This window comes from Lagopus leucura, unplaced genomic scaffold, assembly GCF_019238085.1.
Source record: "Lagopus leucura isolate 7727_CA_CO unplaced genomic scaffold, USGS_WTPT01 Super-Scaffold_100001, whole genome shotgun sequence".
Classification (NCBI taxonomy): domain Eukaryota; kingdom Metazoa; phylum Chordata; class Aves; order Galliformes; family Phasianidae; genus Lagopus; species Lagopus leucura.
Window position 1 is genome coordinate 13,479,113 of NW_024962262.1, and position 143,868 is coordinate 13,622,980.

At 43.5% G+C, this 143,868-nt stretch overlaps 1 protein-coding gene and 1 long non-coding RNA gene across 4 annotated transcripts in view; both read left to right on the plus strand.

The window, feature by feature from the left end:
- Positions 1 to 27,370: 27,370 nt before the first annotated feature.
- Positions 27,371 to 107,587, plus strand: TSC22D1 (TSC22 domain family member 1). Of its 3 annotated transcripts, XM_042866410.1 has the most exons (4): positions 27,371 to 27,791; positions 28,265 to 31,128; positions 105,596 to 105,647; positions 106,213 to 107,587. In XM_042866410.1, exons 2-4 carry the CDS (start codon positions 28,298 to 28,300, stop codon positions 106,468 to 106,470), a joined length of 3,141 nt encoding a protein of 1,046 aa, XP_042722344.1. In that variant the 5' UTR covers positions 27,371 to 27,791; positions 28,265 to 28,297; the 3' UTR covers positions 106,471 to 107,587. The 3 variants fall into 3 exon arrangements, with proteins under 3 accessions (XP_042722344.1, XP_042722345.1, XP_042722346.1); XM_042866411.1 differs by lacking the exons at positions 27,371 to 27,791; positions 28,265 to 31,128 and adding an exon at positions 105,284 to 105,465; XM_042866412.1 differs by lacking the exons at positions 27,371 to 27,791; positions 28,265 to 31,128 and adding an exon at positions 105,376 to 105,461.
- A 34,130-nt stretch (positions 107,588 to 141,717) lies between these two features.
- LOC122177235 overlaps positions 141,718 to 143,868 on the plus strand; it is a 4,272-nt gene continuing 2,121 nt past the window's right edge. The window contains exons 1-3 of the long non-coding RNA XR_006177988.1: positions 141,718 to 142,203; positions 143,129 to 143,189; positions 143,440 to 143,868. The exon at positions 143,440 to 143,868 is cut by the window's right edge and continues 2,121 nt beyond it. This is a non-coding gene — a long non-coding RNA (uncharacterized LOC122177235). The remainder of the gene's footprint in view (positions 142,204 to 143,128; positions 143,190 to 143,439) is intronic.

Here is a 143,868-nt window from a genome sequence, read left to right on the forward strand (position 1 = left end):
TCACTCATCAGTGCTTTGATCCTTTAAGAATCACAGCTCGTATGTGAGGCTCTCCTGATAGCAGTCTGAATAAAGCCCCTTTCTCTATCTAATCTGACTGGACTGATGTAATGCACGATATGAGCCAGTATCTTCAAGAGATAGGAATCTAGGAGCTGCTTATGTGGCTAAGCCTTATACCAGACACTGCTTGGTAATGCCGACTGGATGGGGGAATTAACTAGAGGAACAGTCAAGGTTCTTTGATTAAGGGATTGCATCAATTGTCATAAGATAAATTTGCAACAAAATCTGTGGCTCCTGCTAGTAGGTCAGTATCACTTGTGGCTAAGAACACTATCTTGCCATCTGTTCTTGGCAGCAATTGTACAATCCTTCCTTTCAAGTTGCAGATATTATTACACTTACTCAGCCTTTGTCAGCTCAGGACTTGACCATTATAATGCTCTCTGCAGGATGCTGCTTGCTGTGGCCATCTGGAAAATGAAGCCAGATATACAGTATACAGCTGCTTGCTTATTCAGTAGCATTTCATACTGCAAATATCTTACACATCTGCCTTATCGACTGTGCAAGCTATTGGTAGGAGGAATCTATACAAAGCTGTGCATACACATTGAAAGCTGTTGAAAGAGCCCTGAGTTGCAAAGTGGGGTACATTAGGAAATGTCAGTGTGAAAGCTGGCTGTGAAATCTTTCCATTAATCGTGTGACCATTTACAAAGGAGTATTCACACCTCCTGTTGAGGTACATGGGCACAGCCTCTCGCTACTGACCTGACCTCTCAACTGACCCTGAGTCAGCTTGCTGTGACATCTCCAGCCACTGTCAATACTCGCCACCAAGCCCTTCCCTCTTTGCTTGCACAGAAGGGATGGTGCCCACTAATTGAGGACAGCTCAGTGTGTTGCTTTTCACCATGCTCAATGCATAGCCTGATGCCCCAATGACCTTAACAGAAGAAGTCTCTGAGGATCAGAAGCTTCTCAGGGAGAGGAAGGGAGAGACATTTCAGAGGAACAGAGGTTGTGACTGGGGCAAAGTTTTGCAGGCCAGGGTTGTGCAGAAACCACACCAAGAGCTGGGAGGAGAGGACAGGCCAAGGGTAAAGAGCTCACAGACTGAAAAACAGGAAAGGCTGGAAAGGTCGAGAGGCTGGGAAAGGAAATCAGGAATGAGAAAAGAAACAGAACAGGGACCAGAAGAATCTGGAGCATGTTCTCCACCAGGCTCTGGGAAAGACAAAGCCCATCCTGGCACTCCTCCATTAGTAAGAAACAGCCATGAAACTCACCCATTGGCTGTGCTGTCACCTTCATCTTCTCACTGGTCCAAGGATTGGATGGCAACCTTCTGCTGCTGCTATCAGTTTCTCCCTCAGATCAAATGTCTGAGCTACTTCAAGTCTCGGAGAATCAATCTACCACAGGTCACATCTAATCTGCTGGCTTTTCAAGGCAGATCTTACCGGTAGACACAAAATGGAAGCTAAAATTCAATCCACAGTGGAAAATCCTTGGCTCTATGGCCATACTAAATGTATTTTCCCAATTAATGCTCCTGAAAGTTGTAGCAGCAATGAACACGAAGCTTTCCTGTATGCAGTTACAACTGCATAAGGAAATCACACAGTCTATTTGCACAGCCACTTAGCTGCATAACTGGTCTTTTGTACACAAAATCTCTGATTCAGCAAGTTCTTTAATCATGTGTCCTACTTTAGGCATGTCTCTGAAAATCAGGCACGTACCTTGGTAAAATCAATTTTTAGAACAAGTTGCAAGTTTTTCTGTCATTTTAGCCCTCATGTTGGATTTCTCTAAAATTCTGTGCCCGGAGCAAAGCATTAAGCAAATGTAAATGGTCACATAAGTTAATGCTTGTCAAACTACTATCTTTCTGATGGCTTAAATTAACACTAAAATCACTTTCCATTTTTTTTCTGCATTATTATCCTTCAAGAAGGGACTACCTACCGCTGTAAAATACAACAAACTGCTGCTAAGACTACTTGCTGTTTCTAACCTACTGGATGTTAATGGTTGAATGAAACACCTGCAAAAGCCACGTTTTATGAGAGCTGTCTATTTCTGTGTCTTCTCTCAAGGTTTATGGGTGTATCACACAAGCTTCCACTTTTCAAGCATGCAGGCTAGCATGTTATTGTTCTAGTGTTTTTCCTACAGATTTTCAGCCACTAATGATAATATTTTTTCAGTTATCTAAAATGCATCCTGTTGCCCTATCCTTATCACGTGCCCATGTTATGTACTCCTTATTATGTACCCACGTCTTCCTTGCTGGCTTCCCTAGAGATAACCAATTGTACCTGGGTAACAGAGAGAATATTCTCACATCAGGCAGCTTTGAAGGCAAGCAGTGTGAGCATCTCCAGGTGACTCTCACAGGATGTATAAGGCAAGTGTGATGGAAAGAAGAGATGAGCTCTCTTTTTGTCTTCGGAAACTTTATAGATCTACCCATGGAAAGCCAATTTGGGGAAATTGAATAACCTTTGCATTCTCTAGACTGCTGCCTGAATAAGCAGACAAGGAGAAAACCACTGTCAATAAATGCAAAGCTAAAAATAGGCAGACCAAAAGCCTCAGCAGAGCTCTGGAAAAAATCTGAAGGTGGAAGTAAGAGTTATTTATAAGGTTGGGAACTGAGAGGGGAGAAAGAGGTCAGTAGAAGATTTTATTTACATAGTTTGGGTTCCAGAAATTACTTTCTAGTACATACAGCATCATTAGAAAGTGTTTTTGCTCATGTCCTGAGTCCCGGCTACTTTTTTATGCCTACACAATGTGCCGTGCCATGCCAGGAAGCAGGACTCAGGAGCTGCGACTCCACAGAACAGAGGAGATTATTATTTATCCATGCATGTTGTACAAAAGCACCTTCTGTTAAGCTGTGTCCATGGGCATGCTCCCAGATGGTAGATGTTAAGTAGGTAGGTAATAGGTAATAGAGAGAAAGATACATAGATAGATGATAGATAGATAGATAGATAGATAGATAGACAGACAGACAGACAGACAGATAGATAGATAGATGCATGCCCATGGGTGAAGTCATTTTCTGTAACCTAAACAGCCAAGAATTGAGTGTTCTAAGTTACCTAGCCAGGGTATTTTCAGACATGTGAACTTTGCATGTGAACTGCCCCTCCACTCGGCTCCTGTGAGACACCACCTGCGTCCGGTTCTGGAGCCTTCAACACAAGAAGGACATGGAGATGTTGAAGCAGGTCCAGAGGAGGGCCATGAAGATGATCAGAGGGCTGGAGCACCTCCACTATGAGGACAGGCTGAGAGAGCTGTGGCTTGTCAAACTGGCGAAGAGATGGCTCCGAGGAGACCTTATAGCAGCCTTCCAGTACTGAAGGGTGCTTAGAGGAAAGCTGAGGAGGAACTTTTTATAAGAACATGTAGCGACAGGATGAGGGGAAGTGGTTTTAAACTGGAAGAGGGTAGATTTAGACTGGATATTAGGAAGAAATTCTTTATTGTGAGGGTGGTGAGACACTGGAACAGGTTGCCCAGAGAGGCTGTGGATGCGCCTTCCCTGGAAGCATTCAAGGCCAGGCTGGATGGGGCTTTGAGCAACCTGGTCTAGAGGGAGATGTCCCTGCCTATAGCAGGAACTAAATGATCTTAAATGTCCCTCCCAACCCAAACCATTCTATGATTTCATGATAATTAGCACTGACTTAAGCCACAGAAATCTCACAGCACTGCGTGAGAGCAGTGCTGCAAAAGGGAGGAACTGTGCTGAAAGTTTGATGTTTACTGGTGTGGGTTGCTTTGGTCTCATTCCAGTCTCATCCCATTGTCACATCAGATATGTCTCCAGGGAACATCTTTTGGTTTAGCTTCATCAGCAAAGTATTCAGCTGGTGGCTCTGAGGCCGCTCCATGGCGTGAACCATAGCATAGTCAACAGGGGTGACAGGGAGATGTATTCCAGGAGTACTCCATCACTCCAAACAAAAAATATGCCATAGACATATCCTGAGATGAGTAATTTTTGTACAACTAAAATAGCTACCATTATACCTATCTCCCAGTCTGAGTAGTCCAGCACAATTGTGAGATCTGAGACAAAAGCAAGGAGATCAATGCCACATTGGAAATCTGAAAAATATGTAGGTTTTCCCTGTCATATTTTCAAAGGAATACAGAGAACATTTATTTCACAAGAGATCATCTGTAATTCTTTTTTCTATTTTTACACTTGCAGGTAATTAAAATAGCTGGCTATTTTGCTTGAGGCAGATAATCAACATGAAAAAAATCTGCATTGTAACCACTGTCACAATTTTATTTAATGAGAAGTCTTGGGCAAGCTTAACAACAGATGGATCTCCCAGACTAATGTAATGCAATACAGTATAAATGACCAGAAAGTGTGCATTTAAATACATCTCCTCTTGGGTATATTAAATTGACTATTTACATTAATTATGAGTTTAATTGCGAAAGATCACCAGCTAATTTAACGAGGAGTTTAATCTAGCTTGTCACATATAAGGAAGAAGCACAGCAGTTGTGCAGGTGCTGTGCCCTGTTAGTTGGTTTGGGTGGATCTGCTTGGCAGCTGGAAAGGCTTCTTTGAGAAGATGCTGCACAGGTGGGCATCAGGAGGAAATGCTGGGACAGCCAGCACATTTCCTCCTAGCCCAGCTCCTGGTTGAAAACACTGACAGCGTCCTGCAGCCAGGATCCTTCCAGCTCACGACAGTCTATTGTTTTAGGATTCCACGATTTACTGCTTGATCCCATGAATGATCACACTGGTGCAAATAGGGAACAGTGAGTGGTGGCCTGGGTTAGATGTCACCTAAACCAGCCTTGTTGCACAAGGACCTGGGGAAGCGAAGCAGTGATGAGGTGAGAAACATCCTTTGCTGAGGCTGGAGCTGGAAAGGCACCACTAGTCCTTCAGCAGCTTGTTTAGCAGTCTTCCTGCACACCAAAAGGATTTGCTGACTTTTGGAGCACATGGAATAAATAATTGATACCTCATGAAGGGGACTATAAGGTCTCAGCATCAAGATAGGAATTATCCTCTTTGCAGGCCAAGGCCAGGCTGAATGCAATTCTGCTGCTCTGTGTCTGACTGTGACGTAATGCAGGAGTTAATGATGCATCAATATTTTCATATACCATTTTACTGTCTCCTCTTCATTAAACCCTTTTAGCGTCTGAAAAATCATTTCTCCCCAGTCACTATGGAACTTGGTAGAGCTTTCCATTCAGGGCTCATTCTTGGAGAGGCTCTCCAGATTTTACTGCTGGAACAAAGCAGTGTCTGTGCAGGCAAGAGGAATCCAGCAAAGGCCACCTCCAGCTCTGCTGTGAAGCTTCTCAGACTTCATAGTGTTTGGGAATGCAAAGACTGTTGCCTAGCAGTTGCAGATGAAAGCCTGTATCACAGAGGCTTCTTCATCTCAGTTAGTCTGGAGAGGCGCTGACCCCTGTGAGGTATGTGAAAATAATCTGTGAACACCACACAAACTGCAGGGAACAGCTGTGATCCACTAGGGCCAAAGCTTGGCGACGAGGGGCAGAATGCCTTGAACCACCATCTTGAGGGCCGAGCAGTCCAAGCACCTCTCATTCACATCTCATGAACCACCGCTGCAGCTCTTTGCTGTGAAAAGCACCCCAGTCATCCGCCGCACCTGGAGTGTGCCCCAGGGCTTGGCCCTGCATGCCATGCGTGCCTTCGATCCCAGCAGGGGCGGCTGCAGGGGAACCAAGGGTCAAGCCCGTCCCATGAACTGCTAATGAGCAAACAGGCAAAGAGAGGGGCGTTTTTTGGCTTCCTCCCGTGTCGTGTAACTAGATATGAGGATAAAGGTGACAAGGTCACTCCTTCTTTTAGTGGAGACCCGGTCAGCCTCGAGTCACAACTCTTTCCATTGGCAGCCGGTGCAGGAGGGAGAGCCTGGTTAAATCCCTGCATTTGCCTCATGTCAATCACAGGAGGGGCAGAGAAAGGCCATGCAGTCCTCTATGCCATGGGTGCCGTGTCCCCTGTGGTGCTGCTCATCATTGACAGCAATGCTTAGGTGAGCTCCAAAGAGAGCTGGAATCTGAGAGTCATAGAATCGTTAAGGTTGGAAAAGATCACTAAGATCACCTAGTCCAACCATCAACCCATCACCACCGTGCCAGTTAACCACATCCCTCAGTGCCACATCTCCTTGTTTCTTGAACACCTCCACGGATGGTGACCCCAGCACCACCCTGGGCAGTCTGTTCCAATTCATTACCAGTCTTTCTGAGAAGAAATTTTTCCTAATATCCAACCTGAAACTTTTCTGGTTCAACTTAAGGCTGTTACCTCTCGTTCTGAGATTTTGGATTCAGGGAGATGCGTGTAAAAAGCTGTACCACATCAGGAAACTGTGCCTCTCCTGAAACACTGTCCAGCACCCTCATAGTGACATTAATTGCTATTCCGACCTGGGCTGGGCTGTCTGGGATGGATTTAGTCTGTGATGGAGAATGTTTGCATTGTGTCACAATCTGCCTCCAAATTCTTCCAATAATCCACTATAACTGCTGTAATAGACTCTTCAAATTAAAATGCTGTTTAACAGGAAAATGAAGTTCTAGAAATGTATTGCAAAATTAGAATTACCCACAAAATGAAATAATTTTGACATGACATATCTGGCTGTAAATTTGCCTTGCAACAGAAATATTCATAATTACAGTAATTTGCAGCTCAGCCTCTTACTGTAGTTATATGATCCCGTAATTGCTGAGTTGTCTGCAAAGTGCTGGTTGTGCTAGCTAAACCAGTTTGCAGCTTTGAAAGAACAGACAGCGAGCCACTCCAGAGCATCCTGAAGCCATGAAAAACTTCCCAGCAACTGCAATGAGCAGCAGGCTGGACCCCAGCTGGAAAGGGAGATGCCAGCCTCCTGCAGAATGGTGCTTGGAAGGCCAAAACACTGGGATGGAGGCAGGAACTGCTTAAAATGTACACTGAATCTACTGTGATTTGCTCCATCGTCTGAGTAATTCTGGGTTTATACTAATACAAATGGAGAATACTCTGATAGGCATCACGAATTAACCGGCCTGTAGTTAGGATACAACAAAGCTGTTTCCTCAAATTGAGAACTGAATGTTCACTTCCTAGAAACTGAAATTAGGAGAGATATAATTCAAGTAAATCCTTTGAGCTTAGAGGAAGATGCCCAGCACAATCATGAATGTTCTGGTTCTGCTGTAATTAATGGCCTTGAGAAGAAAGTTTTTCTGTTTCTGACCGTATGTGAAATGGTGTATCTCACAGAGCTACAATCTGAATAACACAGTGAAGAAGGAAAGCATAGGAAAGGAGAGCCTGAGGTTTGAGTCCTTGATGCCAGAGCAGCATCCGCATTTAATGCTGGGTAAAGCAGAACAGCTAACACCTCTGCTCCTAAACCCCAAGTCTTCAGAGCCACCCTTCAGCACTCACTATCATCTTGGCTCCATGAATCTCTATGGCGGAGTGATTCATACTCAGCCAGAATCCTGCAGTCTCTTTGGACATGGACACAATGGCTGTGAACTTCTCTAGATTGAGGTGCAAAAAGATTTAATACACAATGCTGGAAAGACCATAAATAACAGATAGTTGGTGATGGTTTCTTTTTTCCTTTTTTTTTTTTTTTTTTAATAAAGCATGAAAAATTTTGAGTAGTACTATTCAAGCTACTTTTTGTTCTGGTATAGAAAATAAATCCTGATTACACTCGTTCTCATATTTTATAATATTAGGCAAGAAAATACATGTTTTTATATTTACACCAATGTTATAGTCATCCTTGTTCAGTTATCTTTATGGAGTGCAGTGTTTAAATTATAACTCCTCTACTGAAACATATTGGATAATAAAGATCACCCACTTACAAAGCATTTTTCCTTGCAGCCAACAGCACGAGATGTCTTAGATAAAGTTCTGTGACCAGGGCTGGCAACGTACCAACCTAATTCAGCTAAGAGACATACCCAATAAGAACTGTCTGCTGTGCCTGGGGAAGAGGCAATAACAAGCTAATTTATCAGTGAGTTTAGGTGAGCATCAAGATCCAGTGCCACCATGCCTGCTGGCAGCCTGAATCTTCCTGCTGATGGGCTGCCTCCCTCCAAGTGCCTTCTCAGTCCTGGCTCACATGTTACAACATTTCATTACATTAATTGTAACTTCATACATCTTGCACTAAGCAGGCTCCCAGCACACAAAAACATAATTGACTTGCATGGACTCTACTGCTACGATGAACCCTGGATAAAGTGCATACTACACAGTTTATGGCAGTTGGGTACAAATACTAATACCATCAGAGAAATAAAGTATGGCCTCTTCAGATTGTGGAAATCCTCTCAAAACACTGTTTCAGCATGTGACCTCTGAAAGAAGAGTCAGGTGCAGGCATTGCACATCCTCCCTTGCCAAGCAGGGAATTTGCCAGTCAGGCTTTGTCCGAAGTGTTTTAGAAACACATTCCTTTCTCTGATCAGTCCCACCAAGCTTTTCTCATCATTTAACCAGGTCTTCTGCTACCACAGCTTGCAATACTTGCAAGATTTGCAAGTGCTGACCTTTCTGTCCAGGGAGCAGTCCAACCTTGGAAGTCAACACATTTGGGATTGTTCATCCACACTCTGCGATGCACTCCTTGCTCCCCAGTCTGCACTGAGAGCTGCATGCCCTTCTCCCTGTTATCCCTTTTCTTCTGGAAACATGTCTTCTGAAATTTCTTCAGGAAGCAATGGTCTTTATTGGGACTCCAGTGCAGGAATGTGTGGGCCTGGGGCACTCCTGCAAGCTACAGTAAGGCAAATCTTCCCACCCTGTTCTTTCTTCCCTGCATGCCCACCATCCCACGTAGTGATGCCAACAGCAATCAGAGCAGCATCAAGAGCTGCAGCCTCACCACTCCGACAGAAAACCCTTTTAGAGTATGACCTTACTCAACCCTCATTATCTCTTGTTGGTTTTGTTTTGCCTCTGTTAAGTCTTTGTGATAGCAGGAATCCAGATTCTTCATTTAGGACATTTCCTTCCTCCTCTTCCCCATCTTTAAAAAAATTTTTTCTTAAGCCACCATTACATCTACAGTTTTTAATTGTAAGAACCTTTCTCCACATGAAGACCCGTGGGTACTGATTCCTGGTGCCTAATACCATGTTGCCTACATGGGGACACACTGGTGCCTGCAGAGACAGAGCTCATTGCACAGCTGGGCTTTGCGATGGGTCCCATGACGACCTGCAGCACGTGACACCAAGGATCTGTCTTCTCAGCAGTTGTCTTGGCTTTATTCCAAATCCCGGCTCAAGTTTATGCTTCTCCATGGACAACCAGCAATCACTGCATTAAGTTATCATCCTGTATCATCTCTGGTTTCCACCCTCTTAAAAAAAAAAAAAAAAGAATAAAGAAGAGAAAAGCTACATGACAAGAGGGTTGTTATATCAATAAGGAAAGCAATAAAAACATTGACTTTATGGAGTCTCCTGCCCTGGGGTGTATGTTTTGTAAAGCACTTTTTCAGTCGGTGCCAGGCTGGGATTACTAAATGTGATAACCAGATTCTGATAATCTGTATGTACAACGAGCTGAATAGCTGGATAGTGCAAATTGCACTGATTTTTGTCATACTTAATGAAAGTTATTATTCTGTCCTTAACGCTTCCTTAACTTTCAAAGCAATGTGTGGTGCTTTAGCCTGGCTCCATGCTGTTCCTGTTCAAGACAGTACAAATTTCATCTTTGATTTCAAAGGGAACAAGCTCAGAGCAATGGAGCCAATAGCAACTGCACTACAAGGCTATTCTCCTCGTGGAAAAATAGGCTACTATATCAGATTACTTCTAACTGTGAAGCACCACGGTGATGGTACCATTCAAATATTTGCCCTGTGACACACCATGCAGCTCAACGCACTTCCAGCTGGTGCTGGAGGCTTCCCAGCTAGCGTGGTGCAGAGTAGGTGCCCAATTGGGCTCGTTTTCAGGTGCCCATTTCCTCTAGGTCATAGCCAAAGTCCAACTCTGTTGGCAGTGACTCCATAGAATGTCAGTAGAGCTTGCTCTGCTGTGGTCAAAGGTAAATTGAGTCATTCTTGATGAAGTATTCCTTAATTTCCTTTATTTCACTGAATAGCACAGTAAACAAACCATACATTTCAAAAAGAGATTATAGAGAAGGAAAGTTGCCAATGCAATTTGCAAATGCTAAACCTGAAATTGCCTTTTGTTGGCTGCTTTATAGTGCATCTTTTCTTCATGCCCTCTAGAGCTGACAGAACAGCACTTGTTTAAAAAATATGTGACAGAAAATACCATGGGAAGAAATGCATTGTTAAATCTCAGCCAACCCGCAAGAAGGCTCAAGCCGGGACTGTCAACACATACAATCCCGATTTAATGTCTGCTCTTTGCAGCAAAAGAAGGCAGGGTAGCTAAGCACAAATTAATTAAAAGACTGAAAGGAAAGAACAGAGCAAATTTTATTCTTTTCTAATCCCAACCCAAATGCAGTTGGCAAATATCTATCTAGTGCACAGGGAAGTGGCTTCATTCTGTAGTCCCTACCTAGTGAAAGCTATAACCCAGTTTATGGTGGAATCATCATTTTATTTGCAGTCACAAACAAAACTCCTGCTGATTTCAGTGGAGCTAGGCTTTCATTTGAGAAGTTTATCTTGTGCTGTTTCAGCACTTCCAAGAAACCAGTATTAGTATTTTTTTTCAGAATCATGTATTTCTTGGTCTGCATATTTCAAGCAACTCATCATGATCACGCTGCACATACAGTGTGACAATATTTATTTCTCAGAGCTGCAGGATGCCGTTTTACTGCTTGGCCCTCATTTGAAACACACTACATCAGCCAGGCAAAAGACTCTGGCACTTAAACTGACCTTTCCAAGAAGAGATGTGCTCAGGCTCTTGGGATTGCCAAACTCCTCGATGGCTGAAGGTACCCACACTATTGGTCTGCAAATGCCTCTTTGTTTGGCTTGGTTCCACCAGAGAAAACAACATGTGTCACACCCGGTCAGAATCACTTGAATCCATTCTGGACACTCTGGACATTTGCCAAATGAAAGCAGCTAGTTTCCCTATAGCAAAGCAGAGGTTTGAACTTGTGGATTGAAAACACTGCAGTGGAAGCAATGCACAAAACCAAAACCAAAACAAGCAAACAAACAAAAAAGCACATTGAAAGTTAAAGGATGTTTGATAGCCACCTCTGCCCATGCCATCACTTAAACGTCCTCCGAAGCATCACTGAGCACTGGAGAATAAGCCCAAAGCAGTGAGAAGTCAGTTTTAGAGGTGCTTTTTTTTTTGGCACTTCAATATTCCAAGATTGCCATTGAACCCAACTGTGTCAGGGTTTCACAATCTCAGAGTTCACAGGTTCATTTCTTCTACTAAGCAACTGAAGGAAACCCATGTTGTTTCTGTGAGAATAAAGCATGCTTTAGTAGTGTTCTGGATGGACGATGTTAGCGCCAGGCTTATGTTCCTGATCCAGAAGTTAAGCTCACCCTAGATTGCCCTTCACTGATGACATGACTTGCCCAGAGAATTTCTGATAGTGTCACAGCAATGTACACTCTGCTTATCATAGAAAGAATTACACACCGTGTTTTGAAAGCCTCTTGGATTTGTAGGAGACTAGTGCTGGCTTTCCATGGACACTGTATGATGTTATGGTAGGTGTGGAGTTGGCTTGTCACCTCCCCACCCACCTTACGTCAGTATTACAGAGCCATCGTAACATGTGCTATTGTACCAGCAATGGCTGCACAGTCACCTTCTGCAGCTGGTGCTGTGCAGGGCTGCAGTCAGTCTGCAGCAGGCTAGGAAAGCCTGGTCCCCTGCAGTTGTGTGTCTTCCAGCTGCAAAACTCCAGAGAGCTTTAATTATAGGGTTTTCATGCAATATCCTTGCCTTTTCTCCCTGTCTTCGACTCGTCTCCATCCTCACGCCGTATCGGAACAAAATGTTGCACTGTAACCCTTTTCCTTTGCACTAAGCTTGTAAAACCAAATATGATTGGGATCTCTATGTTTTTGACAAAAATAGTCGAAATCGCATATAGCTCAGAAATAGGAGGAAAAAATGGAAAAAAATATGCATTTATAGAAGACAAGTAGATGCGAGGCTTTCACTTTCTACCATACTGCTGAACAAAGGGAGTAAAATGGTAACAGCACTTTATTTATAGCCAGTGCTAGGGCAGTGGTGTCCTGTAGAGCACATGGGACACTTGTGCTCTACAGAAAAACATCAGTGGGAAGCTGATCTTCATCATTTCCCAACAATCCTATTTATTGGGCACACCAGAAGCAGGAGGCACAGGACTGTAGTATGTTGACACCAAAACTTGCACATTGCCATAGCCCACCTTAATAGCTCTATGAAGCTATTTAAGTGTCTGTCTGAATGATGGGCTTTTGCACAAGGCAGGACATTGTACTTGTTCAGATGTGACTTGTTCAGACGAGTGGAGGTAGAGGCTCTAAGTTGCCAAGTGTTCCCAAAGAACTGTGGATATCCCGGGAGTTGCTGCCTACACTTTTTGGTTTTGCTGCCTTATCTACTAGCTACCCAGGTGAGCAGGTAGTCTGCACAGAGTCTGGTGCATCTGAGCAAACAAAAGCCCTCACACAGCAGGAATGGAGCCTGAGGGTTTTGTTTGTTTGTTTGTTTTCTAAATACACACTTTTTTTGTCCGTCAGGAATTCAACAACTGATTATGTGGCTTTCTAACAAGTTACTGGCTCAAAAAATATCCAAAGAAGTATCAACAGAACAGACTTTAAGTCCTCTAAGACTCTATGATCTTTGCCAAAGTAGGTCAAAGTGTTGCACGTCAATTTCAGCAAAACTCCTGGAAGAGTCCTGAAAGAGGTAAGAAACTGAAAACATTTTATTTCTTGCTGACTTTGCAATCTGCTTTGCCTTACTTAAAGAAGCAGTTAAAAATACACTGTAATAACAATTATGGCAACTGAGGCAATAGCGGTTGTGTTGAAGAGAGAAGCAACACGTTCATATAATTATGCAAAGGTCTAAATTATTTTTCCAGTAGATTGCAAATGCTTCTGATTTAGTCCCAGATGTTTCTTGCATTCATTACAAACTTTTGCCTGAAGATCCAACAGATTATGAGAAATTTCAAAAGCCAACAGTAACACCAACTGCTCTAGAAAAAAATATTTGGTTTACCTGAAATGTCCTCAAACAACAAGAAGAAACCAGAAAACTTCTAAGACGTTTAGTGAAAGATGCGCTGATCCAAATTCCAGTCTGAATGTAGGAGCATTTTCTGCATCCTAAATACACTAAAGACTGGATGTAAAGCATCTGATAAAATACTGTTATACTCCAGCATACTGTGCAAATTCTCCAGTGCCTTCATATTTTTCTCACAAACTTGTATACTTTCTACAAAGACCTCTAAATTTACTTCTGCTTTCCCATTCTCCTGCTGCTAAATTTAATACCTTACCTATTTTTTTTTTCGAACTCTGTTAAACAGCTGCAACTCATAGATTGTTATAATTGTTAAGCTGTGTTTTTTAGCTGAAGAGATGGGTTTGGGGCTCTGGAATGTGAAAACTCAAGCAGAGCATTTGTATCACACATGATTGCAAGCCTTCCCTATAAATAGCTGGTGCAGGAGAGCACCTGTGCTTTTTCCTCCTAGCATTCTGATGGTTAGCATTGTTGGCATCTCTGCAATTGACACTACACTAAATTCAAAAAAGAGGCTGAGTCAGTCCTAAGTAATGGAATGTGTCCAAATTCTCCTTGGCTTTGATTCTAACAGAGAAAGATTTAATTTTCTTGCATCCTTCCAGATTAAACTCCATTCCATTTTCTGCTGCCCTCAAAGATCACTCCTGAAAATCCCACAGATGCATTAACATTCAGTCAATGAGATATTTCTAGCAGTTGGACTACTATGATGTTTAGGTTTTTCTGCAGTTTCAAGGCCTTGATTTTACCCTGTCCTTGCAATGGAAAATTTGTCTTTAATCTTAGCAGTCCATAATGTCTTGTATCCTTGCTGGCTGCACCATCCTATATTTAATGCTGTCACTTTGATCTGATGTTGTTTTCTGAACAGAGGTTTCTTAAAAAAAAACCCAACAAATAAACAGAATCATCGTTGCAGTCATAAGGAATCCGGATTTTCATGACTGGTCACGGAAATTCATGAGGAATCTTTCCTTTTTCAAGAGCAGATTGTTTGGAAATTACTCGGAATGCAGCTGAAAAATCACAATGTTGATGTGTTCTTTCTTTCTCTTTGGGCATGATAAAGAAACCAGACCCAGCAGGCATCAAGGGAAGCAGATGAAAGGAGGGAGAGTGTATCAAGGGAAGCGTGAGAATCGGGTTCAGACCATGAGCAGAAGCTGTATCTGCTGAAGAGCCCAGATATGAACCACCTAACATGGCTGACCTTTTAAATCCTCCTTTTGAGGATTCATGTTCTCATGCTACAGAAAGTACAAACTATTCTCCTGATGCTTGAAACCTTTGCTTCAGCTGCCTGCAGACTTGGGAAGATTTGCTGCACAAGGTTGCAGCAGGACAAGGCTTTTCTTTGCAAGGTTTTCTTTTCAAAAAGCAGGAGGGTACTTCAGGCTGCAAATGGACAGCAGCAACAGTGCAAGCTCTGGACTGTGCGGAGGGCTGCTACTGTCCTGGTGCAGCTCTTTCAGACACTGCAACAGTTCTGCCCTAACTCTGTGTTTGCCATTCTGCATATGCTAACGTATGCATTCACTTGAGCCTGGGACAGGCGTACCAGACAAGAAATTATCCCAACATTCAAGTGTCTTCTACTCCTAGTGCTAGGCTTTAGATTTCTACACTCCTAAGGGCCCCCAAGCTGATTTGGTAGTAGCAGCTCGCACACATGCACATACCCACAGCCGTAGGGATTGTTTGCTACATAACATAAACAGCACACATGTTCAAAAGCCTGTGTTAGTCCTTAGTGACCTTCTTTCTGCTTAAGATTCAGTTCAATTGATATCATTCAAGAGGCTAGGTGCCATGAGAAATGGCAGCACACCTTAAGCCTGACTTTAACATTCCTACTTCAAACTTTCCCAAGACTGGCACTAAAGTCAGCTGGCAATGAACAGCCCATGCCACATACTTATAAAAGCTCTTGTTCTCCAGACAAGTCCCCAAATACGGGCTGCCTGTTGGAAGTGGCTTTGACCTAAGCTTCTTCCTAAGCTGTGTTCAGGAATCATTTGGGAGATTGCTGACGAACAGAGGCCAGAACAGTGCCAAGAATCACTTGGACATCTTAATAGCACAGATGACTGAACTTCAGTGGCCAGCAAGGTTCTCTGGGACTATTCAACTTAGTACACTGGCAGAGAAACTCTCCAGGAAAGAAGTAAGGTGGGCCCCATCCACAAGAAAAACTTGGCTCAAGGTTGGTTCCATATTGGACAATGGAGAACCCAAGTATGAAGTGCAAATCCCCAGGAAATAGGCCTCATTAAAGCTGTAGCTGACAGAATGACTTGTTTGGCTGATGGCACCTTATTTAGAATTCACTCCCACTAGCAACCCACTTTGGATATAATATAGCAACTCTCAGCCCTGGATGCCAGATGCATGAGCCACATTTAGCTGTTCATATTTTGTTCCCCGGTTTCATTTGTATTAGTTGCTACCACGACTGGTGTTTCAGACACTGCAATTATGTGAACCTTTATTGCTTAACATGTGAATCAGATGATTTATCGTATTTGCTATTTGTGGCCATGACTGAGAATTCAGACCATGACCTCCAAAGCTAAAGCACAAAGATGTTAAAATCTTAGACTATGAAATCTGTTAACCAGCAGCTGCAAAGTCTCATCTTCCACAGCACAAAGGAAGACAGAGGACAAATATTGAGTATCTGGACACTGGATATCTGGATACTAGCCTGTTGCAAGAATAAACAGCTGAAAATTGTTTCAGTGCTGAGCAGAAGATTAAGAGTTAGAGGAGATGGAAACTTGAATGCCCAGGAGGACTCTGAAAATTGCAAGCAGTAGGCAACTTCTCTTGGATACCAAAGGACAGAGTCTAACACTCCTCCTGCAATATTATTAACATCTCATGTTTGTATTTCAGAGGCACCTAGTGACCCAGATCCCAGACTGAGCCATTCAGCTGAAAAATGAATACATACACACACTGTGAGTCTATTACACGCACACACTCTTTCCAAGAAAAGAAAGACTCCTATTTTAAAAAAAACCCTTTTAGCAAGCTTTTTTTCTTTGTCATAAATACATACATTTCACAAACAGCAGCAATAACGAAGCTCAACTGCCTACACAACTTTGTACCCCATACTGAGTAGGTCTCCTTCCTTCCCAGTTTGTTGGTGTTTTTCCATTCTGCAGCAGAATTCCCCTCTTGAAGCTCCTCGTTCCTAGGGAAGGGATGTGTGGTGGCTGACCAGAGCCAACAGCACCGACTGTGAGACCTTGGTTGCTGCTGCCCAGAATGGCTGCAGGGATGCCACAAAAGCAGGGTGTTAGGACTTTGTCCACTGCCAAACTGTAAAAGTGCATGAACTTTAGGGTGAGCATACCTTTATGATCTCTCTCTATCCCAGGCTGAAATCAGCCAACAGGTTCAAAGTTATTAAAGAGAAGCTGACAGACAAGCAGATGGACAGCCAGGCAGAACAGTTGTGTAAGCTTTGTTTTCTTAGGAAAGCAGGCTAAAAAAAGAAACAAAATGCAGTATTCACTCATCATTGTCTACAAAAACACTGAAATCAGCTATTTAACACTTTGTAATGAGTGTAATGGCTCAGCAGAGTTATTTATTCTGCTCGAAAAACCTGTTTCTAGGCCTCAGAGGATTAGCTGAGAAGCAGAGAGGCAGCATAACCTCTCTGTGACCCTCTCTGAGAAGAAGCTGGTCTGACTGGAAGTCTGAAAGCAGCACTCTGAAAGTGGCGGCAGCTACGGGTACATGAGCTACAGCTGATCTAAACTGGGGTGAAGTTTTACAAAGAAAGAAAATAACCCAAGCATCAAAAAAGAGAAAAAGTAGGATAGAAGACAAATGAGAAAAAGAAGAAACTAACAGCACAGCAATGAACGCATTTCAGCGTGCTTGGGAACACAGCAAATAATGTAAATGACAAGTAAAATGTATGTTAGGATAGTAGATACAAACTGAGCAATGAAGAAGTTTGCAGAATTCAGATTTGGTCATGTACAGTCTTTAAATCAACACGAAGCAGCACCTTATTCAAACACAGCGGATGAATAGCAGAGAAGAACAGGCAATGCCACTGAAGCCAGAGCCCAGCCCACAAGTCTGTGTTCATCTACCTGCCAGTGTTTGCTTTGGGAGGTCGTCTTTATGCGGATGGTAGTGAGTTTAGCGTGAATGAGGACATAAAACAGAGGAAGGAGCTCTCAGGTGTCCAGGAGAGTCTGATCCTGACTCAGAGAAGATGTTTATGACATCTGACAGCACGTGGATTCAGAAGTGTCAGTGAGCTGGTGCTCAAAGCACCACCAAATTGTAGTTAGGAAATTAAAAGTAGGTATCTTTATTATTTATGCAACATTAAAAACACCTTTTTATGTATATAAAATGCGTATGTTTATACATATATATGTTACTGCGTATAAAGAATGTGATTTCATTTCTCAGCACTATGCTGGGGGAATAAAACCACAGTATTTCCTGCACTGGCTAATCACCTGTAATCCTGGTATCAGGCAAGCACTTTAATTACAGATTATTGTTCTTTCCCAAATAAGATTATTGTATCTATTAATAATATAAATAATTTTACAGGTTATGCAAAATCTCTCAGCACAGGATTGTTCTCTACAGGAACAGGATTATTCTCTACAGCCAGGTATATTCTGGCTGATTTTGGGTGCCTCCATAGTTGATTTTCTATCACTTTCATACAGGCTGTATTTCACTGTGAGCATCTCTAATGTATTTTCAAAACTCTTTGTTCTGATGTCCAGTTTAAATGCCTCCCACCTTATCTAGGTCCCTGCTTAGATACATACAGGAAGCACCTAATTAGCCTGGGATCTCCTAGCAGCTGATGGAGAGAAATGAGCAGCTTCAGAAGATTAGAGGTTGCAGGTGAAGGTTCCTGTCCCTTACCACACATTTTACAGCAACACTGCTCAATTACTTTACTGGGGATGTGGGGCAGCTGAATCTGGGTCTGAAATATTTTCCTGCTTCGACAGATCTCCCCTCTTCTTTCAACAGCCAGAGATTATTATCATGTGGTTGAATGCTTCGACCTGCAGCCACATGCAACACAAACACAGATTATCCCCAGAAAACTCCAGCATTCTCCAACATTGCTTTTGCTGCATTTCTCTGGACACCTAGTACCACTATGTCCTTAAATTATTACGATTTATAGGTATACTAGCAACAGCATCTTTGCAGATGTCATCAAACATTATTCTTTAATATAAAATCATATCTAATCTCATGTTTACTAAATGTGTGAACTAAGCAATTGAAATATTTTCCTGGAAATATTAAGTGCCCATGTTTTATCCTGCACCAGTCTGGTTTCCAAACTGCCTCAGCTTCATGTCTGTGAATATCATTTATATCCTATTAACTCCTTCTATCCACAAAGTAAAAAAGTACTGCAACCAACCTGATGGAGAGCTGCTGAAACCCATCTCACCAAGGATTCCCCTTTGATGATCTTCAGTAGCTGCTGGAAAGACACCTACAATTCAAAGGGAAGCACTCTGGGTGTTTCTGAATGAGATTTACCATGCAAATTGTCCATGTTTGTCTCATTTCTTACAGAAGGTTTGAATGAGACAACTGAGTCACTGGGAGACACCAGGCAGGGAATGATAGCTGCAGAAACAATGCCCTCAGTTAGGGCAATGCAGTATTTTGTCCCACAGGGTAGGTGCAGTAGCATAAAAGTAGGATAGGTTCCTTGATCAGCACAGTTTGAAGCCCCTTTTGACGTCATTTCTTGCTTTTCTCATTTATTATCTAAGAATTCACCTTGCAGAAAGACGTGACAAGTAAGGCTGATGGGTTTCAAACTCTCATCAGTGCTTCTACTACTCTGAATCAGTGCTTCTACTCCACTGAACTAGAGGAGGTATTACATACAAGTTGCATACAAATTACATACAAGTAGAAATAAAGCATTCTCTAATCAACAGGAACACACTTCTTAGTGTGACACTCCATTTAAAAAAGTTAATTTTCAAGCAGTTAGAACACCTTAGTGATTGGTAAAACTGGCAATGAGGTAATGTGACTTGATGCTAAAGCAGTGAAATATTCAGGGCTGGTTGTTAAGCTAATACACAAAGCTTATATAAAACAAAGAGCTAACATCTTTCAAAAACAGTGGAGAATCCCTGAGCTAAGCAGTACCTCAAGTAACTTAAAGAAGGACTCAGTGCTGTTACCAGCCAAAGATCAGCATAATCCTAAGGCTACAAAAGGCCGCACCTAGGCAAATACTTCATCTTTTTGTCTTCTGAGTCTGCAAATATTTACATATTTTATGTTAAGCTTTTAGGGGTTTGGTGACTAAAAATTAATAGTCAGAGACTTCACCTGACTGAAGTTAAGCCTTTGACTACAATGTTTGAATCATCTGGATTATTTTTTTTCCCTACTGGAGGTAGAGTCAAGTTTTTTTGGTGCTTGAATTGGGAATCCCAAACCTAGTCCTCACTAAATTTTATTACAAGAGCATTTAATTCAGCTTTTCAGTGCATGTCAGTGAATATGTGCAGAGGCAAAAATGTCACAGCAATTTAAAATGCGGGAATAATCCAAGAGAAAATGCCTAAACAATTATAAAATAGGGAAGAAAATCAAAGACCTCAGATAAGCAGAGGAATCCAATAGTCTGCTTTTACTATTACTGTGAACAAGCTTGTTTGTCCTTCAGTAGTGAAATAACAGTTCAGAAATAGATGATTTTTATTACTTTATGCCCACAAAAATAATATTTATTTCTTCTGTGCTCATGGTGCTCTGCTTGCTTTCAGTAAGCTGTCCAGTTATGCTACGACTAATGCATATACAAAATAAATTCTAATTCTCATTCTAATTGAAAATTTTAGATTTGCACAAACAAATATTTGCTTCCACAGAATATATTTTAGGTGGGAAGACGTAGTGCTGGCCCAGTAGAAAGGGAGGTGAAGATACACAGGTCTCAATTAAATGAGTTCAAGAAGAACTGTTCTGTACCCTCTACAACTAGGAATTATTATTTGCCTCCAGTTACTATATTATAACAGCAAAAATTATGTGACTGTGCTAAATACCAACTGGCATCACATTCTGCTTTTGTAAAGAATTCTGTATTGAACAAGCCTGGTGTTTGAGGGGAAAAAATAATAATTCAAAAATCTACTTATTTACTCCTAATCCTAAGATTTCTGCCTCATTGAAATGGATACACTCACCTCTGATCATTCATCAAGAAGATCACACAGAATCATAAATCATAGAATGGCTTGGTTTGGGAAGGACCTCAAGGATCACCAAGCTACAACCCCCTGTTGCAGGCAGGGCCACCAACCTCAAACATTTAACACTCCACCAGGCTGCCCAGGGCCCCATCCAACCTGGCCTTGAGCACCTCCTAGATGGGGCATCCACAGCCTCTCTGGGCAGCCTGTTCCAGCACCTCACCACTCTCTCTGTAAAGAACTTCCCCCTGACATCCAACCTAAGTCTTCCGTCCTTCAACTTAAAACCATTTCCCCTTGTCCTGCTGTTATCTACCCTTATTACCTTATTACCTTACCAGAAACTGCAGAACTTTTACACATCACAGAATTTCTAGTGCAATCAGTGGAAATGAGCACGTTCTTAAATTAATCATTTTTTTCTGAAATGCTTTCCTCTATCAGTTAGGACCTGCAAGAAGAAGAACTGTGCACAGTCTTTATCACAGAGACCTAAAAGGGCTCCACTTTCCAATACTATTAAATAATCTTGTGAAAAAAAATCTTTCTGATTAACTCATGAAAACTAAAACTAACAATAACAACAAAAAAAAAACATACCAAAAAACTAAAAACCCAACAAACCAAACCTGTTGGACTTTTCACTTTGCACACAGAATTTGCAGAGGTAAAAAAGGGGAGGGCCTATTTAGCAACAGGACAATGTTTCAATTATTTGGTCAGTGTTTATTTGATCTTCAGTTTAATTACATGTACTACTTGGCTGACAAATCAAATATCAAACAGTTAACAATCTACAAACTACATTTTGCAAAAATCTAATTAAATGACCTCAGACTACCATAGAACTGCACTATTACAGTTACAGGTTGAAGTACCTGAGAGAGACGTCCCAGAACTTGGCTCAGCTGACTACAAATACAGGTGGAAATGGAGAAGGAAAGGAAGACAATAACAGTGATGAAACCACGGCGTTGGTTTGGTTGGTAATGCATCAGACACGGAATGGCAGAGGATTTACTTTTATCCATTGTTTCTGTACTGTGTTGCTATGCATGTGGTCTGTACAGTTTCAAGTGATGATAAAAGCTTCTGTAAGTCTTCAATAAAGGCTGAATTTGAATGCAATCCTTAATTAAAATAGAAAGGGACTACTGACTTGGCTTCATTTTCCAAGGGCAGGTATAATGACTGTTTTTAAATGACTTCTCCAGATGATCTTCAAAGATACGATTTTGAGGATATTGGCATCGGAACGGACCAACATAAGGGAAATCAATCAATTAAAAAAAAAAAAAAAGTGCTAAAATTGTCAATTTCTGTGATCATTTAATAGAAACTTGTGAGAAAACTTCCCGTTCCAAAAGGTTTGATGTTATTTCATAAGACTTAAAATAAAGACTGGAAAACATCTCAGTAGGTGTTTTGGAACCAGTCAATAAACCCAATCAACCAATTAATCAGCCAGCTGAAAACAAAACAAGAAAGGAAGATCAAGATTTGACCTGAACTTTCCAAGAAGACACAGAAAACAGAACTACATCTTTTTCAACAGAAAGGTGAGTTTTCTTATGAATACTACTCTAAGAAGGAAGAAAATAGTTCCACACACCTCTGCAAATCAATCAACTTAGGAGACTATAGTCAGCAATATTAATGAACACAGAAAAGCTTTCTGTTTAAAATAACAGTACATTCATATAATAAAAATTTCTTTACATTAAAGTTAAAAAAAAAATACTTATGAGCGGCTACACTTGATTTTAAATGCTTGTCAGATTGATTTGCTGTGATTCTGATTTTATCTTGAGTTAAAAAACCACAGTATTATTCCTGTTTGCTGGTTTTGTAACTACATACAAAAATATAAAATACTGCACACAGCTGGAAGAACACACAACTGCGTCACATAGTAAAGGAGCCAAAGAAAGGAAATATTAAAACACTGCTTCTTCTGGTATCCTTGAAGAATCTGTGGTGGCAACAAGGCTTGTTGTTTCCTGCCTAAAGAAATATTGCATATTTGGAACACTGAGTTGTAAATATCTACACTGCAAAGATCTTGCTTTCTTGAACTAACCTCAATTACAAGATTTTAACATTGAAACAGAGTTCTTCCAGACACTCACTCTCCCAGTCTGGCAGCAAGGACTCCATCAGTCCCACCTGCACTTGCTCATTTACAAAGTGCATACACAGGAGATGCAATCTGAGGGGAATCCTCTATACTTGCAACCCTCCAGCAGTCTTCAGTCACCAGATGAGTTACAGAATCACAGAATCACAGAATTGTAGGGGTTGGAAGGGACCTCCAGAGATCATCGAGTCCAACCCCCCTGCCAAAGCAGGTTCCCTACACCAGGTAGCACAGGTAGGCATCCAGGCAGGTCTTGAACATCTCCAGAGAAGGAGACTCCACCACCTCCCTGGGCAGCCTGTTCCAGTGCTCCGTCACCTCACTGTAAAGAAGTTCTTGCCCACATTTGTGTGGAACTTCCTATGCTGCAGTTTCCAGCCGTTTCCCCTTGTCCTGTCTCCACTCACCACTGAAAAGAGTCCGGCCTCGCCATTCTGCCCCCCACACCTTAGATATTTATAGACCTGGATCAGGTCCCCTCTCAGCCTTCTTTTCTCAAGGCTGAACAGACCCAGTTCACTCAGCCTTTCCTCATAGCAGAGATGCTCCAGGCCCTTCACCATCTTTGTGGCCCTCCGCTGGACTCTTTCCAAGAGATCCCTGTCTTTTTTGTACTGGGGAGCCCAGAACTGGACGCAGTGCTCCAGATGAGGTCTTACCAGGGCAGAGTAGAGGGGGAGGATCACCTCCTTTGACCTGCTGGCCACGCTCTTTTTAATGCACCCCAGTAAGCCATTGGCCTTTTTGGCCACAAGGGCACACTGCTGGCTCATGGCCAACCTGTTGTCCACCAGGACACCCAGGTCCCTCTCTGCAGAGCTCCCCTCCAGCAGGTCATCCCCCAACCTGTACTGGTGCATGCAATTATTCCTCCCCAGATGCAAGACTCTACACTTGCTTTTGTTAAACCTCATCTGGTTTCTTACTGCCCAGCTCTCCAACCTGTCCAGGTCTTGCTGAATGGCAGCACAGCCTTCAGGCATGTCAGCCAATCCTCCCAACTTCGTATCATCAGCAAACTTGCTGAGTGTGGCCATTATGCCCTCATCAATGTCATTGATGAAGATGTTGAACAATGAGTTAGATGAGAAGATGTTGAACAAAGAGTTAATGAAGGCAATGCAGGACTGCCCCGTAGTCACCAGCACTGACCATGGTGGACAAGGTGCTGGATCCACCAAGCGATGGAGCACCTCTGCTTCCAAAATTAGACCGATAACAGCCTATTAAAAAACAGCAGGTAGACTTCTTTGGAATAACTGCAGAGTAATTTCACTAACAGCCCAACAACCCCTGATTGAAGGTGGTTAATTTTGTTGTTGCCTGATTTTGAACTATCTGGTCTTTTAAATTAGAAACTTCTTTTTCCACTTCGAACAACTGAATAAAATTTATAGCAAACAAATTATGAATTTCAACAGTTTATTTTCTATTTCACAATTCCTAATGAATGTGAAAATAAATCTTTTGGACTGAGAAATCCATTTTTAAACAGGTTTGCACAAAAATAGTATACTTGTAAGCGTGTACCCAGATGAAAAATGATAAGCAAGGAAAAAAAATGTCTTACGTGACATTAATTTTTATGAATAACATTTATAAAATATTTCCATCAGGCTACTTCAGATGAGCTTTGTCTAGTCTAAACTGATATTTGGATTGTTAACTGACCATTGATCATATAATGCAAGTTACTTAACACTTGTCTAAATATCATTTTCTATTTCTTCAGTTCCTCTTGTGGAATAAAATAACTATGTAGAGCTAATCTAAAGATGTTTCACATGCTGTACTAAGAAGCATGTAACCCAAAATGATGACAGGTAACTTACTTGAATAAGCTTTTGCAAGTTTATTGATGTCTACTAGGCGCATACGAACTCCATACCTCAATCTGAGTAACTTCTGCACAGATTTTGAAGGTTAAAAAGAGATTTATCCATGTTCATAAACCACGTGCTTTTAGTTGGCCTTTGTTCAAACATTCAAAAATATCATCTTTGAGCTGAGACTAATCATAGAAGGCTTAATCCCTCAAGGAAATTGTTCTGGGAAAGTTGTAAGCAGACAGAACAGGAATTTATAATGGTAGTTGGCTTGCAACCTCAGGCTCTCATCCTAAAAATGTTTACACACACTTAGCATCTCAAAAACTTGTAAGTTCTCAGTGTTGCATCAATTTCCATGTAGATAGACTGTGGGCACCTCTGTGCCTTTTCCTGAAATCTGTGAGGGTTACATGAAAATGCCTTCCTGTATGCAACTCACAACATGTTCAGGTAGTTCAATCTGTTCTGATTATCATCTTTAAAAAATAATATTGCCTTGTTCTCAGAAAAGGAAGAATCTTATCTAATTACATGCCAAGTGCTTCAAAGAGTGCACTACTGTCTGTAAATAGGCAGCATGCTAGAGGCATGGAGAGAGCAAGGGCTACAGGTCTACCTTTTAGGCACCTAGAGACATGAGCTGAACATCTGCACAGATATAAAAGCAATTGGGCTGCAAAAGGTGGGATATTCTCAGAACTACATGTCTTCCACTCTGACTGAGAACTGAATAATCTACTTGAAAGAGATAGCCAAGACGGAAGGCTGAAATTCAGGAAGGGACAGCAAAAAGCTCCCACTGTGTGTGACCTTGAATCCTCACCGTTTTCATGAAATAGAGCTAGAAAAACAGCTTTTTTAGTATCTTGGTGATTAAGCACCACACAGTGAACATGGGAGACTCAAATCTCCTCTCTGCCTGAAGGAATGCACATTTACATCTCCCACAAGAACTCCACTGACTCAGCTATGTGATATCATAGTTTGGACTCTCCCAACTTCTCCCGTTAAAGCCCTACTACTCCTCACAATGTATTTACATATTCACTTGCAGTAAACACTAAATTCTTGCCTTTTTCCAATTGTCCCGTTGACTGTCAGGTTATAGAATTAGCCCGAGTCAGTCAAGCTCTGCCCTTCATGAAAGCTAAACAATTTCAAAGCCGTGACTGAGACAATACCAGCTCATGAAAATCTACAATTGGAAATGAGGATGTGCTGCCAGAAGGTGGGAAACATGAGCACCTCTCCTGGCACGGATGTACACTCCATCCACCTCGAGAACAAGAGAATCTTAGATCATAGAATATCCTGAGTTGGAAGTGACCCAAAAGGATCCAACTCTGACAAAAATAATCTGCCAAGCCCTTCCACTCCTAAGTGGTCCCCAGTAGCACAGACTCAGGTGGGGTAAGCCTAAACCTGCATGCTTTTAAAGGATATCTATCTTCAACTCCCACCTGCAGCCAAGGTACAGAGCTTTCCCTCTCTGTAGGAAAGCAGAACACCCAATCTATGAAGCTCTGAAAGTGCTCCTGGAGATAGTCCTGCTGAAGAGAGGTGGAGCAGTGACTGGGGTGTGAACTCCTTGTGCTTGTGTTGCAACAAGATACCTACCTACCTGCTGGGCACTCACTAGAGCACACTAGCAGCCATGTTGATGCTAAAGGAAACCTCAAGGCCAATACACAAGCACTCAGTGTCTTCAGAGAACCGATGGCAGCCATGTCACATTGAGTTTTGGACAGGAGAGGACTAAAGCAACACCAACGTGACAAGATGCAGGTAGCCCAGGCCCATGTCAAGCTTCAATACCTGACTCCGAGATGGAATAGGAGCTCTTTCTTCCCCACTGAGACACCATCACTGAAACAGAGACCGCGTATCAGTTGGATGTCACCTCAATTTTATTGAGCAATTTAAAAATATCCTAAGGAGGTGTCATTTTATTTTGAAACATTCCCTCTCGTGCTCTTTTCAGAAGCTCCTGTATACACGCTGCTTAAAAAATTTAGGAAGATTAGGAATTCAGGATTTTCTTTTTCTCAGAGTGGTGAGGCACTGGAACAGGCTGCCCAGGGCGGTGGTGGAGTCACTGTCCCTGCAGCTGTGCTCGAGAACCGTGTGGATGTGGCACCGATGGTCACGGTCAGTGGGCACGGTGGGGATGGGCTGATGGTTGGACCAGATGATCTTAGCAGTCTTTTCCAACCTGTGATCGATTCTACAAAGCCACAGGCGCAATTTCACCCAGAATAGCAGCCTCCAGCTACCCGGCACCAGGCTCACCCCATCAGCCCCGGGGGCACCGAGACGCCGTCCCCACGGCAGCCATTTCGGGGGGCGGGGGACGCTCCGCCAGGGCGATGCGCGGCGGCACAAAGGGAGCGCGGCCCCGAGCGAGGCGGCTCCAGCTTCCCCGTGCACGGGAGGGAGGAGGATGGAGGAATATTCTGGACCGAGGGAGGGGAGGAAGACGAAGGTGATGAATAACTTGAATAAATCTGCGGCGGAGGGGGGGGCGGGCGCGTCATGTGAGGCAGAGTCATGCTGCGGGACGGAGAAGAGAAGCACCTGGGGCGCGAGGCGCCCGCCCGCCATTTCCACAGCGCGCGCCCCCCCGTCCACCTCACGCCCCCTCCCCACTCAGGAGCGCCGCCACGCGGGGACACCCCCGCCCTTCCTCCTCCTCCCGCACGGGGCTCGGCGCCGCTCGGCAATTTCCGCCACGCGAGCCGAGCCTATTTCCGTCAGCCCGAGCCAGACGGGCTTTATGTCTGCCAGCGGGGCGCGCATGCGCGGCCGCCGCCATCTTACGTTGTCTCTCGCCTGCCCTCCCCTTTGGCGAGCTTTCCCCTCCCCCCCGCAGCCCCGCGCAGTGCCCTCCTCCTCCTCAGCGCTCCGCGAGGAGACGGGGCCGGGCGGGGAGAGACCCGCGGCGGCCGGGGAGCCGCGAGAGCCCGAGGGAAAGAAGAAAGGAAGGCAAGGGCAGGCCGGGCGTTGCGGAGGAAGAGCGGTACCGCCTGTTATAAAGGGGAGGAGGCGGAGGGGGAAGGAAGAGCGTGCGGAGCGGAGCCGCCTCCAGAGACAGCCAGACACAGGGAGGAGAGCGGCTGCCCGCCCGGCTCCCCCTCCCTCCTCCTTTTCATGGACTCTCTCGTCGGGCTGCTGTCGCTTTTCTTGCCTCCTCGCTCCGTCTCTCTCCTACCCAAAATGATTCAGCTCCATGGCTGCCACTGACGGGGATGTCCCTGCCCGGCTCAGCCCGCCGCTGCCGCCCCGCTGTGCGCCAGTCCCGTACGTATCTCCGCCGCGCTCCGGCCGCGCTGCCCCGAGGCCCGCCGGCTGCTCTCGCTCCGCTGAGGCGGCGGCCCGGCGCGGGGAGGGCGGTTCTGCCGGTTGCCGGCGTGGGGAGGGCAGAGGCTCGGCCCCGGGCTAAAGCGGGCATTTCCTCCGGCCTCAGCCCACCCCGCGGAGAGGCGCCGGCGGGGGGTGGGGAGGTGAGGAGGGGGGAGCGAAAAGGGGGTGGGGGATGGCGGGAGGGGGGGAGTGGGGTTGGAGAGGGAGAAAGAAAGTGAATGGCGGAGGATTGGAAGTGTGACATTCAGAGGCGGCGGAGGAAAGCTCCTCGCCCCCTCCCTGTCTCGGAGGAGGGGGGTGGCGGCGGTGCCGGGGTGCTGCGTGGCTCCGCGCCCCGCTAACTGTGTGCGTGTCTGTCTCTCTCCATGCCGGGGGATCGCTCTTAAAATACGCCTGATACAATGCACCAGCCTGACTCAGCCGCAGACATTAGTGCTAGGAAGATGGCGCACCCGGCAATGTTTCCTAGAAGGGGCAGCAGCAGTAGCAGCGGCAGCAGCTGCGTTACTGCTCCCACTGCACCAGGTACCGGCGTTGGGAGCGCTGCCCTCTCCGCCGAGGACTACCAGCCGCCCCTGCTGGTCCAGCCGCCGCCTCCATCTCCTGCAGCATCCTCATCGGCGGGCCTGCAGCCGACACCCCCTCCTCCACAAAGCCTGAACCTCCTCTCACAGTCTCAGCTCCAGCCGCAGCCTCTCGCGCAGACCGGAGCACAGATGAAAAAGAAAAGTGGCTTCCAGATTACCAGCGTGACCCCTGCTCAAATATCTGCCAGTATGAGCTCTAATAACAGCATAGCTGAAGATACGGAAAGCTACGATGACCTGGATGAGTCTCACACGGAAGACCTGTCTTCTTCAGAAATCTTGGATGTTTCTTTATCCAGGGCCACTGACTTGGGTGAACCTGAGAGGAGCTCTTCTGAAGAGACTTTAAATAACTTCCAAGAGGCAGAGACTCCCGGGGCCATTTCTCCAAACCAGCCTCATCTTCCTCAGCAGCACCCTTCTCTGCCTCATCATCCGCAGCAGAGCGTTGTGATCAACGGAAGCGTTCACCCCCATCACGTCCATCACCACCATCATCTTCACCACCACCATCATGGACACCATCACCCATCGCATCCCGGGGTGGGCAGCGCCCCAGTTTCTGGAGGACCACCACCCAGCCCATCGTTTAGAAAGCTATCGACAACTGGAAGCTCTGACAATGTTATATCAGCTGCGCCAGGTTCTGCTGCATCATCCACCGGTCCCCCTGCATCTGTCGTGTCTAATATCCGCACTACGAGTACACCTGGCAGTCTAGGTGTAAGTTCTGCTACTGGAACTAGTACCTTGAATAATATGGGCGGAGGTAGTTCTAGTGTGGCAAGCAGCGTGCTTGGTACTATGAATTTAAGCAACATCACAAGTACTGGTAATGTAAATGCTTTGTCTGGAACTAGTGGCAATGTTAATGTGAATATCTTGAGTGGTGTTGGCAATGGTACGAGTGCTTCCTCTAGTGTCGTTAACAATGTTACTAATCCGAGTGCAGGAGTGGCCGCGGGATCCAGCCAACAGCAGCCTGCATCTGGCACCTCAAGGTTTAGGGTTGTAAAATTAGATTCTAGTTCTGAACCTTTCAAAAAAGGTAGATGGACATGCACTGAGTTCTATGATAAAGAAAACACTGTTGCAGCTTCAGAAGGAGTAGCAGTAAACAAAGCAGTAGAGACGATAAAACAAAACCCGCTTGAAGCGACTTCTGAAAGGGAGAGCACCAGTGGGAGTTCTGTTAGCAGCAATGTAAGCACACTGAGTCACTATACAGAAAGTGTGGGAAGTGGAGAAATGGGAGCACCTACTGTGGTACAGCAGCAAGCCTTTCAAGGTGTGGGTCCTCAGCAGATGGATTTTAGCAGCGCTGCTCCTCCAGCAATTCCAGCATCTAGTATACCGCAGAGTGTTTCCCAATCACAGCTTGCACAAGTCCAGCTGCATTCTCAAGAGATAAACTATCCGCAGCAGAAGCCAGGGGTCCAACCTCCTGCACAGGCCAGTCTAACCACTGTTACTGGGGTTCAGCCAGCCCCGGTTAATCTACTAGGTGTATCCCCAGCTCTGGGCCACCAGCAGCCTGCCATTCAAAGTATGGCTCAACAGCAGTTACCTTATTCTCAGCCGGCGCAGCCTGTGCAGACTCTGCCAGTTGTACAACAGCAGCAGTTGCAGTACGGACAGCAGCAGCAGCAGCAGCAGCAAGCGGTTCCTACGCAGATGGCCACAGGTCACGTTAAGTCGGTGAACCAAAACGCTGTCACGGGGGCTGTGCCAGAGTATATTCAGCATCAGCAGATCCTTCAGCCCCCGGCACCTGCTATGCAGCCCAGTCCTGCAGGAGTAGGGGCAGGGCCGCCGGTTCCTGTTGCCCAGGTCCCGAGCATGCAGCCTGCGGTCCCGGCGCACCCAGCCGCTGCCCCGGCTCAGCCTGCTGCGCACGCCCCGGCAGCGATACCAGGTGTGGGTACCAGTGGGCAGATGTTGAGCGTTGGGCAGCAAGCAAATGTGGCCACTGTGGTGCAACCACCACCTGCTGCAAGCCAAATTCCACCTCCAGTTATGCCATCAACCGCTGCTCCTCCATCTTCGCAAGTGGTGCAGCCTGTGCAGACAGGAATAATGCAGCAGGGATTACAGGCTAGCGCTTCAGGCCTTCCTCAGCAAATGGTTATTGCTCAGCAAAACACTTTGTTACCTGTACAGCCGCAGGCACAAGCGGTGGAATCAGTGGTGCAAGGAATGACTGGCCAGCAGCTGCCTGCAGTTAGCCCCATACCTTCTGCTAGTACTGTTGCTGCACCGAGTCAAGCTGGTTCGGCTGTGCCCCCTGGCATACCTTCTGCTTCTATAGGTTTGGGACAACCACAGAGCATAGCCCAGGCTTCAGCTGTGCAGAATGGGAATCTGGCTCAGAACGTTAGTCAACCTCCTTTGGTATCAACAAGTATAGGTATGCCGGTGGCACCCAGCGTGCCGCAGCAGATACCGCTGAGCTCTACCCAGTTCCCAGCACAATCACTAGCCCAGCCAGTTGTAAGCCAAATGGAAGATGGCAGGCGCCCTACAGAACCTTCCCTCGTTGGTTTACCTCAAGCTGCCAGCGGGGAGAGCGGCGTTGGAGCGTCGGCCATCGCTGATGGCAGTAGCAGTAACGTGCCAGCCTCGGCCTCCCTCTTCCCACTGAAGGTGCTGCCCTTGGCGACGCCCCTCGTAGATGGGGAAGATGAGAGGTAAGGCCCCCTGTAACTTTATTTCAGTGATGAACAGTTTGATGTGCGCTAACTTGCAGCTCTCATTACAGCTATTCTGTGAGGTGGAGTGGTGCAGTGGTTTTGTCTGACTAGAAATGGTGTTTGTCAGGTCCCTGCGTATGCAGGTACCCTATGAAAATGCTTCTATTTCTCATGAGGGGGTGGGTTGTATTGATTATGTTCTGAAACTACTGCGTGGGTAAATTGTGTTTAACAATCTGTGACAGTGTGTATATTCCCATTGTACAGAGGAAGACAAAAGAACACCGTGGAATGTGGGTATGCTGGTGGTGATTGTAGTTCAGGTTATTTATCATAATGACATAATTAATATTTATTCTCAGGTAGATTTCCTTTTTTTTTTTTTTCTCCCCCAAACCTGGACTTCATTCTGCCTCAGCTTCTCTTTTCAAGTATTGCCTTCACTCAGGTTGAACTTGTTGTGAAGCTGTGGTGTGCCTTCCCTTTGGCATCCAAGAGATGCTGTAGGAGAGTGAGTATGGTGGGAGAAGGAAGGTCAGCAATGCTGTTGTGGCTCTTCCAGTTGAACTTGGGGCAATTTTGGTCTCAGTGGTTTTGCTTCGAAGCATTCATGCATTGTGGGAGCAGCTCAGGCCTGCGAGGGGAGGTGAGCCTGTGAAGTCAGTGACAAACTGTGCGCCTTCCCCCACCTCCGCTTCTCTGATAAATGAGGGCTGGTTGGTCCTACTGGTACGTGCTTGTGAATATTCTTATTTCTTTGACAGTGTGTGCGAAGGAGCTGTGTCAGTGGTGAAAGGCCCTTGAGTCTGCAGGATCAAGTGATCTTAGCAGCAGATCTGCAGTGTGATTGTTTAATATTAATTATGTCTGGAAATTCCTAACTCTCTCGGGGGGCCTCTTGTGATAGTGCTTACAAGTGGACAGGAAGGCTGTGGTGGTTTTCCAGAAACCTTGTTTAAGAAGAAACTGTGCTAATGGGAGAAGGAGATAAGTTTAAAATAAATAGCCTGCCTTGAAGATGGGGGAGAGGACAAAAAGGAGCACTGAAAGGAAGGAGGAAAAAAAAAAAAAAAAAAGCTGAGACTTGAGGAAGGAGACAAAACAAAGAACCCAATGCATACGAGGTGAGAAAGAACTGCTATGGTGATGGGAGGCGAGGTAGTGTTTAAATATTTTCTTGGTGCTGTAGCTTAAATCAGAAGAAATAGCAGTGGCCAAACTCTATTTTTAAAAGTATTAATAAACAGGTTTCTGGGAGAGGCTGGGTTCTTAATATTGAAAATACTAACTCTATCAGCAGTCTCTGATTATGTTGATCATGAGGTGTTGACTGTCTTAGTGGCTTTCATCACGTCTTCCTGAGATGCCAGAGAGTTCTAATGAGTAGCAGCTTGTCTTTGAGGAGTGCTGGAAGACAAGTTCCAACACTGCTTCATTTTGATTATATTTTTTAGTCAATACATACGTGAAGGTGGTAGAAGACAGATGGAGGTATTGCAGCTCACAGTGTCACCATTGTGCTGTTAGCAGTCAATTTTCTCAGGAACTTTTTATTTGCTTTTCTTTCCTCTGACCTTTCTAAACTCGGACACTGATCCTTCTCTTTGCTGGTCCTGTTTTTTTTTTTTTTTTTTTTTTAATTAAAACCAACCAAAGAAAAAAAAAAAAAACCCAAACCCTAAGCTTTCAGGGGATCCCAGCTAAGTAAGAATTTTAAGCTCATTGATACTCAGTGTTTTGGAAAATCACATCTACCACGTGACTGTACCCTGATTTTAAGAGCATATGTTGGCTGTTCGTCAGGATGGGCAGTTTTTCCCAGCCTGTTTAAATCCCTCTGGGTAACAATAGCCAGAAATACCTCCTTCCTCTGTTATTTGGCCAGCTAAAGATCATATCCTTTCTTCTCCCATACACGTTGTGTCTTTGTTTCTATCTGTCATCTCCAGGTAGACTGTACTTTTGTTTAGCTGCAGTTGGAAAATCATTTAGATGCTTTACATGGAGCAGGATATGGCTGTCAAATGGAGACCAAAAATAATTATTCTGCGTGGCAGCAGCGGTTGGTTGGCTTGGATAACAGGCAGTGGTGTTTCTCCCTGTATATCTGCCTGTAAAATTAAAAACATTGTGAGATTTGCTTCTGTTTCTACTGCCAAAGTGTCTCTGGACAGGGGATCGTGTTGTCTCGACCGTGGCATTTCTTTAGCTGTGGAGCTCAGAGCTCATCCCTCCCTGAAGGCAGTGCAGGGTTTGCTGCTGCTGCTCCCTTGCTCCTCACTTGTATCTGTGGCCAGTGAACGTCTCTAACTAGAGCTCTCTTGGGAATTTTGTGCTGATTAGTTACATTATTCCCTCTCTTTTACAGGAAATGAAGGGATAGTGTGTTGTAAAATTGTACACAATTATGTAAAATTGTTGGAAGTACGTAAGCATTTAAGGAAATGTACTGTAAATATATCTATGCAAGTGTGTGCCTATAAAATGTCTCTCTTGCACACACATGCGTGCGCATATTTATATCATTTAAGATCTTATCAATACATCCCAAGTGATTCTGAGCCTCGCAAGGGAAGATCTGGGAGAAAAAAGCAAGTGATGACATAATTGGGCCAGTGAAGAAGCTGTAAAATTCCATGTAGTGTGCCTTTGAAGAAACATCTGACCCATGTAATACCTTGTTTAGATTAACTCCCAGCTTTCCTTAAACCTGTGTGTAATTGCATTTAAAGACCAGTATCTAAGTCGTTAGCCCCGTTTGATTTTAGAATACCGTTTGCAGCTCTTTCTGTGCCTGTTATCAGGATGTGTCCTTTTAATTATAGGCACTGTGGAGCCTGTCTGCTTTGAAAAACACTAACCTTTATTTCCCCTGTACGGATCAGGGTTTTTTTTTTCCCTCCTCACCGCTGTGACTTGAAGAGATATTAAAAATGAACTACTTGGCAGAGCGTGCCATGGAAAATTAATTTGCCAACTTCATTTATGAAAGAGGATACAAATAAGAGTTGGTGTCTGTATTTAAAAAATGAATTCGGCCCTGTGTTTCCTCAGCCTGTCAGGTGTGCCATCATGGTCATATATTGGTGTTGCTCTTCTAATATTTCAGTCTATAAAAATGCCAGCCCTTTTTTTTTTTTTTTTTTTGGTATTAAATGTCTTTTTTGCTTTTTAGCTTGAATCCTGGTATGAGCTCCTTTTAATGCATGATTCTCATCTGGTTCCTCCCTTAAATTTACTGCAGTTACCTGAATTGATTCAGTTATTATCTCTTCTCAGTTTTAGACGTGGTAATTTGAGATCAGTATTTCATCTTAAAACCAGAGAAGTCTAGTTCAAATTTCAGTGCTCTTGAAATCTTTTGAAGTATGGAAACATATGCATTCGTATTGCAGCAGATTCTTTTGTGTATTTATTCTGTATTGCAAAACTGATTAATTTTGCATCTTTGTAGAGAATGCTCAGTGATGCTGTATGTACTTGCAATGAGGGTTTGCATGGATTTGCGCAATTCTTTAACTGGAAAGGGAAAACTTCTTTTTAAAAGCATATTTACAGCACTTATATGGGCTGCTGTAAATGAGGTTTAAAATGACTTCATTTGAGTACCTTTACTCAAAAGCAGATTTTATGAATGAAAGATGAGAGAGCTGTCTCCCTGTCCTTGATGCTTTCTGTAGAATTGCTTTCAGTCTTTCATCTGATGTAAGTTGTTTTCACCTGTTTATGCATTTCATCGCAGAGTAAAGCAAAAGAGGAAGAAGAAAAAGATGAAAAACACGTCAAAGTGGTACAGAGACTTGAAGTATCCTTTATTATCTGACAGCCTCTCCTACAATTCCCTTTCTAAAGGGAAATTTTAAGCAGAAGATCTCTTTATCACTGGACAGGCAGCAAAACAAATTTTTGGAGGTTGTTTTTCTGTGTAGTTTGTGTTCTGACAGTGGAGCAATGGCTGGGAGCTTGTAGCTGAAAGCAAGAATTGAAAGGCTTGTGAACAGTATTGTGAGACTCTGGGAGCAGTAACTAGGAGCAGCAGCTTGTAAAGCAAGTTCACAGGAGATGGGATGGAGTTTCATGCACATGAGTGTACAGTAGGAGGGTTGGTTGGATTTTTACAGATGTAATTTAATACTTGTTGAAGATGTTAGCAGCAAAGTGAACGTGCTGCAGTAAAGCTGGGAGCTGCAATTAAGTGTCATTTTTGATGCAGTAATTAATTTGCATGCCTTTTTATTTTGTAAGCTGTTTTGGTGCTTATGTGGAATTTGTTATTGGCTGTTAATTTTGCTTCTGTGTGTTTAAGGAAAAGAGAGGAAGATACTTTCAGAAGATACTTTCCAGCTAATGATTTGGATGGATGTGTGGAGGGTTTCCTAGGTGCATCCTAATCACTGTTTTCCATTTCTCAGATGTTAAAGCTTGCTTTAAAGTCTTACCACCCATTTGAAAATGGCATAACTTTATTTCCAGAATACCAACTCCATAAAAAGTCTCTTCATATCTTCAACTTGGCTATTTTTGGAGCTTGAAAAAATAGTTACCCTCAGTAAATGGCAAATCACATGAGTGAAAAGAGTGATTTGGCAAAGCAAATGTGGTTGCTGCCACGTGGTGCCGACAAGTTCAGCTTCTCATTTCAGCTGAGGAAATAAAACGGCCTCCGTTGGCAGAATTGAGTTTGATAGTTCTCTGCTGGAAGGCAAGAAGAGTGAGGGATGTAAAGTCTGCAGGAGGTGTCTGCTGGCCAGCTGCAAGCAGAAGAGTGCTGCTCTCCCTGCTGCCTGCGACTCATCAGCTGAGTTTGGTGACACTTGGGCTATGGTTGTCCCAAACCACAGCTTGGGATAGTTAGCACTGTTGTGTGTGTAACGACAGCAAATGCTTTGCCTTTGTGTGGTTGGAAAGGTGAACTCAGTGCAGGCAGGAAAGTGGTGACCTTTCTTTGGATGGACCTCTTTCAGGTGCCTCTTTATAGGTGCGTTTTCTGCATGCTTGGTGTTATGTTGTGTTTAAAGACAGGAAGGACCGATAGGTTAAAGGGGGTTGTAAAAGCAGTAATGGAATGCTGAGGTGCTGTGATTTCCAGAAGATGTTTGTTATCTCTGTAGTTTTGTCTGCTCTCTGGAAATTGTTGGTGTACATGCAGGCTAAATAGCTATGGATGTGGAAACAAAGAAAAGGTTCTTAATTCAATACTGAAAAGCAATTCTTACTTTCAGATGCATTCCTTAAGCTACAGGCTGAACTAGAAATTAGATCCGTCAGTCTCTCTTGGTAGTTTCAACCTTGACAAGTTACTGTGGTCTGGATAATGCTATAGCAGAGCAATGTCTGTCTTGTTCTTGGTAAGCTAGCAAAGTTTTGAAGACAAGGGGGTGACCATGAGAATACACCTTGCTTTAATGCAAGAAGATGTATGGATAGCACTCCTGTGCTAAGACAACAGCTGTAACAATGCTGTTCAGTTTACAAAGAGTAATAAAGAATATGAGCTATTAGACAGCTCTGAGAGGTGTAGGAAATAGATCAGCTGTAAATAGTAGTGCTGCAAACGTAGTGTTGTAGAAGAAAGGAAATGTCAGTATAATAATAAGTGTATTCTTGGTGTGATCAGTGTATGCAGCTCCGTTTACATAAGCAGGAATTGAACAGTGTGTTTTTGTTCTCATTGATTTTTATGAGCTATTTCTCTTCTGTTGATTAATATATGAGAAGAAAATGTGCCGTGTGTGTAATAAGTCAGCATTAAACTTTAACAAATACTGGAAACTTTTTTAAAAATGGGCCTTCTTTTGCTTAGTGCACGTGGGCCACCCAAGGGGGTGCTGTGAAGCAATGGCAGCTTACTGAGCATAGGCTGTGGGTACAGTCAGTCAGTAAACTATTTCATGGCAATGATCACTGTAAATAAGGAACTATTTTCTTCTCAGTGTGCTCGTGTAAGAAACCATAGCCTAAAAGATGGAAAGAGCTCCTGAGTGACTGGAGATATCTCTGTTTTAGTCTATTCTAAAACATTCGTAGACTTATGATTGGAATGATGGAAGTGCAGAATAAAATACGGTGTCATGCTGGGCTCCTCTTCCTTCTGGTCTTGATGTCTTACCAAAATTTAACTCTTGGCCTGTATCAGGAAATTAACTAACAAAAATAGAAGTCATGCTATTGTCTTTTGCGGTGTAGGAGCCTTTATCAGCTCGTTTTGTGCAAGCTTTTTAACACCTGCCCTGAATTACCAGCATTAGAAGCAGGATTTGGTTTGTGGTTGCAGTTGTATGCAAAAGTCTCAATCTTCCTTTGAAGCCTGGCTTTGCTAAGGGAGAGATTGAGTAGTTACTGCTGTTGGACTGGCAGGGATTGTAACAGTCCTTTCCATGCAAATGCTGTGATATTTTGGATATTCTATCGTTGCTGGTTACCTTCTGGATACCTTCTGGATGGAATGACTTGTTAGCACCTACTGAATGAGGATTTCCCACTTTGGTACTGTGCAGACATTAAGAATGACTTGTCACAGCTCAAATGCAGCACCTGTGCTAATATTGTTCAATTTCATGAAAATGTACCTGCAAAGCAAATGGCAAAACACTTGGTTAGTGTTGAAGAGTCTGAAGAATCACAGTAAACTTATTTACCGTTTTTCTTTGGGCAAACAACTTCTTTGTTCTTTACATTTCTTGTATTTCAGAAGGGACTCCTGATCTGTTCTTACTCCAGTCTTAGTGGTTTTTACTCTGAGTTGTTTGAATGCTGCTGGTAATTTCCCATGATTGCTCAGCGATTCCTTTAGCCTGGTGTGTGGTCTTAAAATGTTTGGGAGTGTTTATTATACTGTTATCGTGAGATGCACGGTGTTGAGGAGAGTTGATAGAAGCAAGAAGATGGATGTGGATGCCGTTTCTGGTAAGGTACAGATTCAATACTGGCTGGAGGTTGTTTGTAGAGTATTTTCTCATGTGCTGTTTTGTGCACTAACTCGTTTGGCCAAGCAAACTGCTCAAGCTTTTGTGTGACTTGTCCAACCTCCTGTTTGTAGGCCTATTGTTGTAGCTTTAATTAGCATGGATATCCAGCAGGAACCTTTCAGAACTTTTCAGGTTTCTTCGTGTGCAATGGAGATTTGAACTTCTCTATCAGTTGCTTAAGCAACAGTGCTAAATAATAAGGACAGCACTTAAAGCAGCTGAAAATGTGGATACGCATTCAGCAGTGCCCTGTTTTCGAGCCCTTAATAATTGCTTTTTGTTGTTTTTTATTGCTATACTGTAGCACAGCTCTTAAAGATGAGTTAGGAGGGTAAAGTTATTTCAGTGCTTGTGTTAGCTCAGCAGCCCTTTTTAATGCCATGAAATGTGAAGTTCTTAGCCCCATTGGTGAGTTTTGTGCTCGGTTTATGAATGGTATTTTCCTTTACGATGCTGTAAACAAATGTATGGCATAGAAAAACCTGTTCATGTTCATCCAGCAACTGTGAACTCCCCGTGCACTGCAGAGGGCTGAAATCCCTGTCAAGATGAGAGAGAACTTAAAAGCCTTTTAAGCTTCCTCTGACCTTCTCTTCACCCGGCTCTGTCACAGTTGTGTATAGATAGAAGAGGGATGATGACTGGCAGCCATAACTGATGTGTAAGAAACAGAAGAAATCCGTGTTAGGAACTTAAACACGTGCTTCTAAACATTGAGTCCTGTTAGTAGGAGAGTTTTGTGATAAAACCCAATCACTTGTGTGATTGCTCTGACTTCCCTTGTGACTGCAGTTTTGAAATCTTTTTTTCCTTTTTTTTTCTCTCTTAAGATCAAATGAAGACTTTTCAGGCAGAGTCAAAATTGGGCATGACTTGTTTGGCATGTATTGCAGCCAAATGAGGATAAACCTAGTGAAAAAATGAATGTCCATAGGTTTCCTGAAAGATGATTTCCCACATGGCAATTTTATTGAATGCATGAATGTGGAGCAGTCTCATAACACGGTGCTGTGCCTTCTTTCTCCAAGGAAGTCAGGTGGCAAGCTCTGGGCACTGTCTTAAGGTAGAAGTAGAGGAGTTGGGTATGGTCTCAGTTCTTGTGAGGCTTCATCATGCCTGCCCCATGGAAAGCAGAGCAGCTCAGGGTCCTTAATTATTGTATGTGTGTGTATGGGAACGTGGCAAGGGAATAACTGACATTGTCCCTCAGTGTCACTTGCAGTTCCAGATTCTCATGAACTCTGAGCATCTCTGATATCTGGCAAGGAAGGATTTGGTAGTAGTAATAAGTAAAACCAAAACCAAATAAAACCACACAACAGCAGTACCAGCGGGAGAGAAATGGAGAGATTGCTGCTCTTACAGTTTCGTTTCTTGCATTCGTACAAAATAAGACCAAATGAAAATAAAAGCAACCGTGAGTTAATGACTGCATATTTTAAGTTCTTCTTAAATAATTTACTGCTTGAATTCAAGGCATAAGTGTACCTCTTTAATCTATTGAATGAGGTTATTATGTTAAGAATGGATCGGTCTATTGCGCTGCCAAGTGTTCCTTTAGTAGGCCTAATATCCTAAATTAGGTGAAATGGCAAGTTACTCATAAATGCTCAGGGAATGGGGCAGGATGTGCGTGTGCCTCCATGTTCTTTTCTTTCTTTCCAAGTTTTTAGGGTTTTTTCCAATTCTGTAATTGCTTGTAAAAGAGGAGTTCCCGAGCGTGGATTTGATTGGAGAGAGAGGAGGGAGGAAAGAAGGTGTGAAATGTTTATGATGGTTTTGGTTTTCTTCTTTTCTTAGTGGGGAAGGAGATTTCAATCTTGTGAAACTGTGTCAGCCTTTATGTGTTTGAGCCAAGTGCATGCAGTTGTTGGCAACACGGCTTCTTACTGGTGGGATAGGAGCTGAAAGGCCCCGTCATTTGGGATTCCACACTGCTGGCTGCTTTATAAGCAAGAGTGAGGAAAAGGATCATAAAAGACTTGCTGTCTGATGTCTGTGTTCGCTTTGAAATGATTTTAAGATAGCGATGCTTTAAAGCTGGGAAAAGAGTTTTCTGTGGTTTGTGAAGAAACAGCAGCAATGCAGGATCGTGATCTGTCTATTCCTGTCGAGGTGTATCCTGCCAGCAGTGAAGGACACACTGTAATACTGCTGCACCAGAACTGGATTATTTCAGTTGTCATTATGTCCTGAAAGCATGGGTTAGCCTCTTCTGTAAGGTTGCACTACCTCAGCTCTTGGGATGTGTGCTCTTTGTGCTGAGGCACAGCAGTGTGATTGAGCAGTCTTCTTATTTCGTTGGAAATTAACATGTAAGTGGATGATGATGACTTGCACGAAGATATTTTCAGCTTCTGAAGAGAACTGTGATCTGCAGATGAGGAAAAATAAATATTAACAAGTTGTAACAGACAGTTGTGGCTAGCAGTAGTTCTCTCTTTTGCATTCGTTTGACTGATAATCTCCTTGCTGAGAGTTTTCAGTGTACGTGTAATTTACTGTCAAAATACTTGAGCGACTCAGAACATGCATTTCTAATAGTGTGCAGCTATTGGATAGAAATGTTTTGCCCAAAGGTGTCCTCCGAAGAATTCTTTGAGGGGCTTATGAGCATTTCCAGTACAATTTCAGTCTGCTGCTGAATATTGTGGCAAGGTTTACGAACAAAACAGTGTTTAAGAAAGCCATGCAACCTTCTCTCTTAATACCCTTTAATTGAATAGCTGTGGAAGGAAGCTTTTGTAGCTTTTAGAAAGTTACTCCAGCCTACAAACAAGACAGTCTTAAACCATCCTTCATATTTCATGAACATAAAACATAAAAGTGAATAAAATATTTTAGATAATTGTTGCTGTACATTTTATAAATTGAGCATTGGGGTAGCTCTTTAAATGCACTGTGCATGTTATATTTGACTATAGATAGAAGATCAGCTTAAATCAAGGTAAAACATGCAGTTATTCAAGCTCTCAAACATTTTCTTTCTTACTGCATTTTAGCTTTTAAAAATCCTATAACTCCGTGACGTAAGTGCCCTTTAATGCTGCTTTCTCAAAGTTGCTTCCATAGTTTTGTTGCTCTGGTTGCAAGAACAGTAACACAGACTGCGTTTGCCTATTAATACTGCCTTGAAGCTTTGCACAGTTTGGCATGGATAGGTTGGCAGTGTGAGATCAGTGTTCAGAAATGGTCAAATGCGTGTTTTAGTTTTCTGTAGTATGTCTGTGTAGAGCTCTTGTAAGTTATGCTAGAACTTCTTAAACCATGCTACTTCTACTAAAGATTCCCCTTCTTGTACATCCTTAAAAGATGACTGTAATAAGGAAAGAACTAAGAAGTAGTAACTACCACAAGCAATCTAATCTACCTGAAGTGACCACAAAAGAAATGTACCAAATGTAATTGCTGGTAAGAATAAGTGGTTTTTTTCTTAATGAAAGAAAAGCCAGCCTTATCTAAATACTGTGTAATTATAGTGTTTGTGAATGTGACCAGCTTCTGTGGGGCTGTCATTAGGTAGTTAACAAAGGTTGTTATTAATCTTGGATGGAAATTAAGACCATCTCTGGCATCCTGGCTCTTCTGAAAGCTAAAATAAAACACAAAAATGTTTGTAACTAAGGCAATGGGCACCTATAATGTCAGGATGGCTGCTGTTAATGTGGCAGCTTTGTCTTGAAGTTAAACTTGTATTAATAAGTTGGATTTGACAACATTAATAGAACAGACTTCCAAAAGTGGCACGTAGGCCTATGAGGTGGTGAGGTTGCCAGCCCTCCGTTCAGACCCATGTTCTGGAGGAGTTTGTGCAGTGGGAATTTCTGAGCCTGTTGCCTTCTACAAGAAAGGCATTGAGAGATGTATGTGTTTTTTTTTTTTTTTTTTTTCTTTCAGTATTGTTCACAGAATCACAGAATGGCCAGGGTTGGAAGGGACCTCAAGGATCATGAATCTCCACCCCCCCTGTCACATGCATGGCCACCAACCTCCACATTTAATACTAACTAGAACAGGCGGCCCAGAGCCACATCCAACCTGGCCTTGGATGCCTCCAGGGATGGGGCATTCACAACCTCCTTGGGCAACCTGTTCCAGTGCATCACCACGCTCTGTGTGGAAAAAATTCCTTCTAGTATCTAACTTAAACCTTCCCTGTCTTATTTTAAAACCATTTCCCCTTCTCCTATCTCTATCCACCCTTGTAAACAGCTGTTCCCCCTCCTGTTTATATGCTCCCATCAAGTACTGGAAGGCCACGATGAGGTCTCCTTGGAGTCTTCTCTTTTCCAAGCTAAACAAGCCCAGTTTCCTCAACCTTTTTTCATAGGAGAGGTGCTCCAGCCCTCTGATTATTTTAGTAGCCCTCCTCTGGACTTCCTAGTTTGTATTTCTTCATATATAATCTGTGGTAGCTCCAATGTATTGCTTGGAATACATACTGAATGCTGGCATGCAGCCTTTTGTCCCTTCCCTTGTATCACTGACAAAACGTAACACTTGTAGAGCTGGATTATGCTGCTTGTGGGAACTCATTACGAAAAATCAAGTCCTCACCATGCTATTCTTAAGCCTGGAATAGTGTCTTGCAGTACATCAGCACTGTGTGCTTTTTCTTTTGGGATTTCATTCAGCATCTCTTGTTCTTTGCTAAGGAATTCTCAAAGTAGAATAATGAATACTTTGGTTCAGGAAAACTAGGCTCTCTGGTCTTTTACAACAGAAGCAATGAAAAGAGTTAGAAGAAAGGATAATGTTTGTGATTAACCGAATGATATGTTTGTGTCAGTTAGCTTGTCTTTTCAGACAGTGGGAAGGCTTCCTTTTGTATTGTTTTCCCTTCTTTCTTTTCATAGAGTCACTTTTACTTAATCAGAAATCCTTTGTCTTGTCTTTATGGGGTAGGCTTGCTTGCTCCTGACTCAAGAGCAGAAAGCTGGAGAGTTGCTGTAGAGTTTACTAGAACACTGCAGAATTCACTTAGTGTTGTAGTTTGTTTTAATGACTGAGTGTGATCTACTGGGATTAGAAAGAATTCAAAATAACATAAAATAAAACCTGAAACAAGAAATGTAAATCTTTAAAGCTGAATAGTAAACTTGTGTCAGACTTCTGGTTGAGGTGGTAACTCCGAAGGAACCTCAAGCTGTCATAACATACTTCTTTTATACTTTAAATTATAAATAAACTAGTTTGGAACAAGATCTGGATCTTATGTTTCAGGAATGAGAGGATGTAGGTGAAATTACCTTGGCTAATTCCAAGTCTGAAGTAAAGGGCCATACTTTTTTTTTTTTTTTTGCCTGTGGAACTCATTGCCACAAGATGCTGTGCAGGCCCAGCAACTAGTAGTGCTAGAGAATATGTGTGTATGTAGGTATGGTTGCAGAGGGAGGTATGCGGAACTGTGAGTAGCATATGGGAAGGTGTGTGACTTGGGGCTTGTGCTTCTGTGACTACTTGTAGCTCATTCGGGGAAAGGAAATGTATTTATCTGAGTCAGGTTAGCCATGGCTGCCTTCTGCAGCAGCGTCAGAAGCATCTGGTGCTGTCAGTTGCTGATGACAGGATACTTCTTCATGCCTTCATATGTTTTGCTTTTTAATTGAAGCTTTGTATTGAGGATAGTTTGAAGCATGAGGAGGGCAGAAGAGGAAACTGATAGAGTCAAATGGAAAAAGAGGTGCAGAAGAAGGCCGTACCTGTGACTGCTTACAGAAAAGTGAATGATCACGATTGCTGTGGCTTCTAAGAGGTAGCTGGGATGCAAGGATGTGTTGATGACTTCATGGAGTAGTGAAAGCTGTGAGGTTGTGGTACCTTTGAAGCAGGGAAAGGTGTAACAACTGCCATGCCATTTCAAAGCATAGCTCAGAAATTGAGATGTCATGTAAGCATGAAGTAGGATATTTACGGTTTCATTAACAACAAAAGCACTCATTCACAATCGTTATTTTTCAGGAAGCTGTTCTCGTGCTTGAAAAATGTAATGGTCAGCACAGCAATGACTTAAAATAGCACTTGGTGTGATACAGCACTGGCCTTAGAGCCCCATTGGCAAGCATCCAAGAGGCCTGTAAAAGAGGAAAAATGTTTTAAGTCTCAGAAGGCAATTTGTGATGTGTAATTTCTCAAAAACAATGAAATTATGTGCACACTTAACAAAAATACTGCTGATTTTAAAATCCTGTGAACAACCACTATATAGAAACCATTCTTATTGGCAAAATGAAAATAGCTTGACCACAGATAGGTAGAGTAGGTAGGGAACTAACTGCAAAGGAATACTGGAGTTGTTCAGAGTGAATTGATACCTGCACCTGTAAGGAAGGTCAAAAGAAGTAAAGTTCATCTGTTATGTTTCTTTGTTTTCCCTCTTTGCATATATTCCAAGCACTTGGTTGTCTTATCAGGATATGCTATAGGCATTTCTAGGCAAATTCGTCATCTTGGAAGTATATTTAGGGGTTATATTATGGAATTGAAGTGTGCTGTTTGTCCTTCTGTGTATCAGGAGAAGGGAAGTCCTTCCACATCCTTCCTTTCTCCTGTCCCACGAGGGGAGGGAAAGATGCCTTCTGTTGGTTGATAGCCCTTTTTCAAACTTCTGCAAATAACTCTGGTAGCTGTTGCTAACGCATAAATAGGCTGCTAGCGAGCATGTAAAATTGCCTGTTTCTCAATTCTACTGCTGCACGTGGAGGACTTTAAATAGAAGATGAAATGCTTCCCCTGCTTTCCTTCCTGATTCTGCCAGGTAAGTGCTGTTACTAAAGCTGCTGTGGGCTGTGTCTGCAGAGTGAGAAAGAGGACAGGCTGTCTCCAGTTGGTTCATGACTGCTTGCTGTGGGAAATGGGGTGCTAATAGTTACTTTGAGAGCACTACAAGGATGCCGTGGCCTGGCAGAATTTATTCAAAATGTTTCCTCATCACAGTGTTTCTTTTTTAGATGCATTTATTACTGCTTCAGAAAGAAAGACATGCTGGAATAAGGCATAATAAGAACGTGCAAGTACCTTTAGTAGTAACTTCTCAAACATGTTTTTCAGGACTTCTAGATTTCCAGGATAGCTGGTGTGTCAGGTGCTCTGCGGATCAGTGCAATGTCAGAGATTGCTAAATCCTAGAGGAGACAAGTAATCGACTTAAGCTTTTTATGATTTTATTTAGAGCACCTACATTTCTGATATATTGACAGTAACTTTCTTTTTGTTGCATTTGCTCCATTCAACAGCAGAGTAGATTTATGTGTCTTGTCCGGTCATTCTGTGCAAGTTAATTTTCTGCATAATAAACTTGTTTAGGTGAGACTTGGGTACGCTCCGTAAAGGAGTACCACTGTGGGGAGGACTTGAGTCAAAGCCTGGGTGAAGGCAGACCCCAACTACCATCCCAGTCCCTCTTTGTATCTTCACACGGCTACCAGCTGCTTTGCTGTGTGGTATTTGATTACACCTGTCCCATTAGCAGAGGACTCCTACTTTAGAAGCAGGAGAGTTTTGCAAACTTACCCCAGCGACTGTGTTTGGTGCTTGAAAAAGGTACTTGATTTCACTTCCGTGTGATGTTGGATATGCAAAAACAATGCAATTACTTTGCAAGCTAACAGTAAAATGAGTGGTAACTTCTGAAATTTTGGAAGCCTGTTGATCTAATCATAATTCTTATGTCAGTGCTTTCCACATACAATATCGTCTTAGCAACTGCAGGAAGAGGAACAGATGTGAACATAATGCATTGTGCAAGACAAAATATGCCCAAAGGATTGGGAGAGGGATGTGACCAACTGTATGAACTTTTGTGTGGCCTGCTCTCAAGGAACTATACCTGACCCTCTTTGTCTGATACAACTTTACTTATCTCTGTAAAACATCCTGGCAGAAGGAGTCTGAAGATGTTGGTGACTTCATTAATCAGTGTTTTGATGACCTGATCTGTGCCATAGAAAAGGCAGCGATTTTATTTAATGGTGCTGAGCAGTGCAAGACAGGGCCTTTGAAGATCAGAAGTAAAATCATTTGACCAAAGGGGAAAGCTGTATCTTCCTAAGGATGATTAAATAGACAAAATAAAGATGAGGAAGGAGTGTTGATGATCTGGTATGTTCTTACAAATTTTCTGGCAAGGTAAGGAGGGGTGGGTTGGAAGATCGAGCATGTCCATTGGCTGTGAATATATCATCTTTGTCCAAATATTACTTTGTAGGAGTAAGCTTTGTTTTTAACCCTTGAAGCTGTGATACCTGTGCAGTGTGTTTCGATCTCACAAGCTTCGATCCATCAAATTAGATTGACAAGCTCCTTTTCAAGAAGCATTTTCCATTGCAGCATTGACTGCAGGCTTTTTTTCCTGATGTTAAAAGCTTCAATCTTTAATATTTATGATTGGAAACATTTTTAAGATATACATGTAAGGATTGTACGTACATGGACTGCTTCTTGTGTACAACAGGATATTCCTGTGTGAAGTGAACAGTTCCAAAGTAAAAATGGGCTGAACTGCTCTGATGTGTGCTTTACAGCACAGAATGAGTTCCTTCTTCCTTTAGCCAAGTAGTTCTGTAGGTCGTTGTCTGCTGGGCTGGATAAGTTTATATGTCTAATTAGCCTAATTAATGCAGTGCCAATAATGTTAATAGGTGGCTTTTGCAGAAACACCTATTACCCAATCAGTTACGATTTCATCAGATGTGATTGCTTGAAGGATGCAGGGTGGTTGTGGAGATGAACGGAATGTTATTCCTGCTGCATGAGGCAAGGTGTTCCTGACACACTTAGTTTAAGTCGTTAAGAAGAAAAATAACAATGTGGTGACTCTGTTTTGCCATTGAAAAAGAATTGTCACAGCTGTTTGCATTTGGGAAACAATCCTAATCTTGTAGTCACGAGCTTGAGCCTAAGAGAAGAAAGCAATAGAATCACTGAGTCTTTAAACATTTTGGTTTGGTCAGTTGGTATGGCTTAGACACTTCTAGAAACTATCTATGTGGAATGGACATAATGGGTGTAGGTGGAGCCAAGGGAGGTTCAGGTTGGGTATTAGGAAGAATTTCATCTCAGAAGGAGTGGTAATGCTTTGGAACATGCTGCTGTCACCATCCCTGGAGGTAGCTGACATCTACTGTGCCGTGTAGATGTGACACTGAGGGATGTGGTTTAGTGGGCATGGTGCGATGGGTCAGTGGCTTGACTTGATGATTTTAGTGGTCTTCTCCAATCTTAATGATTCTGTAATTCTATATTTGTTGAAATGAGACTGAAATGCAAATATTTTTCGTGTTGTTTGAAACTTGTATGGGAAATGTGAGCTGTTCTAAGGACTGTTGAACCTGAATCAGGTTGTTGTGTGCTACATTTTCCATTTGTGTTTGGATCATCTGATCTCCCATATTATGTGAGCTTTTCAGTTGCTGCACAAAAGAGCCTTACATCGTGTTCCAACATCAAGAGAGTTGTTAAATTCTTAGTACTAATAGTTTGTGTCCTTTTAAGGTTAATTAATCAGTTCAAATAATTAACTATGTAAAAAAGAAAAAAAAATTAAAATCCTAGCAACTGAGGTTTTGGAAGTTTGCTTTGGAAAGAGATCAACAAACAAACCTGTTGCTTAACTTTTTAATCGATACTCTGTCATTCTTGCAATCCTGCATCTGTGCAGGAAAAGGGTTGCTAACATATTTCGGATATGATGCGATGGTTATTTCTGTGCTGTGCCGATGCAGGGTTAATTTCAAAGGCCCTGGCACATGCTTATTGTTTCTAGATATATTGGACCCATTTTTCTCTGGAGGATAAGGAAGAGTGACGTAGCCAGGGAAGAATTTTCAACTGGAATTTGTTCGTAGCTGTCTGAAAAGTCATAAAGCTTTTGTACCGCAACTGCCTGTTTCTGCTTTTATCTAGGGGAGTGTTAGCAGAAAGGTGAAGAAAAATGTGAATTGCCATAGTTTGACACTGAGCTGATTATATTTGTTCTTTGAACCTTATGTGTTTACCTTTTGTACCAATCAACTCTAGGAACAAGAAGTTGAATGCCTTTCTTTAGGGGCTTCTCATTTTTCACAATTTTCACCATTATTTTGCATTGTTTCTCATTGCTGTTCTCTCTACTTAGCTAACATTTCATTTTTAAAACAAATTGTGTATCCTGAAGTTTTTTAATGACATGGCTTTAGCTTAAATAACAACTGTACCCATTGAGTTTCTGATGAAGTCAGTGGAGTGATTTGTTGGTTGTGTTACGTCTCTTCCACGTTTGCAGTATTTGTTTTCTCTATCATTAATAAGACCATGAGCTTTATAAAAGCTAAAACAGACTTCATGGTATTGTCTCCAGATCTTTGATGTTTAAAGCGTTACTTTATAGCAGTACAAAAATGGAATATGAAATGTGTGTGTTAATTTCAGCCTCTTCAAAGGGTCCCAAGAGCCGGTGAGCATTTACTTAAGAAGAGGGATGAGCAATGTAGTCATCTGTTTTTGATAATCCTTTTAATTCTGCTGCTGGACTTTAATTAATAATAATTAAAAACACAACACTTCAGTATGAGATACTGTTAATATTCATACTTCAACAGGGATTATGTTATTTGCTTTCTTTTCTCTTTTATTTTATTTAGTGTTCTTGGCACGTTTTTTTTCTAAGAACAGTGAGGCCTGAAGCCATCCTGCTGAAAATCAACCAAAGTCTCTGAATATTACTTGCTATCTTCTGCTCTTTCTGGAACTGGCTCTTGAAAGCTTCTTTTTTCTGTTCCCTTTTGTCATGTATTTTGATGCTTCCTGAGTTAAGCCATACAGATGGGTAAAAGATTCAAACATTTTCTATAATTGCCACTTCAAAACAGGTAGTTAGCAATTAAAAAAAAGTTACTGGAAGAGGATTTATAGTCTTCACTAGAATAAAAGCTTTAAGATGCAGCTTTTTGTGTGAGGCCTTGGACTTGCTGGGTATAGATTTGTGAGTTACAAATCAATAATAGCTTTTCCCATCAGTTAAGGTCTGACATGTTGCCTGGAAGAGGTTCTCAGCAAATAGAAAGAGGCTTCATGTAAATTGGGAAATACCAAATTGTGACACTTGTATAAACAAGAAAGTTTGCTGATTTGATAATCAGGTGTCAGAAAGAGATGTTAAATATAGTTACTTATATAGTTGACCTTGTGACACACTGTACTTCACTGAATGCGTGCTCATCCCTGTAAAGGAAAAGCTTCCTTTTCCAAAGATGGAGATGCACATCTCCTACCTGCCATTTTTGCTTTTGTTAATGGATTACTGTTGTTTTAATAGGAAGGAGGAGCGGAAGGTAGGGGCTAAGTTAGCTCCTCGCCATACTTGTTTCTCAGTCTTAGGGATCGGTATGGTGGGGTATCTTCAGGTTGGATATTTGAAGAAATTTCTTCTCAGAAAGCAATGAAGCTTTGGCCCAGGCTGCCCAGGGAGGTGGTAGAATCACCATCCCTGGAGGTGTAGCTGTGGCACTGAGGGATGTGGTTGGTGGGCACGGTGGGGATGGGGTAACTGCTGGGCTAGGTGATCCTAGTGGTCTTACTGAACCTTAATGATTCTGTGAAACAGAGATGCCATTCTTTCTCCATCAGGTTGAAACTGGAAGTCTTAAATAACTTAACTTGGTGTGCAGATGGCAATTTGGAATGAATTTGGTTTACTGCTTAGTTTGAGCAAGGGAGAGTATCTAGTGTTCAGTAAACAAAACTTTCCTAAAGGGCCATAAGAAACCCAACCGTTTTGTCTGCTGTCCATAATTCTCTCTTTCTTGTTGGAGCCTTTGCGTCCTTAGAGCCATATCGTGTTCCCCTTCCTGGCTCCTTCAGTCTTGGAATCTGCAGTGCAATCAACAAAGCTGCCTTCAGCTCAGCTCCTTGGGATGGAGGGACTTTAATGTTTTTACGCTGACTTTTTGGGAGGCATCTTTTGGGATGGGCAGCCTTGGTTTTACTTTCTTGCATTCTAAACTCTTTCACTGGTGCTTACAGAGGGCGGAAGCCTGAGGTAAAATTTGACAGAATTATCAAAAGAGAACCAGTTGTCCTGGCTTTGTCTGCATGCCAACTTTTTTTATTGCGTGGCATGCTGTTATCCTGTTGGTTCAGGCTGCAGCCTGCAAGTTTCTGTGCAAGTTTCTAGGCAGCTTTCAACCTATGCAACTACAAAATTCCTTGCAGAGGAAGGCTGCAGCTGGGTGTATGTACATGAGTTGCAGGAACAGTGAGATGTATTTGTTGGACTTGCCATATGCATCGAAGTGAAGTCCTAGGATGACCAGTGACTTCATCTAGCACCTGTTTCAAGCTTGAGATATTTTAGCATTGGAATGCACCTATTTACCACTTTCCTGTTCTCACTTTGCACCTTCTGAATTTGTAGAGCATGTAGTGCACTGGGTGCTAGGGTGAAAATGACATGTTCAGACTTCAGTTGTAGTAGTAATTCGGAATTGGTGAGGATTTTTTTTCTGTGGTTTGACTTTGGCCAGTGAGCAGACCAGAGCTGGGTGTATTGGAGCCAAGAAAATGAGATATGCTATTGAATCCTTGTTTGGATTTATTCAAACTATTTTATTGCCTGCTTATGAAATAACTAAATGACTTTGGCAGATAACTCAAGGCACAACAAAGGTGGGAGGGCGGGCAATTGCTTGCCCTCTTCATACATTCTGCATAGAGCCTGATGATTACCTTTTCATGAACTTCTGTGAAGCTTTTTGGAAATGCTAGAATGCTGAATATTAAAATAAATGAGGGAGAGCAGATATCTGCAACTCTTGCCAGGTCCTGTATTTTGTATCTTGTAATATCACCATGACAGCAGGAGTTTCATAAATGATAAATCTGGTTTTCTCCCGTGATACTTTTTTTTAAGATACATTGATGTTATGACTGAGAAATTTCTTAAATGTCATCTTGCATGTAACAAGGTGAAAGTGAGTCTCAGGATAAAGTCAGCTTGAAAAGCAAAGCAGTGATTATAGCAGTTGCATTACCCAACAAACCAAACTGTCTGAAAACCGAAGGAGGGCCCCTTTTTGATACGCTGCTTAGAAAGCTGTGGAAAGCTTTCATAAATATTAGTATAAATGGGATTTTGCTTCTGTAGAAATATTTTGAGCTTTGATTTGTGTTAGGTGCATAAACATAAGGTAATAGTGAGGGGCACTTGTTCCCCTTGACTGAAAGATTGCCAAGAAACTTTTCTTCAGCGTAGTTCTCATTTGTACTTTTTACTCATTTGTTGCATTCCATTTTATCACAGCTTCATGTTCTCATAAAACCTTCTTTGTTTTTAGCTAATTGTTTTTCGTGCTGCCTCTAAGTAGTAGTAATTCTAGCGCAGAACAGTTCTCACTTTATATTTTTCTAAAGTGCACTTCTATTGGTGGTCTCAAAGGAGGAATGCTTCTGAAACTGAGCCAAGGATACTTCAAACTGGGCACTCAAAACCATTTGCAGTCGGAGGATGCTTTCAAAATATTTGTCTGTGCTTTGGTTGATTGAGGGTGAGGGGATTCATGAAAATTTAGGTACTTAAATTCAGATATTAGTGGCCTTCTCCCCCAGCACATGCTGTTAAAGTAGCATGGAAGTTCTCTGGCAATCCCACTAATGTGGTATGTTTTAATTCTTGTTAATGATTTTCTTTTTTCACTGTTTCTGTTGTAAATAGCCATGCTTTTTATTTGTTGAGTGTGTTATTCTATGTTGGAAAGCATCAGGTTTTGGTTGCTATGATGCCTTTTATGTTTTTTGTAACATGATGCATGACTTTCCATACAGTTATTCATGCAGCCTGAAGAAGTAAAATGGGAGTAATAACAAAAAAAAGTTTTCTTAAACGTGTCCTGTTAAGGAATATGTAAAGTTAATGTTAGTATCTCTCTTGTCAAGCGTAACAATCACTGCTTTTAATGAATTATTCCAGCAATTGGCATTGCTACATGAAATTTGTCTCAAAACCATTTGACAAATGAGTCGAACAAACTGCACTTGAGCGGTGTTATTTAAAAAAAGAAAACATTCCCTTTCCCCCCCCCCCAAAAAAAAAAGTAGGCTTGAAAGAAAAGCTGAATTGTGCTTAAAAATAGTAAGGGTGACACAATGCTCAGGTTCGTGCTCAAGCCTGAGTACCGTACCTGTAACTCAGGCTGCATCCTCCAAGTGGCTTAACAAATGGAGGTGGACACTGTTGCACTGTTGCTCTTGTGGCTGTAGCTCAGTAAGTTTCAGTTGGTGGCTGTGCTTCAGGGGGGAGCACAGGATGCAGGGACCCAAACGAAAGGATTCGACTTCCGTGTGCCTGCTTTTCCCTTCCCTTTGCCCCCCATAGTTTCCCTTGCATCCCTTTCCCCTTCCTTCCCTGCTGCGGTTTCCCTCTGGCGCTCTGTGCCTCTTGGCTCGCAGCTGCCCAATGCAGGCAGGCTGTGCTGCTCTCAGCTCAGGGCACGTTGCCCAGCTGCTGCGTGCTGTCACGCAGGAGGAGTGCTGCCCTGCTCCTTGCCCTTCTTTGCTGCAGCGGAGACCTGCTTGTCTGCTCTGCTGTCATGCTTCCTGCGGCTCCCCTTTTCTTTGGGACTACCCAACTGGATGTAAATTGAACCCAGGATTCAGAAGTAGCTGTTCTGTGGCAAAGATGCAGCAGAAATAGTTTCGTTCTTTTATGACCCTGTTAAGACTATGGTAGAGTGACACCAGTGATAATCTTGTGGAGTCTGGAATGGTTTATTGCTTGTGTGCAATACATGCAAGTGTGGTAGCTGGTAATTTGCAAGTTCATTGATTTTTGAACTGTGTGTGTGAACTAAACTCCTGGTAATGTTTAGTCCCTGGCTAAATAAAATGAGCAATCCTAATAAAATCTGTAGAAGGGTTTATAGCTACAAGAGCTTTGAGCCCACTCTTCCTAAGATCGTTTATTTATGTATTTAGAGGGAGGTGTCCCTGCCTATAGCAGGGAGTTGGAACTAGATGGCCTTAAGGGTCCCTTCCAACCCAAACCATTCTATGATTCTGTGATACTTAAATTAGCTGCAGTTTTGAAGTGGGCTGTCAGGCTTGTTGGAATTCATTTTCCTCCCAGTAACTGAGCTTCTTCCCATTGAGTTGTGTGCTTTGTGGCTCATCTGTGTGTGTGGGGATGGATTTACTCTCACTGACATCTGTGTCCATGGTGTCGTGTCTCTTACCTAACACTGTTTAGCCCTGCCTGTGGCGTGGGGCTTGGAACTTGATGATCCTTGGGTTCCATTCCAACCTAAGCCATTCTATGATTTTTCACACTTATGCTCTGAATTAATAATAGTTTAAATTTAGTTTACAATAGATAGAAAGAAGGAGAGTCAGATTTCACTGGCATCTCTGATTGTTGGCTGCTAAGTAGGCTTAATTGTGTTTTACATCAGTATGTAGGACATTGCTCAAATAGCCATTTGCTGTGGTAGGTCTTAGGTGAGAAAGAAGAAGGAAGGAATATGCATTGCATCAATGCATGCTGGGGAATGGGTGAGGGAAGAAGACATGGAACAGTTGTCTGTAGTAGGAATTTAGACATTGATCCTCCCTCTTGACCTTCCTTTTAAAATGCTCATACATCAGTACTACCTCTTGCTACCCATGAAGCTGCAGCTAGATTCGTCATATGTTGATGTAATTTTTTTGGCTTTAATTGGTATTATGAAAGCTAAAGCAGCTCTTTGTAGAGCTCGGAAATCTATGCACCCTGTTTAATGATCCCTTTCTATAGAGAGCAGGGTTGTCATGTTTAAATTGCTTGCTCTTTGACAATGCAACACTCTGCTAGCATGCATGCTGCTGGAGGGGGGTGAAGTGCTTCTTTTGCAGTAGTGGAGTACTGCTCCCTCCACCTTCCTTCTCTTCCCTCCTTCCCCAGTCCTTTTCCTCCATTTCAGAGATAGGAGCCATCCTCCTCCTTGTTTTGTTGAATTCAAAATATGCTTCACTGCATGGTGGTTTTTTTTTTTTTGGTAACAATCTGCAGAAAGTATGAAAACAAATTCTTACTTGCTCGTGGTGGTGAGAGACTATCAATATTTTGTTAGTGCTTTTGTTTTTACTAACACACCCTTCTTTTCAGTCTACGTATTTTCAATGTACAAGAAGAGGGGAAAAACTGAATCAAAATATTGAGTCATAATATCAAGATACATTGCCTGAAAACCAGACTTCTGCTGAGTGCAGGCTCGAGTATGCTGTGTTTCTGAAAGCTACATTCAGTTCATGTAAAGTCTGTTTTAATCCTGTATTGTAGCTTAGTTCTCACCAAAATACTTCCTACAGCTCCCCTTCAACAAAATTACACAGTTGCCTATGCAAGTACCATTTAAAAGGCTTTTTATTGGGTGCTTTGTGTGAGTCTTCTGTCCTACGGACTGCTGGAATACGTGTGCGTGCTGTGTTTTAGGAAATAGAGTGCAAAAATTTGACTGGTAGAAGGCACTTCCCTGATGACTTTGGGGGGTGGGGGAAGACTAGAGCTCAAACAGAGTGCCTTTAAGCTGGCTGTGTCAAGCTTTGTCACGTGCACTGTGCTTTCCTTTTTGCAGTTTTGGCAAACTAGAAGATGGAGTTCTATTTAAGTAATGCTTTAAGAGTCTGTAGGATTAGATCTGATACAAACTTTCTTGTATGTAGAAATAATTGCATCATGCAATACTTGAGATTTTGGCTTTTACTTGCTAGCTGGGAAGCCCTTCAGCTGAAAATAAACTATTTTGTTCACGTACACCATACAGCTAAAATCTAGTATCTTCAATGCAGACCTTTTTCCATCCTGATGCAGACTAATTTTAGAATCTTGCCTTAAAAAGAAAACGTGATGGAAGGAAGAGAGTCTTGCTGGTCTTTTATAGGAGAACTGACCTTAGGAACTTAGACAGAAGCATTTTATTAAACTTAACAGCTAGTTTGGAGAAACACCGGTTTTCTTTTCTTTCTTTTTTTTTTTTTAAATCTTTTTGTACACAAAGAAATAAGTGATCAGACAACTAATTTTATGCTAAAAATGAACCTCCTGTCCAGAATTTCTGCTGTATGTGGTTGTCAAACTTACTTTCAAAATAAGCTTTGCACGTCGTATGTCTTACTCATATACAGAGGTGTTTGGTAGTGATTGAAATGATGTTTTGCTGTCAAAATGGCTGATAGTCTCTACGTATTTGCCTGAGTGTGTGGGAAGCTCTTTTTATCTGTCCCGGATTGTATTTTTTTTTGTGTCAATGAAGTCTTAAATGAAGAAAGGAGGATCCTGAGAGGTTCGGGGTGTGGTTAAACATCTCCAGCCCAGGTCAGTCAGTGGGGTAAGTTTCTGTTTTGGTATGGACGTTTGGTGTCTGTTTTCCATGCTCTGTATGATTCTGTGCAAGCAGTGAGCCTGGCCTAGGAACAGATCTTTATGTTCATCTCTGCTTTATCGTTATGCATGACTTGACACTGTTTTTCTTTCTTTCACACAACCTAAAACAAGTGCTAATATTTCAGCAGATACAGAATGACAGTCAGGCACTGCACACTGGTATGCCTGTGAAGAAGCACTGGCAAAGTTAATGCTGTCTAGTGCAAAAGCTGGGAGTTGTGGCTGATGAAAGCAGGTAGGTGTGAAGGTGCTTGCATGAAGAAGAGACAGGGGAAATCAGTGAAAACGCAACTACTGAAACAGAGACAATATGTTTCAGGTGTCCTTCATTTCAGCTGTACAATGAATGTTTTGTTATGAAGCATGTGGTGGTCTTCAAGTAACGATTAGAGAGAATGAGACAGTTTTAACTTGATATTAAGATAGGGGTGAATTTTGGGCACTGGTCTAGTAAGGAAAGTAATCGTCAGCAAACCTTTAGAGAGTGTGTTTTTGTGTGGTGGTAGCAGTACAAGATAATCAAGAACACATTTTCCATGTACAGCTAGCAGTTGCTAGGGGGAAAAAAAAAAAAAAGTAATGTAGTTGTAATGTAAGTCAGAATTGCCATGGGACATTTTTGGTTGAATTTTGACCTGCGTGGCCAGACTTCACATTGTGGAAGTATTATGGTATGCTTGCGTATTGTTTGCAAGTAAGGACTCGAAATTGGTGTCTGTCTCCACTGTCACTAGCTCATGTTAAACAAAAAATAAGCCTTAGTTACATCACACTGCTTCTCAGTACTGGAGAGCAAACACAGCTTACAATAACATTTAGCATCAGGTTGTGCCTCAGCAGTAGGAGTGTTTGTAGGACACACAGTCCAGTTTTGGCTGTGGAGTTCTTTCAGCTGCTAAAAAAGAGAAGATCAAGCCTGCTGATCAGATTGTGCTGCATTTGTAAGATCAAGAGTTAGGAGCATCTGACAGCAAAAGACGTAACAATTATTATTTGATGTGGAAAGTAACGTAGTAAGGATTCAGTTCTGAAATAGGTTCTTTGAACGCTTTTCATTGTAGAACTTCTTAAAAATGAGGACTTCATATTATAAAAAAAAAAAAAAAAAGCAGATTACTTATTCAGCTTTCATTTTTTTTTCCCTAGCACATCCATGTTGCCATTTACTAACATTAACCCATTAAATTTCTGTATGTGTTTGAGTAAATACTTGTGTGAAAGGAATTTCATATTTGCTGTATTGGAGTTCTCCAGAGATCATCCCTATCAGGGGAGAATTGTGAAGAAGAGCAAGGGCCAAAACGTATAGAAAAAGCCTTGAGCCATTTTCACCTGAACAATTCAGTTTAGGGAAAAGTAAAAACCCAACCCAGCAAATAATCAGTCCAAAACCAGCACCAGCGTTCAGTCTGGTGTGGCTGTTGAGCAGTGTTGGGATCTTTCCTCTCCACATTGATAGCATGTAATATTTCAGCTTCCAAGTCTCACAGGAATGCTTCTCTGGTCAGTCTTTCAACCAGCCCAGGAGTTATGTGAAGACAGAAAACTAAGAAAAAGAATGCTCTAAAATAATTGTGCAATGTACTTGTATGAGTTTGTAGCATTGAAATTGAAACAAATCAGCTAACTCATGTATTTAGTGCTGAGAAGGAAAACACAAAGATAGATAATATTAAGAAATACTTTGTATCATTTCTCCAAATAAATTCAAGGTATGTAGCACCTAGGTTACTGTAACCTGTATCACTATAGTTAGCTTTCTTATTCTTGCAATGTAAAGAGTTTTTTTAAAAATGGAAATATTTATAATCATTGTTTAACAAATGGCTCATTTTAATTTTGCAGAATTGACACATGTGTTAAAGGAAATGATTTTTACCAAGTATTATTTTTCTGAAATCAACCAATCATTTGATTTTCCTGCCCTTACATGTGCTGGATGAAATGCAGAGAGCATTTCTCAAATGTGTGGTGCTTTGACAGCTGCATGCAATTTTGGAATTCTGTCATGCTGAATTTGGAGAAGCCACAGCTTCTTACTGCTCTTTAAAATGGAAACAGGAAAGGTCTGTCAGTGAATGTCACCTGTGTGGATCTCAAATAGGTCGGAACCCCTTTGGTGATAACCTAGGCAGAACTGTGGCCCTTAGTGGTGTGTAGCATGCTGTTAAAGAAGTTAAACCCGAAGTACTTCTGGAAGAAAGCCAAATACTATAAAAAGAAACTCTGAAATTTTGCAAGTCACGATTCTGGTAATTCCAGTTGCCTGGAGGTTTAGCTTTTAATGATGGGTTGCATGATAATTTTGTTTTTAAATCAACGCTTTGATAAATTGTGTTTGCCCACTTCTCTCTTTCCTGAGGCTTGATAGCAATGTTTCCTGATGCAATAGCTGTAATCTCCAATGACATCTTCCTTTCTGTCCCCTCAGTTTCCCCCTCCCGTTCTCCCAAACTGAAATTCAGCAGGAGGCTTTGGGAAACCAGTCTTTCATTTTCCTCAGCGTTGTGCTTGAAATTTAGACAGATAACACCAGTGATGTAAAGCTGCTGTTTCAGAATCTGTGTCATGTTGGTGGTATTTGCCAGAGAAAGGTACTTTGCTAAAATTTGTTGTTGTAATGTTCATTTTGTGTAACAGATCAACCAGTTGTTGGTGTGTAGATCCTGCTGCGGGTTTGCAGCCTGCATGTTTTTAGAGATAGGACCAAGCCAATGAATAGCAACAGAGCAGTGATGACTCTTCAACCGAGAAGGCTCTGTTTTTGCAGTTGCAAGTATTCTATGTGACCAGCACCACTTCAAATTTAAAACATTTGCATGATAATAAATATAAAACTTGTATACATCTTGTTTTGGGACTGAGACATAGTTGATTGAGGTGCAAGTATCTTGAGTAAGGTAAGGCAGTTTGCTTTTTGATTCCATGCTCTTTCACTTAGGTCTTGGAGTTGTTGAAGCTGCAGTGTTAGAACAAAAAATGTGTTGCTGTTTCTGCTCTGTGCCACTTAACAAATGCATGGATTCCGTGTTTCCTGATAGGTAACCAGTGTTATCTTGGGGTCTCTATCAACAATTAGGTCACTGTGGAAAGGCAAAGACCCTGCAAAGATCCCTTTCTTCCCTCAGAGAAGATGGAAACATTTATTGTAACTGCATTCTGTATGCTCACGTGTGAAGACATAAAGGCCTTTCCCAACTTCATTTTCTGGGGATTATCTGCATAAGTTGTTCCTGTTTCATCCCAGCCAGAATTTTGCCTTTTCCAACAGGAAGGATCCCATCACTTGAGGTGGGCCAGTAAACAACAGACTGAGAAGAGCCATGTCTGTTCAGCTCCTTATGCTGGCCTAACATCCCATTTCTGTAGCAGGAATCAATTATGATTGCTGAGGCAGCAAAAAACCTCTCCCAGAATTCCTGTAACGGGGGATTCATGTGTTTTTGGATGATCTGTTCAAGATTTGTTCTGCTCTTCTTAATCTTAGAAGAACAAAGGAGCATTTATTAGCATTTATCTCTTCAAAATGCAGAGTGATGCAGTGGTTTCGGCGTGAAGTTTGTATTTGTATAGGCATCGGGCTGGTATTTTTCAAAGCTACAACACAAACATGACCAGTCTTTAGAGTTCAGTGCAAGTCTATGTGGAAAGAAAAATATGCAAAAAGATAAAAAAAGTAAAAATAAAGGTTTGGCCCTTTGTAGAAAAAAGAAATACTATGACCTTGATGCAAGGAAGGAGCTTACAAACAAGTTATTCCTAACAGCTCAATTCAGGATGATCTCCCAGAAACTGTTTTGCTGCTTATCTGTTTTCATGAGGAAAACAGCAGTGCACAATGTTCTCATGGGTGCCTTTTTTCCTTAAGTGTTGTCTTGGATTTTTGTATCCTCTACTGAACTACTGCATGAATTGAATTAGGTGAAGTAATATCTTCTGCACCCCTGAAGCCTGAGTACATGATTTCATAGCAGCCCGTATACCAGAGGTTTTCTGGAGTTGTCTTTTCCCAGTGAATGAGATGTTTCATTATAGAGGATCCTTCAAAAGGCAGCCTTTTGATCACACTGGGACATGGACAGATTCCTGTTTCAAGCAGCCTCCACAAAGCTGGGTCATGCCACTTCATTTGAGTTGTCTCTGATATCTTCTGTTGCTTTGAGCTGGAAAGGAATCTTAAGAGTATTACTAGCGTTTCCAACTTTGGCACCTATCATCTGAGATTAAGCCTGTAATGCTGTATATGGCATTGTGCTTGCACAAAGTGTGTTGGCAAGTAAGTAGTAAGGGTCAGCAACTTGAAAAGTTACTGAGTCAAGGTACTTGCAACCTAAGAAGAAAGAACCTTATTATTCACTATTTTGTCTGGGAGGAGAATTGTATTGTCCTGCTGTTTTTTCAGTCAGAGAGTAGATAGCAGTAGAAATTCTTTCTTTGAGCACATCCTGTGCGTTATATTTTTCTCTCTTGTTTTTATCTTGTACCACCTGCCTTACTGGAAGAAGAGCATAAACATAATCCTAGGGACATCTAATGGCCAATTACATTTATGTTTTGGTCGGTTCCTCTTCTTTGCAGACAAACTGTCACAGAAATATGCATGTGGAATGAGAGGACTGAACCCAACTCTCTAACCTTTTGAAAGCTGATCTTAATAGAAAAGTCAGTATCTTGTCAAATTGAAAGATGTAGGAACACATGGTCTCATGTTAAAAATGGAAATAGCTAAGCAGATGTCATGGAGTTCTACTAAAAGATAATTAATCCTACTTTTTTTTTTTTTTATTAAATAAAATAGTCTATTGAGAGCAAAAACTTCAGCCTTAAATTGAAATAATATCACCGTGTTTGTTGTCCTTGGAGGAATCAAGAGGCAGAATATCTTTCTGTGTACCCAAGTAGTATATTTGGAACTAATTTACTGATTCTTTTTTTGTTGTTGTTGTAATTAGTGTGGGATACCAGATTCTGTTAGTTTTTAAGAACATCTCACGTGATGCACTCCTGTTTACTACTCTAACTGCAAAAGCTTAAAGATGCCCCTTTGAGAATATATTATTGAAGCTATTTGAATCACAAAACCTGTCTTTTGTTCCAACTTCTTTTTTTATATTATTTGTAGCAGAATGAAGACTTGTTTTTTGAGGATGGGAGGGCAGTTCAGGTATCTAACTATACAGAATGTTTTGGTTAGATATATAGTCTGAAAGAGAGAATGAAGGGAGGAGAAAAAAAAAGCACAGTAAACCTTCCCTGAGATGATAATTGAAATTGCAGCAAGCATGAGTAGATTGCCTTCTTTAACTATTGGATCACATTTTACCTGGTGTCCTGCAAGCACTGCAGATAAAACAGAAGATGTGCAGCTCAACAATTACCCTGTATACAAACACCAGGCACTACTGCTGCTGTTTGAAAGCTTATTGCGATGAGTAATAACCAGTAAGCAAATACAAAGCTGTACATGCAGTTGTTTTAAGTCCTGCCACTTTCACTTCTCTACTATTCTATTGCTCATTGGCTCCACGCTACTGATAATATTTCACTGGAGTCTATCAGTTTTCAGGGTTTGTGAAGAGGAAAATTTCTGCTTTTATTCATTAATATTTTGTGTATAAAAGTTAACTCCTAGGGCAGCTAGATTCTCAGGAAGATGGGAATATCCTACAAATTGAGAAACTCAGTGAGAAATTGGGGTAGTTTCTCAGCTTCTACAGCAATATTGTGAGGCACCGAAGTTGAGTAGAGAAGTTGAAATTGGAATAAGGCCTTTTCCAGAGGAGGTGGAAGTAGGGTTAGGAAGTTGTTGATAAGGGAAACATCCAGGTAAGTATGATTGCTTCTTAAGGAGCCTTCTGTCTGCGATCACGGGGAGGTGTTCTCCACATTGCTGTAGATGCCATTTTTCACTTTCTTGAGAGAACAGAGGAGAAATTTGGAAATTTTTTCCCAGAAATAATCTCATAATTTTTTTTTGCCCACCTTACATCTTGTAACAAAGGAGAGAACTTTCTGGACAAAAAAATCTTATTGTTCTCATCTATGGGTAGATGTCTTAACAGTCTTGAAAGTTAACAATTCAGCTTTTGGGGTGGGTTTTTTTTTTTTTTTTTTTTTTTTTTTTTTGCATCAGAGCATGAAAAAACTGCATGTCTAGTCCTCATCTCTTGTCATCCTTCCCTATTGCAGTGACGCTGTGTATGTCTCTGTGTGGCCAAGAATGAGGGAATGCAGGTCATTATTCAAGAAGTTACCAACTAGCCTTTTCCTTCCCCTCCAGTCTTTCTGCCTCCCTATCCTGGAAGTATGGAGTCCCTGCCTCAGCCTTCGGCTTCATTCTTTTTCCAGCTGCCCACAAAAGTAAAGAACCAGTGTGAAAGTTTGAAGAAAGAAACCACTCAGAGGACTGAGTTTCAAGCAAAGGCTCCAGGTTGCAGACTCAGAAAGAAACTTCCTTTGGGGAAGGATCTGCTTCCAGGATTTGCTCGTCTCTTTTTCCTTGGGCAAACAGAGTTCTTGAAGCAAACAACAGGGTTGCAGGTAGGTAGGGCCCCTTTAAACTGCCATCCACTCAGGTGTGGAGGATGAACTTTATACTGTTTCTTTATGCTTTCTTTGTTGATGTTGTCTTCTACTTCTCTAGGCTGCTGAGAGGAGAGAGAGTGAGGGTTTAAAGAAAAAAACGTGGGGGAGAGAGAGAGAGGAGAAAAAAAATTCCCTGGGTGCTTGGAAAGAATGTTTTTACACCTCTGAATAATTTTGCTGTACGTGGGGTCATATTTGCACAGGAATTCTTTAAGGCTCTGATAATGATCTTCTTCTGTCCCTTTTCTATGCAGGGACAAAGTCGCAGAAATTGGTGGCGAGGGCATAAATAAGGCCAGTGATTGTATATGACCCCGTGCCACGTAACTTTCGTCTCCTCCCTGTCTCTTTACACCAGCGTTAGCTTTGGATACGCAGTGAGGTGGAGGTCACCAAGAGGATTTGAAATCCTGCTTGATTCCCAATGGTGACAGCGATCCCCATTTTTGAATGTGTAAATATGCTCTTCCTTCAGAGGAGTCTTTGGCTGTTGGGCCTAAGTCCTGTTTCTTTGTGAAGGAAACAGACTGGGATGCTCTGAGTAGGGAAGGGGATGTGCTGCTAACCGACTCGATCGGCAGTTCCTGAGGCCCACATAAGGGATATCAGTAAAGTCAGCTTTGGGAAAACTCTGCCCTCCTTGCTTCATGCTGTGCAGAGCAACAGCCTCTTCCTTGCAAACATCAGTAGCCCGAAGTCAGATTTTTCTTTCTCCAGCCATGTCATTGCTGACAAAGGAAGTTTATTCTAACTTTTTGATTTTCAGCAAATGATGTCACCTGAAAACTGGCAGTGAAGTTTAAGGAGTTTTTCAGGTCCTCTTTCATGCTGAATGAAGTCATTTGGAACTATGTTACGTGCATTATTACTTTGGTGCATCTTATGACTATTCTCTTCTTCTTCATTCCCTCCAACTTGCTTCAGGACACCTTGTAACCTTTATACTGCTTCACAAGCCTTCGGCAGAAGATTATGAGAGCCATTTATGTTGCTGGAAGATGACTGGGTTTGGATCTTGGCCTTCCTTAAGCAGGATCTCCTGACAAAAATGGGATTGGGAAAGAAATGACTCCTTTTTCCATCATACAGAGCCACCCTAGAAATGGAAGCGTAGGCAGAATGTTTCTTCTAATACGTGATTCTGTAGGGCGTCCGTTTGGCTTCCCATGGTCCTTTTGATACGACATCATAAGGATGTTTTTACAAAAACCTAAAGCTGGCATCTTGCTATCTGATGAAGATCAAATGGGTAAATCCAACCTGAGGAGTTTACAGATCTCATAATGTGATGAGATCTTGCTAACTTCTGTATAGGAGATGCCACGTGAAACTGGGTTCTGCTGTGGTTCAGATTGATATTTTTGTAAAGCCTTTTCTACTTACGGTCTATTTAAATGATTGCAAAGCATATTGATGAGGATTCTTATGGAAATTGTATTTAATTAGGCTTCTACCTCTTCAATTTTATTTAAAAAAAAAAAAAAAGGACATGTCCATGGCTATATAAAAAGCATTGGGTCTTTTGAGGTTCTGTGTTACTTCTGTAGAAAAAAGGTATATTGGAAGTGCTGAAAGTGGAAAAACATAGATTCTTCTTCAAGATGGAAAAGTTGTTAGAAAGCAGAATGCTTTAATTTTTTTCCCTCAGGGATTCTGTAGTCAAACTTGAATGTCTTGCGAGATCTCAAATAAAAACCTGATGTTTGGCAGTAGCGTACGACACATTCGTGTGTGTCTACTCTTGTTCTTTTCACTGTAGGAAATTAATCGTGAACAATAGCACATTTTAATGTTCTAACTAGGAAAGAGGAAAGCTTTGTTCTGACTCCGGAGTTGAAGAAGGGCTGGCAGGTAAAGAGCTCTTCTATTTTTCTGTTTTCTGCTTCTGGCAGTTGGAGTAAAGTAGACACTTGTGCCTGAATCCAATTAATTTCTTACATCGGTTACTGTGCTAACACTGTTTTTAACTACTGCCTGGATCTTTCATTAAATGCACCAGCGTGCTTACATTGTTGAGTGGTCTTAACGTAGCCCTGAGGCTACTGCTTCATGGCACTTGTGACTTCTTAATATGCTGGAATGCATCGCAGCTTTAGTACATTCTAAAAATAATTGTTCAGATGGTGCTGTTTAAGTACATTCTTATGTAGTGAGCCATTTTCACTGGACTTTCTGAAATTTGGCTGTCAGTTGGATGCCTTTAATATCTTTATTTCTTTTTCCATGAATATCAGAGTACTTTGTCTTGCTTCTTCTGTGGTTATCAAGAGAAATGCTAAATTTATGACCTGATGTTATTAGGAAACAGTCTGATACATGTGTTAAACTATGCAACTGCAGGAACACTTGTGCACTTTGAAGTTTAAAGGAACTGTTTTCATGTGACAAATGTTTCTTAAAAAAAAAAAAAAAGTGGAAGTGTGTGTGTATGCATATGGTGACTTCAAAATGGAGCAGTTGTCATAGGTACAGATCTTTGGGCATAAACTGCGTGCTTAACAGGAGCAATCTGGAGGTTATAAGCTGAAGATCTGTGAGTCTTAGAAATAAATACTAACATCTGTGGCTTGAGATCTGTGCCAGCACTTCTCTTAGTTGAAAGTACCTGTGCGTTTCTGGCTTCTAGTCTGCTGAAGGTTTGATATGGTTTGTGCCTTCCTTAAAAGGTGCATCTCAGCCGCAGTTCTCGGTCGTTTTGTTCTGCAGTGTAACACAAATTTAAGACCATTAAACACTTGTGAAAACTGAATGCTTCTAGTAAAATAACAGAGGTACTGAGAGCTTACTAATGTTATTGTCCCAATCCCTGTCTCTAGGGAAACAAAATGATTTCACTCATCCCCCCCCCCCCTTCCATAGTAACAATTAAAGAACAAGAAAGAAAAAGACAACAACAACCAAAAGATCCAACCAAAAACCACACACAGAGAAAACTCTCCAAAATCTGTTGTTTTTATTAAGTCAGCATTTTAATCCTACTTGTGTATCAGCATTGTTAGCGTACCACTGTTGTGCTCTGGGCTTTGCAGCTGGCATCTTGGATTCTTAATAAGTTGTTCAGAGTGATAACTCCTGCCTTTGTGTTTATTAAATAATAAAGATGTCTAAAACCATTTTCTTCTTGTTTATATTGTACCTAATATAACTGTATGAGTATTGAGTGACGCTTTTCTGATCTGCCCCAGAATGTCAGGAAACATGGAAAAGCATGGTGTGGTTTTAGAGTGCATGGTTTTAGAGGTTTTGCAATCCCAGCTACTAATGGAATTTCAGAAGATAGGCTTGCAGTATTTCTGTTTTTCCCCTTTCTGCTCCCTTTAAGATTCCTTGTGCATTAGAGCTTCCTGACTCATTTTGTGTAATCTTTTACATCTTCTTTACCAGATGCCAGCTCCTCACTGTTTTATATCCAGTGAATAAAATCCTGGCTGTTGACATCTCATTTTTTTTTTCTGTCTCAGAAAAGCTATCTTGTTTAACATGAAAGATTTGCTTTCTTCTTCCCGTCTTCCATCTCCACTCTTTGTGACTCTGTGTTGCAACTCTGCTGTGGGATGCTTTGAAAGCAGTGGAGCCTTCTGTAAAGATTGAGAAATTCCAGGAAGAAACTTACTAATACTGCTGCTTCTGGCAGAGCTGAACCTGTTTCTTTATGTGTGTGTGTGTGTGAGTGATGAGCTGCCAATCTAGGGTATCTTTTTCAAAGGAAGGACCAAAAGCATTATTCCTATATAACAAAATCAGAATAAACAGCATGGATTCTGGGGTGTTTTTCCTTGCTTTGCAGTGAGGGAGATGCATAACAAACCATCAGCAGACTGACTCTGTCAGTAGTAGCATACTGTGAACTGGATTAGATTCTCACTCTCATCTCTCCAGCCGTGTCTGCAGAGCACTGGGATTTGGTCAAGTAGAAATGATCAAAATGTTGCTTTTTTTTTTTTTTTTCCTAGCTTCTTTTTTGCCTATTGAGAAAAGCAGATACCTTGATTTGCTTGTTGGTGATCCCTGAAGGAATGAATATGATTTGAGGGTTAGCTGAGAAAAGTGTTTTTCATTGAAAATTGAAAAAGGCATAATCTGAACAACAGTGCTAACAGCTGAAACTGTCCCAGGTTTGTTTGTTACATGGACTTTCTGAAGAACTGGAATCAGCACAGCTCCTAGGCCAAGGCCCATAAATGATACAGGTTGATATCAACAGTGTGAGGTGAGTTGATGGGTTGGTTCAGGAACTGTCGCGCTTTGCTGCTTCAGAAATTGCCTTGTCAAAATGGCATGCAAGTAATTACAAACCAACTCTTGGAAAGATGGCTTTGAAGACCTTAATAAGTTGGTTTTTTCTTCTTCTAATGACAGTGAGACTTCCTTGATCCCTCCCGACACCTTTTTTTGAAGGGTATGGCGTTACTGTTCTGACAGACTGTCCTGTTATTTCATTCCTGTGGTCTGCTCTCACAAGTGGTTGGTTTGCCTCTTCTCACCAGCAGAAATGGACGTTTCTGCTTTTTCTATGTATTGAGTGGATGCCAGGAAAAGATGTGGGTTCGGGGCTTCTGTCACAGAACAGTAAATAAAGAAATCTGTCTTACACAAACAGGTATCACCTTTATGGGGAGAAATGATTTTGTTTCTTCTAATGGAACATTATAAGAGTTTGTTCCAGTGACTGCAGAGGCATATGGATGGTGTGGTACTTTTCTTAGTTCTGTTGCTTTATACTGTTAAAAATATGTTGGAATTTAATGCAGCTTCTGCATATGTTGGAGATGTTACTCTGATTAAAATTAACTGTCTAGGTAGTTGAATTTTGCAAACCTTTTGTTTTTTTTTGTTGGAAAGATTTTTTTTTAATACAAAGTAAGCTATACTTGTTTCCCCCCTTCTAGGTGGGGCTGCAGAAAGATTGGAAAGACTGAGTATCGGATTTTACAGAAATTACTGTTAAGCTGGAGAGTTCTGTCTGTTCTTCTCATTTGATTCCTATTCTGTATTGCTACAAGTCTGATGGCCAGGTGGTTAGGTTCTTTGGTGCCTAATAAAGTATGCTGGCACTGTTTTCCTTGAGTATTTTGGGGAGCAATAGCACTTCCTTGTATTATGCTGAGGAGCATTCCAGCAAGAGTTTTCTATATTGAAATTTGTTTATCTTATGCTGGTACTGGTAATATCTTCCAAGTGTCTGTTCCCCTGTATTAATGCTAAATTTTATCTAATTACTTTCAGTTATTTTTAGGAGGAAGTTTTTCACCCAGAGGGTGGTGATGCACTGGAACAGGTTGCCCAAGGAGGCTGTGGATGCCCCATCCCTGAAGGCATTCAAGGCCAGACTGGATGTGGCTCTGGGCAGCCTGGTCTGCTGGTTGGCGACCCTGCACATAGCAGGGGGTTGAAACAAATGATCATTGTGATCCTTTTCAACCCAGGCCATTCCATGATTCTGTGATTATCTTCTTTCCCCCATACTTGTGGTTGCAGACTTTTCCCATCTGTCCTCGTTAAATAAGAGGATGCTAGTCAGGTCTTGTACTTCCCCCAACCAGTTCAAAATGGTTGTTTCACTTCTTATTAAATTTGAATGGGAATGATGAACAGTAGTACATTTTTCCTGAGAATAAATGCTTAAGAAAAATCTAGGGAACTTCTACCTGATATCCTTTCCTTTGTATTTTTGGAGAACACCCAACTTAGAAGACCAGAGCATCTCCCTGTGGCTAGCAGTCAAACCAGTGCTTCCAGTGTGGAGTGCTTTGACTGCAGGGCATTCTGCTTCCCTTCCTAGGTAATCTTAGCACCCCAATTCTGCTTGTTGTTGGTCTCACATGACTGCTTCACATCAACTTTGTCTCCTTAAGAAGCTTTTTAAAAAATTCTAAACTTGGAGGCCACGTGACAGGTGCTAAAAAGGGCTGCGCTCCTGTTATTCCTTCTGACTTTACTGCAAATGAAACATTTTTCTAAGGTCTTGTACACCATATATGGATCAGAGATAAATCCAGGATCTTCACTTGCCTGTACACTTAAGCAAATGAGTGGTTTTATGTTGCCACACTTTGTTCCCCTGAACTACCATCTGTTTCCCCCCTCCTCCCCCTCTTGGAACTCCTGCTGTTTCAAAGTCAGGCTTACTCTGTGATTCGGTGTACTTCAGAGAGAATTTTTCCTGTCTGCCTTTATGGAAATACTGAAATGTATGCAAGATGTTGTGACTTGACCTGTTTATATTTGTTTCTTTGCACAGATCATAGTTTTAAGTTGGGGATGCTTGAGAACCAGGTATGTGTAAGGGCTGTGCTCAGTGATCAGTCTCACCAGTTTGATGGGCATGTGATACTCTGGAGTAGTCGGTATACTGACTGACTGCCTTCCAGCAGGGCAAGGTGCCTTCTTGCCCAAAGCTCTTTGCTTTCTTCAGCTAAAAGCAATTACAGCAGTACTGCCTGAGCCTCTTATTTCTTTTGCCTATCTTCATTCTGTTTGCTCTTCAATTTTTGTCATGATGAAGAGATGATTTACCTAGCAAACTCTCCCTGCTCTTCTGTGAGTCTGAACAGGTTGGTTAAGTCTTTGATTGTATGGAATTTTATTTAATGACAATATTTATGAAATACAGTAATGCTGATGCTCAGAACAAAACAAAACCCCTCATCGTACAAGAGTTTAACTTCTAGAATTACAGTGACTATAATGTACTGGGAGTGCTGTTTCCATCTCTCCCCAAAAATCTACAGTTACATTTAGTCTGTATAAAGTGACTAAGGCATGTTGTTTCTCTCCCCCCCCCCACCCCCACCCCCCCCCTCATTGCATGATGCCAAAAAGAATGAGGTTTTGCTTATTAAATGAGCCTAGGGGTGGTATTTCAGTACAAATTTGAACAGCTTGGTTTATAAGGCAAGAGTTTATCTGCTTTCTGGACAAACTCATGTTTCCTTATACCTGAAGTTGGAAATTGTTCCCTTGAAGCTCTGGTTTAGGTCAGACAGCACAACAGACTGTTGTACAGGCACTTCTTCTGAACAAAAATCATACCAGGGTGACAGCAGACACCTAAAATATAGAATAAAATATGATAGATTTCTTTTTCTTTTTAACATGATTAAGAATAGTCTTTGAAAATTGGGGATTTTCTATTATATCCAGTAGCTGAGATTTTAAAAAAGGAATAATTAGTACTTGTGAGTGTTGTGAAGCTTTGCTAATGAAGACCTGCTTAAAATAGGCTGCCTCCCCTTGTTGCCTATCTTGTCTGTTCATCACACCGATCTTATTTATTTGACTAGGTTTGTGGTATTCTTTCTTGCTCCTTTCAGGCAGCAGAAAACCTTTTAGATAAACATTTGAAAGCTAATATATATATATATATATATATATATATATTATATAAATACATATTTTTTTCCTCTGCTGTGCTGTGACAGCTCTGTCTAATTTCAAATATTCATGCGGGTAAAAGAGCTGCATATTATTGTAGTCTTTTACGTAACATTTTATACTCTTGTCTGCAGGGCAGGACAGTATCTTTGTAGCCCATGAATACTGTGCTGAGTTGTGCATACTGGCACACGTGCACAAGTATGTGTGGATGAGGTTCTGAAAGGATCTGCAGTTGAGTAACACTGTGTAGTATGTGATGTTACCCTGCAGAGTTCTGGCAATGAGGCAGTACAGTGTGTAAGACTTACACTGAAGGGCAGAAGTGGTACACGTCATCCATGTAAGATGTCCTAAAAGCTGCTGTGGCATTGTACTAGATGCTGATGCTTGTGATGACCATTGAAACAGAAGCTAAATGCAACAAAAGCCCATGCTAAGTCAACTGATGTGAGTAGTTGCAGAAAGCTGACTGAGATAATGTTCTGCTGTGAGGATTCCTGCTGAAGTTGCACCTCAGCTTATAGGTAAGGCAAGCTAAGGATGTGGATGACTGTTTTTAAAGTGAGGGCATTGTGAGAGAGATGATTGCCTCCTGCAGCTTCAGAATCTTTTTTCTGTGTATACTTCTGATTGCTCAAAAGTTAAGAACGTGAATTGATAGCAACTTCAAACTCCTACGAGAGCATATTGGTGTGTCAGGTATATTTTGTGTGCATATGTAGTGCTGGTGCAGACTGTTTTATGGGCAGCTCTGAAGATTCAACTTGTAGTTCTTCTTTCTGACTTTTAAATTCCACCAAAGCCAGGATGAATTTTTAAATAGAACCTTTAAAGTAACTGATTTCTGTCCTCCTGCACTGATACTGTGCTGCATCTCTCTGCTTAATGAATCTGCAGTAATGTTTAATGGCTCCGTCCCTGCAAGGAGCTGTGCTGTCGCTGCAGCGGTGGCACTCCTTTGTCATTAGATAGGACTGTAGGAAGCTTCTTTGTGCCATCTGTCACTCCTATGTGCTGCTTTTTTGACTTGACCTGAATGCTCTTGCCCTGTCAAGGTTTAAATGCTGAGCACAGACTGATTAACAGGCATTAAGTCATTTAATTCTTTCATTTTTAACTAAAGTATTAACGTAGTTCTGGTAGTCTCTGATTTGCATTTTAAGGAAAAGAGATGGCTTATGTAAGCAGTATGGCTTTTTAACCTGCTCGTGATGGTTGGTAGTTTGCAGTTCTGTGCTGAATCTGCTTGCTCATCGTAACTGAAGAAAAAGCAGAAATTCTACTAATTTTAAACACAAAACATTTGTTAATGTGTATGCAGAAGTGCAAGCATGGTTCGTAGTGAGTATTCATAAATTTGTGGGGTTTTATCTAAAAGATAAGGTTATGAAGCAACTCAGTATTTATTATCAAGTGTTGGCCTTGCCACTCCTGTGGCTGAGTACCTCATACCTAAGCCAGCTCAGTGGAAACTGAAATAGAGTGTGTTCAGACTTCGAGGAAGATGGTGCCTGCTGGAAATGGTAACAAAATGAGTTATGTGTGGCCTGGAGCTTGTTTCTTTAGCAGTTTATAAAATTCAAATGCAGCAGAGTGGGTATTTCATGGTCACAACCACAGCAGACTGTAAGGTTGAAGGTCCCTCTGGGGGGGAAGGGGGAATGAAAGTATTGAAATCCTTCTGTGTTAGAAGTGGGTTTGAATGCTGAAGTGGCTCTTCTATTTGTATATTATATTTACAAGAGTATCAACTCAGGGTTTCTATTTTGAGGTGATGCTTTTGAATCCTGAAGCTACCTATATAAAGACTTTCATAAAGGATCTTTCCTTCCTCTAAGATCTCAAGAGGATTCGTTAATACCACTGTAATTTCCTGTTCATGGCAGGGCCGTAAGAGCAGCTAAACCTCTTGCCCCCTGCAGGGCTCAGCCAAGGACCATTCCTGCAGCGCAGCCTGGCTCTGGGAGATGGCTGCTCCCTTCTCACCCTCACCTTTGGTCTTCGTGGACTAGCAGATTCTCTCTAACTCTGCAACCAACCCATGGGATCTCATGGGCTTCAGTTCTTACTTTATGAACTGATGTGTTCTCGAGAGGTGTGTTGGTGTGGCTTGGTAGTCATAGAATCGTAGAGTTGTTAAGGTTGGAGAATGCCTCTAACATTAACAAGTCCAACTGTTGACCTGTCCCCACCATGCCACTAACCCATATCCCTCAGTGCCTCTTACACTCTTCTCTTGAAAACCTCCAAGGGCAGTGACTCCACCACTTCCCTGGACTGGCTGTTGTGTTTTGCACCCAGGTTCTCAGGTACGTGTTGGCCCCAAATGTGCTGATCTGACACAGTTTCATCTGCTCCTTTACTCAGATGCTTTGCTGAGCAGTTCTGCCACGGCTGTTCTGGCAGCTCAGCTGGAGATCCCAGGCCTCTTCTCTCTTGTGGTGTGTTTCAGCTTCTGTTTCATACTGAAGTTTTTGTTTCAACGTGTCAGAGTAGAGATGGTGTGGTTAGAGCATGTGTAAGAACAAGCAAGGCACAAGTTTCCAGGAGAGGCTTTCCGTGAGAGATCTTCTTAAAGATCATTCAGGGCTTGATACTGTAAACACAAGTACACCAGCTTCACTCTCCCCTCCCTGGCTTGCGTTCTGTGTATGCAGGGCCATTATTCATGTTCCAAGAGGCCTGAAGGAGATATGGAAGCTTATTGCTTGCAGGTGGTGGGTAACATGCAGAAGTACACGCTTTCTGCTTTTACATGTGCATCATACTCTGCCTAATTGTGACTTCTTAATTGCTGTAGCACATGTCTAAGGTTGGAGTTCTTGTTTCTTTACTAAAGCTTTGACTAGAGCTTATTTTGATGTTGTGTAAGCCAAATGAAAGTTTTTACTACAGTGGCTGCTAAGATAAATGAACTACAGTTCACTGAAGTTGACTCATTCATTGTCTTTTAAATTAAAACTGAAAGTGTAAGTGAAACCAGGAAATGATCCTTGGGCCATAAAGACTTTGCTGTTGCATTTTATATATGTGTAATTTGGACTAAGAACTGTAGCTATGATTTTATGTGAAAGGAGAAGCTGCATGCAGAACAATTAAAAGGATGTTGCCCCAAGTATATGGGATACTTGCTCTTGTTGCATTAGTTATTTCTTTTGTAAGATGGCTGATGAAATGAGAAGTTGGATTAGGGATTTTTAAGTTCATGTTTCTCTGATGAACAACATTAACTTCGGTGACATTTGCTTACTTCCTTTTATAACGCTTCATTCTGAGAATTGTAGGCCATATATAACCGCTTTGTGAATCTTGAAGCATCTTGAGAGGCTTCTTTTCATGCTTTCATATTTTTCTGGGATATCCAAGTCCCATCCTAACTGTACGTGCCAAAATTTGTCATTTGCAATAGGATCAAACCTGTACAAATCTAACACACTCTTTCAAATATTAAAATCACCCTTGAACCGTCAGTATGTGAGCTGTTCTCCTCTGACACTGATAGCAGGAGCTTTGTTTTCCTCCTTTCTTACTGTTATACTGAAAAAGAATGCGTTTGTGATGATTTCAAAGCCTCTTATGATCTAAGTAAACATACATATGCATTGAAAAGGATCTTGTAGCACTTCCTTCTGTATTCCTTGTGATCCCTGGAAAAGTTCAGAGATATCTTCATACTTCACATTTTCACATGCAAATACAGAATTGATGTGTGCACTATTAACAGGCTTAATTCCCCTGTGACTCCAGGTGCTGTTATAATATATACTGTGTATGTGTATTTAGTACATCTGTTGAAACTGTGAGTGATCAATTCATTGTACTGGGCAGTTCTTCTTTTAACTTACACATTGTATGTTGAATAGAGGTTCTAGGGGTGGCATAGTAGGTGGTTGTCTTTTCTAAGCCTTTGTCTAGTTCCAGTTCTTGCCATTACCTGTACCTTTTGAAACTTAAAAAGCCTTTTTCTTCCCTTTTAACGAGTGTAGGAATATTCTTCTCTTTGGCTATCCACTTCCACTTGGTGGCTATGACATTTTTTTTGCCATTTGCCTCCCTCTTGCTCTGCTGTTGCAGTGTTGACTTTACTGGTGAACTAGAACTTCCTCTCTCACGTTAGGTATGAAAACCACATTCACTTAGCATTGTTTCTGTGATGCTTCTAACAGGGCAGCATTTGCAGAAAAGTGGCTCAAGTCTGTTGTGTATCCTCTTGCATGGTCTGTGTGTGTGATTCTTTGCGTTGCTGCTGTCCATGTTGAGCTGTAGGCTGCTAGTGGTGGTGTGGTGCCACAGCTTCCCCAATCCTAGTTACAGGTGAAAAATCAGTAACGATGAGAAAAGGATCAATCCAAAGGAAAGGCATTTTATATTGGAAATATCTGATGTAAGCTAAGCATATGGTTGTGTGGGTGGTGTCAGCTTTCTGAAGCTCCACGCTTAGAAAACTTGCCTAACTAATATTTGGGTTAATCTCTAGCTAGTAGAGCATTCAATTCCAGACGCTTGGTAATCAGAATTTTTGCAGTCTCACCCACCGCTCCAGATCAGTATCATTCATCTGTCTATTTTAAATGCCTCTCTCATGGAGTAGTTCTAAAATTACCCACTGTTTTGACCTGATGGTAACAGAAACAAGTGAGCTCCTCCTGCTGCTGTTCGGCCAGCGAATGGCTGCTTGCACCATTCATCAGTGATGGTACTTGTGCACAGAAATACAGGGCATTTAACATCCTGGGCTGACTCCTGGTGTATATTTGACTTTTCCTTTGATGTGACCGATGGGGTTTCAATTTACCATTGCAGTGACAAAAACATATCTTGTCTGGTACGTTGGATACTCAGCGCCCCTCACCAAAATTTGGATGTTGACTCTTTGCTCCCTATGTAAGCCCTGTGAGAAATGAGCTTGTTCATTGCTCTTAGTGAATTTTACTAGAATTTCTTGAACGTAAGTGAAGGAAGGAGTGTTGGAGTACAGTTCCGTAACAGTAGCTGTCTTGCCAGTGTTTGTAAGTCAGTCAGCATTGAAGTTGTAATAGAAATAAAAATGAAAATGAATCTCTACTTTTCAGAACAGAAATGTGGAAATAGAGAGGATATGGAAGAACCATCACTCCTTGCATGACTAGAAAAGGACAGTGTTAGGGTTTCTGGAGAAAGTAAGATATGGGAGGTAATGGAACGGTTTTTCACTTGTGACATAAGTGCTGCCGTTGTTCCTCTTTGCGTGTTCCTTTTCCATTTTCTGATTAATTTTTTTCTTTCCTTTGCGTGTGAACAGATTTGCACCTTTGTAGCTGCTTTAACAGCCACTAAGGCAAGCAAGAGACCCCTCACTTTCAATGTGTAAAATTTTGCTTTGCTAATGCCTTTGATTTTGTTTCTTCTACCTTGCAGAGCTGCTGTATAATTAAAACTTCAGCTGTCATCTCCCATGCAACTCAAACCTCCCATCCTTTAAAATCTTTACAGTCCCAACCTTTTAAATGCTAGCAGTGAATGCGTTTTTGTGAGATGATTTAGATAACTTATCAAAGTCCAAGAACAAACAAACATCTGCCTAGTGGTAGTTACACGTAATTCTGTTGTGAATTGTGAGTTAGAACAGTTCAAAACCATTTGTTTGCTGATACAGCACTGCACAATTGGTGCGTGTTACGTAGTCCAGTTGCTTAGCAATAACGTTAACAGTCATGAGTGTTTATAAAGCAAATATAATGTGATATGTTTAACAAGGTATGTGGTGCTTTTGTATTGCTTAAGTGTCCTGATAACTGTTGGAAAACGTTTATTGGGATTACACATGAGCAAGCACCTGACACTTAAGAGCAACAACTTGAGTAAGTAAATCCGATAGATGATGTGCTTGTGGCTTTTTCACCTCCCGCCCCCAACATAAGGCAAGTGGTGAGCATGGTGATTTTCCAAACACACTAGCTTTGAACTTTGAAGTGTTACTTTCAGGGCATTGATAAATGCTCTTGGAATAGCTTTGGATGTTCAGGCTGGGAACACTAAGAGTGGTGGGCTGTGTGATGAATAGGCTCATCTCCAGGCATGCACAAACCCAGAGCGCAAACACACACAAACCCAGAGGCACGGTGGTGGTAGGGATGATCCCACCCCCCCATAACCTCACTTAAGAAGGATCCCCCTGACCTGGTTCCCATCAAGGCTGTCCCTGGAGCTTAAGATCCTGGGCACCTGGGCAGCAGCCACTTGATTTGAGGAGTCCACAAGGCTCTCCTGGCCAACCTGCAGCCTGGGACGGGCAGATGAGACCACACGGGACTTGCTGTGGGATGATAGGAAGAGTGTTTGAGACTACAGTCAAGTCAGCATGGGATACTTAGGGGAAGGACCAAAGCGAGGTGGGAAAGGGCAGGATCCCTTGGGTGATTTTGTGGATAAGGAACAGCTGGCTTTCAGGGGAACAAAGTGTGAAATTTGTGCATGCTGGGAACAAGAATCTCCAGGGCCACCTCGGCCTCACTTTTGGATCAGACTATGGGATGTGAAGTTGTGGTTGCCTTGCCTCTGTCAGGCTGCTAAGTTCAGCAGCTCCTAGCAAAGGGCTCTGATGCTGAGGCTCTTTGAAAAGTCTATCCTATTACATCTCAAAGTAATGTTTGAGACCATTTACTTCAGAAGGTTCTGACTGTGGCTTTCCAATAGGCTATGCTGATGAAAAGCAGGGGAAGGATAAGAAGCTTGGTAGTAGTATTATAAATATTACACAAATAGAGCAATGGAAAAATGGCTTAAATGTAAAGATATGCAGCTGCTGTGGCTTTTGAGAAGTCAGCAGTATGAGGTGATGCTGTTTACAACTGACTGTCTTCCAAATAATCTGTGTTCACAGCTTGATTTAAAATATCACTCTAAATGGGTGTACTGCGTTCAACAGCATCATTCCTCTGCTGCTCCTCTCCTAAGTGGATTTTCAACTTGCTCAGGAGATATTTTTGGTATTGTCACTTGTGTGTTATTATTAAACTCAGGTTTTTTTGTTTCTTTTTTTTTTTTTATATACTACTTAGGTGAAGCTCAAGGTCCCAAATTTGACCTGAGGCTTTCTCCCTGCACTCTTGTTCTAAACAAAAATACATGTATGCTGATGGGAGAAGCACTGCAATTAAGTGTCATCAGTTTCTGGGATAGTCTTCTGCTCTGATTTAGTGGAAATTGCAAACCGTATTTGACCTGTAACAAACCATTAGTCATAAAACCTAAATGCTTAAACTATAAGTAATATTGTTTAATTTTATGGAAGTTGACAGCATTTCAAATGTATTTTACCTTGGTGCATTCTCTCAGCCACCTCTTTGGCTTGGAGGACTGAAGAAAAAAGTGGGAGGCTACATGCAGTAAGTATGTGAACAGATGATGCTGTTGTGCTGCATGGAGCCTTGGATGTTTTGCTGCAAGGCTGTTTCCAGATGTTGCAGGTACTGTGTAAATAGGTTGTTATTGTATTTAACCATACTCTTGTCACCTTCAACAAGCACATTTTTTATCTTTAAAACATGGTCAGTTCTCTAGAGAAGCTCAAGGTGGGTGCTGACACATTGTTTTAAAGTCTCAACTATTTCAGAGCTGCTAATGTAGGGGAAAAATGGGGAGCACTGTTTGATTCATGTGAGAGGCAAAAAAACCCTAAAGCCCTGAATGACTCGTGCTATTTGGGGAATGGTATGCAGCCCAGTGACTGCATACTGATGAAGCACTAGAAAAGAGTTGAAGGTCTCTGATTGCTTAATGTGCAGCATGGAATAAATAAGTCAGTGGGGCATATAGAAGGTGAGAGCAATCCTGAATCTGGAAAGAATTGGCTTCAGACAAAATGTTTAGGGTGGAAGGATGTTTGCATGCCATGTAAAAATGGAAGGGTCATCTTCTGAATTTAAGATGAAAAAATTAAATTGCATTTTGGAAACTGAAAGCCAACAGCCTTATCTTTAATAAAAGAAAAACCCATATATTTATTTCAGCAGACGAATCTTTGGAAAAGAATGTGTTACACAAACCAGGTTTCCAAGGAGTCTGTAGACAAAACAGACTTTAGAGCTGGAATACACAAGATAGCTTGTCTTCTAGTGTAGTTATTGGGGCAGATGTGCATTGTCAGTAAGTTAATGTGAAGGATTATGTGAATCTTGGAAAAATCATTTTGAATGCTTAGAAAGACTGGCATTTGACCTTGTGTGACACAGTGGATTGTGAGTAAGGTGATGATGTGGTTCAGATGGCTGGTGAAGTTCTGTGTCTTTGGAATATGGAGAGGATCTTCGAGTGCTTTGGGAAGGCCTTGATTCTAGATAGTAGTGAGCTACTGAAATAATTCTGATAGCCAATCTTGTGCTGGTTTGCTGAGAATCCTAGGGGTGTGCATCCCTTTGGTCTTTCTGCACATTTTTCCTCTATGGGTACATGGCACGTCTTGATTTGGTGCTGTTTCCTGGCTTGCTTAGCACATGAATTGCGGAGATGAATCCTGCTTGTCCTTAAAACCGAACATTAGAGGATTAAATTTTGATTCAGAAGTCATTAGCTTCATCCTCTTTGACCGCAAAGTACCAAAATAAATATTTTCCATTGTGTATTGTTATCTTCTACAAGATACAACTTGCCTTCTAAGGCATCTTAACATTTAATCATCACTTGAATAAAAAAAGTAAATCCCTTACTTGAATATTTAGATAAGGACCTTTTCTTTTTGTCAGTGTAGTGTCTGCTTACTCATTACTTTAAAGTACAAAACATCACAGTATGGGAACGATTGTCTGCAATGGTTCTGGATTCCATTCCATGATAATATTTTCCCTTCTACTTGTTAAGATACCTGCATGTCTATTCCTGCCTTCACTAGTGTTATATAAAAGCTATCGGTTCTTTCCTATTCTTGCTTGCCAAAAAGTCTTAAACTAAATTAGCTGATGAAAATGTCTCTATTCTGCTGATGCTGAGTCAGAAGTGTTTATTTAAAGATGATGAATTTAGTAATCATCAGACCATGTTTAAATCATCAGGAATGCTAATTATAGATAGGCTAACCTATATTTCTGAAATACTTAATGACCTGACGCCCAAATCCTTCCCTCTTGTGTTAATAAATGAATCAGTTTCAGTTGGAAATGGGTGACACTGTTATTCACACAAAAATTGAAGTAGTTATGTAGAAGAAAGCATGAAACTTGCATCCCATGAAACCTGGAGGAGAGAATCCAAATGAGATTCTCTCTCCTGTAGGTTCTTTAGAATAAGAAAAGAAGAAAAGTCTTTTGAGATTTTCTTCATGCTATAAACACAACTTTGAATATTTTATGTTGATCGGTGCTTTTCTCCGTTTTGGTGTATTCTGCATGCTCTTACAGCTGTGTTTCTCCAACTTTGTTATCTTTTATTTTCTTAACACTAACAAAATCACAAAAATAATTAGCTAATCTGTGAGGATTGTAGTGCTTATTATAGTTATTGTATTGAGAATCAAGTAATTGGGTAGCTAATAAGGAAGAAAACAAGTTTTCCATCTAGTTTAACAATTAATTTGACATCTCATTTTCAGTAACTCTAGTGCTGGTATCCATCACTTACTAACTTAACTTTGCAGTGAAATAAAGTCAGAGCTGAAGTTGTTTTAGAGAAGTCTTCAGTTTCTTTTAGGTGCAGAGTATGAGATGGTTTTTGAGGTGAAGCCTCTGAAATGCTGATCTCTTGCGTACCACCATATATATCCAGTGTTTGGTCTGCATATTCCAGGTGTTTGTCTGCAGGATCCATTTTCTTGATGGTTGTGCAATGTAATGATGATGTAATAGACTTCCATATTGGTGTGGAACTGCATTATTTTATTGAAAATAGGAACAGCTTGTGTTGTCTGGGATGATTTTTGTTTTCAGAAAGTATTTTGTTTTCTGAAGTACTTTTTGGTACGGTAACATTGCAACTGAACGGACTTTTCCGCATTAGGCAACCTGGTGGTAAATAAAATGCGGAGCAGGTGCAATCACTCTTACTTAAATCACTGTTAGTGTCTGTATTCAGGGTGTCTGTGCATGTTTGTACAGGAGTTTCTAAGCTGAAATGCGTGACAGGCTGTACAAGTACAGGCAAGACCTAAGGTGAGGGGTCTGGAGCGCAGGTCTGATGAGGAGTGGGTGAAGGAGCTGGGGTTGTTCAGTCTGGAGAAGAGGAGGCTCAGGGGAGACTTTATTGCACTCTACAAATGCCTGCAGGGAGGTTGTGGTGAAGAGGGATTTGGCCTCTTCTCCCAGGCAACAAACAGGACCTGAGGAAATGGCCACGAGTTGTGCCAGAGGAGGTTTAGATTAGACATAAGGAAAACTTTTTTTCTCAGAAGGTGGTCAGGCACTGGAATGGCTGCCCAGGGAGGTGGTGGAGTTGCCGTCCCTGGCAGTGTTCAAGAGGCGCCTGGATGAGGAGCTGTGAGATTTGGTTTAGTGCTTGTGGTAGCAGAGGTGATGGGAGGATGGTTGGACCAGATGATCTTGCAGGTCCTTTCCAACCTTGTGATTCTGTGATTATGCAGTGGGAAATTCTGTGGTTGTAATGGAGATAGGTTCAGTATGCCAGACGTATTGGTGAAAGGCCAATACAATCACTGTCGCCCATCTCACACGCATTGCCGCGCCTCTCCTTTCCCTACCACCCTATCCCCTTCACATGCAATATGGTTTATGGCTTACATGTAAGTGTTAAGACTTGCTTTGTGACAATTCTAGCTCTTCAGGTCTTCAGGAGAAAACTTGTGCGGGATGACTGTCCTGAAAAGAGTGGGGGAACTTGAGCTTTTCTTTAAATCCTTCCAATGATTCAAGAATCAAATTTATAAAACTTGTCTGACACCAAGTACAAGCTTTCTCTTCTGATGTTTATTTTAAATAAAATTAGTTTTTTATCTTGATTGGGGATAAAAAATCCCAGCTCCCACCACCTGTTATTTAAGTCCCTTCCTGTTGTATCAAATAACGTGTTTTTTTCTTCTGTGGCCTGAATCTCTCAGAACTTTGTGACAACAGAGGATTGTCACCTCATTAAACTTTTGCATGGCTTTGGAGCCAGGACAGTCAGTGTTTGAGAACAAATGAGTCTGAGCATCAGAAGAATGTTTTGTGCCTGTGTACAGTACCAGTTCATTACTGCCAAGTTTAGGCAAGTGCTTATCTTTGGGCTATTCTTAACCTCTGCAAACATGTATTGCAAACATTTCTAGCACGGCTTTAACCTTGCTGTAAAGAGTTCAGGCCACGGTACGATTTCTGGCATTAAATGAAGCTCCGTCATAACTTTTCTGACCATAGAATTACCAAAAGTGTGGAAACTTCAATCTCTAACTCGTGAAAGTGGCAGGAAGCTAGATTCAGTTAAGCAAGTGGCTGTTGTCTGTCCATGCAGGCAGGAGTGTGTGGTGCACAAAAGGTAACTGCATCTTGCACTGTAACAAACTGTTAATGGTGGCTTAATTTTGGCAGCCTTAATCCAAACACTCGGTCTGAAGCAGCAGTTCTAACAGATGATGAACAAAGTAGTCCCAAATTGTGCAGCTGTTGAACTTTGTGAAAGTTCTGTAATGGCAAAATGACTGCTTTTGCAAAGTGTGTAAGATTTATATATATCTCGTATAGATTTTGAATGTTAAGACCAAAGAAATCTAATTTCTGCCTGCTGAACAAGATGGTAATATTACCTATAGTTCCCTGTTAATCAGTCAGTGGGTTTTTGTATGTTGTATTAAGTCTGCAGTCCTCAAAGCATTAAGCTTTTAAATCAGTTTCTTCAGGTTATTTTTCTTTTTTTTAATAAGATATCTCTTCCTGATTTGGACAGTCCTTTAATGCTGTGTGCGCTCCAGAAACTGTGCCTGTTGTTTTTAAACAGGTGATTGGACCTTGTTAGCATGATCCGCTGCTGCAGTTGTGTTGTTGGGTTTTTGAGGTCTCAGGGTTACTTGGAGCTAGAATCGAGTTGGATTTCCATTTGCAAGGCACATGAGCAGAGCATCACCTGGGGCGGTACTCCAACATACGTTCTGTTTGATGGGTCTGTTTGGTACTTGTCATCTTTCACTTCAGTTCTGTCTGCAGCTCAAATCCCACCTGTGTCTTTCTGAAAAGCTTGCATGAGCTGAGCATCTTCTCTTCAGCTGCTGGCTCACCAGTGGAGGACCTAGGGAATGTGAAGCAGCCAGGAGAAAGCTGTGTGTGCTCCCTTTTTTCAGACTGTTACGATCTCTTAGCTTGAACAGGTTTAAGAAAATGAGTGCCACAGACTGAAGGCTACTGCAGTTGAAGAGCTAAGTTTGTGGCTTGGATTTCACCCAGGAGTGCAAAAATCAAATAGGTGAAGTAATTTTTAAAATATAACTTCAATGTAAGGAGTGTTGTGAGGAGTTGCTTGCTGTACCTCTGAACTGCTTCTCATGAGCCATATGATTTCTCCTGTGTCTTCGTGTCTTGGAGCTGTAACATTTTGGGGACTGATTGCAACTGTCTGATGTTCTTTCTTTCAGTGGTTTCAGAAAATTGCTTGTTCTGTTCAGTTGGTGAGTGGCTTTTGTTCACCTAAACTACATACAGGTCCATACAGAGTTGTGACCAGTTTTCTCTTTCCTGCACTTGAGCATTCCCAAGGATGTGTCTTTTAGATGGCACCTTCCAGCCGTGGCGATCTGCTGGGGCACTAGCACTTGTGAATTTTGTGTTGTCTGTTGAATTGCTTCAGAAGGCCATAAGTGACCAATATGATTTTGAAGTTGGCCATCATCTGAGCAGGCGTAGGTCTAGATGAACTCCAAAGAAACCTTCCAACCCGAGTTTTTCTTACTCTGTGGTTTGCAGCGGCACGCGATTGTGCATTGAGTTGCACTTCACTAAGTGGTTTCTAAGGCTTCAGTGTTAGCTAATTTTCTTGGTAGCTTTTTTCTTTAATTTGCCTGCTGTGTCATTACTGGCTCTCATACCTTAAAGTTGTACACTGCAGTTGTCCCAGCCTATAGCAAAAGGCACTTGGTCAGCTAAGAATACTTGCTCTTCAGTATTCCTCTTACTGCAGCCCATATGTTCTTGTGTGTTCTAGTCAAAGTCTATTTTCAGAGTGTTCTTGTAACTTCACGTGAAGTGGACAGTAGTAGAGAGCTTGACTGCTTGAGTAATTAAGAAAGCCAAGGCAATTCTTTTAGATGAGTAAAATACTGCTGTGATAATTAAAATCATAAATGTTCTTGCTGGGAAAACTCATGGAGTCTGTGCAGTATTGAAACAACAGTAGACAAAGCTCTGGCTTAGCACAGTAACAAAAGATCCTAACTCTTGTGTCAGCTCCTGTTATGATAGTTGATTCATTACTAAATTTGGAGTGTAGATTTCATAAAACCCCTCTTTTTTGTTGAGTTCAAAATCTTGTAGGGCCAAACTTTCTGCAGGGCACCATGTTCGTGTAGGTAAATCAAGTGTAGGTGTGTAGGTAAATCAATGGGGGGGGTGTCCAGGAGCCCCAGAAAGTGAAGGTTTCATCCCTTTTGTCTGTTGACCTCCTCAAGGTTCATACACATTCTGTGAATTGGATTCCTGATCTTTGGAAGTGAGCCTGTGTGATGAGGTTTTAGGTGATCCCAGACCTTTTCTGATGCTGTCTTGTTTTACAAGCTTTCCCGCTGCTGGACTGAGTAAACTAACAATAGTTTAATTAATGCTTGACCTGGCAAAGTGTACGTTCTGCCTCTTCCGAGGGAAGGCCAGCTCCCGAACAAAACAGTGCTGACATCACTTCTGCACTAGGGATGCTTTTGGCAATTGAAGAACAAGTCTTTGCCATGTTGGCCGATGGTGGTTTTTTTTGTTTGTTTTTAAAAGAGCAAGGGGGGAGGAATCCAAAACAAAACTCAATACCTCAAGTGTTTCGGTGTTTGTGAAGGAAGAACGCAGAATAGTACTCACTAGCGTGGTGAAAATGATGGTGTGTTGGAGGGGGAGCTTTTTAGGAAAAAGCCGATGTGAAATCTGATTTGAAACAATTCTAGTATTGTCAGCAAGCACTCCTAGATTTTAGGGAAAGTGAATTTCTGGCTTTTTTGGTGTCCCAGACCCGTGTGTTTCCAGCAGGTAGGTTCCATGCGAATCTCCTTTCCCCGCGCTGTCCCCGGCCCTAGGGGAGGCCTAGGGAAGCCGCGGCCGGTCCCGGAGCGCCCCCTGGCGGCGCGGCGGACGGCGGGGATCGGCGGCGGCTTCTCTCCTGCTGCGGCCGCCAGGTGGCGGGGTGGGACCGCGGCCCGGCTGCGTGCGGGGTATCGAGGCCCCGCGCTGCGGCTTTGTCGGAGAGCGCGAGCAGGGTAATCCTGCTTAACCGAAATGGTGCTCCTGTGGAAGTGGCGCCTTCAGGAATCGTGAGAAACTCCGTTATTCGAGGTTTTATGTGGTGTAAACTTAAGAGTGCAGTTACAGCCCAGTGGGCTGTCGGAGGAATGGCACTGTACAAGAGAAGATGAAGCCATAGGTTCCTTGGGGGAAAAAGTAGGCTGTGGAGCTCAGAAATCACAGCACAAAGTGCGCAGAAAATACTGTGATTTTGCACGACTTGGGTTCTTGGTTTTAATGTTTTACTAAGCCCAGTTTAGCAAGGAGTGGGATGGGGGAAGGATGGCCGTGCTCCTTCGTGATCCTATAGGATGTCAGCCTGACAGAGTTCAGGAAGCACTGGGACAATGCTTGTACATAGGGTTGGGTTTTCGGTGGCTCAGTGAGCAGCCAGGTTTGGGGCTCAGTGATTTTTGTGGGTCTGTCCAGCTCGAGACATGCTGTGATGCAGGCTCTGCTGTGTATGGCACCGTGGTGTAACGTTGCTTGAGGGGCATTTGAGCTTTTGGATGACTGCATACGTGTGCTTCTGTGCTGCTAGTTTATAGAAGTAGGTGCTGGCTGCTTTAGTGCTGTTGTTTTGGGCAGCAAATCTGTCTGTTTTGCACTTCTGTGCGATGATGGTGATTGTTTGACCTTATTAGGGATTGATTCTTCAGAGTCCTGCTTCAGGATTTTCTGTTTAAATTTCATTTATGCCTGGCTTTTCCCTTTGAAACTGCTTAGTGTCGGACCTCCAGGAAGAGCGGTGCCTCCCCAAGCCCCCAGACCCCAACAGGAGGGAGAGAAGCAGCAGAGAGGGGGCAGGCACTGCTCTGACAAGGCAGGGCTGGCTTATTTATAGCTCAGGTTGCAGTACCAGCAGCATAGCGTATTTGAACAGAATTCTCTTAGGTATGATAGTGTTGAAGCAGTCTTAATTATTACTGCAGTTGAATAACACTCCCAAATGATACGATGCTTGGGGGAAAAATAGGTGAGTGATCTTATTTGTGCTGATGTGGCTTTATTTTTCTTGTTTCAGGTTCCTGGGGCTGTAAGCAAGGAGGCTTTGCTGACATAGTGTGCTTGTAGAAGTGAATTACAGGATGTCAGGAGGCCTTCGGGGGCGGCTCAGTGCGAGCAGAGCTCAGCTGTGCTGCAGTGAGACCAAGGGCTCGCTGCTTACATAAGCTCTGTGCACTGCTGATTCCTGTATTTGTGCCTTGTGCTGGATGGGGAGCATGACAATATGCACCTTACTTCTTTGGTTCTCCTCAAACATTGTGCACGTGGTCAGAGGGGACAGGCTCTTGTTGTAGTATTTAAAAGACGTGTGGTTATTTTATGTGCTTAGTGAGATTGGAGGCAATTTTATCGTGCTGCAAAATGTAGCTGGTGCAGAAGTAAAGAATAACATCCCCCCCTTCCCCAGCTCCCCCTCCCCCCAAAAAAAAGCTGGCTTTGTACATTTTGTTGATTTGTTCATCTGCAGCAAAAATAGATATTTTTTTCTTGCTTTTTTTTGGATGGTGATGTGTGATGTTCTGCAGGCAGCCAAGCTGTTACATAACGTGGGCCTCGAAGGAGAAAGCAGCAGCCACTCGCCATCAAAAACTGAGAATGGGTTTTATGGAATAGCATTTAGTTCTAGAAGAAGCTTTCTTTTAAACACATAAGCAGCAGTTTTTGACTGAAGGCTATCTAATTTCCACTTAATTTGGGTTTGGCAAGGAAATAATTGAGACTAATTATGAAACAGAACAAGGACTACAAGCTAGTTTCTTCAAATACTTTTTGCTACTTGATTTAGCAAAGGTCTGGGTCTTTAAAAGAACAGTATCCAACTCTTTGGAGCACTTCTTGGAGCATCTGAGACTGCTGTTGAGTTGAGTGTAAAAAAGATCTGAGCCTGAAATGGCTTTGGACTTAAGATAACAAGGAATTATTTTTGTTTTCTCCTTCTCTTGTTACCTTTGGCTTTTTTAAGAGTGAAATGGATCTGTTCTTGCAGGCTCTGTGCCTCAACCCTTCACACAGTGGTTGTGTTTAAAAACAACAACAACAAAAACACACACAACAAAATTTTTCTCCATGCTCAGGACTTATCAGCAACTCAAGTGATTTATGCATGCTTGGTATCCATTGCCCTCCCCTCTTCTCTTTGCCTTTTGCTTCCTTTATGGTAGCAAGGTGACTGCTGAATGTCTCCTGGGGTGGGAGGGAACACCTGGGAAATTCAGTAAGTGCCAGACCGCAAAATGGGGGGGAAAGGACATAGAGAAGAGAGTGGAGAAGAGGAGGATGGGCTGACAGCCAGGAGAACAAAGCAGAGGAACAGCAAAGGTGTGACTCAGCTCCTTCCCAAAAAGGGCATCATCCTTAGTTACCTTGCAGAGTGCCATTAGGTACTGTGCCTGATGGCTTTGCCTGTTAGAGGTTTCATTTTATCCATTGATTTTATTTTTTTGGTATTAGTTTAAGAGCTTCCCGTTCAGAGTTTGAATTATACTGGATAATGGGGAGGGGGAGCTGCTTTATACAAGGGGAGGTTTTCTTTTTATTGGGCTGCTTCCATGTCTAGTGAGGAGAACAGCAGGGACAAGTGCCTCAGGCTGGGCTCAGCCCTCTGGACATCTGACCTTGCCTGTGCTGAAGGAAGCTTTGGGAAACACTGCTATCAGTGTATTAATTTACTTCAGTAATATCGAAAGCAGACTTTTTTCTTTTAACTATGGGATTGTCTTGTCCTTGATAGGACAAGATGGAATGGTTTTAAACTGAGACAGGGGAGGTTTAGGTTAGATATTAGGAGGAATTTTTCCACCCAGAGGGTGGTGACGCACTGGAACAGGTTGCCCAAGGAGGCTGTGGATGCCCCATCCCTGGAGGCATTCAAGGCCAGGCTGGATGTGGCTCTGGGCAGCCTGGTCTGCTGGTTGGTGACCCTGCACATAGCAGGGGGTTGAAACTGGATGAGCATTGTGGTCCTTTTCAACCCAGGCCATTCCATGATTTTATGATGTTGACAAATCACAGAACTCTTAAGGTTGGAAAAGACCTCTAAGATCATCCAGTCTGTCAGCCCATCACCACCATGCTCACTAAACTATGTTCTTAAAGGGCTCCTTTAGATGGACCAGACAGTATAGCAGTTTAAAAAAAAAAAAAAAAATCTGTGGAATTTTAGTAAAAAAAAAAAAAAAAAAAAAAGGATAATATTAACGTCAATATGTCTTTGTTTGGGAAGGCAGAGATGATTCATTCAGTCACTTGTCAAATAATCTTGAAATAGTCAGCAGGCTTAATTTTACTCATACTTACTGTTTTGTTTCTGTTAATATGACAGCTTTGATTATAATTCTGTTTTTTCTCTCTTCTGCTGTTCCTTCTGCCTATTTTTCTGCTTACCTTCTTTGGAATGTGGCTCTTAACTGTCCTGATAATCTTCTGACATACGTAAATATTAGTCTGTTGATACCGATATTTACTGAGCATACCTGCTGCTTGGCAGTGTGCAATGAATCTTTAATCAGATGTTGCATGCATTTAGCTGCAGACTGGGAAAGGGCAATCCCGCTGCCATGATGAGCATCCTCAGAAGAGAAGATTAGTCAGGGAGATGCCCTGAATCTTTCCTTCCTTATCTGCTTTTCTTTTTCCTCTTTCTAACCTCCTTCCCTCGCCCCCTCCTTTCAAAAACATCTGATGTGCTCTGGAAGACTTTACCCTGACAGTATCGATGGTGTAAGTGTGAGGAAGAGGAAACCAAACCTGCCTGGAATGAATAATGTTTATGTGTTTGCTCTTTCCCTCTGTCAGCCTCATTTCTGCCTTTGCTGCTGTCCCATCCACGTGGTATGCAGCACAAAGTACTTTTGGTAGGCTAGTTTTGCCATTGGATCCAGTACAAAGGAGAAGGCAAGAACACCTCAGCAGGAGAAGCTTTCATATGCAACAAATTCGAGCCCATTGAGAAATACAATAGCGCAATACATTGATAGAGCGAGAGGAAAAGAATGTTATTTAACTTGCATTGTTAGCTGTGTTCTTGTCTCTTACTAAAACATGGAGTTCAGCTTCTGTCAATGGGAAGCTTGTTGACATGAATGCCTGAGCAGATTGCTTCCTTGGCCTTGGGTCTGTATGTGTGTACCTCCAGGGATCACTGCAGATGCTGAATGGGATATCGAGCAGTTCAGCGAAGGAGAAAATAATAAACTTGGAAACAAGAACTCTCAGTCCTTACAACTTGATAAATTGATATTCAGAAGCCAGAAGCACAGAGGCTTTTGGAATGTGTTTAGAACATATAATCCTTACGTCAGGCTTTACTTTTGTTGAGTGTTATAAAGTGATAGCCATTATTAACTTAAACCAGAATGCAGATGTTGTTTGTAAGCTTTGTTTTTTTTGTCTTGCCTCCCCATGGAAACGCCTGCTCTCTCCCTCCCACCCCATGGAATTAAGATGATGCTGTATTATGTGGAGCTCACACAGTGCTGTTCTCTTGAAAATCCTCCTGCTTGCTGTGCCTAAATGGGTTGTGATTGTGAAAAGACAAGTGTAGGCTGGCTTTTAACTTCTAATTGCTGCCCTCTGTAAGCCACCTCCACTGAAGGACAGCAGCTGCAGTGTTAAGGCCAGGTCTGCTGGTGTGGGGCTGACCTGCACCTCCAGGCTGCCAAAATAGGCTGTGGGAAGGGTTTATGTGTGCGGCTGTGCAGTGCTGGACAGCTTGGGCAGAGCTCTGTGAAGCATTTTGGGATGGGCTGTGCAAGCATTAGCCCTTTCTGGTGGGATAAGCAGAGCGATCCTGGCTGACATAACCTGAGGTATCAGAAGTATAATGGCTGAAGTGAGTTTTTTAGGATTGCAGCATGAACTGAGGAGTCATAGCAGGCTTCCATGTTCCTGCTCACTTAGAGAAGGGCGACAGAGTAGCATACTTGTGTTTCTGTTTAGCTCTCACTGTAAGACAGTGATGTCATAGTGCTGGGTGATGAATTGAAGCCCTGCTCTGCCAAGGGAAATTGCAGGGCTTTGGCAACTGCTTATCGTAGATTTAGTTTCTTAATCCTTCCTTTCCTATATTTTGCCTTTCCCAGAAAAATCTGGAGTTTTCAGAAGTGTTCTATTTTTTTTCCTGCTGTTGTATTAAGTGTACTAAAAAATAACATCCCCTGTTACCTTTCTTTTGGGTATTTTTAGCCCGTAATTCCTTTATCCTCTTCACTCCCACATACAGTTCCTGACCCTTCTGTCTTTAATGCCTTGCTCTCCTTGCTATTTTCTCTGTCTACATTTTCTCCGTATTCCTTCTCTGCTTCCATTTGCCTTTTTATTTCTATTTTCTTGTCTCGTTGTTATGTCTTTCTGTAGTTCATTTGCATGTTTTTCTCATCTGTATTTTTCTATTGTACTATTACTTAATATTTAATTTCTTAATAAATGCAACCTTTCATTTTGCAGTCTCATTCATAATAGTGCATATAATCTCTCATCCTCTGTGAGATACAGTAAATACCCTTGCAAATCTTCATGCATTCAGCTCCCCAGAATGACCTCCATAGAATCACAGATTACCCCAAATGGGAAGGAACCCATGAGGATCTTGGAGTGCAACTCCTTTGTTCACACTAAAGTCATAGCTCTTATTTACCTGCTTAGAGAGATTTTCAGAGTTTCTGTTTCAGCAGTGAGTTACACCCTGCTTCCTTCATGTGGTGCTTTGGTTATGCTGTAGGAAAGCCTGACTGCAACACCTGCACTGCTGCTGCATGGGTTCCTGGAGGTGAAAGGCAGCACTTAACTCTGGTTTAGGCAGCTTGTTTTGTGAGCTTATTTTAGCTGCATTGCACCTTGCAGAGCCTCTGTCCTAAATGAGGAAGGATCAGAGTGGCAGAGCTGTGAGGAGAGGCTACTAACAGCTCCCAGCCTGTGAAGGCAGCATGAGAGGGGGCAGAGATCCCCCCTCTGGTCTCAGCAGCTTCTTGGGAATATCAGAGGTCACTCTGCAGCTTGCCGTGCTGGAGGGGGATTACTGCTACAGGAACTTGTGCCTGTTGTTGTGGCTCAGAGGCGATGCTGCACTGCTTGGCCTTTGTAAGGTTGGCTTCTTGAAAATGTGTTGCCAACATCCCAGAGCCTCAGCAGTTTGGGCCTGAACTGCTGTCTGAGCAGGGTCTGAAGGAAAGGGAAAGCAGTGGTGCTGTGAGTTCTACCAAGTGCTCAAGTAATGTCAGATCCTATTTAGTTTCACGAACCTCCTGGCATCCAGGAATATTTGTCATTGGTTACCACTAGCTCACATCTAGTGATGCACCTGGGTTAGAGGCTGTGAATGTTTGGGTACTGAGATCCAACCTTTGCTTCCTCATAGATCAAAAAGCAAATACGCACATTTTGTTGGGGGATTGCCTACTCCAGCCTAGCTGGTATCCATAAATCCTTCATTATTGGTTTTGTATTCAGCTGATGTAAGATGCCAAATAAATTCACTATCCCCTGCAGCAGAAAGTGCTGTGTCAGTCTGTTAATCATGGTCCTTGTTAATCAGAGATGCTGCTGGCTTGAGTTTCACTGGTGCCAGGGACAGCTGATCTCCTGGGGTAGATGGGGTTTGATAAAAATATAAAGCATGCCTAGCAGAGCAGATTAATTCTGTGCTAGTGTAATGCTCATCTTTAACTCAAAGCCTTACCTTATCACTTGGTAGCTATCAAGGAGTTAAAAGACTATTGCTAAGATCCACAACTGGGATGTTAGTAGCCAAAGACACAGTTCTTTGGGGGGGGGAAGGCTGCTTAGTTGTGAACTGAAATAAGTCTCTAACTGCAGTTTATAACATCAGCTCGAAACGCAAGGGTGGCAAAGGTGCAGCCATGAATGTTGCTGCTGGCATTTGAAACGAGGCACTGCCCAAACTTGGCATCCACACGCTTGTCTTTCACTTCAGTGCCAATGTACAGCCTCTTGTGCTTTTTCAGTTCTTCTCATCAGCTTCATTTCCCTTGGTATTTCTGCGTGCATCTTTTCACTGCTGGGTACTAATGAATGTTTTCTGAAGTCAGGTTTGTTTGTGTGCTGCTGTCTCTGCTGAGCAGCCTTGTGGAACGCACTGTGCCGAAGTGCACCGTGAGAATTGATTGAGGTGTGTAGTGGGAACCAAGCATAAAAAATGCATAAATTGTGATGCAAATGGTATCTAGAACACCTCTTACAACAGCAAGCACTGCAAGTTCATTGCGTTGTGTTTTTCTGGCTTCTAAAATAGTGTTCTCTGGAAACTGTTGTAATCACAACAGACTTCAGAGATCCTAAGTAGTGGCTTCTATCAGTCTTCCATCACTGTTTTTATAATCGTTAACACTCTCAAATATTAAGGATTGTATGTTTGTAATTTTAAGACTTTGAGAAGAGCTGGAATGCTTTGTTAGGTGTACGTTCTGCTTGAACAAGCATCAATGTTCACATCAGAATTTGAAATTCCTCCTCACTTTACTGTTTCATATCAAAACTAATATATATATATATATATATTTTAACTGTAGTGCTGCAGTGTAATGATTAGCTGGCAGTTAGTTAGTTAGTTTTGCATTTTCCTTTGGTAAAGTCTGGATCATCGGGGCTCTCTCAAAGCACTCCCTGGTACATGGAAGATAAACCAAACCTGCAGTGTTTACTCCCTGGCGTGGGGCAGCTAGCTCACTGATGTGTGACACGCGCAGGGATCGGTGCCTGAGTGCTGAACTTCATTCAGACTGACAGAAACGGTAAATGTTGCTGGCTGAAGGCCAGATTAATTCACTTAGGTTGAATCCAAACTGAAGCTGCTGTATTTTCTTTTCTTTTCTTTTTTTTTTTTTAAAGCAAAACTGTTGAGTACTGCAAGCGAAATACCTTGAAATGCTCTGCCTCCTCCCCTTTGGGTATTGCAGCTACTGGGGGGAGGCTAGGTACCCTGATGCGATCACGCATGAAATCTTGTTGTTTTTTGTTTCATTAAATGCTAAAACTTATCCATATCTGACATCCTGGTGTACCCACAGTGATAATTCATCTGTGCGCAATCTGTCACTTTATATAACAGCCAGAATGGTTCAGGACAAAGGAAGGAAAGCATAGCTTGGTGCTGAATTCTTGAATGTGACAGGAGAAGAAAGAAGATCCTTGTACTTTGGGCTTTTTTTTTCAGTTGCAGCTAGAGGCTGTTTTTCAAAGCAGTAAAAATGTTCCGTCACTTAGTTAATCCAGTTGACTTACAATTTTTTTGTGGTTTCTATTACCTGTAAGTTGTTGACCTACACGTAACTGAGCAATATCTTTAATTAGTTGTGTAACCAGAATCGGGAAATTTATGGGAACGATTGCAAGAGAAATCAGTTATTGGAATACCTCCCTCTGAAGCAGTTATGTTTTAAAATTTAATTTGGTCTCAGTCCAGTAACTGACAAAGCAAATCCTTTGCTATTTTTTGTGGAGGTGATGAATCGAACCGATAAAACTCCTTTGGGTCACAAACACCCCGAATAAAAAGGGTGATGCCTTGGGATGATGAATTTGTGCTTTTGAATCGGGAACGAAGAAACAATTTTGTTTGTAAGAACTGGAGAATTAGTGTCAAATGGAGCTTGTGAGTGCTGCTGTACTGTGAAGTTGTCAGCACAAATAGGGCTGAAGCATGAGGGAAGGCACGCAGCATTGCTGGAGCTGCCTGTGACTCCTCTTTGTGAGCCCAGCAGCACAGCTGCCTTTCTGCTGGACAAAGCAGCTGAATTTATTCAGTAGTCCTGCATCATATGTGTGCATATCTTATATCTATATAAAGATACATTATCTATATATAAAAATCTGTATCTTTACGTGTGTATCTAACATCTATTTTTCCACCTTTTTTCAAACTGACTCTGCAGTGACTTTTAACAATCAGAGCAAATTTTAACATAAGCTCACGAGGAGGAGGATGATGAAAAGATAACATTTACGGTATCCTTTTATTTGTGTGGGCATTAGTTGATAGTACATATGGCTGTGTATATTTCATGAATTATATTTAGTGCATAAAGGTTGGTCTCTGAAAAATGGATTTTTCAGAGGTAACATGTCGTGTTCCTTCTGGCTACTGAGGAAACCCAGGTTTGAGGCAGAGCTGCAGAGGAGCTAGGCAGTATCAAGGTGAGATGTGCATAACTTACTGGACCTGGTTTGTAGTGGTCTTTGTGCAGCCCTAGGATGATGGAGCTCCTGTTCAGAAAAACATCTTGGAATAGGAAAGGGAGAAGCAGAGACCATTCAAGAAACAGGCTAAGAACACTGCGTTCATCTCTTTTCCATGCCAACGTACTTGTAATGTGTGTTTCTTTGTTTAGACATTCTGAAGAACATCTGTGACCACAGTGCTTATAGAGATGGGCTGTCTTCCTTGCTGGTATCAACAGTGCGACTTTAGAGAGAGGAATGCAGGCAGCACAGATGGCAAGAAGAGTGTTGAAGTTTGTAAGAAGGGCAGCTTGAAATCTGAAGCCTTTGGGTCTTGATGGAGTTCTGTGGGGTATGGCTTCAGCCAAGCCTGCCTGCCATTGATGGCAATCCTACCCTAAGCTGTGTGGGTCACGGAATTGGGAATGGAGGCTGTAGGATAATTGCTCAGAGATGTGATGGATGCTCCGTAGAGTCATTAAAGCTGGAAAAGTCCCCTAAGATTATCTAGTCCAATCGTGCACCTACCACCAACATTGCCCACTAAACTGTGGTTCTTAGTACTATCCCTGGAGGCACTCAGCATCAGACTGGAGTGGGCTCTGAGCAACCTGATCTAACTGTTTATTGCAGGGAATTGGACTAGAGGACCTTCAAGGATCCCTTTGAACTTGAACAATCCTGTGATTCTGTTCTATTCAGCTTGATGTTTCAGCTCATTAAAGAAAGAAATACTTCCTCTTGATTTTTGAAGTAATTCAACAATCCTAAGTCAGACTTTCTCATCCTCATAGTTGTTGATGTCAATCATTGTTGACTCCTTTGTTTCCAGTTTACTGCTGAAAGTCCTGCTACTTCTAAAAATTATTCCATCTCTTTTTTTATGCACTTGTAGCATGTTTTCATTTGAAGCTTTTGAAGGTATATTTGTGCTTTCAAAGCAAGGAGCATCTTGGTAGTGCCTTTATACCTTATTGCTGCTTCTCTAGGGATCGAGGTACAATGCCCTGCAATCTGACTGACCCTACCAAATCGAGTTTTGGTGGGAATGCAGGGAGGAAGCTCAAGTTTGCCTTAGCTGTTCCCATCTTAGTGCTGTGGTGAGGGAGACAGACTTGGTGTAATGAGAGAAAAACAAATACTTTGAAGTGTGGCTTGCCTGTTTCAATCTGCTTGGCATGCTTTGAAAGAAACATGATGCCCTGTCCTTACAAGCAAGGCTTACCAGGTTCTGGGAAGACCAATTAGAAATATTCTGCACTGTTTCACACGACAGCTCTGATGCCAGTTTAACTTATCTGAGCTCCCTCTTGGCTTTGGGAACAAGCAGCTAATCCCCCTTCTGGCCAGACCAAGATGTTATTTCTGTTGATTTGCTTCCTTTCTGGTTCCTAGCCAAAATACTGCCTTTACATGATGGCTGGTTTGGTTGGTGCAGATAGGTTGGGTTGGGCTTCCCCCTTCCTGTCGTTCCCTCCCCTGAGCTGGGCAAGGTTTTGTTTTTATCATGTAATACCTGGCCATCAGTCATCTCTTCAGTGTCACAACAAGGCAGAGCAGAAAGGCAGCTAAATAACAGATAGCCATGCCCTGAGCCGATTTGCTTGGTCTTTCTTTTTAGTTTATTTGCAAGTTAGTCTTACAAGACAAACATACTGGAAACGCATCTGATATTGATTTAGCAATCAGAGGTGAGCCCAAGTAACACTTGCTAGGTTTGATTTCTGGTGTTGCCTCTCCATTTTTGTGTCTTTTTGTGACTTCCATCTGATTGAGGTGTGTATCAATGTCCCTGTGCTATGGGGGTTCTTGCTGTCGTGCCTTCAGTAGCCTGTGACCTCTTCACGGAGGGTAATTTCTGGCAGTAAACTTGTTTGCAGCGCAAGCTCTCACTGTGACAGAGGATGAGAATGCTAAATGTCCCTGTTCAGTGCAGGGGAGTTGGACTGGATGGCTTTCAGAGGTCCCTTTCAGCTCTTAGGATTCTATGACTATGAATCAGGGTTAGATGGTGGTAGGTGTGTGTAAGTAAGTTTGTAGTCAGCTTGGTGTTACATTTGTGCTAGAAGGCACTGACATTCCTTATGGCCGTGTGTTTCTGTGAGGAGGAATATACAGTATTCAGTTGTGTCCAGGTCTGGAGCCCTCAGTACGAGAAGGCTGTTGGAGAAGGTTCAGAGGAGAGATACAAAGATGACCAGGGGGCTGGAGCACCTCCCCTAGGAAGACAGGCTGAGGGAGCTGGGCTCGTTCAGCCTGGAGAGGAAAAAGCTGTGGGGTGACCTCATTGCAGCCTTTCAGTACCTAAAGGGTGTTGAACAGGGTACCTACAAACAGGAGGGGAGTCAACTCTTTCAAAGAATTGATAACAGCAGGACAAGGGGAAGTGGTTTTACGTTGAGGGAGGGGAGATTTAGGTTGGATGTCAGGGGGAAGTTTTTACTATGAGAGTGGTGAGGTGCTGGAACAGGCTGCCCGGAGAGGTTGTGGATGCCCCGTCCCTGGAGGTGTTCAAGGCCAGGTTGGATGGGGCCCTGGGCAGCCTGGTCTACTATTAAATGGGGAGGTTTGTGGCCCTGCATGTTGCAGCAGGATTGGAGATCCATGAATTTTTGAGATCCTTTCCAACCTGGGCCATTCTTTAAACCTGTGATTCAGTTGCGTGTTGAAGCGATACACAGCGTGGCCCAACTGATGAGTCGTCTTAACGTGGTCTGCAGAAGGCTCAGTCACATCGTGTCTGCAGTTGTCATCCATAGTGCTTGTGGTGATAGCAGCAGGGCTGGGATTTGCCTGGGTAACACATTTTTTTGGAGGGGCTGACCCAGTACTGTTAGTTCCATGACTAATTACTGTTGTCATTAAGTGCTGGATCTTTGAGAAATAGTGTAGCTCAGCTCTTTCTCTACGCAGTGTTAGCAACCTGTAGCAATTACCGTCCGCTTTACGGAACGTGGGAGCTGGCTGCATTAGAGAAATTGGCACTGCTGCAAGCAGATGCGTTGCTCTGAGATGTGAAAACCTAATCGAGAAGATTTTAATCGCTCTTGATGCTTTATGTAACAAAATCACATGATCTTGAGAGCTGCGGTGTCGTCACCATTTGCCCTTCTTGTTTTTGTTGATCGTGACCAACCGCTATTAAACTGTGCCAACTTTGAATAGAAGCAGGTGGATAATCTTTAACGGGCAAGGCTTTGTGATTCTTGAAAGTGCTGCAGAGCTCAGCACTCGCGGTTAATAGTGGAATGCTAATGCTAATCTCATGGCTGCCAAGGATTGAAAAGTATTTCTTCAGGCTGTGGCTCTGGGAAAGCTAATCAGCAGGTACTAAATAGATACATCAATGAAAGTGACGTTTCTCCAGAAACGGGGCTGTGGCAGAATAACCATGAAGGTGTTATTCTTGGAACTGCAGCAACACCTAAAGAGGTATTTATGATGTTTTTAGATGCTTGGTTTACTTGTCTCTTTTATTGTTTCAGTGGTTTCTTAAGCAATCTTCTTTGAGCAAGTACGTAGAAATGCTTCTAAACTTTAGTTTAGACTTTAAGTTCAGACTTTAACAAGTTTGGCACTTGTTTAAAACCATTTCCAACTACATTAATGGCTGAGAGTACTGTGCCATACAGGGTGGCTTACTTATTTACCAGCCTTGAAATATCTTTACTGTCACATACTCTAAGTTTAGTTTCAGCCTTCTTAAATGCTTGGAAAGGTGATAAAATGCAGCTTGCTCTTCTGCAGCTGACATTTGTTAACCTTCTTTTGCACGTAATGAAATGTGCAGTGCATGTTTTATTTTGATCTGATGCCTTTCTAACATTTAAAAGAAATATCATGCAGCTCAGTGAATGGGAAGGGCTGCTTTGTGCTGCTGATTTAAAATACATTTTGCGGGATGAAATACCTCACTTTGCACATTGCACAGTTGTGTGCACAAAAGGCAAACAGCCTGTGGTGGGAGGAAACACAAAATGTGTTCCTCATAGCTTCAGACCTCCGCACTGGTGCTCTTGTTATGCCACACCTTGGGATAGTTAATGCGTTTCGCCTTGTCACGCTGTTTGTGTGAGTGCCTGCAGAGAATGGTTTTCCCCTGTGAGTGCTGCCTTCTTAAAAAAAAGATAGAGATTCATACCTTGGAAAGCCTTCTTTTTAAGTTTTAATACTGTACTGTGGCTGACAGTTTCTGAAAATACGCATGAGCTTTCAAATGAATGTTCAGCTATGCTACATTAATTCATCTGGATGCCTGTGGAACCAGTGTAATGGAAATCTTTTATAATAGCAATTGAAAATAATGACGAGTCTTTTATATTTGAGCAACGCGTGTGTGCAGTCACAAACTGTCCCTGTGTTACAGAACGAGAAATGTAGTACTGAGAAGGTGGTTTCCTACCAGAAGTCGTTGTATCACACAGCACGTAGTGAAAACATGAGGACCAGGCTGGATGTGGCTCTGGGCAGCCTGGTCTAGCAGTTGGCCACCCTGCCCATGGCAGAGGGGTTGAAACTATGTGGTCACTGTGGTCCTTTTCAACCCAGGCCATTGTGTGATTCTATAGGGTGGAATAGAGGGGTGTGATGTTTTGTTTTGTATCAGCTTTGCTGTGTTGTTGAAGTGCTTTACCTAATTTTCACTGATAGAGATAGCAGTACGCTATGACACCTCTGAAGCATGCTGGCTTCATACAGGGAGTTTGGATGCTCTGTTATTTTTCAGCAAGCCATTTCCTGTTTGCTTCTCATGGTGTTGTTGACTTTATTTCTCTTGCAGAGGCGCTCTGATTGTTTTTCTGAGTTAAGACTGTGACTGTCAACATTGGTTGCAAATGAAGGAAAAACTCCCTAACCACTTTAGCAGTTGTTCTTGGCTAATATTGCCAAGTACAGTTATTTTCCTTCCTAGACCGACCCTACTGAATGTGTAGGCCAAATCCAAGGAAGCATTTGGTCTTCTCCAAGTTACGTGCAGCAACTTCTGGGAGGCTGAAGTTGTGTACATCTTGCTAAGAAAGAACAACGAATCCCAGGTCTTATTTTGAGTTCTCAGGGTGCAACACTCGGTGGTTTTTGGGTGAAGGGAATACTGAGTGCAGGAGCCAACGCCTGGGTTTGCTAAGGTGTTGGCTTGGTTACAATACATACAAAAAAACCCTGAAGGCGGGATCAAAAGCTTCAGTATGTCTTGTACTGTTGTATTTCGATTGCTGTTGTCTGGACTTGAAGATCTTCGGTTTGTTTAAAGTGTACCTCAGTGAAGGGCATTCAGGCTTTGTGGTGATAGGCCCAGTCACATACACTGGATAGAAATCCCACCATGCTCCTGGGCTGCTCCTTCCTACTGGTTTTAGAAGGAAGGCTTTAATTCACCATGAGACAGATACTAAGTGGATGCCCTCTAATATGTAAACATAAACCCAAAGATCTGAGAGCCCCTTAAACTTCTCTGTTTAAAGGAAATTGTTCCCTCTACCTGAACCAGATCTCAGTCCTTCCTGGGATTGTTTCAGGCACACTGACATCTTTCTGTCCATCGGTGTAAGTCAGTTCCCTCAACTCCAATCTCTGATTCATTTCAGTGATTCTTCTTCAGTGGCTTGTTTCAGAATGCTGAGCTCTGCAGAAACAGAGCTGAGAAACAGGTTTTGGCAAATGAACTGAAGGCAGGAGCCTACTCAGCTGCACCAGTGCTGCCCTGTGACTCAAACATTCACTTACAAATATTTTTGTTTGTAACTTGTCGTGCCTGCTTGTACTCAACATACTGATTGATGGATCCTTTTGCCCGCCCAGAGCCTCCAGTGTTGGGCAGCAGTAGGGAAGAGACAGAGGAATTCCCCTGCTCTGCACCTTGCAGGGCACGAGTGGTGCATGAGATTGAGGAAATTGGATCTGGGAGCAGTTTTGGACTCTCATGCATGACTAAGTGGGTTGCTCATCTCACCCTTCTGATGCTGGAGTTGGTTTTGTTTTCGTGGGGTTTTTGGTTGGAGGTTTGTTTTTTCAGCCATAAAGATTCAAGGTGTCATCTCAGTGACTGGTTTCTGGAGGATTATGTAATTGCTTCATGCCTGGTGCCTATATAGGAAGGAATTCAGACCTTGCTTTTTGCAAAAGGCTCTTCAAATAGCTTACAAAGTACACTTTAGACAGGTATATACCAGAAGAGTGTCGTCAGCAGTGTTGAGGGAATGGAGTGGACTGCTTCATAAGCAGGACACCATTCATAAACTCAGCCAAAGACGATTACCCAGGTGTTGAATATGCATGAAATAATATGCTGTAATCTTTCCTTCGCAAGTTGTGTATTAAAAGATTATCTTCCGCTGTCTGCAGAATGTCTGGCTCAAGGGTGGCTAAATGTTAGTGCTCAGGGTGCTTCCACAGGTCTCCATCTTCCAGTCTGTAAACTGAGAGCTTTGTAGGAAATCCCTCTGTTCCTCTGGTGTAGCTGTAGGGTACTGGGGGATGCTGAGCCCCCAGCTGAAGGAAAGTGAGGTCTGTGTGTTCTACAGGCTTTGTTCTGCAGGTGACGTGGATCTGTGCCAGCTTCTTGCACTCTCTGGCCTGGAAGGGGGCTACAGGGGCGCATTCAAGATATGCTGAGCTTGCACATCTGTATTCTGGCTCCTTTTTGGTACACATGGGACAGAACCGCAGGGAAGAAATGCTGCGATAGAGTGAGCAGCCCCAGGGCAAAGTCAGGTTGGATCAAAAAACTTATCTGTCTTCACTTTGTTCAGGTCTTGCAGGTATTTTGCATTCTTCTAAATCGGTATTGCTTCAAAATTTCTTCCTTAAGCACGGAAAACTGAAATGGAAGTACCGTGAGGTTTCTTGCAGTTGTGAATCAGTGGGACTTGTGCTTCTGAGCCCCTGAAGGTGTGCCCGGAGCACTTTCCCTGTGCTGGCTGTAGCTGTGCACCCTGATCCTCAGCACTCAGTTCTTCTTGTCCTCATTCCCACAGGAAGGGAAAACAAAAGCATGGGCTGGGCAGGAAAAAGGCATCGTTCAGCCCATGCCCGACTCAGTGATTGATGAGGAGAGCAAGACTTCAGGCTGCACTACACTGCACAGTAAAGCTGATATTTCTTGCATGTTTGTGGGAATTCCCTCCTGCTTCCTGAATGGGTGGAGGTACTTGGTTTTTGGTTCCTGTAAATGAAAGTTTCCATTCAGGTATGAGCACACCAGAGGCTGAAGTTGTGGGAGTGCTGGACATCTGGAGAGAAGCCCTATCCGTGTATCTGCTGAGGAAGAAAGGCAGCATTGAATTCACCTTTTCTTCCACACATGATTTCTGAAGATAAAGTCTGTCAGTGTGCAAGTAGCAGGAAGAACTGTAATCATCTCTACAACTAACTTTGGTTTCCAGAAGGTATCATAAGATATCTCTGTGTGAAATATGGGCTTGGTTTCAAGTATTGAGTTGAAGTGTCACCATCAAAGGAAAAACAGTGTTCCATGAGAAGTATATGCTGGCTGTTAGGCCAAATAACTTCTTGATGAGCATGACTGAATTATTAACTTGTTCAGGATTTCCAATATAGCTTCAGAGGGCATAATTAGAAAAAAAAAAAAAAAAGGACAGGAGGTGGAAGAAAGAGGAAGGAAAGGATTAGTGGTATTAAAAAAAAAAAAAGTGTAAGGGACACAGGCTTTAGAGGGCTTAGGGACAAGGGAGGTGGAAGGAATAAGGTCTGTGCCCCCCCCTCCGCTCAGCACCAGCAAGTGCCCCTGCAGGTGTGACTTGGCTGTGACCAGGTGACTTTAAAAACAGACAAACACAATACAGTGGCACTTCTCAGTCCCAGGTGAAATAGGATGGTTTTGAAGGTGGTGATGAAATCTCAACGTGCTGTGCCAGCTGGGGTCAGGGAGGGGATGTCACACTGTCCTGGGGACCTGGCCATTCCCCAGCCAGCCCTTACTGGCTGTTAAGCATGGAGAACTTGGGCTTTCCAAGCACTCCTTGTGTCACTGCCAAACCACTTGCTGTAGTAGTGAAACCTAAAATTGTGACATTTTCTGACTTTTCCGTGTATGCTGCTTTACAGCACAAAATATGTTTCTTCTCTGCCGTTGAAAGGATTGCAGCAGCAAGGTGTGAGGTTGTGTGCAGCTTTTTTGGTGGTGGGAGAAACAATTCCTAGATATGTATACTTGTAAGGTGCTGGAGTGGTGGATGTATTTCTGCTGCAGTCTCTGGTCAAGAGCAGGACTAAGGAGGGCTTCTAGTTAAAGCAAATATTTTACACTTTGTCATTTTAAGCTTGGATTACACAGTTAGTGAAGCCTGTGATTCCCAGACTGTGTGTTCTTGCAGACGTGTACTTTCTGAAAGATAGGTGGTGTGTAGCAACTGACTCCAGTTTCAGGATTTGGATTGTGATAAACCTTGCTTGATTCTGAGACAGTGAAACAGAACCCACTGGATGTATATGGGACAGAGCCCTTATCCCAGCTGTGCTGCTAGTTAAGTTATCTGTGGGTAAGCTCATAAAATATCCCAAGTCCCTCTCCCAGAACCAGAGTTGCTGTAAGGTGGATCGTATTTTCTTGCAGAGTGCTCTCAGAGCAGTAGGAGTGGATTCTCTGTCTATATCCAAGTATAATACAAACCTTATATTTTATTTTGCCAACATTAAAATGAGTAGATTCATTACACTTCTCTCATTAAAACAACTGGGTTTGACTTTGCAATTAGTTCCCTGTCAAAAAGAAAGATGATATCCTCAGAGGAGCCAAGTGAGCACCACTCCTTGTTCATCTTTTGATCTTCTATGGCTTTCTCCTTGCTTCTGAATGCACCCCGCTGCCTCCCATGCGGTGTGCACAGCAGGATGCCTCTGTGTGTGTACTGCAATCAGAGATGCTGCCGGGTTATTTCCAGAATCCCAGTGGGGCATATGTATTCTTTCCTCTGAATATTTATTTAGCTTTGCTTGCACATCAGGCAACAACAAAACAAAGCAAGCACACACGGAGTACATCACTTTACTAGCAGAAGATCCTGCGTAGCTTTCCCCCCTTTTTGTGTTTTTTTTCCTTAGGTGTAAAACCAACTTCCTCAGAAACTAATAGATGCCAATATCTTTATCGCTTTGTGGGAGAAAAAACAGTTGGAAAAGTGAAAGAACTGCTTAGTATTCGGTGCTGTTTTGTTTAGAGAGATGAATATAGCAATCTGCAGAAGTCAAACCAGAAGATAAAGTATCTGTTGGCCATTGGAGCTGAGCAGTAAGTTCTCCTCGGCTTGATGTCATTAAAGAAAAATCATAGCTGCAAGTTGGAGGCTGGAAGAGGAAGCTGGCTGAGATTTTGTGTTCTTAATTTAGACTCTCTGAATGTTTTTGCTTTTTTTTCATGGTCCTTAGTGTTTAAAAAAAAAAAAATCTGACTTACTGAGGGGAAAACCTTTCTGTGCAGCTTCTTCACTCTTTTATCTTCACTGAAATGGGGAAAATGTCATGGCCTGTTGAGATAAATAACCCTTGATTTTAACTGCAGCCAGCCTGTCCTCCAAGTTGCTACTTTGAGCAGTTTCTGAAAGTTTAATACTGAAGGGGTTGCTGCTAACACAAGGCTTTGAATCGTTGAATATTACAGCAGAATACTGCTTTGTCAATTACTGTCCTGCAGAATCTAATCAATGTGGTCTTCTCTTGAGTAATTTAACCTTATGAGTTTTTCTGTTGCTTTAGTTGAAAGCTGCAGTCTGCAGGATGTCAGCCTGTCTGTGTAGCATAAGATGAAGGTGTGCTGTGATGGTATTGCTTGTGTGATTCCTGGTGTGGTTTCTGTGGCATAATTTGAAGATGAGGTGCAGTTGGAGTTCAGGAGGCGCTTGCATGGGATGTTCAGAGGTGGCACTTGAAGGAAGCATCCATTGATAAGGTACTTGCAAGGTAAAGCGCTTTGTAATGAGCAGCCAGGTTGTGCCAAAGCAGAGCTGTGTAGAGACAAAGTCGTTCTGTGCTGCACCTCATAATACGCTTACAATGAAAAGCACTTCACAAGGAGTGCTTAGCGTGATTAAATTGAGACAAGAGGAAATAACTTAATGGGAGCAACAGAGCTAAAACACTGTGAGTGGTGAAGTTTGCTAAGAAAGAAGAAAATCTTCGGCTGTGGCATATGTTTCAATGTGAGCAGTTAGTTTCTTTCTGAAGTGTGCCTATGGGCTCCTTGCTGAGTGCTCTGTTGAGCACATGTCTGTCAGTGTGTGCCCTGGGATGTGCATCAGGGTGGCCTGGCTGTGCATGGGACAGGAGCTCTGATGAAGGAGCAGGGGCAGCCTGTGGGAGTCTGTGTCTAAAATGCTGCCTCGTGTCCCTGAGTGAGGCGTTGGAGATGGTGAGAAGGCTTTGGGTGATACCACGGTCACCTCCCTGCCTCTCTTCTGATGCTATGGGATAGCAAGCGAGTCCAAATGGCAGCAGTGTGTGTGCAGCATAGTGCAGTGTGTGCTGATATCATGGTGGGATGGCAGGACGGGAGGCAAATCGCTGAACAGGTAAGGAAAAGGGGAGTTTGGAGGAGTCTTTGGAGGGGTTAGGGAAAAGTTCTGCCCCAGAGGGCAGTGGACATGGAACAGGCTGCATAGGGCAGTGGGCACAGCCCCGAGTGCCAGAGTTCAAAGAGCATTTGGATAATGCTCTCAGGCATAGGGTTTCAGTTTTGAGTGATTCCATGTGCAGCCAGGAGTTGGGCTTATTGGTCCTTGTGGGTCCCAATATCTCAAATTGGTATATTCTATGATTCTCTCAGTGCTGTCTTGCTCCTCCTCCCCACTAGATGTTTGGGATGGAGGCAGCACGTGTCGTGTTTGCTGTTGCCTGGCTGATTTGAGAGCTTGCTGCTTTTCCCAGCCATAAAGGGACACTTGAGGCTGCCTTTTCTATGGGGTGGGACAAGCAGAACATGCGTGTGGGTACACAGTCCTGCTTGCGCAGCTGACAGCTTTGTTGAATCACAGCTCAGGCTTGTAGGCAGCTAAAAATAAAGGCAGGAATTTGCTGAAAGCTATCTGAAGTTAATGGAATATGGTTAATGCCTTTAAGTGGGGATGGGACTGAGAATCGTCTCTCTCTCGTTCATGAGGATTTTTTAATATAGATTAGAAGGGGGCAGTGTTGTTTGTTGTTAATTTAGCCTGAGGATGATGTCATTTTGCTGTCATTATTAAATGGCATCATTCCACTTATTTCATAACGATCAATCATTGTGGCAGCAGCAGCAATCATCTTAGAATGCAGCCACTGCTCTATTTTTACATGTGCCAATGAAGGTGCATGCAAATGCCTGCTGATGTCCTGCAGCAGGACAGTGATAATTCACTTATCATTTGTGCCAATCTCAGAGCAGCAGTCGCTGCAGATGCCGGCGCGGGCAGTAATCTGGGGTGGATGATGTAGCTACGCAAGTGCTATATTTGGCCTTAAGGTGATTATTGGGTGCCTTCAGCTTCCCACTGAGAGCAGCACCTGCGATACGCAAGGGACCGGAGGTCTTGCCCTCTAACCACCCGAAGTGGGTTTTTTTCTTTGGCTTTAGTTTTCCTGAGTTATCGATGCTTGGTGTGATGTGATGTGTGTGTGTGTGTGTGTGTGTGTGTGTGTGTATAAGGCGGGCAGCGCGGGCGCTACGCGGGCGTCCAGCAGCCCCGCACGCGTGCCCGGGGGAGCGGCCGTGCGGCCGCGGGCCGATAGGTGGCGCTGTCGGAGCGGGAAGGAGCCCGGCCACCACCGCACGGGCCGGGCCGCCGGGCGGGCATCCCCGCGCCTCCTTACTGTTGATTATTTGGTATTTCTCTAATGATTACGAGTAATACTTCGGTTGTTTTTCTTAATTCCTTCCATTCTCGCGGGTGGGAGAATGGAAGGGATTAAGGGCTCCTCTCGCACGGAGCCGCGCTCCTCTTCCCGGTTGCTCCCGGCGTGGGCACGGCCCCCGCTCCCCCTCCGTCCGCATCTCCGCGCCCCCCACGCGTGCGGGGTCGTCCCGCGTGGGCGCCGCGGGGCGCTGCCGGCCGAAGGGGGGGGGGGGGGGGGGGGGGGGGGGGGGGGGGGACTCTGCCGGTGGGCGGTGCGACGGGCTAATGAGATGCCCGGGGGGGCGGGCCCGCGCGGCGGCTCAGCCAATAGGCGGCGGCGGCCCCGCATAAATTATAGGGGGGGCCGGGATGGCCAGGTTTTGTGCGGCGCGGCGGAGCGCTGACCTCGGAGCTCGCCCAGCGCAGCCCCGCCGCCGGCCGCCCCGCGCAGCCCCGCCGCCGCCCCGCCCAGCGCGTGTGCCCGGGGAGCAGGGCAGCGCTCCCGGCCGCGGTCGCATGAATGCCCAATGTTGTAGACCGGTGGCAATGGATCTAGGAGTTTATCAACTGAGGCATTTCTCCATTTCTTTCCTCTCGTCCCTGCTGGGTACCGACAGCTCCTCCCTGAGGCTCGACAGTAGGTAAATACGCGCCGCGGGCGGGCGGGTGCCTTTGTCCGCGGGGCCGCAGCATCCCGCAGCCCGCGCCCGGATCCGCGTCCCCGCGCCGCCGCTAACGCGCCCCGTGCGCTTCTCTCTGTGTCTCCCGCAGCTCCTCCGGTGCGAGCGTGGTAGCCATCGACAACAAGATCGAGCAGGCCATGGTACGTACCGCCGGGGGTCGCGGGCTGTGGGGAGCGGTGCCTTCACTTACTGTGGGTTTTTTTTTTTTTTCCCCCCTGATTTTTACTTTATTTTCATTCTTTTTATTATGATCGCTTCTCGGCCCTTTAACGCTTTCACGGCTGTTATTTTTTGAACTCGCCCGCAGCATCGCGCATCCCCCCGCCCTAACGCGGAGCAGAGCGGAGCGCCCCGGCCCGGCCGCCCTTTGTTGGCGGAGCGCAGCCCGGAGCCGTTCTCACGGGAGCCTCCGCCGACTGTTGCTAGGCAAACTCCGAGCCTTTAACTCCCGGCTATAAATAACTCGGCCGCTCATTGGTCGACCCGCGCTCTGACGTCACTCGCGGCCGCGCACGGCCGGCGGGAGGGAGGGAAATGCGGCAACCTGCGCCCAGAACTGGCTGCAGCCGGTGCGCGGGGGGCGGGGCTCGGGGCGGGGCTGCGGGCGGTGGGGGCGGGGCCTGCGCGTCCCCCCGAGGCGCACGTGTGCGGCGGGACCCGCGCCCCCGGGCCGCCCCCTGACGCCCTGCCCGCCCGTTCCCGCAGGACCTGGTGAAGAGCCACCTGATGTACGCCGTGAGGGAGGAGGTGGAGGTCCTGAAGGAGCAGATCAAGGAGCTGATAGAGAAGAACTCGCAGCTGGAACAAGAGAACACGCTGCTCAAAACGCTCGCGAGCCCGGAGCAGCTCGCTCAGTTCCAGGCGCAGCTGCAGACTGGTTCCCCGCCGTCCTCCGGCCAGGCGCAGGGCACGGCACAGCAGCCCGCCCAGCCGGCCTCACAGGGCTCGGGGCCCTCGGCGTAGCCATGGGTGGCACCGCCACCCCACCGGCCTCTGGACTGCCTGCAGAAGGGCTGGTGGCGTGCGGCCCATCCCCGGCACCTTGCAGGACTCCGCACCCCGCGTCGCAGCGAGGGGCTCCCCGCACTCGTCTGCCTCCCTCCTGCCTCCCTTCCCTGTGGTTCGAAGGAGGCTCCGTTCTTAGGTTGATCGAGTGAAACAAACTTCTTCCAGACAATTAGCACGAGGACGCTGGGACGCGAGCAGCTTCCGCAGGTGGCCGAGAAACGAAGCTGCATGCCTGAATTTTTTTTGTTTGTTTGTTTTTAAATCTGCTCATCCAGTGACGCGACCCATACAAGTGCTTTTCCAGCTTGGAAACGTGAAGAAATAGACTGGAGTGAAAAACCAAAAGTGATGGCTCAACCCCCATAGTGCACCTGAGTTCCAAGTGAGGACCGGTGCATTAGGACCTCAGAGGAAGAGGGAGAAAGGTAAACTCAGTGTTTAACACTTAACTGTCACCTGAAACCTTAAGTGCAAATATTTGCACCGTTTTCTGAAGCAGTGGACAGGTGCATAAAGCTGTATTATATATAGAAGGCAGGTAGGTGACGTACAGCTGGGTCATAGGAGAATTACAATGAAGGTTATTTGCCTACTGTATATTTGTGTATTTAGTGTAATTACTTTGTAAAATAGCAAACTGTAACTATTTAGGTTGTACAGATTGAGGTTTAGTTGTTTCATTGGCTGATCTGAAGAAGTTTGGGAAGTTTTTTTTTTTTTTTTTAATGCTACATAAATAAGAATGCACCTACGCAACTGTTCAGAATTTGGCAGATTTATGCTGTTTGTGTAACTTCTGAAGTTCCTTGATTGCTGATTATCTTGAAGTAAATCTTTGTTCATTGTAGTTTGGTTCAAGACAGGAAAAACCACTCCAAAAATTACCAAGCCCCGCTAGCAAAGAATTAAAAAAAGAAAAAAAAAAAATTGATTTCCCAGTATGAATTTTTGCATATGATCTGTATAGTAGTATGCATATGTTTTTGTGCATGTTCTCTAAACAGTTGTAACACGTCAATGTATTTAACTGTTGCACTTGTCAACTTTCAATAAAGCATACAATGTTGATAAATCACTGTTTGCATATTGTAATAATGTTAATTGCAGTCATTTCAACATGTTGCAATTGGGCTTGGCATGAGCAGACCAGGAAGCAATGCTGAAATGCCAGGAGCCTTGAGTGCTTTCCCCAAGCTGTGAGCAGAAGAGCGCAAGCAGCACCCGTGCTGGCAGCCATCCTGCAGCTCAGTGTGGCTGGTGTGGGGGCATTACATCTACAGCACCATGAGACCGGGCTGAAGCTTGTGGACGTCCAAGGATACCTCATTTCCACACCCACAGCTCTTACCTTGATTCTTTGTTGTTGTTTGTGAGCTGAAATTGTGTGAACTTGACGCATGGTGCGACATCTACATTTTGGGGTTTTGGAGGAGGACTTGAGCTCTGCACGAAGATAAACAGAGTTTTCCTCCATTTTGGAAAACAAAACAAAACTTCTTTCCTCTTTGGTAGTCACGATTATAACATGGCCAAATTTAAACCTACAAGTGAAAGGCTGCAGGTATGGCATAGCAGTAGCCTGCAGCTGGGGTAGTGGAGGGGTTTGCACTTTTACAGTGGGTCCTATTCAGTGGTGTTAAGGATACGAATCCCAGTTACTTGCAGTGTTCATCGCTGATGAAATTAAATATAAAGTGATCACTCCTTGTTGGAGGCACTTGAAAGCATCCAACTTGTAGGATGGTGCTGGAATTTGACTTCAAATGCAAAGGTTAATTATAAAGTTGTAGGAGAGTTTTCTACATGGTAGCGTATAGAAGTATGAAGAGATGCATTTCTTGGGTTTGCATTTCTTGGGATGCATTTCCTCCCATCTTTGAGAATAAGTAGGTGTAGCAGAGGAAATGAGAAGGCAGTGGGTTCAAAGTCAGGGTAGACCATCTTTTTTTCTGTGACTTAAAGCTTAATTCTTGTGTTGGGTTCAGGTCATGCACTGTTCTGCTGTGCTGCTGCACCAGTGGTGTTACCCTCCCTGGGATCAGCATATCAAAGCAACTGCATGAGCATGTCCCTGTGGGAATGTGAGCTTTAATTCGTAGTTTGCATTCTCAAGGTTTCAGTATGTAATTTAAAAGGATTCTTAATGAGCAAACAACAGAGGGAAAGGCTAGATGCTTTTTTTTTCTGAGGGATTAAGCTAAAATTAGAAATTGATGATAGCCTTTGTGGCAGAACAGCACTTGAATTATCTGAATCTGACAAAAGGAATGCTAATTCTGGTGCTTTGTAAGTGGTTTAATTGTCTCCAGTTGCCTTTATATTCTGAATGTCTCAAGCACTTCCAGGCAGTAATGTTGAGTACATAAGAAGTTGATGTTAATGTGCAGATAGGCCTTTTCACCCTCGCTCACCAAAATTTGCCAACAATGTTTTACGTTCAGAAATGAGATCGAGCTCTGGGTTTATTTCTCCATTTAAAAAACAGCCTGAGCGTATTCAGGATTTTTTTTTGTGTGTCATCTGTTCTTTAATACAGTGTCCAAAAGCTTGAAGGCTTTATGTTAGATAACACATCGATAATCTTAGTACGCTGTGCTTCACTGTTGGCAAATCTGGGCATTTGTTCTTTGCAGGATTGTTTTAATTGCCTTAAAACCACGGGGCCAGCTTCTGGAGCTGGTTATTAAGTTGCTAAAGTTAGGCAGCAGAACTTTGTGCGGAGATGATGTTAGCAATCACTGTCAAAACTGAAGCCTCTCAGTGAAACAGACTCTGTTTGACCAAAATTTCACTTGAGACCAAAACAAAGAGTGGACTTCTCAGCTTGTTGTGTTGTAATACTGCTGGAATGAATTGTTTTGATTTTTGCTTTTGTTCTACAACAAGTCATTTTTCAGAGCACTTTAAATCAAGTGGCCTCAATAGCCAAGATCTGGCAAGTAATTCTAAGTCCAGATTGCCTGCATTCTGAAGGCTTTGGAAATGCTTCAGAAAGAGAAGTCTGAAGCTGTCCGGAGAGCATGGAGGCCAAACCTGCAATACTGCAGCAAGCACAGTGCCTTAGAGATGCCTCTCCCTAATTCTTTTGGAAGAAATCAGTGCCTGGAAGGCAGCTTCCTATCCTCCAGCTGGAGGAAAAAACCCAATGAGGCTATTTGGGAATTACCGCCCTTGGTTTCTGTAGCTCCAGCAAATGTATTGAGATTAATACAAACAAGTTTAATTACTATTTATTCTTTGTGGGGTGGAATAGCAGTGCTCAGCTTGCTGGCTGCAGGCATGCTTGTTTAGCGTGACATAGCATCTTGAGTAGTAACAACAGTTCATGTCTTAGGTGTTGAAATACTTCTCGCTTTTCTCCCTTGGATGATGCTTTTTAACATTCTGGAGAGTTTTCTGCTGGAATGGACCCGAAACAAATTGCAAGTCTGAGGCATGAGGCTGGAAGCCTGCCCAGCTCCAGACCTGCCGGTCAGCGTGGTTTCAGATGTATGGAACTGAGCTGAGCAAGAGTGACTGCAGGAGGGAGCTCTGGGGAGGCCTGGAACAAGCTGTGGAGCTGCAAGTGCGTGTTTGAGGAGGCTGAAAAACACTTGCCACTGGCCAAACTCTTCTGCTGTGATGAGTAAGCAGGAGACTTCCGACTGCATTTACTTTGTACCGAGCTAGGCCAATAAACAGCATGGCTGAAAATCCCATGGCAAGGAGTTTCCAGCAGACACTGGCAACTGCCCTCCTGAATCGGGGTCCGTATTCCAACAGGAGCAAAGCCAAGCTCAACAATGAAGTTAAAAGCCAAGCTGAGGAGAAACTAGCTTCCTTACATTGGAAATACATAAAAAAGGGCAGCAGTTCACAAGGGAAAATGAGCAAATCTGCAAAGACTTTCCTTGAAGCTCAGCCCCAGGTTGTTGTTCCTTGAGATGACCCCAGGAGAGCTGAGTGAGAACAAGAAGCAGTGAGACTTGGCCAAGGGGCCCCCAAAAGCTGCTTGGGTGCAGCCAGCTGAGCATAGGGATAGCAGTTCTCTGAAACCTTATTCTTGGGCTGAGCCAGATTTTTAGGTCATCCTGAAGTTTGATTCTTCAGCTGCCTTGGGTGGCGGTGTTTTTTTCAGTGATGTGTGCAGTAATACATATTGGACGTGGTTCAAGTTGTCATGAGGTGGATGGGGAAAAAAAAAAAGGTCACAAAGCTCTGATTCAATCTTCTAGTTTGGATGGGCTGAGAGCTCCTCCCCCTTAGGAGCTCTGAAGGCACCATGAAATCTGAAGGGGCTCCATGAGATCCAGCATGTACAAGCTCAGGACAAATCCATCTGAATCTTGGGAATAACCGATGGCTTTAAACTGGAAGAGGGTAGATTTAAAATAGTTATTAGGAAGAAATTCCCTACTGAGTGTGGTGAGACACTGGAACAGGTTGCCCAGTGAGGCTGTGGATGCCCCCTCCCTGGTGGCATTCAAGGCCAGGCTGGATGGGGCTTTGAGCAACTTGGTCTAGAGGGAGGTGTTCCTGCCTATGGTGTGGGCTGGAGGTGGACGATTTTCAAGGTCCCTTCCAGCCCAAACCATTCTGTGAGTCTGTAAGGACAGAGAATAAAAATGGTCAACCTTTAAAAACAAAGAAGAAACCTATCTGACCTTCCAGAAGGGTAGCAGATCTGTTGTTGGTCAAGGAGCATGGGAAGGGGGTGGGGAGAAGAGTTTGTGGATTATTTAAATCATTTAAGTCAGCTGCTATCTAGCCCTACAAATTCAGGATCTTCAGGAGCTGGAAGCTGGGTATTGGTGCCAAGCTTTTGAATCTCAAGAAGAAAGTCTTGTTTAGAGTATCTGCTTGCTTTATGCTCCCTGAGGAGGCCACAGTAAGTGGTCGTTCTTCCTTCCATTAGTTTTATTACCCAGAGCAAGCCTGTTCTGCCTCTCTGTTGCTGCTGCTTTAATCAAAGCCTTGTTCCCAGATAGCCATCAGAAGAGACATCTGCAATTCAATTAGATCTGTACACTCACAGTCTCTGTGAAGCCAACTGCTGCTGAGTGCCGTGCCCTCCACCTTGTGCCTGCTGTGGCTGCAGCCTGTGGGGCTCCGCTCTGATGCTCAGCCCTTTCTGCCTCCTCCATGGGTTCATTTTCCTGCTGGGCCTCTGGCCTGCATGGAAACTGTGGTGGCATGCAGGGGCTTGAGACAAGGACCTGTGTCTCACAGGATACTTTTAGGAGCGCTTCCTCCATACCAGCACTCCTTTCTTCTCATGGACTTCAGCCTGTAAAAGCATATCCTCTGTTGGTGGCTGCCTTGATCTTCTGCAGGATCACCAGACTCAAAAGCTGAGCATCTGTAAGGAATGACTCTTCCGAAATACTTCCTTGACCTCCTCTGTAAGCTGCTGACCCAGAGATGAAGATGTCCTCACGATGGTGTCAGGCTGTCCCCACACACATATCACAGCCTTGTGTAAAAGCGCTCTGAAGGGTTATTGAGTGATTTAATGGTCTCATTTAAAGTGTTTCTTAGAGCTGGTTATAAAGGCTCAGAAAATCACAAGTGAGAGGGCTCAGAAGAGAGGTTTGTGTGGGTTTTTGTTTAGAAAAGATACAGCCAAAAACCCCAGACCAGGAGAAGAGAAACGCAAAGGTGAGTAGTGGGAGTGGATGTGGTTTGCAGCTTGCTGCCGGCTTTGCCTCCTTCAGTTTATTGCTTGATGGAGAGGCAGATGGAATGCTTCCTTGGGAGAAAAAGCAGACGTGGCTCAGACCAGCAGAGCTGACCTCACCGCTGATGGATCAGGGTTGCTGTGCCTGGATCTGGGGGCAGAACGGAGATTGCTGTACCTCACCGCGGTCATGCCAGGAGATTGGATGTGTCTGCTTTGAATTTGAGGACACATTTGTCATTTCCTTCAAATAGAATTGTGACATTAATTCTCTTGGCTGCAGTAAACATAGCTCCGTTTAAGACTTCCCACAAAGCACATGGTCCAACTTCAGAAGAGGACAAGGGAGTGTGCAGCAGTGAAAATACTCAGCAGCGCCTTGGTCAGGAGGCTGCTACCATTCTCCATCTGCTCTTTATAAGGGATTCACTCCAATTTGGACAAAAAATAGTGCTTTGGGACAGTCTGGATGAGATGAGGAGAGGATGGAAATGTAGATACTCATAGGTGGAGTAGGAAAATGTGCCCCAGTCCTTCTTCCTATCTCCATAGGCTTCACCTTCAAACCTGATTGGGAATGGTGGTGGGTCAGGTTCAGTCATGCTCTTAATGAATGCCAGCTATCAGTTTAATGGATTTGTGTGGAGGACCTGAGCCAGGACAGCCTGTTTTCTGAGAAGGCCGTTATTCCTGTTTACTTCTTAAGGCCCACGAACAAACTCAGGCTTTTCAAGGAATGCCAGAATATGTAGGGAAAGCTGAAGCAGCTCCAGCCTATGATAGACATGAGTAAAACATGGCTGGGGATGTGAAGGCAGATTTAGGGTACAGGGTGACTACAAGAGCCATTGTATGTGACCCATGTTGGAAAAGTCATAGCTGAACAATCTTTATTGCAGCTCTGAACTGCTACTGGCATTTGATGGCCTTGGTAGCCAGCAAGGTCCCCTTCCTCAGGGAGGCACGGCTGGGGGACAGGGTCCTGAAATGCCACCTGGCTTAATGAGAACAGGTTTCTGGAGCTGCTCTGAGCTCTTGGTATTTAGATTGCCTGGGGCAAGTGAGGATGCAGCTTCATCTACTCCAGGATTGGCTCCCAAATCCCTGTGGGATAAAGGGATCTTAACATTCTTATTACATTTTTACTGCCTGGACATGGCCGTGGGCATTCTGCTCTGGGTGTCCTTGCTGGAGCAGAGGTTGGACCACATAGATCCAGAGGGCCGCTGCCAGCTTCAGCTGTGCTGTGAGTCTGTGGCTTTTAATAAATGAAGAGGAATGTCAGTGGGGAAGGGAAGTCTTCTATGGGCCTCTATTTGTTTCACAAGGCTGCCATTGGAGGTCTGGGGATATTTCTGGGACACGTTTCCTGGCTCACAGCTGTAGTCTATGTATCTACAACAAGCCTTCCCCTTGCCTGCCTATTGGAAAGCCCCATGGAGTATAAGAGAGTATTTGAGTAGCCTAGGTAAAGTGACATCTGCATTTTTGAGTGGTGTTGGTGCTGCTGTCTTCCATCCTATTGCTGAAGTACTGTTTGGGGACAGAAGCAACAGCACTGGCACTTCCATGATGGAAGTGGAATTTAGCAGGCTGCTAAAGGATGTTGTTTGCAGCAGAGCTGGATCCTTTTTCCCCAAATAAATTTAAGGTAGGCATTTGAATTAGTTGGGAGGAATGCAAAATGTAAACAAACAAACAAACAAACGAAAAAGAACAAAACAAAACAACAAGCAACCCCAAACCAGGAACCCACCAAACCATTCCACCCAAACCAAAATAAACAAAAAACACTCTGCAGAAGGCAAGGGCAGTGCTGCCCATAGTGATTTTTGTTTGCTCTGGTCATGAAAATGTATTTCAGTAGTGGCTGTTCCTATTAATCTGTCCGCAGTCACTGATGTTGCTACAGTTGAAGCAATGCTTTCTACTCTTTTCATCCACAGCACCCTTACCTGGGTTATTGGTGAGGGCTGACTTAGCCCATCTATCTCAGCACCTCCAACTGATTGGGATCAGCAGCAGGTTATGGATGAAGGTGCAGAGCTGTCCTTGATTCTGAGCATCTTCTCACCTTCCAACAGCCAGCAATTAAAGGACTACCCCAAGTGGAACACTGCACCAAGATGTTAAATAATTGCCATTGGACATATCTTCCAGTCATGCATTAAAGCTCATTTCCACCCTTGTATTTTGGGATATTCTGTGAGGAAACAGTGCAGCCCCGGCCTCCTTGTGTGATAGCCAGTGTCATGCTTGCCTTGTTGTCCTATCCCAACCTGTCTCTCCGGCCCCTGCAGGGTGTACAGGCTGCTCCTCTTTTGGAACAGGAGAGAACTTTGGGTATTGGCGCTCCTTATTGACATTGATTTGCTCTGCTTTTGTGGGCAAGATAGCAGATGAGATATTGTTAAACGGGTCACTTTCATTTCTGGTTAAAGTTTTACTTCCTCTTTCTGATGAGAATGTAATCCTGGCAGGGCTGAGAGAAAAGCCCAGCAAAGAAAACGCCCACCCTTTTGAGATGATGCATGTAAACCTCATAGACATCAATTTCCCTTTTCTTTCTCAAAGGAAGGAGAAGAAAAACACCCTCGCTTTTGATCTAAACTTTCACCAAATGCAATTTCTACCTCTACTTACCTCCAAAATGTGCTGCTGCAGCTCCAGGTGATGTCAGTACAGACAGATACATATCAGCTATCAGATCTGTGTTAGAAGGACACCCAGGGTGTGCCTTTGGTGTTGCTAATTTCTGATGGCCTTATCACAATGCCAGGTGCATTTGATGTTCCCATGATAGTCTGAGCTCCTGAAATCATGTTGCTCCTAGCAGGCTTTTATACTTTCTATTAACAGTGAGTCAGCTTTCAGCCTTTGGCTGCTGAGTAGAAAATATAAATGACCTGCAATGTACAGAGCCAGAAACCTGAAAAGGAAAAAAAGAAAAAAAAATCCCAAATTGTTTTTTAATATTAAATGACACATCAGGCCTGATTTATGAATTTTTTTTTTTATGCTTTGAAAGCACTGGTGCTATAATGGGACTAAGTTTCTCCCCTGTCCCCTGACAGTTGCACAAGCTACCTTTGCTGTTATGGTGCTCTGATCTGGCAACAAATTAATCAAGGGCTTGATGTTAAACAGAACTACGAGGTTAGTCTTTCCTGCTCACAAAGCGAAGCTGTAGGGTTTTTCTTGATCAGTGATAGCTTTGTGGTATAAGATCATAGAATCATTAGGGTTGGAAAAGAGCACTAAGATCAATCAGTCCAACCATCAGGCCGTCCCCACCATGCCCACTGACCACGTCCCTCAGTGCCATATCTGCACAGTTCTTGAACACCTCCAGGGACGGTGACTCCACCGCTTCCACCGTATCCTTATGCTTCAATATGTTCTATCAATTTCTCTATGAAGGAGCATACCCACAATATTTTGTCCCGTGACTCGTATGCACATAATCATGCCAAAACACAAACTGCTTTTGTAGAGAGAACATAGGATCATGAAAAGCGATTCAGTTTCTTCCTTGAGGAAGGAATAAAGAGTGCAATCTATTTCCCACAAAATTGGAAGGGAACAACAGCCTGTTGCTTTTAGCTGTGCTAACAGGTAAGGAAAGCAGTATTCAAGGGGGTGTTTCATAATACTGCAATTGTACTGAGCATCACAAGATTAGACTCCACTTTTGCTTCAGAAGTGATGGCATTTGTTCCTTAACCCCTAAACACTCTCCAAAGCACTTTTATTCCAGCATCTGCAATCTGAGCAGTGTACAGGACCAACCATTCCCATCAGATGGCTTCCTTGCAGAAAGGGCTCTCACAAAGCAGGCTCAGGCAGCTGGGGCTGGTGTCCCTCTGTCCCCAGCGGGATGATAGCCATGATGTCCTCAGTGTTCTCTCGTGCCACGAATGGCAAGGGCAGCCAGAACCTTCTGACCACAAGTTTCTGAAATCTCAGGTTGTGTTTCACAATAAAAGATCGAGAGAAGGCACTGTTTTGGTTTGGGTTTTTTTTGTTCTCTTGAAACCCACTGGCTAAATCAACAGGACGGCAAAATAGCAACAACCATTTCCAACAAAAATAACCAGCCACAGCAAGAACTCCATCTTGAGTCCTCTCTGCATGCTATAGGCTTTGAAGGACAACATCAGGAGCATTTTGAATGAGGGAAAGCTATTTTTTGAAGACACAAACTTAGACCTCTTTTTTCCCTATAAAACTTCTCTCTATCATGAGCATGCCAGGAGATTTGGTTTATCTTGAGTGTCCTCAAATGTGTGGACAGGGAGGTTTCCAAGGGGACAGCCCTTTAGGCAGCTGTATTCTACTGTCATCAGAATAATTAAGCAAAGCAGCCCAACCCTATGATCCCATGTAGGCATTTCTCATGCACCACGTTACATCTGGCAACTGCTAACAAAGGTCCACATTCACATGGGGCTGCTCCATCTGGAAGGTGGCTGTGTAGGCAGCCTGTTTCCTCAAACCATGCAAATAGAGAGGCAGAACATGCCGCACGTTACCACTTGGCAGATGCCTCCCAACCCAGGCAAAGTGCTTTGCTGGAACGTGTGAACAAGAAACGCTTCCTCCCCTGTTTGCTTAGGGGGCAAGGCACTTCAAAGGGAGCAGTGGAATGATAGACCAGTCCTTCTAGGGATGTCTTTTGTTCTGGGAAAAGCACAAACATTGTATGAGAAGGTGTTCTAGCAACAGATAAGTGACACAAAGACCTGCAGACCTCAGGGTGCTGAGTTTTATCTGTGACTCCCATTCCTATGATGGCTGTAACTCCACGACCATGTTTAGTCCTCACTGGTTTGGAGGACGGGCAGGATTAGGAGCTCTTAGATGGAAGCTGAGGAACATGGGGTGGTTTGGAGCTGGTAAACACTCATTCTCTTTTGGCCACAGCTTCAAAATACTTTCATTTGGGAAGAGATGGGATCTTCGGAAGCTGTAGTTGTCTTTTCCAGGTTTCAGTCTTCTGGTGAGGAGGGAAGCCCTTGGGCACACTGGACTCAGTAATCTTCTGGGTCTTTCAGCACACAGGATGCTTGGAGGGATGGCACAAGCTAATGGATAACCCTATGGGGTAAGAGAGCATCACGGGCACTGAGAAATGCTGTGATTTTTACCTAGAGAAGGAGAGGGTAATAGGAAGAGATGCCTGCAGGCAAGCAGTAACAATAAACAGCCCATGAAAGGTGAGTCCTCTTTATAGGGGAGAAAATGCTGAATTCATAGCTTTCCAAAATGAAGTAAAACTTTGCTTAGTGCTGATGAACTTTTGAAAGCAATCTTGTGTGAAGAAAAGCATGGAAGTGGTGAGCCCTAGGGAATGAAACACCCGACTTGAATTCCTTCTGGTTGGACCTACACGCCTAGCCTCCCAGTCTGGATTTCTGTCTTTTTCTCTCAATAATGATTTATGGCATACTAAAATACTACTATTGACTTGAAATGGCAATTGTACACGATACTACAGCTTTTGTTTCTAAATAGCCTGTTAAAAAGGGGAGAAGATGAGCTAAGACTCAACACTTCTTGAGCAACAAGTGCTATGCAGATGCTGGAGTCACCCTCAGGACAGTGACCTCCCTGACCCAAAGCATCAGGGGAGGAAAGTAGATCTAAATGTGGAGTGTCCATGCTTGGCCTCTGTTTATAATGCACATACTGACACAAAACCCTGGGGTGTGGAGTCAGGGCTGTGTGCTAGACGTGCTCTGAGTGTTGATGCTGCACCAGCATGTGGCTTTATTGCTACAAACACTTCCAGCAATGAAATCCCTGAAGATCAGCACTCTGCCTGTGGTCTCTGTGTGACCTTATGCTGTGTGATATGAGTCCTTCAAGCCAAGGGTGGTTCCAGTACGTGTTTGAAATTATGCTATCTGAGCAACCAAGGACTTTGTTTCAGAAGGGTTGAGTGCTGTTCCTTGAATGACGTATCAGACATTGGATGCAGAAATTCACATGGCCACCAGTACAGCCTACATCATTGCTGTAATGAGATGTGGACAGGGACATGAGCCCAGGGTCAGGCACACCTCAAACCTGTTATCTCCTGAGATGGAATCCATCCCACTTACATTTAGGTGTTTCCTAATGCAGATGTAGAATAGCCGAAGCTGTCAGGGAGACCTGTGGAGACCATCTGATTCAACAACCCACTCAGAGCCAGGCTAACTTGAATTAACTTCAGGCTAACTTGAACTAATTGATATTAGAACAAGCCATTTAGGGCCATATATGGTAGATCTGGGCATTCCTCCAAGGACAGAGATCCCACAACCCCTCTACGCAACTGGTGTTTGTGAAGGTTTCTTTCCTAATACCCAACTGAACTTCTTTTTGATGCAACTTCTGCCCAATTTCTCCAACAGAGTCATATTGGAGAACAAAACTTAGGACATCTGCAGTTCCTCGCCTCTGTTAGGGTGTGCTAAGTGGATGTCTGAAGAACCAGTGCCCATCTCTCCCTGCTGGTGAAACAAGCTCTCCTTGTTCACACTGTTGCCTTTCTGCTACCATTTTTCTGGGCTATGGAGGTCCATAGGAGACAGCCAGCCCTTCCAGCTATGCTTTTCCCCAGGAAAAGCTAAACGGTACCTATTGACAGGCCAGGAGATGACATGCATTCAGGAGAAGGGAGCGGAGCTGATCATCTCCACCTGCTCCCCACGCAGCTCCCATGTTCAGGGCCATGTACCCACACTCACACATAGCCTCTCTTTGGTGCCCAGGTGCTTGGTGCCTTGCAAAGGGGCAGGAGACATACATGGCTATGGAAGAGCCCTTGTCAGCATGCAAATTAAGACAGAAATGACAACGTGCACGTTTTTTTCCTCGGTGTGTAGCTTCAGCAGTTTGTTATTCCAGAGCCAGGGGCTCTCTGTAAAGAGAAGCATGGCAGCATATAAGGAAAACACTGTATGAGGGCCAGTGGGGAGTGTCTGTTTGGGAAACACTGAGGGGATAATCCAAAACAATTAGTTTATTTAGGAATGACAGAAAAGCCAGCAGGTGATTGTTTTGTTCTCTGACAGGGGCAATAATCTTTCGTGTATGAAAAGGCTTTCGGGAAAAGCTTTTTAAGTTGAATACATCAGAATTTTTTCAATGGAACATTTTTGACAGAAGATACTGTTTGGTCGGGGTTTTTTTTCTTTGTTTTTGGGTTTTTTAAAGGAGATGGATTAAAAATGGTTAAAAATGCTAACAAAAAGTCAGAGTTATGTGAAAGCAAAATAGAAAAGGCACACTTTCAATTAATGCATTGCTTGTTTTAAAGAAATCTGGAATTTCACATTATATGCTATGCAGGGCTTTTTTTCTTTTTACATTACTGCTGACATGTAATGAAATCATCACAGTGCATAATAACATCTTATCATTTCTAGCTCAGAGTGTTGCCTGTTTGTTGTAGTGAAACAGTTTGGCACCTGATCAAAGTGTCTCCTGACTGTCTTGTAAAAAAAATAATGTCAAACTTCCACTACAACACAGACAGGAGACACTTTGATCTAGAAAAGAAAATATGTTAGTGTTTACTAAGTGGCAGATGGTTTTAATAGTTTTCAAATGAAACAGAATAGAAAGAAAAAAAACAGAAATAGTACAATATTGTTATATAATGTGCAATACTAATGAAATGCCATGAAATACTATGAAAATAAAACAAAGGAAAAGCGAGGCACTGGCACAGGTTGTTCCAGAGAAGCTGTGGATGCCCCATCCCTAGAGGTGCTCAAGGCCAGGCTGGATGAAGCCCTGGGCAGCCTGAGGTGGTGGGTGGTAACCCTGCCCACAGCAGGGGTTTGGAACTAGATGGTCTTTAAGGTCTTTTCCAACCCAAACTGTTCTATAGTTCTGTGATTCTATGGTTCTATAATTCTGTGAAGCAAAAGAATGAAAGAACATTTCTAGAGAGAGCTTCTCTGGACATGCCTTGACATTTTCCAAGTAACTCAAAACCACACTTTTCCTTCCAAATCATCATGGATCATAGAATCATAGAATCCTAGAGCTATTAAGGTTGGAAAAGACCACTAAGATCACCTAGTCCAACCGTCAGCCCATCCCCACGTCTCTCAGTGCCACATCTCCAGTACTCCTGAACATGGTGACTCCACCTCCCTGGGCAGCCTGCACCACTGCATCACCACTCCTTCTGAGAAAAAAACGTTTCCTAATATCCGACCTGAACCTCCCCTTTGCAACTTAAGTCCATCACTTCTCATCTTATCACTGTTACCTGGGGGAAGAAGCTGACCTCTACCTCACCACAGCCTCCTTTCAGGTGTTGTGGAGAGTGATCAAGTCTTCCCCTGAGCTCCTCTTATTCAGACTGAACAATCCCCCACAGCACTGCTTTGTCTGCCAGGGAGCCACCAGCCTAGTCTTCGTCCCCACCACTAGGCAGTAAGACCTGCTCTAGAGTAAGTGGCTTTTCCTTCAGGATGTCCCCTGGAGGGGACACCTCTCCTGGTCCTGATGGCAGGCAAGGCCAGAGAGCAGGACTTAAATTCAGTTCTTCAGGAGACCTGAATGCTAGGCACTGCGTAATATTGCTCCTCAACTTTGAAATGGAAGAGGGTTTGTTTGGTTTTTTTTTGTAAAGTGTGCAGGGGATGTAGTCTCCATGGGACTGCTCCTGGAGTGGGACTGGTAACCACCATGTTTGGGAGGTGTTTAAAAAGAGAAGAGGTCCACCAGTCCAACTGGGGTGACTCTTGCTACTGGTTTGTTTAACGTTCAAAAACAAAAAACAAAACAAAAAGTCCAGATAAGCAAGAGCATATTTTTGGTGCACACATTTCTCAAGCAAAAAAAAAAACAAACACCTCAAAGAGGTGCCCGGTCTGCTGTTTACGAGCACGAACTTGAGATTACTAACCGTGGCCCATTGAGGTCTGTTCCAGTAGGTGCCTGAATCAGCAGACTGACTCAAGCCATCAGGCACCGACTATCTGGGAAGCGGACGCAGACGTCACAGGGCTGTGCATGGGCATTCCTTTGTAATAACAATAATATTTTTAAAAGCACCAGCGTCAAACAGAATGGTGTTGTTGTGTACACACAGCGTCATCAACACAGCCCACGGGGAGCGGGGGGGAAATCGGAGCAGTGCTGGGACAGAATGCAAGCCTGTGATGCACAAAGGGTTACTGCAGGAGGAAGCTTGGGGAAGAGGAAAAGCAGATTTCAAGCCCAGCATCAGCCAAAAAGCTGAGACTGAAGGAAGCTGCACTGGAAAGAAAGAAAATAAAGGGGAATTGAATAGATCCAAGCCTGCTGAGAGGGATGGAGAAGGAGAAAAGCTCTGCAGGAATGAAACCGTTCCAGTACTTTCCGCAGACAGAACAGGGCAAATCTGTCACAGGAAAAGAACAGAGAAAGGGACTGTGAAGGGAACAGGAAGGAGCATGATGAGGGGATGCCCCCAGGGTGCTTCCAGCCCCCTCAACGTGTCAAGCTGAACTCTGGCTGCAGCCAGACGTGGATGTCGAGTTCTTGTGGGGATACGCAGTGGGGATGCTGATGTGATGGGGTCAGGTGGAGACAGCTGATGGGGCATCACACTGCAGCATGACATCCCCTAGGCACTGGCAGTGAAAATTGCTAAAGGAATAGACCTGAGAGAAGTTGAGACAGGAGTGGATCTGGCTATCTGGCCTGATGCCTGCAGTCCTTGAATGTGCCATGCCCCCTGTGAGCATCTGGGAAAAAGATGCTCCTCATTCCTTGACGCAGAACATGCTGTAAGAGCTGTCAATCCCTCCCTTTGTGTGATAGCTAAATTAGCAAATAAAACAAATGGAAAGGGAGATGTCACTGGATTCCCTCAACAGCTTCAGTTCACTGAGTTGGGCTTTGGTGTCCCACTACTGTCTGGGCACTTGGGGACTCATTTAGCTGTCATGATGTTGTGCACCCACAGGCTGATTTTCACTCCTGGGCGATTTCATAAAATCACAGAATCATAGCACCATTAAGGTTGGAAAAGACCATTAAGATCATATAGTCCAACCATCAGCCCATCCTGACCATGCCCACTAACCACATCTATGCGATTCCCGAACACCTCCAGGGATGGTATCTCCACCACTTCCCTGGGCAGCCTGTTCTAATGCATTACCACTCTTTCTGAGAATAATTTCTTCTAATATCCAACCTGAACTTCCCTTGAGCAGCTGAAGGACATCGTCTCTCATCCCTGTTACCTGGGAGAAGAAGCTGATCCCCACCTCATCACAGCCTCCTTTCAGGCAGCTGAAGAGGACAGTAAGGTGAACAATCCCACTTCCCTCAACCACTAGCCATAAGATTTGTGCTCCAGATCCTTCACAGCTTTATTGCCCTTTTCTAGACATGCTCCAGGGCCTTCACATCTTTCCTGTAACAAGGGGCCCTTTGCTTTTTAGGAAAGACACATGAAAACCAGTTCAGATGCATAGAAGACTGACACATAATTTTTTAGTGACATGAAGGGCCCTTTTTGGGAATAACGGAGGAAAAGAGGATGAGGGAAGTTCTAGTGACAGGCACTGGTGGAAATAAAGGAAGGAAATTACTCTGCTGGTGGATGAAGAGCAGTGGCAGGAGAAACATTAGTCAGGTTATACTTTGCAATAAAGCTCTTGGAAGGTCAGCGGCTGGGAGAAGTCCTGGCAGAGGAGATGTGCTCCTAGTTGAGAAGCTTGCAAGAACCAGGTGGAGACTTGTTCTGCAAAACACAGGGTTCAGCTGGTGTTGCCTAAGTGTAGTTCCCCACCTATACCATAAGCTTTGTGCCCTGTGTCCCTGCACAAAGCACCAGGACAGCTCTGCTGAGGTAGAGGCCCAGCAGGCACCATGGCACTTGAGCCATTTGAGAAGGCAAGGGCCGGACTGAGGTTGGCTGGGGTCACAGAACTCAACGTGCAATTCAGAAAGTGTTTCCATGAGAGGGAAGTGTTTGTCCAAACACAGCCCCTGTGGCTATTTTGCTCAAGAGTGAAGTCTGATTTTCTGAGAGCCAGAGCTAAACAGAGGCAATTATTAGCTCTGTGTTTTTGAGATGAGCCTCAAGATAATGAAACTAATTCAGCTTCTCATGCGAAATTCCCATGTAACTCACTGTCAGCTGAGTGCGAATAATGAGCACCTCTTGTGGTTCGATGCTACACATGTTTTCACTCAGAATCAATCCATTGATGGAGGCCATCATTTACCACTCGGACAGTCGTGTCATCTCGCTCCTACATCTGGATGTGAGTTTTAGGAGATGAGGCTGCCTTTTTGGCTGTGCCGGGGAGTTCTTTGAGCCACAACACGCTCCTGCTGCCCCTGTGTCCTTCTCCTCTACCTCTCAGTTCTCAAGAGCTATGGGGTGGGTTTTGAGCCAGTCATCCCTATGGGTCATGATGGTGGTTCCAGCACTACCAATGGAACCAGTGCCAGTGGATGATACGGTGGACACACAGGAGGCAATGTTTAATCTTCTTAAGTGCTTGAAATGGCCATATGATTTGTCATGGAAAGGAACAACTTCTTGGAGATAAACAGAAAGGACCAGATGTACCTAAGAAGCTGCTTTTTTTATTTTTTTTTTCTTTTCCTTTTTCTTTCTCTGCTTAGTTGAAAGTCACAGGGACAGAAATCCATGGAAGACCAAGTATGGCAGCTGTTAAAAGCAAAGACTAATCACTGAACCTGCCTTTGTTGAACCCGAGCAATTCTGAGAGATACAAAGAGGTGTTGGGGTATATCCAACACAACTACTGGAGCATGTGGTAAAAATTGCCTACAAAACACACTTCAAGGCTTCTGAAGATGTGGGTTGGAAAGGTCCATAGGTACCATCAGTGCATGGTACAACCTGGAAAGGTGACCCCATTCAGCCCAGTTAGAAGGGTCTTCTCCCAGATGTGCCTCAACTAAAATTGAATCTCAGAAGCACATTTTGTTACTTTTTCTCACGCCAAGGTCTGCTTCCCAAGGGCTGCAGGCTGTGATGCAGCAAACTCCCACCTGCAGCCCCATGCCCTGCAGTGGGCAGCTAGAACAATTTGCTAGCAAAACTTGACAGCAATAAAACAGCAAGTGCTAAAGTGGACTTTTTGCCTTTTTCTAGATCTTTTCCCAAGCAACAGACACAGGTTTCAGTGGAACCATGCCAGGTGGTGACTGCTTTCCATCCATCTCCCAGCTCAGCCCCTGCCTGCAGCCCTTCAGAGGTCAGGCCATGCTTGGTTTGCAGGCAGCAAAACCTGCAGCTGGGACCTGCAGGGCTCTTCTCCTCCCATGGTCTTGGTGATATGGATGGGAGAACAACAAAAGGAGATTTCAGCTGTTAGCTCTTTGCTCTTTTGCCCTCCTAGCTCATTCGAAAACAGACGCGGAAAGACAAGATAAGAAACTGTGGTTTCAGCTTCTAACCTCAAACAGCAAACACTCCTCAAAAACAGTTTACTATGCGGTCACATTGCTTCAAAGAAAGGATGAGGAGCCCAAATGAAAAAAATAAAATATAGTAATTGGAAAATAGTGTTTAGTCACAGAGGAGCTGTGAATACAATAGAGGATGCTCCGAGATCGGAAAGCCTCTGTGGTTCAATAAGCTTTCTCTCCTGGGAGTTTTCTTCTTTTTCTGTCGTTGAGGTGCCACAGTCACTGTCAATACGAGCACCTCCTGCTGACTTCTACTTCCAGCCAACAGCCAAATTGGTAAACCCCTCCCTCAGACCTCATTACAATAATTCTTTCTTTCTTTCTTTTTTTCTTTTTTTTCAGCCTTTGCCAGGAATATCTTCATGTGGAATTTGCTGAGATGTTGCAACTTCTATTCAGTTCATTTCAAGTCAGGACAATGAAAAAGTGCAGGGCAGGGTGCTGAAGCTGGAGAGGATCACAGAAGGGAGAAGTTCATACATTTATGGTCACTTCGGACTGCTGAATCTCACTTTCACACATATTGCAGCACAGTACTCGTGGAACAGGTTTGAGATTTTAAAAAAGAGGAATTAACTACTAATGCCTCCTTGTATTATTAAGTATTCAGTTTAAGTTTTAAATAATTTATTAAATATTAATTAAGAATAGATACAATTAACATGAATCCATATAACTGTCATAGTGGCTACAACTCAGAGAAAGAGACAGATGTTCTCTAAATGCGGGTGTTGCCAGGATTGTGAGCTAAAAGTTTACTTATACCAATAGCTACTCGTTAGACTCAAGGCTGTGTCTGAAGGGTGGAATTTCCCCTTTTTTTCCCCTTTCTTTCTGTTCTTCATTGGAGTGAGCAGTGAGGCAGTGGCACAGGCTGCCCACGGAGGTGGTGGAGTGACTGTCCCTGGAGGTGTCCAAGAACTGTATAGAGGTGGCACTGAGGGATATAGTTAGTGGGCATGGTGGGGATGGGTTGATGGCTGGACTAGGTGATCTTAGTGGTCTTTACTTTTAAGGTAGCATTTCAGGTCGTCTTTAGAGCTGTGAGAGTGAAGTGGCATTGAAGCTTTTGGTGGCCAAGGGCTGCTGAGGAGATCCCTTCTGCTGGGGGCTTTGCTTCAGTGGCCCTGGGAGACTACACCAACTGCCTGTCTGTGAGCTCCTTTGCCGTATCACAGCCTTAATGAACAGCAGGGACAAAAATACACATGTGCACATATATACAAAATGTATATAGACATACATACTCGTTTGCTTTTTTTTTTCATTCCCCAAAGCAGGTCTGACACTTCCTCTGCAGGCTTTGCTGAGGAAAATGCACGCTATGCAGTGAACAAGCAGCTTTCCCCCTCCCAAAGAGTGTCATGGAAAAGTGCACAGCTGAGAAACCCTGTGCGTTGCTTCTTCATCACACCTGCCAACCCCTAGATGTCCCCCACTTGTCCTCCATGCACCCACACGTCCCTTATGCCATCCTGTCTTGCTGCATCCCCTTGTGTTCTGTGTCTTCCCACACCACCCCCCACACTCTTCTGCATGTCCTTCCATGCTCCTGTGTCCCACCACATGGGTGTCCATCTTCACCCTCATGCCTCCCATGCCCCAACATGCACCTTCTATATGTGCTGCCACACCCTGTCCCCCAGCACCTTCATTTGTGTCCCTATGTGCCCCGCACATCCTCTGCACTGACAAGTATCCCACCAAACCACACACCTCACCAAACCCCATGCATGACTCACCAGAACCCATGCATGTATCCAGGATGGGAAACTGGAGTGTTTTGGTGTAACTGGCTCCTTGCGACATGCTGAAATGTTCTTGAAATGAGAGTGAAGGTGGCTCTGCAGATCTCTCAATACAGACTATCTCAGCTTTCAGGATCTAACATGTCTCCAGGAATTATTTCAAGCTGTAGTGAGAAAACCACATGGTGAACTGTTCAGATACTGGCAGTAGCCCTGCAATAACATCTGTGTCATAAAAGGCAGAGAGTACCCAATGGCATAGTTGCGTGGCCAGGTGACTTCTGCCATAGCCTGAAAATCAGTTGCAAGTAACAATCTAAAGGCAACAAGCCTATTGCTAAATGCTTCAAAAAATCAGCTTTCATCTTACAAACAAAGTGACAGACCTTCCCAGGTCAATATTCTGATGTTTGGTTTGGGTATGAGTATTCTAAAGAATGTCCTTACGGGCTGGGGAAAACTTAGGCCATTGGTTGGGGTTGTTCTGTCTTTGTGGAAAAACATACTTGAAAAATTTCCTCTTTTACGGGCCATGGAGAGACGAAGCCCATGACCATGATGCTGAGTGGCGCAGGGTCACCCCACCATAGGCATGAGCCAAGGTGACACTGCAGCCACACGGGTTGAACCCTGCTGCATCCTGTGGCCAGATATTTCAGGAGAAGGGAGAACAGGGCTCATGATGCTTCCCCCTCCCTCCCCTGGGATCCTATCCCCAAGGATCCTGCTTTACTCTTGTGACTGCTGCTGAGTCCTGAGCCCACGTGTTGGTGGGCACCAAGGGCAGGACCCAGCTGTTGGATGGCAGTCGTCTGTGCAGAGCCTGTAGGAGCTAGGGCTGCTCCCTACCCTCCAGCCCAATTTTGCAGTTCTCTGTTGACCTTCTCTCTCTCACTGTGGTTCCCACAGCACGTCCTTACCCTTAGCTAACTTCTTATCAGCAGCAGCCTCTGACTCCTCACCCCTCACCCTTTTTAGGCACTTTGCAAAGATGCTGAGCTGCAGATCCCTGTGGAAGGTCACTGCTGTCACCCTGTGCTGTGAGAAACGCTGTTTACTCCTGACCCCACTTCCTGTTTTTCAGCCTATTATCTGCACACAGCAGGACCCACTTTCTGGTGCCTGAAGGGCTGAGTTTCCGGAGGAGCTCTCTCTGCAGAGTCACCTCGTCCTGCACTGCTGGAGCTGTTGTGCCCACAGGCATGGATGCACCGGTCCAGAGCCACTCCAGCTGGTTGGGGACACCTCACAGCTGCCTGTGTAGGAGCACATCAGTTTTAGGTTCTCTCTGTAGTCAAGGAGGGTAACTCTGTACCCTCAATGGGGCCGAATTTCACCCCTTTCAGTGCTGCTGTTTTGTTTTCCATGGAGCTGCGAGTCAAGTCCAAAACCTTTTCTGGCTTTGTTCCTACCGTGACCGGTTCCTGCTGGCCACCATTAACTTCTCAAGGCACAGAAGCAGCAGCTGCATTAAGGTGCTCCACAATAACAGCATGAGAAATCTGTGCAGCACCTATAATAGCATCAGACTTTTGTTCACATAACACATACTGGAGAAGCCCGGCTTATTTCTCTTCACTCAGCTTTGGAAGACAAAAATAACATGAAATGGCAACAATCCTCTTATTGTTTTACTTAATGATCATTTTCTTCTCCCTCGTCTCCCTGCCCCTGTGAGGGACATTTTGGCAGTTTGAAAACATCCCCCTGTTCACATTCAGTGAGTGTTACTGCAGGCATTTCTTTCATGTGACAGCTTGAAAAAAGGGATGTGAAAGCTTTCCTTCTTGTCTTCCTGGCCTTTCCCTCCATCATCTGACCCTCATGAATGCTATCCAGCAAACAGTTTGCCTTTCTTACACGGTAAGATCTGGAAATAATTGCCTGCCACAGCACTTATTTCCATCAGTGAATAAGCTTGTGTAATCACACTGTGGTCTTTGCTCCACAATTCATTTTCTTAAATCAAAAATGTGCTTTTATTTTTCTTTTTGTACCATTGCATGTATGTGGTTTATGCAAACATTTCACCTTTGACAATAAAGCAGGAAAATAAGGGATAATCTATCAAACACTTCAGGTATTTCTTCACCATCTCTGGAGGTGTTCAAGAACTCTGTAGGTGTGGCACTGAGGGACGTGGTCAGCAGGCGTGGTGGGGATGAGCTGGATGGTTGGACTGGATGATCTTGGTGGTCTTTTCCAACCTTAATGGTTCTGTGATTCTAGGATTCCAAACCAATGCCATGCATGGGGGAGAAATCCCAAAGCAAAGGAAAAGTCCTAGCATCCTCAAAAGAATATACAAAGATTGGTTGTACTCTAGCTGAAGTGCCCAGTTTGTCTGATGGATATCAGTACTAGGGGCCCTGTCAACATGATAAGCCACCTTTTGTTTCACCAAATCTCCAGCCACAGATCAAAGGTTGGCTCAGTTAAGAGGCTATCTGGTTATGGTTCTTCCTGATTATTTGTTTGTATTTGATATAGCAAACTCTGGGAATGTCATAATTTTGTGTCATTATAAAACTCCAAGGAGTTAATAAATACAATAAATACATACAATAAAAAATAACAATAATATACACAGATATGATAAACAGAGATGGTAGCCAAACAAGAGAATAACTGCTGTCTCAATGGAGCTTGTTAACATCAATTAAGCAGGAACAAGTTTTGGGGTAGATTCCATCTTCTTTAATTTCCTGAAAATACAAGGGCCAGTATATGTATTTTAAAATTTGTGCCCTGAGGAATTTGTTTCCCATCACAGGGAAAGGGCTGTGCATTTGCATGTGCTTTCTTTGATGGGTTCCAGCATCTGACCCAGGACCAACCCCTGGAGAAGAAAAGTTTATGAGGAGACCTCATTGCAGCCTTCCGGTATTTAAAAGGGAATTATAAAAAGGAGGGAAATCAACTTTTTATAAGGGTAGACAGTGATAAGACAATGGGGAATGTTTTTAAGCTCAAGGAAGGAAGATTTAGATTGGATGTCAGGGGGAAGTTCTTTACAGAGAGAGTGGTGAGGTGCTGGCACAGGCTGCCCAGAGAGGCTGTGGATGCCCCGTCCCTGGAGGTGTTCAAGGCCAGGTTAGATGGGGCTCTGGGCAGCCTGGTCTAGTGCCAGATTTGGAGGTTGGTGGCCCTGCCTGTGGCAGGGTGATTGGAACCTGATGATCCTTGAGGTCCCTTCCAACCCAAAGAATTCTATGATTCTAAGCCTGAAAGAAAAAGGTGAAGTCTTGATTACATTGAAACTTAAGAGTTTTTTTTTTAAGTTTTCTCCCCTGCTTTCCTGCAATTCCTGTCTGAGACTCAACACCAAGCCCTTAGGTTAATCTCTCCAGGTGCTAGAGCTCAGTTAATCACAGCCGAAGCTCATCTCAGGTTGACAACTGTCAAGGCAGGCTGCGAGTCAGATTTTGATCTCTATTAGCTGGTGTGAGTGTGAAGTCAGAGGAGCTGTTCATAGTACATAGGTTTAATTGAAATGAATCAAATCCTCCATGACTGGAAATCAGCAAAGGAGGAAGTGTTAGGGAATTCCTTGCTATTGAGCTGCATAGAAATGTATGCAGCAGAGGGATCCCCAGCTCCCTGTTGGGCTGATGAGGTCTGCACATGGACCAGGTCCTGTGACACCACCACGGGACAGTCCATACAACCTGAAGCCACAAGCCTGGGCCTGAAGTGCTCCCACACTGTGGTTTGCAACGTCTCCCATTGCAAGTTAATAATGAACACGGCCCAGTGAAATGATATACGGGACACGTTTATTACCATGTCCTTTAAAAGTAATTTCCTTTCTGCTCTGTTTTCTCACAGGCAGTGTAATTACCGAGTTAAGGAGAACAGGGGGAAAAAAAAAAATAATCCAGATTTGATCCTTCCCAGATGAAATGACAAAAATTAATGAACCGGTGTATCCTCTTCAGAGATGTAAGGAGATATACCTTGGGGTTAACAGCTGCATTTCAGCAAGTCTTCAAATGCACGGACGCAGCAAAATCAACTCCACAAAGGTGTGGTTTAGCAACACGAGATTTGTGACTGATGATATCCAAAGCCACTGCCTTGTGCTTACATGGGAAGCAGGCATTGTGGCATATCCAGCCCTGCTTTGCTTAACAAACCCAGCCACCACCATTCCTCACATAACAGCATACCCATGTTTCGTAGAGAAGTGTAAAGACGGAGTCACAACCCTAACAGTACTGAAGCTAGCTGCCCTTTAGCTTTACCCTAGCTAGGATTGCCCCGTTGCTGCCTTGATGTGTGTTGTGCAGGGAAATGCCGTGCGTTTTGTGTTGCATGTCTGCATAGCCCCATCTCCAGGGGGTCTGTTTAACAGAGAATAACCCCTTCTGCAAATCACTCATCAGCAGGTGCCTTAAACTGCATTAATAATCTCAGAAGCCAGAAGGCTGAGAGAAGTGTAAGTGAGGGTGTGCAGGCGGAAAGCATGGGACCATAGGATTTCTCCACACCAATGTACCCAGTGAGAAATAGTTTCCATGCACGCTTTCAAACTCTTCTGCTTGGAAAGAAAGGACGCAGCCTTAAGGCACGATCCTTACAATGGGCTCTGTGTAAGATGCTGCTTATACGCATTTGTCAAGCTGCAGCGAGTGCAGGACGGCATGGCAACGTGTCCTCATTCAGCAGCGCTTCCCATGGGCAATGGGTCATGCTGGGAGCTGGGCAGGCTGCTGCTTGGCGCTGGCAGAGGAAGCAATCTAAGGAGCACCCCGTGACTCTGAGAGCCCTGTTACGTGGCCCTTTTTGGCCTAACCAGCTGGCCGTTCGGCCCTGTGCACGGCTTCTGCTTTTCACTGCAGTGGTGGTGTTGTGAATGGGAATGTTTACTACAGCTGAGGGGAGAGATGGGTGCCCTCGGGTTGGTGCTGGTGCTGCTGGGACATCCTCACTCTGCGGGTCGGGCATAGAGAAGTAATTAAGCTTTGTCCTTCCGATCAGGTCAGATTTCAGCTGGTGTAAATCAGCACGGCTCTGCTGGGGTCCATGGAACAAGCCTTGCCTGTGCCAGTGCGGGCGCTGGACCAGTGCCTCCCATTGTGCGCAGTCACAAACAACACTGAGTGCCATGAAATAGGAATGAAAGTTTAATAAAATCATATTTTGCATTGTCCTCAGTGCGGGCAGGCCATGGGGAATGGCACAGCAGCCACGTATTGCCTATGGCTCTGCCCCATGTTGTTTTCAAATCTCACTAGTGTGTACAGAAATTAATATTAATGTGGCTCGGTGATGAAAAGTATTATTCTCTGAGCTATTCATTATTTTAGCCTTATGGCTAAGCAATTCACTCAATTTAGCCTTATAGTTTTTATCTTAATTTGCACATGGCACTTCCGACTGCCTCTCAAGCTGAGCTGCTCTCCGTTTGGCCTTCCTGGGAACCCAGGAGCTGCTGCCCTTCCTCTCCTCTGCTGTCCCCACAGGGTGCATCCTCATCCACAATTGCTCTGAGCTAACGACTCATTACAATTTATGATAACTGTGTTCACTCGGCAAATTCTAGTCCTCTCCTTTGCTTTTACACATTGATCCAGTGGAATATTTAGCATGTAGATTGCTTTATGAAGCAACCCCTCAGGATTCTGTACTAGCCTGATCTTTTTTCCCCAATATATATACATATATTTTTTCTTTTTTTCCTGAGATCCAGTCATTTGCAGCTTGAAGTTTAGACTCCTGTCCCAAAATTGTAATTAAACGTTGCAAGTTCTATCATCTCAAACGCAGATGGCTTGGTGCAGCTTGAGATATTACCTTAAAAACAGTAACGGTAGATTTGATAATTAATCATATTAGACGTCTGATTTTTAACAGAAGCAATTTTGTGGTCCAACCGAATATTAGAGATGAGAAAAAAGCAAATTAAATTCTATTTCTTGAAAATGTAATTGCCTTTTCTCTTGCAATTAGTCACCTATGTCTTCTTGGATTAGAGTTAATTGCTGAAAAAGATAAGCTGTTCTTGCTTTTGCTGCTACAGATTGGACAATGCTGGGTCAGGAAGACACGGTGCATGTTCGTTATCCTTAGAAAGACACATTCTCAAGTGAAAATTGACAGAACAATTTCAGCAGCCATAAAGCCTTTTCCTGAAGCTGAACAAAGGCCTGCACATGCTGCTGCTGCAGAGTAAGTTTTTGCTGTATTTTCTTTAAAGATGGATCAGCAGAATTGAGGGAGTGATGTTGTCTTGAGAATGCATTGGTGCTCAAATGCTCTAGCACTTCAATTTATGTCCTTGACAGGCTTCAAGGTGGCTCACTCTGTATTTCCATGTACAAAACAAGCCTTGCTAGGCCAAGTGGATGACAACAGGCACCTTAACAGGCACGCCTGGGACCTGCTAAGGGGTTGTCAGGCATCTACAGTACTCAGGATCCCAGTTTGATTTATCCCAAGCTTGCAAAGATCTCCCAAACTAAGGGGTTTCCAAGCAGCTGTTGCTGGAACACAAGTTTCTCCCCCTGTATTGCGAAGAGCACCTTCATAACTCAGATTGGAAAACCCTGAGGTCTTCCCATTCCATGTCTTACAAACTAAGAAGGGTATCTAGTGTTCGGGCCACTGAGTCTGAACTGCACAGATTATCCCTATCCCAGCAGGTGTGTGAAGATGAAGCATGAATCCCTTTGTCAAGATTAACGCCTGCACTTCAAGAGGTTACTCCCTGATCTTAAGGAGCCCAGTGTCTTTTTTTTCACACAGGAAGAATGGGAGGTAAAAAAATTGTCAGAAGGGGAGCAAAGATGCCCACATCCCCTCTCTGTTGACCCACCTGGAGCAGAGCTTTCACCTAGCTTTGTAAAACCTCTCCTGCCATAGGTGGACAGCACTTCCCGGGCATTTCTATATGGATTATCACCCCAATGTGCTTGGCTTCCCTCCTGTCTTCATTTAAATCCCCCTTGAACACTCACTCCTTCCAAGAGGCCTATAAATGCTAACCTATGTCAAGATAATGTCATTATCACTACCATCTATGGAGTAACTCATCAACTGCTGAAATAAATCACTTTCCCCAGGGATTACTGCCTAAAAGCCAAATGTAATCAGTAAAGCTTGGGTTTGACAAGGCTGTCACAGATAGAATTCATTTACTAATGAGTTGCAGCCTGAAGTCCACATTGGTTATGTGGCTGTGGTTTTGATGAAACATTAGAGAGACCTTCTTCTGAGCATTTGTTGCTTGTTAGAAGTGCTGTTTGTCAGATCTCCTTCCCCCTTGATGGGAAAGTTTTTTTTTCCTCCTGTTCACCCAACAGAACGATAGGGCTCTGGACACTGCACTGCTAAATACTGCTTTCTAAAATAATTTTTGGCCCTTTGGAATAACGTACCTCTCCTGCCTAAACCAACATGGCAACTCAACTATTGCTTGTCTGGGGAGGGATGCTCCCTTCTGCAGTGCTTTTTTTTTTTTTTTTTAAATAAAGTAGTTTATCCTGACAACTGCTTGGAGCAAAATAAAGGTGTTCTCCTTTTACGATGCCGTAAGGAGAAAACTTGAATCATCGATAAGGATGGTTCCTAAGCAACCAAATGCAGACTACAGCCATAATAACAGCACTTTGAAAGTAAATCACTTATTCTGGTACACGTGAAGCCCCACTCTCCAATTAATGGTAAATTTGTATCAGCTCCACTGTCTGGCAGACGCACATTAACAGCCCTGGAGTGATTCTAGAGCATCACTTTAAGCACAGAACAAAACTCAGATACATTTGGATTTCCCAAAGACTAACTGTTCAAAACAGATTTTGCAGTAAATGTCCAAAAGGATTTAAAGGAAAAGAACATTTGTTACATTTATCTACCCTGCAGAATACCATAGTGAGTTGTGTCACCATTCAGGGAGAACTCCTAAAAGCTGTTTTAAGTTTTTTTAATATTTTGCCTAAGTTTCCCAATAGAAAATTGGCTTAAATACCATTAAGTGGTGTGTTTATTATGGTGTGGCATTTTTCTGAAGAAAATTCACTCTTTGTAACAGAACCATATACTGCAGCATTGTTCTGCTGAAGTAGAAGCAAAGGTGAAAAAGGGTGAAAAGTGATGTTTTTGAGTAGAGAATAAGTTAACCCGTGAAAAATATATTTCTCTGTCTCAGCTCGCTGCCCAAAGCCATCACTCCTCAGCTCTGCTCCTTAACATGAATCTTCTTTTCTCATCTGCTCCTCTCCTCCTGTGTCATGTCTGAGAAGGGCTGAGCTGAGAGCAGCTCCAGGAGGAGATCCTGGAGGAGATTCTGTGTGTGACTGAGGATGGAGGCAGAAACAGTTTCTCTTAGCTGGAGAAAGATCTAAGGAGTTTTACGTGTTCTTTCTCACACTCCTGCTGTACATTATTCGCAGAGAGGGATGGTTGGACTTGGGAAATCTGATGGGCCATGAACATGAGCCAGCAGTGTGCCCAGCTGGCCAAGAAGGACAGTGGCATCTTGGCTTGTTTCGGAAATAGTGATACCAGCAGGAGCAGGGAGGTAACCGTCCCTTTGAACTCAGCACTGGTGAGGCTGCACCTCGAGTACTGTGTTCAGTTTTGGGTCCCTCACTACAAGAAAGACAAAAATCTGAAAGGGGGTTGTGGCAAGGTGGGGGTCGGCCTCTCCTCGCAGGTAACAGTGATAGGATGAGAGGAAATAGGCTCAAGTTGTATGAGGGGAGATTCAGGTTGGATATTAGGAAACATTTCTTTTCAGAATGAGTGGTGAGGCAGTGGCACAGGCTGCACAAGGAGGTGGTGCAGTCGCTGTCCCTGGAGATGTTCAAGAGCCGTGTGGACGCGGCACAGAGGGATGCGGTCAGTGGGCATGGTGGGGATGGGCTGATGGTTGGACTAAATGATCTCGGTACTCCTTTCCAACCTTAATGATTCTATGATTCTCTGGTTCTGTAAGAGAAAGGCAACATTTGAAAATGCCCTGCAGATGAGAGCATCCTCCAAGCCAGTCATACTTCCTCATGCTTTGTGTGGAGAGGACACGGGATGCAGTGGACACGTCACTGAGAACTGGACTCTGCCACCACAGGGCATTGGAAATGGGGCATCCTGCAGGCAGCCCAGGAATTCTGCTCCCTCCCTTGTGTGCAGCACTCACAAGGTCACAGCCACGCAGCCCACGTGGCAGCAAGGAACAGGGCTTCAAAACACTGAAAGATGTTTGCTGGGAAACACACAGGCCCTGTGGCCACCCAGGAATTCCAGCAGCTTACAAAGAGCTTTTCATGCTGCAGTTTGGGGCCTTTTAAGTGATGTGCTAAGAACTCCCCGTAATTTCTCTCTGCCTAGCCGTGAAACGGGGGTGGAAACATTACAGGCGCCCTTTCTTTGTTAGACAGAGTCTGACACAGTGATCGTTCTGAACACCACCAAAATACAAATAATACCAAGTAAGCCAAGCTAGAGAAGTTGTAAAAGCTGAAGGATACAGCAAACAAGAGTGGAAATCTAGGTCTGGCAATGAGGAGAAAGAATGACTGTCACTCTGCAAGTTTTAGGTGCAGACTCATCCCAGCTAACACAGCAACGACAAATACTCAAAAATGGATGATGGCATCACAGGCTCTGTCCATCCTTAAGGGTGCAATAGGTCCTTGAGCTCACGGGAAGGTGCTCATGGAGGAATCAGAGATTTGGTGGAAATGTCAGAAGAGGAGGAAGGCGGTGAGGACTCCTTTCACAGCAGAGCTGATGCCATCCTTAGCTGAACGTCCTTTAGTGCAAACTGAGTCAGAACAGATTTGGAGACTTGAAGAGAAGCCAGAGGTTTCAAAAAGAAGATTTTGAATACCAGTATGTGTTTTTCCTTCTTAGATCTGTGCATTTCTCATACTGCCTGAATAAAGAGCATATTCTGAGTTACAGACCAAAGTGAATCATGTGGGCACTACCTGTCCTGAAAGAAAGGAGCCTGAGGAATGTTTGCATTTGTGTAGGGATTATATCATGGCTGATTTCTCATGGCTGTATGAAAAAAGGAAGCTATTTAGTGTTGTCCATGAACATTAAGGTACAAAGGACACAGGCAAGCCCATTCAAATGCCACTCATGAACTCAAGGGCAAGATATTCTTCAGATGAAACTCAAGAAAGAACTTGTAAGAGTGACTTTCCTGTTACTTCTGCAGCTATATCTGGGCCATAAAATCCAGCCTGGAGGTGAGTTTTGGCCCTGGGCCATCTCCTGTCCTGCTCTCTGCTGGAGGAACTCCTGAGCATAGGAGTAGGTTAGAAATCTGTGATTACCAGCTGCACTGGGAGCAAGGAAGAGGACCAATGGGGCTGCTCAGAAAATCAAATGGTATCCCTGGACTTACAGCAGAGGAGGGGCTGTAGGAGATGCTAGGGTAGGAGACTCTAGCATTGCAGACCCATCTCTGCTGTCCCAGACCAACCATAGTGATGCAAATCCATGTGAGGAGTGGCTGCTATTTGCCTATTCCTTATCTGCTGTGAAGGTGTTCTCATGGCACAGGACCAAAACCATCTGGGCCAAAAGCATCTGGGCTGTGGAGAGGCCACAAAGAGAGGAAAGCTCTCACTCCTACACCCCCATCACTGTCGTTGGTGTTATTAATGACCTGCAAATAGAGAATTCAAAAGTGCAGACATAAGAGATCTCTGGGGTGTCCACAGCTCTTGCACAAGCAGAGTTAAAAAGCCCAGAACATCTTTCTTGGGGCAGCTTCAGAGGTTTCTTTCTTAAAAAAAAAAAAAATCTATGTCAGCTTCTCAGCTGTACTTGCATATGTGGTACATATGGAGGGGGAAAAAAAGAAATGTCTGGCGCCAAATGGGGCCTGCTGCAGTTTTTAACAGTCCTCTCCACTTACTATTAAAATGCAGCTTTGCCCAGTGAAAATGCTGCTTTATTGCTGCAAAAATACTTACCAAAGGCACAGCCCTTGGAGCACAGCCCTCATGTCAGCAGGGAAATACACCACAAAGCAGACGGCTTTGTGCTGTCCCTGGTGTCCCAGAGGCACTGAGCCTCACTTTGCAGCCTGGGAACACAGTGGCAATGGATGTGCTTAGGCTGTTTTAGGAGAAAGTTATGGGATGCAAGGTGTGCATGCTGAGGTTTTCCTGATCTAAGTGCCTGGAGAATGCTTAAATCTTGGGGCTGGATGATCCTCACCATGGCCTGTATGCTGCATGAATTACATTTTAAAAGCAATCTGGGAGAACGATGTGATTATGATCATTGCTTGACCTTCCCTGCTGCCCAGGAAGGGTGCCGGTGTCACTTTTGGTGCTCGGGTGGGCACTGCAGTAGGGAGCTGCTCTGCATCCCCCACGTCCCACCCGGTGGGGTGTCCCCATTTACAAAGGTGCCATCTGCTCTCCCTCCCTCTCTGCTGCCTGGAGGTCTCACCCCTCTTCAACACTAGCAGTGGGAGTAGGAAGCGGCTGGCAGCTCCTTTGAAGCCTCCTGCCCCATCTGCCTGCCAGCTGCCCTCCCACCAAGCAGTGGTGGTGAGAGGCACAGCAGGGCGATGCTGCAGCCCAGCTCCAGCGGCACTGAGATGGGGTTTGCCGAGTGGCCGCTTGGGCCTTCATCCCTGCTCCCACTGTGACTGGTAGAGAGCCAAATCTTGTGTCAACTACAGCAAATGGCAGATGGGTGGGATGCTTCAACTATTGCACAGAGGATGTCTGGCTTGGAGGAGCACCAGGGCAGTGCTGGTCACAACCTGCGTTGTGTTAGAGAGGTGTCCAGCAGCAGGGAGCAAGGTGGGACTGGTGGTGAGCAGTGGGGTTACTCCCATCAGCCATATGCATCTCACCTCCCTGACGGCATCCTCAGTGCATTCCCTCCTGAAACACAACAGGAGGCTGTGAGGTGCCTCATTATCAAAGCTCAACCTTCTGGCTGCACTGCAGCTGTGACCAATACCCATTTTAAGGCATCCTTCATGGCCCTACGGAGTTTTCTTCACTGAACAGGATGCAAAGTAGATGGGAAATTGTGCACTATTTTTTCTTTTACCATTTGCTTGACTTCTGTGTTGTTTCAGCACGCGTATTTTTTGCATTCTCCACTTTAAATGTACACAGTGAAGCTTATGCCATAGTGCCATGATGTCGTTGTACTCATCTCATATAGCGAGCCTTTGGTGAAGAGATGAACTTTTTAATGGTCACAGTCAGCTAAGGTACTTTTTTCTGAAGTTGTTTCAAAAATGGAAAATGAAATTAGAAGTCAGATGTAACTGGGGAAGCACTAATTGCAAAGCACCAAGTAAAAATAGGGAAAGAAAATAACGAGTTTCAGGAAAACTTTTTATTTTCTCGCCAGCATTGCCAAGCTTTCAGAGCATTTTGCCCATGCTGGAGAGCAGGAAAGGATCCACTCCTTTTGGAACAGTCTCTGGGAAACTGTGAGAAATCATATATTTGGTCACCCAGGGCACACTGAGATTTCTGTGGCAACCGCAGGCAGAGGAAGAGGTGAAAAACAAGTTGGAATGGAAGGGAGTGACTGACTGCTCTCAGGGTATCAGAAAATAACACAGGTGTTAAAGTGCCCACCGGCGCCAACCCAAACAAAGGGTGGTCTGGTCTTAATTTTCCTTACAGTTCCAAGGGTGTCGTTTCTAGCTATCAGATGATTTCTTTCCATAAAATTTAGCTTAGGAATCGAGATGATGGTGAATTTTTCAGCTGAAAAATTAACAAGTCCAAGGATTTCTGGGCTCACACACTTGGCAAATGAGGTCGGTTTTAATGGCATTAGCACTGAGTGGACAAATGGGACTAATTTGCAGTATACTGGATTCCAGATATGTAAAAAAAAACTTGCTGGTGATAAAGATTTATGAATTCTGTGTTCATGCTGATGAAGTGCCTGGTTGTTGCTACTTATAATTTAATATTAGTTCCTCTTGCATATAACTGTTTTTTTTTTTTTTTTTTTCATTCCATTGCCTTTTTGGAGGCAGGAAAAGAAGGGGAAGAGAGCAAAGGGATTTAAAGAATGCCTGTGGGGTCAGGCTCTGCTTGTGCTAAAGAAATAACAAATTGTTTGAGGTCACAGACGTTGTTAAATCATGCTCAAGATGTCCAGTACTTCTGTCCTAGCTCATATCATCAAGCAGATGTTGGGTTGTTTATTAAAGGCTCAGATAAAGCTGAGCTCGCACAGGGGGACCACACCAGCCAACAAAGCTTGCCAGTCTCCAGCAATTCTCTGGGTAAGATTTGGCAAGTTCTTAGCTCCTCCAAACACAATTCCATCATCAGTCCATACCAGGCAATGGCAATGGCTGCCCATTGCTTCAAGCAGCATCTTGGGAGCCAAGTACCCTTCTGGGTCACTCTGCCTCCAGGAACCTCTTGCTATGTTGGAACAAGTTGTTTAGGAGGAATTTCTGTGGCTCTTGAAATATCCTGACCTTGAAGGAGGCCTTGTTCATGCACCAGTGACTCTGGGTTTCTTATCTGACTGCTTTTTTTTTTTTTTTTGGTAGTCACTTTTGGGATCCAGAACGAGGTAGCTGTTCCAAATTGACAACGTTTCTTTAGGCTTATCAAAATACACTGGGAGGAAAGGCAAGCAAGAAATGTCAGAGGAAAGATTGACTGGGCAAGTAGATTCTTTCGCTCGATGTAATATTCCCTTTGAAATGTAGGTTTGCAATTTCATCTTGTATCATAGATAGATAGCTTATGTGCCCCCTGAAGGCTACTTTACTCATGTAAATCTGTGTTTCATGCCCTGTGTTCAGTCTTCAACCATTTGTCCTCTTTTCCTCGCTTTTTCTTCACACACATTTTTACACATAAAGATTTTTGGCATAGTTTTCTTGAAATTTTACATAAAAATATTTAAGGACTATGCCAGTTGTTCAAACTCTAACCCCAAAGCCACAAATGTCCCTGTTCATTGCAGAGGAGTTGGCCTAAAGAGGTCCCTACCAACTCTAAGGATTCTTTGATTCTATGATTCCATGATTCCAATGTAGAACTACCCATTACCTCTAAGAGGAGGTGATTTCCCAGCTTTAAAGTCTGGATGATCCTTACATAGCATCTGGTGAAATAAAGTCCAGGAGAGAATAAGCTGGCAAAGCAGGCAGAGACAAGGGTGAAAACAGACATCCAGTGCCTTTTTCCATTCATCTGTAGGCACATTCCACCACCACACTTGCTTCATGACTCTGCCATCTGATGAGATAATTTGAGGGATTCATCCTGGTAGGCTTAGTTAAATATTTCGAGGCTACACGCTGGATCCATGGCTGCATTTATCCTGTACCTTCAGCATCAAATGTAAACACGCTGTTGACAAATTTCCCTGGTCTTTCAAAATCGAGCGCCAGCAGAAATTAGTTCACATGTTAGATGGGGTGTATCTCTACCTTTTCAAAACAGACTTAGGCCAGATTTTCAAAATAGTTGTTCTCATCACAGCGATATTTGTTGAAATAAGGAAATTCAAGAAACCTTGTAGTGCAAAATGATCTCCAACTCACCGTCCCAAGAGGAGCTAGGTGGAGAACACATTTTTACACTTTACTTAGTGGGAAAGATATGAAGTCAATTTAGAAAAGCATCTTCAAATCAGATTGTAAAGGTGTTCTATACCTGTGAAGGTGGAGGTGGGTGCTTAGTAAGACTGTCAGGCTCCAACAGGTGATGCATTTCCATTAAAATCAGTAGCAGCTGGCAATACAATGCTTCTGTAAAGTATGCTAAGCAGAAACTCCTTTCCCAAGCTGGCCCTTAAATGCTCAAGAATCTAAATCTCCCTGAAAATCCCATTCCTAAGAAGCTAAGTTGCTTTTCAAAATGGTATTTGGGAGCCTCAGTCATTTTCCAAAATGCCTTTTTGAAAAATGTTACAGTAGTAGATCCTCTTAGATACCGCATGTGGCCAAAAAGTGTTGGGGAGGGGTTTGACATCAAATTAAATTTGATTATAGATTCGTTGAGAATGTTCTAAGGCAGATCAAGTGCAAAGAATAATTTTGTTTAGCTTGAAGTATCTGGTAAACATAAAGAGAAAAAGGGCTGTGTGGTTGGACAAGTCTTATCTCAGTATCTTTATTTACATTTTCAAAGAACACTGACGCAATAGAGCTACCAAAAGAACTGCTTTCCATCAGCCTGAGAACAGAAACAAATTAGTGTTTAATAGTGTTGTGTGAAAACTACAGCAAATGTTATGTAAAACTGTGCAAACAGAATGTTTGTGTTCTGGTTCCAGGTCATTTAGTGGGCAAAAAAAAAGGAGACATTTTCTGTGAAATAGTCATGAAATGGCTTGCTGTTATATAAGGATAGGAACTGCTAGATCAGACTAATGGTGACATGCCCAGAACCAGATGCTTAAAAGGAAAATGCAAAACATCCTGGCGTGGATAATTACGAAATAGTCTGACCACGGGAGAAATTTCTGCATAAACGACTGTAGTCCTAAAACGTTAAATATTTATATTTCTTCCAAAAAGGCATCAGTGCAATTTCCCATGGACACAGGACTTATGCAACCAATGTGCTGCCTGGCCGTGCAGATCTCCGACTCCTTCCCTCTCTGTCCACCCTCCTGCCTCCAGCAATCCCTGAACACATCTAATCTCTGCCACCAGGAGCACAGGTCTCACAAACACCCTACGGCTTTCAGGAGCACGAGTTGCTCCTTGGTGAGGAGAGGCAGCTAGTTGTGCCAGCCCAGGGTGAGCTTACACCTCATTAGAAACCAGAGAAACCGCATGGGAGGTGATCTCACAAATGCTCCAGCTGTGGGAAAAGATTCAGCTGTGGCTTCTCCATCAACATGAGATGCAAATCCCAGGTAATCAGTCATTTCTGGCACTACCTCTTTTTCTTATGGATTAGAACTTTGGATATCCTTAAGATCTGATGTAAATGCTTAATACTTTGTGACCGAGCATATTCTTGGCTTTAATAGCATCCGGAAGCAGTGAGCACTAAGCTACAAGTTGAATAATGTGCAGATAGGACATTTCCTTTTGGTACCTGTAATCTACAGATCTCATTGCATCTTTTCCCATAAAGCAGCTGGGCTTAATTAGCGCATGATGCTCTTTATGGGCCAGCAGGCTAATTTGTAAATTAATTAAAAATAAGTTGAAGGCAGTCTCTCTCCCCTTGGGAACACTAGAATTAATTGTTTCAAGGTGTTGAAACCGTACCTTTTTGCCATGCTGGGCTACTTAATTGTTCTACGGAGTTAAAACCATCTTAGAATACACACACTGTCCTTCTCAGGCCAAGGTGGCCCATTCTTTTCATACTGAACTTCTACACTCAGGACGGATGTATTGAGTCTCTCCAGAGCTTGGCCATCTTCTCAAGGACCTGGACCACCAGTGAGCCGCCCTGTACCAATCCACTCCCCTTGAACTGCCAAACCCCACACCTTCCACCACTCCCTCATAACCTTCACAGCAGCCTGAGTTATGGAAAGCCACATTGAAGGAGATTCATGGTAGAGTCCTTGCCATAGTGGCTGCATGGGATGCTGTTTAGACATCGTAACAAAATTTGTGGTTGGAAATTCTAAGGTGGAAAGGTCAGTCTCCTAGAACAGGAGATATGTATGTGTTTCCCACAAAGTTCAGCTTCTGGTGCGACATTGCTAATGGGAAAATGTATTTGCAGATATTTTGGCAACTTCTCAAAGTTGTCTCATTTCAATTGCAAGTATCTCTCTTTACTTTTCATTAACACTCATGCAAGGAATGTATTGTTTCTAGAAGCAGCATTGGGAAGGCACTTGGACACACCCAGCTGTGGGTTGCTTGCTCCTAATATAAAGTAAGTAAAATAAAATTGGTGAAGGCCAAATGATTTATAAGTTGAATCAAACTGACAGGGACAGATAGGGCTGGCAAAAAATATGTCTTAGACAATATATTACAGACTTTACCTGCTTAACTGTAAACCTCAAATACGTAGGGAAACAGAGTGGTGGAGTCTGTTCGTGCAAGATATTATTTGAACTAATTCAGACATTTACGCTGTGTTCATTTCTCCCCTTAGAGACCTGAGCTTTATTTTCATTTAGGTTCCTGAAGAGGTGGCCATAATTTTCACTGAAGAAGAAGCAATAGAAGGACTCAGAAGATTGGTGGCCTGGAAGAAGAGAAGCAAGAAGACTCTGCATGTCCAGTGGACCGGAGACCCTATAAGTCTAAGGGACAGAGACATGGCAAGTCCAAAGGGACTGGCAGCCATTCTTACTGATTTCTTGCTGAAATGTGGCTCTGGAGAGTTTTGTGAAGCTGGAGAGCATTATGTGTTTTTGACTGGACCTCATACTCTAACATCTTGCTTCCCTGAGCTGCCGTATCAACACGTTATTTTCGATACCTTTCCCTTGCACTTTAGATATTTATTTTGTGTTCCAATCTCCTCCTCCATGTCTACAACACATCCTTAACCCTCATTTCCACACTCCCACATAATCTACTGGAAGGGTGATTTTTTTGGCATT

Excerpts from the sequence above, each read along its gene's own strand:
- TSC22D1 (XM_042866410.1), top strand. The coding sequence starts at position 28,298 with ATGGCGCACCCGGCAATGTTTCCTAGAAGGGGCAGCAGCAGTAGCAGC. Across the intron at positions 31,129-105,595 it reads GTAGATGGGGAAGATGAGAG|CTCCTCCGGTGCGAGCGTGG; the intron begins GTAAGGCCCCCT and ends TGTCTCCCGCAG. Across the intron at positions 105,648-106,212 it reads ACAAGATCGAGCAGGCCATG|GACCTGGTGAAGAGCCACCT; the intron begins GTACGTACCGCC and ends CCGTTCCCGCAG.